General features: G+C 49.1%; 2 protein-coding genes across 2 annotated transcripts in view; both read right to left on the minus strand.

The window, feature by feature from the left end:
- Positions 1-10,051, minus strand: part of ZBP1 (Z-DNA binding protein 1) — a 23,408-nt gene extending 13,357 nt beyond the window's left edge. Inside the window, exons 1-8 of the mRNA XM_063095742.1 lie at positions 10,018-10,051; positions 6,934-7,158; positions 6,156-6,221; positions 5,757-5,759; positions 5,548-5,721; positions 4,035-4,202; positions 2,664-2,867; positions 1,381-1,599 (exon numbers count right to left, since the gene is read on the minus strand). Coding sequence (XP_062951812.1) covers positions 1,381-1,599; positions 2,664-2,867; positions 4,035-4,202; positions 5,548-5,721; positions 5,757-5,759; positions 6,156-6,221; positions 6,934-7,158; positions 10,018-10,051 — 1,093 coding nt within the window. The remainder of the gene's footprint in view (positions 1-1,380; positions 1,600-2,663; positions 2,868-4,034; positions 4,203-5,547; positions 5,722-5,756; positions 5,760-6,155; positions 6,222-6,933; positions 7,159-10,017) is intronic.
- Positions 10,052-38,672: 28,621 nt separating this feature from the next.
- Positions 38,673-98,163, minus strand: PMEPA1 (prostate transmembrane protein, androgen induced 1). Its single transcript, XM_063109523.1, has 4 exons — positions 97,652-98,163; positions 49,373-49,527; positions 43,368-43,421; positions 38,673-42,893 (listed from the first exon to the last, which is right to left on the minus strand). Exons 1-4 carry the CDS (start codon positions 97,758-97,760, stop codon positions 42,348-42,350), a joined length of 864 nt encoding a protein of 287 aa, XP_062965593.1. The 5' UTR covers positions 97,761-98,163; the 3' UTR covers positions 38,673-42,347.
- Between the last annotated feature and the right edge of the window lie 46,016 nt (positions 98,164-144,179).

Here is a 144,179-nt window from a genome sequence, read left to right on the forward strand (position 1 = left end):
TGGGGATGCAGGAAGAGATCTGTTGTGGGGTGGAGTTACTGCAGACAGCCTCCACTAGAGCAATGCCGAGCAGAAATGTGGGGTCAGAGTTGCAGCAGAGAAACCCCACCAGGGCAATGCCTGGTGGAGCTGTGGGAGCGGGACCACCATGGAGACCCCAGAATTGTGGAGCTAATAGCGTGCAACACCAGCCTGCAAGAGCTGACGCATGGGCTGAGACCAGGAAAGCCATAGGAACGGGGCTGCCCGAGGACTTGGGGCCACCCCTGTGCCAGTGTGCAGAGGATGCTGGACACAGAGTCAAGGGAGATTATTCTCCAACTTTGAGATTTGATGCCTGCTCTGCTGGTTTCTGGACTTGTTTTGGACCTACCACATCTTTTTGGCTCATCTCTCCATATTGGAATGAAAATTTCTGTCTTGTGTCTGTCCCCCCATGCATCTTGGGAGGAGATAACTTTGATTTCACAGATGAGACTTTGGGCTTCTGAGCTGAAACAAGATTTTGAGGATGGAATGAATATATTTACTTCTGAGAAAGAAATGAACTTGGGTGGGGCAGGGGCAGAATGCTATAGATTAAATGTGTCTCCCAAAGGTTCATGTACTGGAACTTTAATCCCCACTTCAACAGTGTAAGAGGGTGGGAAATCCTGTTATGGTAATTGAAAGGTGGGGCTTTAGGAGGTGATTGGATTGTGAGGACTGTGCCCTTGTGAATGGATTGATCCATTAATGGTTTAATGGGTTGTGATGGGCGTGTTCTGATGGCTTTATAAGGAGAGCCAGTGAGAAGCTTAGCTCTCTCTCTTGCTTAGCCCATTCCTGCCATGTGACACCCTGCGTCTCTGTAGTGAGTCACCACCAAGAACAACCTGCTCAATGGATGTGTTCCCTGGACTTTGGACTTCCCAGCCTCTGAAACTATAAGAAATACATTCTATTTCTTTATAAATTTCCCAGTTTCAGTTATTCTGCTGTGAGCAACAGAGACCACCTAATGTGGATGATGATAACAATCACGACACTTCCCGCTGCCCGTGCACGTGGCCGGGCTGGGCGCGGTGCTGGTGCTTTGCCTGCGTGTTTTACCTCATCCTCTCAACAGCTGTGAGGCTGCTACAGGCCGTTCTTATCATCCCCATTTTACAGATGAGGAAACTGAGGTGCAGAAAATTCAGTGATGTAGGTTAGGTCCCTGGGCTCTAACTCCAGAGGTCATGCTCTTTGCCACTGCCCTGTACCGCTCACAGACTCTGGGAAAGAGGAGACTAGTGAATGATTATGGAAGGAAGGAAGGAGAGGAGGGAAGGAAGGAGGAAAGGAGTGAATGAAACGGGGGAAGGAGAACACACAGGGGCCCCTGTGCCCCTGGCTCACCTGTGTCCATGCCTGACTCTCTGTCTCCAGATGCTTCATCTCCTCCTGGACCAGTGGCCCCGGGGCCGATGGTCATCCTGTTCCTGCTGCCGATGGAGGCATCCTCGAGGAAGCACGATCTGATGTGGACTCTCTGGGACGCATCCCCCTCAGGGTGAGTTCCTGGTTTGGGCATTCGCACTTCAAATGAAGCTTCTGGACCATCGGTGGTGGCAAAGACTGTGTGTCAGCCAGCGAGAGATGCAGGAGGGGTGAGCAGCTGGACAGTGGCCCCATAGTCCTGTCCCCCGGCCTGGCTTTCAAGTCCCCTGACACCTCCCACCAGGGGTTCGCACCACACTGGGCGGACAGCCGCCGCCTGGCCACCCACCGCCACACCTTTGCACATGCCCGTCACCTGCCTGGGATGCCATCTCTCTCCACCCTCCTGAGCCCAGTTCTGCTGATGTGGTCCTCAGTGTCTTCCTCTGGGACTCAGTTTCCCCACCCTGCTGCCTCCTTCTCATCTCTCTGCTGTCTGCTTCCCACCTTTGCTTAAAATCTACCCCCATCCCCCACCCGACCCCAGCCCCTGCCATCTGGCTCCTCCCTTTCCCACCCAAACTTCTTAGACCGCTCGGCCACGCTACGAGACTTCCCACCCAAACTTCTGAACAGAGTCGTCCACACTTAGTCTCGTCAGACTCCTCCTGTCTCCCTCACTCCCCAAAACTGTCCTCCTAAGGTCATCACCAACCCCAAAGATGCTTCTCCAACCTCGCTGGCCTCGCCCCTCTCTGGAGACTCCTCTCCCGGGCTCCCTGCTTTTCCTTTTCATTCCTTCTCTGTTCTCTCTGCTGTTCTTCTCCCCCAGCCCATCTCTGGGTTGCCAGCACAGAGGAGGACTCAGCCGGGCCCTCTGATCACTGCAGCCACAGCACTCAGTAGGACACCACGTCCTTAAGCTGGTTTCTGTCCTCCATCCTCCTGAGACATCATTCCAGTCTAATGCCATTGCCTCTGTCCCTGCTTCAGCTGGCCCAGCCTCCGCTTCTCTGGGGAGTCCTTGCCCATTTTACAGATGAGGAAACTGAAGTTTCCTGCAGTGGGCAGCAGGGGCTGGGAATCCAGAATGCTAGCTGTAAAAGCCCCACCTGTTCTGCTCTGTGGTACATACAGCCTCCTGGTGGAAGGAAAGGAATTTTGTTGTCATGACTCTCCCCACAAAGACTCTGGCTCCAGCTCCTTCCAGAGAGGAACCAAATGGGGTGGTGGTGGTGGGTCTGGGCATGTGATCCCATTACCTTGGGGGCTGCCTGGCAGTCTGTGGGTGGGGTCCTCAGATGGGATGCTGTGCACCCTCATCTCATTGCTGTGTCCCAGCTGCACCCGTCTGAGCATGGATCGCTCCACATGGATGTCCTGGGGCCCCCAGACATCAGCTAGGGGACTCTGAGTGGAGGAATCACCTGGTGCTGTTGAAGGAAGGTAGTGGGGAGCCGTGGAACCTGGCAGGGGGACAGAGCAGCATGACCTTACTGGAGGTGACCCCAGGCTTCCTTCCCCACCTCTGACCCTATCCCCCTCACCAATACACACAGACACACACAGACACACACACACACACAGTCCTGTAGTCCTGGCTGGACAGAAGTGACAGGCCTCTGAATTCTTCCTAGACACCACTGGACCGGGAGCCAATTGTTTCAGGTTCTGGATTGGAGAGCAGATGGACCCAGCACAGGGGCCAGTGATGGGGTTCCCCAGTTTTTCATGATGGTGGCTGGTACCTGGGGTGTTGCTTAGACACTTGCAAACCCAAACAATGAGCATATCAGTCTGGTTCCTAATCATTCTCAATCCTTCTGAGCTCAATAAGAGAAAGTCTCCTCTGGTGCTAACATATCTTTAACACCTCCCTACAGGAGCACTCAGAGCCTTGTACACTGTTTTATTTCCCCAGCATTTATTCTATGGTGACCTTCACGGTTTTCAACTTAAGGTGATGCTACAAAATTTTATTTTAAAATACAAGTAAACTTAAGTAGGAAAAAAGGTGAACCACATTAGTTTAACAACATTAAGTAAAGAACCAGACATGGACATGGCCAAAATTGGGAAGGTGGGGTTCAGAGTATTCAAGTTAAGGAAATGATGATCTAGATTCTCAGTTGGGGAAACTGAGGCCCAGAGGGGGGAAAGGCTCCCCCAGGGTTACAGGGAGTCTCGCTCATGGTTGTCTTGGCTGGACTGACAGGTGGTCCCTTGTTGCCTCAGTGCCCGGCATGGAGTAAGTGCTCAATTGATGGCACCATATTTCATCACAACTAGGGTACCACTGATGGTAAGAGGCATCCCGATTCCTAACACGTTAAAATGTGGGAGAAAGTAGCATGTCTCAGAACAAATAAAGTACGACAACAAACCCCTGGTGATGCTCTGCTGCAGGGGAGTGAATGGAGTTGTTTCTCATTAAAAAAATGTTAAATTCTGTTGAAAATGAGGCAAAAGGCATCAGAATGAAGGGAGAGCAGGAAAGGTTTGATCCAGGCTTCCTCATAAAGGGGAACCACGGAGACTGGAAAGCTGCCCCTCCTCCTCCCACTGCCACCCCCAATCGGGGGAGCAGGTGCCCCCCTGAAGTGCCTCCTCCTAGAAGTCCCTCGGACACTTACCGTCCTCTCCAGGGGTCAACTGTGTCATTATGACATTTCCATGCCCAATCTGGGTGGAGTTAGAGTTTGAAATGCAAATGAAGCTGTTTGGTCCATTCTGGCTGATCATGTTGATTGGATTTTGCTGGTAAATAGTTGGGGTGGACTGATTTCTTCTTCCAGAATCTTCTACAAAAAAAAAAAAAAAAAAACTTCACTCTATCCCTTTGCCCCTCTCTAGGGGTCAGGGTTCCAAGTACCAGTCGGCAGCACCCAATTCTCCCGGGGATCTTGTTAAAACACAGATTTCCAGTCACGCATCCTGGGGTTCTGAGTCAGTTGGTCCAAGGTAGGAACCAGTGTGTTTAACACACAAGCATCTCCAATGGAGCCTCACTTGGAAATCGCTGTGGCAGGTCCACCCTCCCCCGTGTGTTCATTGCCACGTCCATGGCCAAGCCACATGGCCACTCACTGGGAGGACTACAGGAGCCTTGTACTGCTCTCCCTACCCTTTTCCCTCCTGCTGGGAGGCACCCACAGCCCTGACCACTGAACTCCACGGCCTCCTCTCCCTTGAGCAATGGCTGAAAGACGGTGTCCATGGCCAGATAGGTTTTATTTGCTCACATAACGTTTTGAAGGGTTTGGGTTTGTCACCATTATTTAAAATCTGGCGGCTCTCCCACAAGATCATCCCTTCCTAAGAGCAGCCCCGTGATGCTGAGACACCCCCCACCCCCCACCTGGGTGCTGAGAACAGGAGTGTTGGCCCCATGTGGGCTGAGACAGACACCTGCCCAGGCCTTGCCAACTTCGCAGGGCCACAGTACCACCCTCGTGAGCCCTTGGCTCTTGAGCCCTTGTGGGCCCTTTTCTCCATAAAAAAAAAAAAAAAAAAAAAAAAAAATTTAAATTATATTTTATGACCATGTTGGTATAAAGACCAATATAATCCAGGCTAGATTCATTTTTTTAGATATTCATTATTATTATAATATTCATTTCTTCTTCTGATTTTAAAAGAAAGTAAAATTGAAACATTTTTGTGGACCCCTAAGAGTACCACGAGCTCTAAACCCTGTGCCTACTGCACCTCATGGATAAGCTGGCCCTGGGCTCACCTTTTAAGTATGTGAGCTCACCCTTCCTTTCTCTTTTGGCAACTTTAAAACCCTAAGGTAGGCAAAGTGCTCACACAAAAACATCATCAAACTCAGACTGACCCCTTGCACCCCAGGGCAGATAAAATTTGGAGTGGGCCACCTCTCCTCCCAGCCCTTTGCCTTCTGCAACTCAGCCCTTGGGCCTCCACTCCAGGAAGCCCTCCCTGATTAATCCTGCCAGCATGCTCCTCCCTCCCAGAACCCCCTCCAGTGAACCATCAGTAAGACCACCAGAAGCTTCTGGCAGGTTCTGACAAGGTGGAACAGACAAAATGCTTAGCAGAGCACCCATCAAGGACCAAGCACTGGGTGTTCATGGCTTCCCTTCACAGCTCTGCACCTCTTCCCCTGCCCAGGTGAGGGCCTACCTGGTCGGTAAATCGTCCATGCTTTTGACTTCTTGTCAAAGTCCAGAAGGTGCTTGTCCTTCATTTTGTACAATTCTGGGTTGATATCTTTTGCTGTCCTCATGCCCAGGGCCTGAGCGATGATCAGGGCCCTCTGAGACCCATTATCTTCCAGAAACCTGTAGATCTCTTCCTCTGAGAGGCAGAAGGGTCAGGTGTTTAAGAAAGACCCCCTGAATTTGAACCTGCCCCACCACTCATTAGTTGCGTAACCTTGGACAGTTACCCAGCCCTCTGGCCAGTTTCCTCATCTGTAAAATGGGCATAGTTATAACGGGTGCAGTGACGATCACTGGAGAGGCTGCTCTGAAGGGTCGGGATGTGCATACAGTGCTCTGCACAGTGGGTGCCTGGCACAGGGTAGGTGCCCAATAAATATCAGCTATGGATCGGACAAATAGTTTCTCAGCCATTTAGAGTCTTCCACTGCGAACACTGAGTCTTGGCTCTGAACATTTTGTGGGAGGCTCTTGGTGGATGGGACGTGGCCCCTGAACACTCGTAACCCTCAACGAGGGTTTGGAGTGGACCCCCCGTCCCAGCAGCTGAAAGGGAGCAAAGGTGCTTACGCTGCTTGCTGAGCTGAGAGCCGGGGTTCTCTGCAATCGCAGCTGCGTCTGGCTGGGGCCTCACAGCTAAAGAAAGGCAGATCGGTTAGAGGGGTGGGGGAATGGGAGATAACACCGGGTCTCTACTGCGCAAAGGTGGGCAGCTCCACAGGTGGGCCACAGTGCCTGGGCATTTCAAACTCAGATTCCAGAATTAAAAACACTTGGCTTCCAATCCCGCCCTGCCCCCTTCCAGCTGTGTGGCTTCCTTTTAATTAGCTTCTCTGGGGCTCAACTTCCTTTTCTGCAAAAAAAGAGGAAAAACAACATCTTTCTATTTCTTGGGGTTGTGTGAAAGGTCGGTGAACCCTTGGGCACAGGACCTGACACATGGTGAGTACGTGATAAATATTAGCTCTTTTGTCTGTGAACTCAAACTAGAAAAGGGGATCTAGTGTGAAGTGAAGTATGTTCTATTGTTATCACTGTTGATTATTACCCCTGGTCACGATCAATGATCATTATTAATTGTTGTTGTTGTTATTGATGTTTTTCTGAGTACCTACTATGTGCCAGAACTGGGCTGAGCCCTATGCAGCGAATCCTCCCAGCAACTCCTACAAAGCAGCCCTATTGTTATCTCCATTGACCAGAAAAAGAAATCAAGGCACAGCGAGGGGACATCATGTGTCCCCATGTGTGGTAGAGCCTGGATTCAAACCCAGTTCCAAATCTGGGCTTGTCCATTGCCAGGATGGCTCCTGCTGGGTCACACCTGCCTCCTGGGAGGGCAGGTTACCTTGGCTGGGCTGGGCCAGCGCTGCAGAAGCCTCGCCTTCAGAACCACCCCCACCAAAGCACCACGTGGCAGGGGCTGCGAGGGAGATTTTCAACTCTTTCTTCATTCGGTAGAGGACTTGGTTGAGCTCCTTCTTGGGCACTTGGCATTCCGTCACCAGCCGGCTGGTCTTCACAGGGGAACCTGCATCCCTCAGCACCTGCAGGATCTTCTGTTCAAGGTGGCCTGGGAGAAGGGGGCGGGGCAGAGAGAAGAACTGAGACCCCCGGATTCCCAGTCCAAGCTGGGGTTCAAGGCTCCCAGAGACAGGGGAGGCCCCCCCTTGAGAGGGCTGCCAGGCAGACGAAGTGGGCAGAGACTGGAGCAGGTGCCCACCAATAACAGCAGCAACAACCTCTGTTCAGAGAGGGAGGCACACGGGCTGGTCAGAAGTGACTTTCTGGACAGAGGAGGCCAGATGTACCCAGGGGTGGGTACCAGATGGCAGGTGGGAGAGAGGGTGGCAGGCTGGATCAGGAGGGAGGAGAGGGGCCCCTGGGAGCAAGCCATGTCCTGCCTGGGACACCTGCCTCTGGTGTTCTCTATCCCCTGTCACCACTTTCCCTGGGGTTCTCTTCCTCTCAGGCTCACTTACATCAATGGTGTTGTTATTGGGCCAAACCAAAAGCCCAATGGACATTCAGAAACAAACCTTCCTCCTGATACCCAGGCACAGAGTCCTGGAAATACCATTCCTAGATTTGTCCCCAAGCCCTTCACTTCCTTTCTTCTCTGTCCCCACCCACTCACTCCTGTCACCATCTCCTGGGTGACACCAATAGTCTCTCCACTGGTCCACCAATTCCAGTCTGGTTCCCCCCAGTCTTCCATCCACTCAGCAGCTAGATCTGGCTCTGCTGACCCCCACCTCGTCTTCACCCATGCCCAGTTTCCCTCTAAGTGCCAACCTATCTCGGCTCCTTTCCACCCCACTAACCCCAGGGCCTTTGCACATACTGTTCCCTCTGTCAGGAATGCTCTTCCCCCCTCTCCACCCATCCAACGTTTACGCAACCTCCAGGTCTCACTCAGGTGCCACCTCCTTTGGAAAGTCCTCCATGCCCCAGCATGGGCAGAATGCCGCTTGTATGTGGGTCCGCTGCAGAACATCCCCAAGGATCCCCTGCTACACTTGCCTGGTTTGCTGTCGTACCTTTGGTGTCTAGCACAGTGCTGGGCATGGAGTAGGGGCTCAGGAAATGGCAGTTGCACAAATGAGTGACTTGGTGAATGAATGAATGATGAGTGATGCATTTGTCCTCTACTGGGACAGATGTCTGCCCATTTGACCCAGGACAGGGCACAGGCAGCTCCTCCTTGGCTGGTGGCATATGCACCTGTTTCACTGTCTGAGTTTAACGAGCCCCAAGCAGGTCTTCATGAAGTTAAGGAAGGAACTCTCCAACTGGCCCCACTCCTCCTTGAGCAAGCTCTCAAAAATCAAAACCATCACCTCACATAATTAAAAAAGAAATCAAAAGCAGCTGCTCTGCCAGGAGCTGAGGATGGGGCAGACACAGGGCACAGGCAGCCTCTGGGAGCCAGCCGTGAAGAGAGCCACTGTGGGCGGTGACCCAGCTGTCACCAGGAAGTGTCTGCCCCAAGATCCCCGAGGGAGGTGCAAGGCAGGGAAGACCTAGGTTCCCTTCCAGGGCAGTGGCCCAATCCTTCATCTTCAGGGCCTTTCTTTCCTGATCAGAGGATTCTCTAGGTATGCCCAGTTCCTTGGTGGCAGTGATTGTTGGGCAGGGGACAATAAGTCTGCTGACACTACAGCTGGTCACTTGCCTTGCCCTGTGGTCAGAATGTTTTCATCCCTGCTGGGTGCGGATGAGCAACTGGAAGACCTGGGGGCACCCACCCCTTCACTTCACCTGCCAAATTCTACCCCCAGCAGCTGGGGGATCCCCATCCAACCAACTGTACACTTGGCTTCGCCTTGTCTTGCAGAGTTTTGTTATTGAGAAGGATGGCTCACAGTGAACCTCTTCCCCTCCCTCCTCCTCTACACTGCTGATCCCCAAAGGAGAGGTGGGGTCAGGGATGTGGATAAAAAACAAGCCCAAGGAGCCAGGCTGGCCTCGGCTGCGGAGTGCTGGGCAACTGCATCTGAAAATGGGCAATTGTGAAATGGAGCTGGTGTAGGTGACAAGCTGGTAATAAAAGAAAAATCAACTGAGGAAGAAGACAAGGAAAGCCAGTTAAAGCTGGCTACTGAGTCTTCACTAGTGTCTGCATGTCTCCCCGGAAGAGACACAACAGGAACCCGAGCGACCAGCCAGGGTTCCTGGCTACACCCAGACGCCGCCCCTCCCAGTGCACTCATCTTTCTCCTTTCTATTCTCTGATGGCTGCTTTCCTGGGTTTGAGCCCCAGCTCTGCCAACGGCTAGCTGTGTGACCGCATTGTGCCTCCATTTCCCTATCCGTGAAATGGGTATAAGAGCAGCTACTTCAGAGATTGCAGTGAGGATTCGATGAGCTAAGGATCAAAAACGAAACAAAATAAAAATACCCAAAACTGCCCTCAGCCCACAGACCACAAGCACTTAGGGGAGCCCCTAGAGAACCACTGCTCAGTACACAGCTGGCCTTCATGGGGGCTCTTCCAGGAGTCAACTGTGAATTGTGGAAAGAACGCAACGAGGGGGAAACAGGCACACACACATCTTATCAGAGCAACTTTGATAATGATCCTGAGACAGCATTCAACCCTAGCTGATGTTCGCCAGCTGTGATACCCTGAGAGAGTCATTTCACCTGAGGCCTCAGTTATCTCATCTATAAAATGGGAACACCATGGCCCTTGCCGGTGGCGAGCTATTGAGAAATGCACGCAAAGTGGGCTGCAAGGTGCCTAGGGCATAGTTAGCTTTTGAAACAGGGTGGCTGTGCATCCTTCTACTTCTGGTTACTGCTGTTCTTTAGGGTATTGCTATTGTCATAGTTACTGTTATGTGGGCCCAGGAAAGAAGCCAGGAAGACAAGTAGGAATCTGCCCCAGGAACGACCACCGTTCCTTGGAGGAAGAAGTAAAGTACCGTACCTCCTCTGCCTGGGCCAGCAGGGGCCTCGGCCATGCTGACAGCAGCTACAAGGAGCCTGATGGACCTGGGGGGCAGCGGCAGGCTCTTGCGCTGGGGCCTTGAGATGGGGGGCTGGCTCGGGGCTGGGTGTCCTTCTGTGGCCCAGCCTGGTGCTTCTGGCAGCTCCGCACTCACGAGGAAAGGAACAGCAGCTTCAATGAGGCAGGAGTCAGCTATTCATACCCTGGAAGCAGATGCCTAACCAGCCTGACCCGATCAGCTTTCTGGAAAAAGAGAAAATGAAACTTCTGTGTGTAGTTTTCTAAAGAAAGGAAATCGAAAACAGAGCTGACGGGCAGGATGCGGCTGGGGCACCCAAGCTGGTGGTGGCAGGGAGGAGCTGGACCAGGGAAGACCACAGCATCCTCTCAAGAAGGCTCCAAGGCAGGGGCTTTCTCACCTTCCCTGTGTCCCCTGTTGCCTCCTGGATTCCAGCACAAAGGCCACTGGGTTTTCAATAGATTGTTCCTGTGTGTATCACAATGACAACTCTCTTGAATGAGTACCTGCTATGTGCTTCCCAATCTCGTGTACTCCTCCAACTCATATACAGGGCAGGGGCTGGTACTGTCCTCTTTTCTCAGAGGGGAAACTGAGGCTCAGGTCAGTGAGGTCACTTGTCCAAGGCCACACAGAGAGTCTGTGGCAGAGCCAGTCCTGCCTCCTCCTCAGTCATGTTTCCTGCTTCAACTGTAACATCCAGAAGTCATGGGTGAATCACCCTCAGCCCATAGCCCACACTGAGTTTCCAGCCTCACCACAGAACTTGCTTCGTAATTTCAGAGTCATAGATTAGAAAGCCGCCTGCCTGTGCCAACTTTGCAAAGATGCCCTGAGGTTAACTTCCGGGGGGCCGCTGTGCTGTTGAGCTGTTAGGAACATGAGCCCAGAGACAGGCTGCTGGGTTCAAACCCTTCCCCACCATTTACTGGCTGTGTGATCTTAGACAAGTTGTTTAACCTCTCTGTTACTCAGTTTCCTCATCTGTAAAATAAGGTTAATAAAAGTCCCTACCTCATGGGACCATGGTGAGGACTAAAGATGTAATCCAGCTGAGCAATCTGGCCAGAGCCCTCAGGTGCCTTCTACATTCATGAGCATGGTTGGGCATGCACACTCAGGCTTCTGGTAAAGGACCCTTCGCTTTCATAAATTCCCCAAGGGGCTAGTGACCCCCCAAGCAATACAGAGCCACGTTCTCTTCCAGATTATAGAAAGGGAAACTGAGGCCCGCATACGTGAATGGCCTTGTGCGAGGCCACCCAGCTCACCCGCGGCCAAGGGGATCAAGAATTCATCCCTAGAAGTCTCAGGACTTGGGGTCTAAGGCTCACCAGCACATCCCAGCTGCAGAGGGCTAGGAGGGTTTGCAGGCATCCACGGTCCCTTGGGGACCTCTTTGCACCAGCATGTCTGCATAGGGAGAGGCTTAGGAGCAGTAAATAGGGACGGAAAGTGGGGGGGAGGGGTTCCAAGGTTTGTCTTGAAGCTGTCTTCGCAGAGCAAGCACCTGGGGCAGAGATCCTCAGCCCTGCCTGCACATTATAAATTTCGATGGCCAGATCACACCCAGACCAATAAAATACATTCTCTAGGGGCACGGCCTAGGGGTTGGGATTTTTAAGCTCCCAGGTGATTTCTATGCTTCCAGGTGGTGAACCAGTGAGTGAGGGACAAGTCAGTACAAACAGCAAACCGCAAGGACACTTCCTTTCCCCTTTCATGTAAAACCGAAGAAGCATGCATCTCCACATGAAACAACAGTACTCTTCAAATTCAGCGTAGTGGGGGTGTTGAGATCACAGGGTCCAGCTCAGCGGGAGGCTGGGGATTGGGGCTGGGGGGGCGCCATGCCCGGACGGGCCAGCAGGTGGCGCGCGCTCACCAACCTGGGCTCCGACCCACCTTCGCTCCCGGGCCCCTCTGATGGAGACGGGGAGCCCGCCGCTTATGGGTGGGCTCCAGATTTAATCGGTTCATGGCCCCAGGACACGCCCACCCCTCCCACCGCCTCACCTTTCCTCATCAGTCGTTCTTTATTCTGCCTGTCCTTCGATTGTTCATCCATCCTTCCTTTTCTCACCTTTCCTGAAAGGACTCAGATCCCAGTTCTCAGGCTTCATCCTACCTGGCCTCTCAGTGTTGGCCTTTACACGGCCGACCACTTGCCCTGGGGAGACCCTCTCTCCATCTGCCTCCAGGGCCCTTTCCCAAGCTCTGTCCCTTCCTCCCTGGTCTCTTAGTGTGGAGGCCCCAGGCCCAGTCCCTGGTGGGCTTGCAGGTCAGGCTGAGGGACTTAGCTTGATCCTGAGAGTCCGCTTTGCTTCCAGAGAGACGGCTGGTGTTGGAGGCCAGTGTGCCCCACGGCCCACATCCATCCGGGCAGTCCTTGTGTGGTCCCTTCCCATGCCCCAAGCCCCCCATCCTTAAGCCACATGGAGCCTCCTCTGAGTGGCTCCTAGGAGCCTGCAGCTGTGCCCATGGGGGGGGTGGCATTGTCTGTCACTCTGCCTTGCCCTCTTCTGCAGGTGCAACCTTGCTCCTGCTCAGCTATGTATTGCTACCTCTCTGAGCCTGTTTAACTATAAAACAAAGATAATAAATAATAAAAAGCATTTCTATCTTAGCCTTAGTGTGTGTTCATAAAATTTGGATAAGTTAGAAAATGTGATGTGATTCATCTCCACAATAAAACTTTAGGCACTAGAAACAAACAAACAAACAAAAGGAGCAAGAGAGAAAAAGAAAAAACAATTTACATGGGTGGGTTCTGCCTCCCGTCAGATTCCATTGCACACCTGAGGGGGCCATGACTCTGCTGTAGGCACCTCCCCACACTCACAAGTGAGAATGGGATTCTTGCTTTTAAAGATTTGGCTTATCTTGTGTCTCTCCTTTCTTTCTTTTTTTTTTTTTTTGTGTGTGACTGGTAAGGGGATCGTAACCCTTGGCTTGGTTTTGGCCACACCGCGCTCAGCCAGTGAGCGCACTGGCCATCCCTATATAGGATCCGAACCCACGGCCTCGGTGCTCCCAGCGCCACACTCTCCCGAGTGAGCCACGGGGTCGGCCCTCTCCTTTCAATTTAAGAGATTTTCAAGCTAATTTTGACAATAAAGATTGTCTTTAAGCCCAAATATCAGTGGCTTAAATAACACAGACATCTCTCTCTCCCATAACAGTCTGGTAGGCAGTCCAGGTCTAGGGGGCAACCAGGGTCCTTTTATTTTGTTCTTCTGCCATTTGTGGCCTCTCTTCCCAGGTTTGCCTTATGTTCCAGTATGGCTGCTTGAGCTCCGGCCATCACATCTACATTCCTTCCAGCAGGAAGAAGGGCAGGTATCTCCCCTTTCACGACATACCTTGCAAGTGGTACATACATCCCACTAATATCCCATTGGTTGGAGCTTAGTCTCATGACCCCTACCTGCAAGGGAGGTCTGTATTCTGGGCCACCATATGCCCAACTAAAATTGGGGTTCTATTACTTCAAATCAGTAGACAACAGATACTGGCAGAGACCTACCTGTCTCTCTGCCTTTGTCCCCCTAAGGAAGGAGCAAGGACACCTCCTCTGTGCCTTGGGTGTGCCCATTGACTGGAGCCTGTTTATTCAGCAAGTCCTGTGCTGAGTCCCACTGAGGCTGAGTTTGAAAACAGTTTCTGTGTTCTCAGAGCCTCCCATGCAGTGTGGAAGGCAGAAGGGGAGAGGAAAGGAGGTGGGATGCCAGGACCTCCTAACTCTGCCTGGAAGGGTCTCAGAGGCTGAAAGACTTCCAAGATGGCGCCACTGCCTGCTGGAGCCCAAATCTCTTTTTGCCTTGGAAAGTATGCTCCTTTTTCATGGCTTGGGTTTTTCTGGAAACTATTAGAACTCTCCGCCCAAACCAGATGATAATTACATGTTACTGATCTCCACTCTTTAAATTTTTCTCTCTCTCTTTTAAAAGAGAGATATTTTTACTGCACATTGTGTTGGCAAAACCCAAGTCTCCTTTCTACCGGGCAGCCTGGATTTTATTTTCAGATTTCCTCTGTGAATTCACCTCAGTGGGAGGAGGTGGAAAGGCACCGAATGTGGAAATAACTGTCTTTGGTCAGGGGCAAAGATCAGAGCCCCAGAGTTGGCTGGAGAGAGGGCTGGGAATTGCTCCAGGTTACACAAGTCACCTGCAGAGGTGAGGAAGGAGGACTGAGCAAAGCTGCTGCATCCAAGACTGCAGGCTCTTCGTCACAGTCCCCAGCGGTGTCTGCCCTCGCCTCGTTCTCTGCCCTTCAAGGCAGAGCTGCTCATGGGGCCTCCGTTGTGCCTGTGTCCACTGGAGTTGGACAGCCCTGGAGTTCTGGTCCTGGCACCCCCACTTTTAAGCTCTGCAACTTAAGCAAGTCATTCCTCTTTCTGAGACTCAATTTCTCTCTTTGAAAAAAGGGGGTCATAGGAGTACTTACCTGGCGGGGGGAGGGGATCATAGTAGTGTTAAATGAGATGACGCATTGGAAGGTCCAAGCAGAGTGCTGAGCTCGTAGTATGTGCTCAATAAGCAGGAGTTAGTCATATTATCATAATATGATCCCTGACTGTTCCTCTGTGGTAACAAAGCAATCCTATTTATTCACCTGGTCATTCACCAAATAATCCCTTGTGCCTTCTTTTTATCAGGCCACATGCTGGGCTCTGCAGGGTGTGAGAGAAAGGTTCCTGTATTGGTTTCTTTTCTGCTGCTGTAATAGAATACCACACACTGGGTACATTATAAACAATAAAGGTTTATTTGGCTCACAGTTCTGGAGGCTGCGAAGTCCAAGAGTATGGCCCCAGCATCTTACAAGGGCCTCCATGCCACGTCCTTCCCTGGTGGAAGTTGGAAAGGCAAGTGAGCGTGGGGACAAAGAGAGGAGGGCCCGAGCCCTGAGGGTAACTCACCCACTCCCAGGATGGCAGCGTTAATCTATCCACAAGGGTGCAGCCCTCGTGACCCAGTCACCTCTTAAATAAGAGGTAGGTCCCACCTCCTACTACTCTCACAAAGGCCATTAGATTTCAACATGAGTTTTGGAGCGGACACTCAAATCACAGCAATACCCCTTGCTGGTTCCTGGCTCCACTTCCCATGCTGGCCACGGAAGATGTCACATTGTCCAGTCCTGGGATGGACAGGGTGGCTTGGGCCCAGTCCCGGGGCCCCCGCCACCCCCGGCAGCACTGGCTGGTAAAGGAGACTCGGGCAGGCGCTAACAGCATCTGCTCACAGGTGCATATAAGATCAGGAAGGTGGGCAGGGGCCAGGGCATTGAAGGTCATGGTAGAAACTTGAGATTTTACCCAGGAGGTAAAGGAATGGCTGCGGGAAAGATTTTTATCTAAGGCAAGTCTGGGATTTGGATAGGTGGCCCTGGCTGCTACGAGAACACTTGGCAGGAGAGGGAAAGTGGCCACTTGGTAGCTGTGGTGCCTGGAAGGAAGGGGATGTGGCCAGATGTCTCACACCCTTCCTCCCTGCTACCTTTTTAGAAATCTCATCTCCATGTTCCAACAACTGTATTGAAATGAATTCACATCTAACTTTTATTTTTATAATTGAAAGATTTTTTTTGCAATTTTGCTTCCAAAATAATTTTCCTACAAGAAATTCATTTAATTACAATTGGCCACAATTTCTCCACTGGGCATTATTCTTGGGAATTCTTGAAAAATGAGAAGATTTCACCTATAAATTATTTTTAAATATAATGAAGTATAATGAAATTTTTATGATGACTAAATGGAACAATTAATGAACTTGACATAATGTTAGGTTTTCTAGACGTTTAATTAAACATTTATTGATTTTGATTTTGCAGTGGGTTTTTTTTTCCTCTCCATATTTTGGAACTCAAAACATTTTCAAAGTTTCTTGAAACACCCTAAGGCCTGAGGTTCTAAGACATCCATGCCTTGACAGTAAGATGGGGAAATGGAGAGACACACGTCAAAGGGACAGGGTCCCTCGTCTTACAGGATTGTGGATTGGGGTGACTTGGGGTCGGGTGGGAGTTGTTGCCATGTGTAGAATAGGAAACATGGCAAGACTAGATGCTTACACATGTTAACTGTAATTTCCTTTAATTTAAAGTAGGTATCCTACTGTATTAGTCCATTTCTGTTGCTTATAAAAGAATACCTGAAACTGGGCAATATATAAAGAAATGAAATTTATTTCTTACAGTTCTGGAGGCTGGGCTGTCCAAAGCCCAGAGAACACATCTGGTGAAGGTCTTTTTCTTGGTAGTGACTCTCCACAGCAATGCAGGGTGTCATGTGAGAATGGGCTGAGCAAGAGAGCTGACCCGCTCACTCGCTCTCCTTATAAAGCCACCAATACCACGCACATGACTCCACAAATGGGTCAATCCACTTGCTAGGGCACGGTGCTCAGAATCTGATCATCTCCTAAAGGCCCACTTTTCAAATACCATTCTCGGATTTCCCACTCTCTGAACACTGTTACAGTAGGGGTTAAGTTTCCAATACATGAGCTTTGGGGGAACACATCTGCCTATAGCACTTCCTTTGAAATTCGACCCATAGCTGTTGGTAACTGAACGACAATTTAGAGTTTACTGTGTACCCAATTTCCAGTGCTTTACATTATTTTATTGAATTCTTATAGCAATTCTATATGTTAGGTAACTAGTATTAAATCTGCATTTTACAGATGAGAAAATGGAGGCCCAGAGTGATTACTAAATAAGCTGGTCAAGATCACAGAGCTGGTGAGTGACACAGATCGGGGTCAAGCCCAAGCTATGAGCCCCTAGAACCCAAGCTCCTAGTAATTTCTGATATTGCTATAAACAAATTGTTGTCATAACTCTGCAAAGATAAGAATCAGTGCTTTCTCTGTTCGACACTCTGCTACCCTGCAGGACTTAGGAGGCCTCTCGGGAGAAACAAGCTGCTCTCTGACAGTTTTCTAAGGTTCCTTTGACTGAGTGTTGGAGCCCAGCACTGCTGGGCGCTTAGAGGCACATAGAGCCGACAGGGAAGAGAATAAAATATAGAAGAGTTTTTCCTTGTTAATAATATTTTATGTTGATTACATGTTGAAATGATATTTGGGATATATTGAGTTAAATAAGAATATTATTACAATATAGTGCTAGCATGTCCGTGCTGACCAAGGGCCCAGCCCCCGTCGTGCACACATCCCCCTGAGCCCTGGCCTCCCTCCAACGGGCCCTGTTTTAGTCTGTTTTGTGCTGCTATAACAGAATACCTGAAACTGGGTAATTTATTAAGAAGAAAGGTTTATTTGGCTTACGATTCTGGGACAGCTGCATCTGGCACGGGCCTCAGGCTACTTCTACTCATGGCGGAAAGTGGCAGGCAGCTGGCAGGTACAAGCAGATCACATGGCGAGAGGAAGCAAGAGAGAGAGAGGAGGTCTTTTTAAGCAAATGAGCTCTCATGGGAACTAGTAGAGCGAGAACTCACTCATTAATCCCCCCTCCCCCAGGGAGAGCATTAATCCATTCATGAGGGATCCGCCCCCATGACTCAGTTTCCAACACTGCCACATTGGGGATCAAAATTCCACATGAGTTTTGGAGGGGACAACACACCCAAACTCCATCAGGCCCCCACCTTCTCACTGGCCGACACCACTTTCCAGTGTGTTGTTGGAGGCTGGGTGCCCCTGGAGCATACTCTGCGGCAGGGATTTGAGTGCAGATCGGTTATTTGGGAGGTGATACCAGACAATGTGGGGAGGTGAGCCAGGGAAGGATGGGGACGAGTCCAGGGTGTGCTATCAGCCAGTTACCTCTGTGGGCAGCGGGAGCTCAGTCCTGCTGGAGGACACTGGGAGATGTTGTGAGCTCGGGCTCAGAGCAAGCCACCCAACAGGGACAGAACTGGGCTGTTTATACCCCTGCTGCCATCCGTCACTGACTGAGGCCACTCCTTGAGGACATTAATTCCCAGCACTCGGGCCTGCTGCATGGTGGGCAGAGAAGTTTCTGGGAGCCAGAGGAAACTGCAGGCAGCAAGATGCAGGTGCTTTCAGCTGGATGTTGGACTCACATGGACAGAAATTGGAAAGGCACCCACAGCATTTGATGTCTGCCAAGTTATTCCTCTTGGGGACTGAGGCCGGGAGTGGTTGACTAGCATCCCCAGGTCAAACAGCTGGGAAGGGGCAGTGGGAGGATTTGGATCCAGATCAAATGACCACAGAGCCCCTGACTCCACGCTCTGTGGCCACCTCTGCACTTGCCGGCTCCTGTAAAGGGCAGGAAGGAGTCTAACTCCATGAATTTTAAAAATTCATTTTTAAACTTGCTCACTCAATCAAGTTAGATGCTTTTAAAGACAAATTTAATTATTTTGAGTTCCATAAAAGCCTTTTCATAAGTTGAACATCATGATTTCAGCCCTCTGTTCTCAGGGTTGTCAGGCAGGGCAGGGAGGGGGCCCTATGGGGAGAGGGGAGAAGCAGGGGGAGGGGAAGCTGTGGAGGGAAGGGGACAAATTGTGCAACACACACACACAGGCACACAGACACAGGCACACACACAGCCACACACAGCCACACACACAGGGGCACACACAGGCACAGGCAGGCACACACGCACAGGGTCACACATAGGCACACACACACAGGGGCACACATAGGCACACACAGGCATGCATAGGCACACACAGGCACACACACAGGCACACACAGGCACACACACACAGGGTCACACATAGGCACACACACAGGCACATACACACAGGCACACACACACAGGCGCACGCATGCAGGGTCACACATAGGCACACACAGGCATGCATAGGCACACACAGGCACACACAGGGGCATACACAAGCACACACACAGGCGCACACACACAGGGTCACACATAGGCACACACAGGCATGCATAGGTGCACACACCCACAGGGGCACACACAGGCACACACATAGGTACAGTCACGGACATATGTTTATTTAAAACATATGTTTTTCTTTGCACATTTATAAACCAATCATTTGTTCCAAATTATTTGATTGTGAAGATTTTGTAATATTTTGTTTTATTTTTAGAAACTGTTCTTTTACTTCAGAACAACTATACAAAGTGCTAAAGAAAACGCGATTCTGATTTGGCTCAGATCCCTGTGTGTTCTGTCTCACTCGTTGGCTCACATGTTCTCCTCACACCGAACGTTCCGTCTAGGCCCACACTGAGACAGGAAGCCAGACACACATGCTGAAATAGTTTCAACAAATATCAACTGGAAACCAGCTGAAGTAGTCAGAAATGGAGAAGCTGGTTCAGGCGTGGCTGCCTTCCCAGCTCAGCACAAAGGAGACTGTGTTGTCCACACAATGCAAGAATATTGCCATATTTATAGAAACCTTTCCTTTTTCACGATTAATGAATTTAATTGTCCAGTGTAGTAGAATCTGCTGTTCTTAGGTGCCTAGCACCCAACCTTATTCCTCTGGTAAAATCACCACAGTTTTCCTTTGCAGAACCCCTACCCCTTCTCAATCCTCATGGATGGGAGGGGCTGACTCTACCTCCAAGGTTCAGGGCAGGGCATGGGACTCAAACCTGGCCAATGAGAGCATTCTATTCTTGTGGCTGCAGTGATTGGTTCAGGGATAGGCACATGACCTAAGCCAGGCCAGTGAGATTCAATTCAATTATAAACATGAAGGAAGTACAAACAACCTAAATATCCAACCAAAGGGGATCAGCTGAATAGATTAGAAAAATCTGTTCAATGGGGTGCTTTAAAGCTATGAAAAAATGGGATATAGAACTCTACTTATTGATATGGAAAGGTGTTCACAGTATATTAAGCAAAAATGTTTATGAGGCTATAGTATGATTGCATTTTAAAAGATATGTGATTATGTATAACACAAAAAGAAGTATGAATTATCTCTCAGCAATATGTAGGTAACTCATATTCTCTATTTTCTAATTCTTTTCTATAATAAACATGGATTACCTGTGTGCCTCAGTTAGCGCAGGTTGCCATAACAAAATACCATAAATTAAGTGGCTTAAACAATAGAAATGTATTTTCTCACTGCTTTGGAGGCTATAAGTTTGAGATCAGGGTGCCAGCACAGTCAGGTTCTGGTGAGGACCTTCTTGCTGGCTTACAGATGGCTGCCTTCTCTCTGTGTCCTCACATGGTAGAGAGAGAGACCAAGCTCTCTGCTGTCTCTTCTTGTAAGGGCACAAATCTCATCATTAGGGCCCACACTCATGACCTCACCTGAACCCAACACCTCCCAAAGGCCCTATCTACAAAAACCATCACATTGGGGTTAGGGCTTCGACATATGAATTTGGCGGAGATGCAATTCAGTCCCTAGCACTGTATAATAAAAATCATACAAAAGTCAGTCATTTATATTGAATGGGACCTTGCCATGTAATGAACAGAATCTGCACAGTCACAACAATGTGAATGCCATTTACTAAATTTCAGTTTTAGAAACAACTCACAAGCACAGATGATTTAATTGTGCTACAGCATAGAATACAAATGGTCTTAGTCTTGGTAAGCTGAGAGTAAACGCGGAGAGGACCAAGGAGGAGAGGAAGTGAGAAGGGCAGAGGCGTGAGCTGGAGGCCAGGCTGAGGGCAGGATCGCACATGTGGAACACAAGATAGAGGTTTAGACAATGGCACTTTAAGTCACAAAGACAATCATAAAAGGAACCCCAAGTCAGAATATTTCTGTACCGGGAAGCAGGGAGGCAGGGAGGCCAAGTAGTGCCAGCGTGCTATATCCTTGTCTATCTGCGCAGGAAGTCGGGAGCTCGTGCCTGAAGCTGGAGGCACCACAGAAGAGAGGCAGAAGACTGCTACTCTAGAGATGAAGCTATAACTCTTAGAAACAAGAGGTATAAAAGCCAGCTGGTGCCTCTGATGGCTGGACTACAGGTTTGGAAGGAATGGGGGAGGGGACCATTGCTTTGGACTTCTGCTTCACTGTGATAAAAATGCAAAATATACTCAACTGAAAAACAGCATTCTGACCTGGTCCCTGCATGTTACAGAAGATAAGGGACTATGTATTGCTGATCTCATTTGGAACTTTCAGAAAGAATGACAGGGCTGGTCCTAACTACCAGACCTGTTCCACTGGGAGGAAACCAGGACTCAGAGAGTCTCCAGAAGACATCCAACTGGTCATGGACAGGGTGGCGTCAGAACCCACATCTGTGTGGCCCTAGGGGTCTGGGGTCAGGAAGCCCTGGGTTCCCATCCTGACTCTGTGTCTTACTAGGTCATGCACAAGTCATATCTCCTTCCCAAGCCTCAGTTTCCTTATCTGTAAGATAGAGACAGTGGACATCCTTGCCTCAGAAGGAGTGAGGATACATTGCCATTACACGTAAAGTGCTGATCATGAAACTAGAGCTGTGGAGTGGTTAAAAGCACAGACCTGAAACCCTCCCATCCTGGGTTCGGCACAGCTCTTCCAGTTACTGACTGAGTGATGTTTGTGCTGAGGATTCCCCATGTGTAAAACGTGGATGACAGTAGCACCTGCCTCTCATAGTTATTGTGAGAGGTCCTAAGTGAGTTGTGTGTCCAAAGTGCTAGGACAGCACTGACTCATAGAAAGCATTAGCTACTGTGCTTGGATGACTGCAAAACTGGCTCCAGTTCTCCAACCCGGCAAGGTCCACAATATGACTTTGCAGCTCCCCATCAAGTGGTGGAGCCCACTTCTTCTTCCCTTGAAACAGAGCTAACCTGGGACTTGCTTCGGCTAATAGAATGTGCTAGGTCTGAGCCTAGAGTTCAAGAAGACTTGCACGCTTCTGCTTTCTCTTGGAACCCTGCTCAGCTGACATGTGAATAGCCTGCTGGAGGATGAGAGACCATGTGGAGCAGAGACAAGTCATCCCAGCAGGAGCCATCCTAGAATATCCATCACACAGCTATGCCAGAGGCTGAACACAGATACACCAGTGAGCCCTGATGACATCAGATGAACCTGGATCAGATCAGTAGAACTGTCCTATTGACCCCCAGGCTTGTGAGATATAATAAATGCTTGCTTTTTGAAGCAACTGAGTTTTGAGGTGGTTTGTTATGCAGCATTAGCTTACTGACACAGCTATTCTTGTTCATTTTTGATTGATATTCTGAACATACTGTGTGGACTGGCTTTCCTGGCCCTCTCTCCAGAGGCCAAGAGCCATCAAAGCCCCAGCTATATGGATTGTATCCTCTGCCCCTACTACCAGGGCCTCCCCTTGTCAGAAATGAAAGTAGAAATAGACAACCAACAACATTTGGAGAATTCAACACCCCTTTTCAATAGCTGATAGAACAACCACACAGAAGATCAATAAGGAAATAGAATACTTGAAAAATATTAGGAACCAATGAGACCTAATGGACATGTATAGAACACCCAATCCAACAACAAATAGCACACATTATTCTCAAGTGCACACAGAAAATTCTTCAAGATGGACCATATGTTAGGATGTAAAACAAGTCTCAATAAACTTAAAAGGATTGAAATCATACAATGTATATTTTCTGACTACAATGGAATAAATAAAAAACATTATTAGAGCTAATAAATCCATTCAGTAGGGTTACAGGGTACAGGATCTATACACAAAAATTAATTGTATTCCTATAAACTAGCAATGAACAATTCAGAAGTGAAATTAAGAAAGCAATACCATTTATAATACTATCAAAAAGAATAAATTATTTAGGTATAAATTTAGCAACGTGCAAGACTTGTACACTGAAAACAATAAAACATCACCAAAAGAAGTTAAGGTCTTAGTAAATGTAAAGACATCCTGTGTTCACAGATTGAAAACTTAATATTGTTAACATGGTGATGCTCCCCACACTGATCTAGAGATTCACTGCAATACTTATCAAAATCACAGCTGGCTGTTATGCATAAAACGAAAAGCTGATTCTAAAATTGATGTGGCAGCATAAGGGTCTCAGAATGCCCCCAAACAATATTGAATATAAGAAGAAAATTAGAGGATACACACTTCTTGATTTTAAAACTTACTACAAAATTACAGTAATCATGCCTGTGTAGTATTGGCATAAGGACGTATAGACATATAGATCAATGGAACAGGATCAAGAGTCTAGAAATAAATACTTTTATGGTAAGTTTGATTTTCAATGAGAATGCCAAGACAGTTCAAAAGCATAAAGAATAGTTTTTTCAACAAATACTGCAGGGACAAATGGCTACCCACATGCAAAAGAATGAAGCTGGATCCATACCTTATGCCAAATATAAATATTAACTCAAAATGAATCAAAGACCTAAATATAAGAGTTAAAACTATAAAACTCTTAGAAGAAAACATAAGTATAAATCTGTGTAACTTTGGATTTGGGCAATGGTTTCTTTTCTTTTCTTTTTTAAAGATGACTGGTACAGGGATCTTAACCCTTGACTTGGTGTTGTCAGCACCACGCTCTCCCAAGTGATCTAACTGGCCATCCTTATAGAGGGATCCGAACGCATGGCCTTGGTGTTATCAGCACCACACTCTCCCAAGTGAGCCATGTGCCAGCCCCTTGGGCAATGGTTTCTTAAATATTACTCTGAAAAAAAAAAAAAAACCCAGCAAAGAAAAGGAAAAAATAAATTGGACTTCATGAAAGTTAAAAACTTTTGTGCTTCAAAGGACATTATCAAGAAAGTGAGAAGACAACCCACAAAAAAAGTGGAAGAAAATTTCTGCAAACCATATATTGGGTAGGGATCTACTATCCAGAGTATATAAAAAGTATTGCAACTCAACAATAAAAAGACAAATTATCCAAGTAAAAAATGGGCAAATCATGGAATAGACATTTTTCCAAAGAAGACGTGCAAATGTTCAGTAAGCATATGAAAAGATTCAGAACATCATTCATCATTAAGGAAATGAAAATCAAACCCCCCATGAGATATCACTTTGAACCCATGGGGATGCTATTAAAGGTAAAAGGAAAGTAACAAGTGTCGGTGCAGATGTGGAGAAATCAGAAGACTTATGTATTGCCAGTGGAATGTAAAATGTCACTGCCACTGAGGAAAAGAGTTTGGCTGTTTCTCAAAATGTGAAACATAAAATTACTATACAATCCAACAATGAATTCTACTCCAAGGTGTACATCCAAGAGAAATGAAAATATATGTGCCCACAAAAATTTGTACATGAAAGTTCATAGCAGCATTATTCAGAAGAGCCAAAAAATGGGAATTACCCAAATGTTCACCAACTGATGAGTAGGTGGATAAACAAAATGTGATACATCTAATAAACATACTATTATTCAACAACAGTGAGAAAGAACAAATCACTGATCCGTGCTACAATGTGGATGAACCTTGCAAACATTATGCCAAGTGAAAGGAGCCAGACACAAAAGACTAAATACTGTATAACTCCACTTGTATGACATGTCCAGAGTAGGCAAATCTATAAAGACAGAAAGTGGATTTGTGGTCACCAGGGGCTTGGAGAAGGAGAAAATAAGGGAGCAGCTGCCAATGGGAATGGGATTTTGCTTTGTTAGGAAAAACGTTTTCAGGAATTAGGCAGTGGTGATGGTTGCACAACTTTGTGAATACACTAAAAACCACTGAATTGTATATTCTGAAAAGGTGAATTTTATGGTATACAAATTATACCTCAAAATTTTTTAATTAAAAGAGAGAGAGAGTTGTGTGGGCTCTTTTGTTTTCAGCTCTGACATGCAAACAACTTGGAAGTCATCTTGTCCTTTCAGCAAGAAAAAGCTGAACAAACTGAAAATCAGCTACTTTTCTTTGTCCCTTCAGAGAATTGAAGTCACGGGGCAAACAGCCTCTCTGCAATCTATAGAGAAAATTGAATGTAGAAAGTTACAGCTGAAATCTGCTTACCTAGGGCAGAAGCCTCTGGGATAAAATGCTAGAAACACTTAAATGGTAATTTTGATGAATTGTTGGAGGTTGAGTATGAACTAGCATAAAAGTGAACACTTGGGTGCCCACACTTTCATGGGTTTTACTCCTGGGAAACCCACCCAGGTTCTTATGGGAAAGAACTGAGACACACCCACATGTGGACTGGCAATGGGAGGGGAAGAGTCGTCAGCAGCCACTATGACATATAACCAAAGCATCCTCCATAAAGATCTGCTCTTCAGGGCAAAAAGACTTCACCAGAGCCCACAGCCTTCCTGTCTCACCTAAGAGGGAGAGGAATAAAAAGGCAGGAAACACTTGTGGAGGTCGCATCCCAGGGACAGCAGCACGCTGAATGCCTAAGATTTAATCATAAGATTACAAAATGCTTCTCCTCCCCACACTCCACCACCACATGCACAGGGCATCAGGAGAATGACGGTGGATTTCAGCTAGAAGAGCTGCTAGACGCAGGCTCTCTCTGAGGCAGAGAAGTCAGGAAAGCCCAAAGTAAACAGGAAGGGCAAAAACAAGGACACTAGGGAATTTGAAGTCTCTGGCACCTGCAGCTACAGAAAACATTAAACACAGCTCAACTCCTAGCCAGATTACCATAAAACCATACTTAAGGCCTATACACCTCCATTTCTCTTACCTAATACTTTATGTCTGGCTTTCAACAAAAAATTACCATGCATGCTAAAAATCAAGAAAAAACATGACCTGAAGAGATAAAGCAAACATCAGAACTAGACTCAGAGATGACACAGATTTTGGAATTATTAGATGGGAAATTAAAATAACAATGATTGAAATGTTAAGGAATCTAATGGGAAAAAAAGTAGACAATATGCAAGAACAGATGGGATATGCGAGCAGAGAGATGGAAATGCTAAAAAAAAGACTCGAAAGGAAATGCTAGAAATAAAAAACACTGCAACAGAAATAAAGTGTTTGATAGAGCTCATCAGTAGACTTGATACAGCAAAGGAAAGAATCAGTGAGCTTGAAAATACATCAGTAAAAATTTCCCTATTGGAAAGGCAAAGAGAAAAAAGAATGGAAAAAACGAGACAGAATATCTGATAACTATGGGATAATTTCAATAGTATAACATACAAGTAATTGGAATACCAGAAGGAGATGAAGGAGAAAACAGAAAAAATATACTCAAAGTAATAGTGGCCAAGAATTCTCCAAAATTAATGACAGACACCAACAACTCCCAGATCTTGGAGTTCAAAGAACACCAAACAGAAAAACTACCAAAAAATCTATACCCAGACATATCATTTTTAATGCATAGAAAAAACAAAGAGAAAGAGAAAATCTTGAAAGAAGAGAAAAGCTTTGCCTTACCTGTAGAGGAGCAAGGATAAGACTTACATCAGGCTTCTCGTCAGAAATCATTCAAGCAAGAAAAGAGTGGAGTAAAATATTTAAAGGGTATGAAGAAAATAACCACCAGCCTAGAATTCTGTATTCACTTAAAATATCCTTCAAAAGTGAGGGAGAAATGACTTCCCCAGACAAACAAAAACTGGAAGGATTGTTGCCCATAGATAGACCTGCTTTGCAAGAAATATTAAAAGAAGTTCTTCAGAGAGAAGGAAAATGACACAGGTCAGAAACTCAGATCTACATAAAGAAAGAAAGAGCATTAGATAAGGTATAAATAAAGGTAAAATAAACTTCTTTATTTTTCTTATTTTAATTGATCTAATAGGTAATTGTTCAAAATAACAATGGAAACAATGTATTGGCTGATTAAAACTTATGGAAAAGTAAAGGGAATGACAGCAATGTTATAAGAGACAGGAGGAAAGGACTGTGGATACTCTGTGTTATGGACTGAATGTTTGTGTCCCCCCCCACCCCCCAAATTCTTATGTTTAACTGCTAACCTCCAATGTGATGGTATTTGGAGATGGGACCTTTAGGGGTAGTTAGGGTTAGATGAGGTCACGAAGGTGAGAGTCTCATAATGTGATTAGTGGTCTAATAAGAAGAGGGAGAGATCTCCCCTCTTTCTCTCTTCCTTCCCATGTGCATGCACTGAGAAAAGTCCATGTGGGAACATATCAAGAAGTCGACCATCTGCAACCCAAAGCGAGAGTCCTCACCAGGAACCCAATTGGCTGGCACCTTGATCTTGGACTTCCAGCTTCCAGAACTATGAGAAAATACATTTCTGTTGTTTAAGCTCCCCAGTCTATGGCATTTTGCTATGGCAGCTTGAGCAGATTAAGACACTTTGTGATAAGATACATGTACTATTCATGAAGCAGTCTAGCATTTTTGGTAATTGGACTAAGAATAATTGTAAATGTATATTACGAACCCTAGGGCAACCATTAAAATCTTTTTAAATAAAGTGTTGTTGATATGTTAAGAGAGGAGAGAAAATGGAATCATATATAATGTTCAATTAAAACCAGAGAAGTCAGAAAAAAAGAAGATAAAAAAGGAAATAAAGAATAAATACAACAAAGGAAAAACAGTTACAAACATGGTAGATATTTGTCCAACTACATAATAATCATTTTAAATGTAAATGGTCTAAATATAACCATTAAAAGACAGAGTGACAGGATAGATTTTTTAGAAAAACAATACCCTATTATAGAGCTAAGTCTGGGTCTGGAGCTCACAGACCCCTTGAGCCCATTCACAAACCCTTCACACCCAGGTCTATGAGCTAGGTAGCCAGCAAAAAGGTCCTTGGAGCCTTGGTTGAAGTAGGAATAGTCTTTATTCAGCACACACACGTCTAAGAGTTAGGCAGTACAAAGCGAAACTCAGCAACTCAACTGCTACTGGCAAAGTCCAAAGAAAAAACTGAAACTGAGCAGCTGCCAGCAGAGTAAACATGCTCTACTTTTAGTCGCGAGCTCTCTGCTGGCCAGCTCTGCTTCACAAACTCAAGAACACACAATAGCAGAAAACTAAGACACATCTGCGCACATGCGCACTAACTCCACCCACACAAAACTTGTTTACAAGAAATGTCCAGGGAGTCTGACTAAATTATCCTATTTTCCTCACACCTGTTATATATTTTCTACAGAAACCAACTCTAAATACAAAACTCAGGTTAAGAGTAAATGAATAGACAAGGATATATCATACTAAAACTAATCAAAAGAAAGCTGGTGTAGGCATATTAATTTCAGAAAAGCAGACTTTGGAACAAGAAAAGATATCAGGGATGTTACAATGAAGATGAAGTTTCCAATACATAAACTTTTGGGGGACACATTTGAACCATAGCAATCAGTAAGGATAGAGTTAATTTGAACAGCATTGTCAATCAACTTGACATAATTGATATTTGTAGGGTACATAATCCAGCAACAGCAAATTATACATGCTTCTTAAGCTCACATGGAAGATCCATCAAGATGGACCACATTCTGGACCACGAAACACATCCTAACACATTTAAAATAATAGAAATCACACACAGTATATTCTCAGAACACTATGGAATTAAACTAGTAACAGGAAGATAGCTGAAAGATCCCCAAATATTTGGATGTAAAGAACACACTCCTAAATAATCAGAGTCAAAGAAGAAATGACAAAAAGTTAGAAAATACTTTGAGATAAATGAAAACAAAAAATACAACATACCCCTTATCTGTGGTTTCACTTTCCACAGTTTCCATTACCTGAGGTCAATCATGGCCCAAAAATATTAAATGGAAAATCACAGAAATAAACAATTTATAAGTCTTAAATCACATGCCATTCTGAGTAGCACAATGAAATCCCTGCCGTCCTGCTCTGTCCTGCCTAGGACGTGAATCATCCCTTTGCCCAGCGTATCCACGCTGTATGAGGGCACTTTGAAAAGTTCATGGAAAAACAGAATTAACAGATAATGAAAATCTTTCCACGAGCTTTTTGAAGTACCCTGATAGAGTTTGGATGTGTTGTCCCCTCCAAAACTCATGTGGAAATTTGATCCCCAATGTGGCAGTGCTGGAAACTGATTGAGTCATGAGGGTGGATCCCTCACGAATGGATTAATGCTCTCCCTGGGGGAGGGGGGATTCATGAGTGAGATCTTGCTCTATTAGTTCCCGTGAGAGCTGGTTGTTTAAAGACCCTGGCACCTCCTCTCTCTCTCTCTCTCTCTCTCTCTCTCTCACTTCCTCTCACCATGTGATCTGCTTGTACCTGCCGGCTGCTTGCCCCTTTCCACCATGAATAGAAGCAGCCTGAGGCCCGTGACAGATGCAGCTGTCCCAGAATCGTAAGCCAAATAAACTTCTGTTCTATATAAATTACCCAGTTTCAGGTATTCTGTTGTAGCAACACAAAACAGATAAAAACATACTCTGTATATGTTACCTGCCCATTTGTTAGTCATTTAATAGCTGTCTTTGTTATCAGATAAACTGTCATAACATTGTAGTGCTTGTGTTCAAGTAACCCTTATTTTTTTTAGTAATGGCCCCAAAGTGCAAGAGTAGTGAAGCTGGCAGTTCGGATATGCCAGAGAGAAGCCATCTAGTGCCTCCTTCAGGTGAAAAGGTGAAAGTTCTCAATCAAATAAGGAAAGGAAAAAATCGTATGCTGAGGTTGTTAAGATAGATCTACGGTAAGAACAAATCTTCTATTCATGAAATTGTGAAGAAGGAAAAAGAAATTTATGCATGGTATATATGGGGCCAGTACTAGCCACAGTTCCAGGCTAGTACATAATAATCATTAAAAGGTATGGATAAGGGGGCACTGCTGCACTAAAACTTATGGGATGCAGCTAGAGCAATGCTTAATAGGGAACTCCATAGCACTGAAATATATACTTTAGAAAAGAAGAGATATCTCAAATAAATAACCTAAGTAAATACCTTAGGAAACTAGAAAGAGAAGAGCAATTTACACCTAGAACAAGCAGATGAAAAGAAATAAAAATCAGAGCAGAAATCAATGAAAATAAAAACTGTAAAACAACAAAGAAAATCAACAAAACTAAAGGCTAGTTTATTAAAAATATCAATAAACCTCTAGCTAGGCTAATCAAGAAAACCTAGAGAAGACATAAACCACCAATATCAGAAATAATAGAGCTGTTATCATTACTGATCCCATGAACATCAAAAGGATGATAAAGGAATACTAAAAAGAATTTGATACCTGCAAATTTGGTAACAATCCCTCAAAAGACACAAATCCACAAGAATAGATAATCTGAATACTTAATCAATATGCCAATTAATTAATATTAATTAATAAGCTTCCAATAAAGCAAGCATCAGGCCCAGATGGTTTTATTTGCTGAATTCTACCAAACATTTAAGGAAGAAATAATACCAATTCTCCATAATCTCTTCCAGAAACTAAAAACAGAGGAAACATTTTCTAACTCACTCTATGAGGCTAGCATTATCTTATTACCAAAATCATATAAAGACATTATAAAAAATAAAAATGACAGACCAATATCTTTCATTAACATAGACTCAAAAATCTTCAACAAAATAGTAGCAAATCAAATCCAACAATGTATGGAAAGAATTACACATCATGACACAGTGGAATTTATTCCACATATGCAAGACCAGTTCAACGCTCAGAAAATCTAATAACATCATCCACACCAACAGGCTAAAGAAGAAAAATCACATGGTCCTATCTGCGATGCAGAAAAGCATTTGACAAAACTCATTCTTGATTAAAGTTGCAATGAACTGAATGTTTGTGTTTCCCAAAATTTATATGATGAAATCCTAACCCCCAAGGTTACAATATTAGGAAATGGAGCCTTTGAGAGATAATTAGGTCATCAGGGCAGAGCCCTCATGATTGGGGATTAGTGTCTGTGATATTGTGAAATATATTTTTGGTCTTAATCCTCCTTTCCTGGCAAACAACTCCTAAAATCCTTAGAATCCTCAAAGTGATGTGTCTTTCTGTATGTTAATTAGTTGGCTGAGGACTGGCAGCTCCTAAGTAGCTTCAGGATGGGCGCTGCTCACCGGAAAGACCAAGGCAGGATTAGAGGGCTGGGACTTTCAGCCCTATTCCCCCAACCTCTGGGGAGGGGAGAGGCTGAAGGTTAAGTTGATCACCAGTGGCCAGTGACTTAATCAATCATGCCTATGGAATGAAGCCTCCGTAAAAACTCAGAAGGACCGGGTTAGGGGAGCTTCAGGATAGCTGAACATGTGGAGATTTCTGGAGGGTGGGGAGAGGGCACAGAATCTGCAAACTTCTTTTCCCATTCCTTGCTCTATGCATCTCTTCATCGGTATCCATTGCAATATCCTTTATAACAAACAAGTAAACATAAGTACATGTTTCCTTGAGATCTATGAGCTGCTCTAGCAAATTAATCAAGCCCAGTGGGAGGGTTATGGAAATTCCAATTTATAACTGTTCAGTCATGTGAGAAACACCCTCACCCGTCCGAGGCCAAAGGATGGACATGGAGACACGAGGTACAGTGAAGCGAGACTTTAATTACGGCCTTGCAAGGTTCGGGTGTCTGATGGGCAGGCACACCGAAAAGGGCTGTAACAAGCAATTTATTTCCTAGTGTGGAAGTCCCTGCCCCTGCCTCCTCATTGGCTGAGAGTACTATGGGGTGCACAATCTTCCCATATGATGTCTAAAAGTACCCCCAATTTACTACCCTCCTGTAGGAAATTTCTTTGTCTAAGGGCTCAGGACAAGCCCATGAAAAAGGCCCATTCAAAACCCTGTGAAAGGAGAAACATTAAGAAATGAAGAGAACAGTAAAGGGCTATTAACTCATTACTATCTCAAGGACAACTTTACCTGTTCAGCGACCCCCCAGGAATGGGCTGGACCAGTCAGACAACTTTTGGGCTGGGCCTGAATTATTTCTAAAAATGAATCAGTTAGATTATTTTCTTATAGTCAGAAGCACACATAAATCCACCCAGGGCTTGTAATTGGCATTGACAGGAGCATTCAGAACTGAATTGGAGGACACCATGCTGGTGTCCAGTGCAGAACTGACCGGTTGGTTGCTGGTGGGGAGAAATCCCCACATACTTCTTGGTGACTAGAGGTCACAGAAGTATTTTGCGTTGTGAGAGTACAGAAGAAACCGAGTTTGTTATTCTCAGAGTGCCCTTAGAAAAGAGATCTCAGAGAGATTCCCCAGCCATTCACCATGTGAGGACACAGCAAAATGACAGCTATCTGTGAACCAGGAAGTGGGTCCTCAGCAGACACCAAATCTGTCAGCACTTCATCTTGGACTTACCAGCCTCCAGAACTGTGAGAAATAAATTTATGTTGTTTATAAGCCACCCAATTTATGTTATTTTTATTATAGCAGCCTGAACAGCCTAAGACAAGAGGTGAACTACTTCAACTTGATAAAAAAACACCTGTATAAAAACCTGACAGCTAACATTACACTGAATAGTGAGAAACTGAATGCTTCCCCACTAACATCAGGAAAAAGGCAAGGATGTCCTCCGTCACTGCTCCTAGTTAACATCATACCAGAAGTCCTAGGTAGTACAATAAGTGAATAAAAGGATACAGAGAAGGAATAAACAAAACTGTTTTTGTTCATAGATGACATGACTGTCTATGTAGAAAATTCACAGCTCCTTTGGAGGACAGCTTGGCAGTTTCTTACAAGGCTAAACACTGGGTATTTACCCAACTGATTTGAAAGTTATGCCCATAAAAATATCTGCATGCAAAAGTCTTAGCAGCTCTGTTTGTCATCACAAACTGGTGGTTATGAAGCAACAAAAATGTCTTTCAATAAATGAATGGATAAACAAAACATAGTACACTCATCCATACAATGAAATATTACCAGCAATGAAGAGAGATGAGCTATCAAGCTACGAGAAGACACAGGTGCATCTTAAATATATATTGCTGAATGAAAGGAGCAAATACTGTATAATCCCAATTACATGACATTCTGTAAAAGGCAAAATTATAGAAATAGTAAAAAGAGTAGTGGGTGACCAGGGCATGAGGGGGAAAGAGGATTGAACAAGTGAAGTACAGGGGATTATTTTTAGGGCAGTGAAACTGTTCTGTAATGATATTATAATAGTAGACACATGACACTGTGCATTTGTCAAAATCCGTGGAACTTTACTGCACAAAAAGTGGACCTTAATGTGTGTAAATGTAAAATAAATGTAGGAGGCTGGGGTCTCCCAGGATGAAATGCAGAATGTGACTGAACAGTGTAACCACTTTACACATGTACAGGACAGCCTCATCGAAAGGGAAGGGTGCCGGCCTACATAACCGTGGAAATGATTGGAGTCTCTAAGGCTAAAGGCAAAGGAACTGTACATAAGCACTGGACTGTAGCTGATAAAATTTCTTCTGTGAGGGTACCAGTTAACAATTTTGATACTGCTATACATGCACACTGGAATTGAACAATTAAGTAAATAGATGATGGATGATAAAAGTCAGTTTCTCACTGTTGGACTTGGAGCTCACAGCTAAGCAAGGGGGGCTAGAAGGACCCACATGGTGGTGGACTAGAGCTGGAGACCTCAGTATGAACCCATGTCTAGTTTCATGTAGATACAGATGGTTACATATAGAAATATTTATAGATATGTGCATACACGTGGGTTAGCATACGCACGTATATTTCCTTACTAGGTCAGCTGAGACAACCTAGAAATGATGACACCCCAATAACAAGCATGCCTAGAGTCCAGACCTTGGTTTCTAATACTGTTCTCCAGTAGGAGGAGCCAGGGATCCTTGGAGAAATGGCTGATTCTAAGACTGGTACAGAAAATATGCAAGATGAGCCTGGAGAATCTTGTAGTGCCAGAAAGTAAGAAAGTACTAAAACAAGCAAACAAACCAGAAAGCACATCACAAAGGGACACAGAAGCCAAGTGGCCAAAGCTGGAACAGTTTTATCAACAAAATATGTAAAGTGATTTTGGACTATAACCCAAAGTATAAAATAAACATTCATGAGTCCACACTGGTATAAATGAATGAACGAACAAATCAATCAATCAATCAATCAATTAATTAATTAATTAATTAATTAATTAATAAGAGACAAATCTCTTGTGCAGAATAATTTCAAATAGTTTATGTGGACACTGCACCCTCCGGCAGGTGGAGCATAACTCTACTCCTTTGGTGCAGGCTATGTAGAGTGACTTCCTTCCCAAGAGTACAGATCGGAAAAGGGGAGAAAAGAGTAACTTTACAGTGGAGAAACTTGACAACCATGACCTTGGCCAAGGGATCAAGGTCAACATCAACAGTGGTAAGTGATGCTGACAGCATGGACCCTGAATATGATGCCATGGAAATGGCACTTTACCTCTGTGGACTTCCTTTCAAAAACCCATAACCCCAGTCTTATCATGAGAAAAGCAGCAGACAAACCTAACTAGAAGGACCTTCTACAAAACACCTGACCAGTACTCCTGTAAACTGTCAAGGTCATCAAAAACAAGGAAAGTCTGAGAAACTGTCACAGCCCAGAGGAGCTAAAGGTGGTATTTGAACTAACTGTGATGTGGTATCCTGGATGAGATCCTGGAACAGAAAAAGGACATGAGACGAACTAAGAAAATCTGAATAAAGTTGGGCTTTAATGAATGACAATATATCACTATTGATTCATTAAATGTACCAGACATATCTTACTAGTTTAAGATGTTAATAATAGGTGAAACTGGATATATGGAAATCCTAGTATCTTCTCAATTTTTTCCGTGAATGTAAAAATGTTCTGAAAATAAAGTTTATTTTTTAAAAAAGATGCAAAAAAGAACGGCCCTCTTTTCTGTCTTTGAATGGGATTCCTGGGGCAGTAGCAGCCACCTTGCAGCCATGTGAGATTCTAAAGCAGAGAACTCTTCTACAAAGCGTCAGACAGTAAATATTTTAGGCTTTGTGGGCCCCGTGGGCTCTTGCATATGCACTCAACTCTGCTGTTGTAGCACAAAAGTCGCCATACACTACAGGTAACTCAACTGGTGTGGTTGTGTTCCAATAAAACTTTATTGACAAAAACAGGCACCTGGGGATTTGGCACATGGGCCCCCGTTTGCTGGCCCAAGTCTAGAGGGACGATGCAAACAGCTCAGGGCCCCAGCAGGGCCCTGACACTCCTTGGAACATCTTCCTTTAGAAATAGTACATTTCCTTAATGCTTAAATAGATCACCATTTATTTATTTTCTGTTACTTGCAGCCAGAAGCCCCCAGACCAATAAAAGCACTGTGCTGGCTCCTGGGCTTGCTCCTCCCTGTTTCCTCCTGGTCCCACTGGGGTGAGCGGGAGAGGGCAGGTGGAAACTCCGTGAGCTTTTTCTGTTCTCAGCTGGACAGCTGGACAAGTACACACCTGTCTATCCATGGAAGATTTTGAGAAAGTTGGATGGGGGGACAGTGTAGGATGGTGGCATAGAGCATCCCAACTCTTACAGACTGTGACGTGGGAGACCAGCTGACTTCTCTGTGCCTCAGTTTCCATGTCTGAAGAACAGGGATATTGTGAGAATAAGAGCAGTTGGGAAGTGCAGGCCCGGTCATTCCTGGGAGCACTTGTCCTCCATAGACAATGGATATGAGTCTGGCTATGACTTTAGGCAGCTCAGTCTCCTGGGAGATGAGCCATGGATGCCATGAGCAGCGCAGTGACTGTGTCAGTAGAGGTGGCACAGAGAAGCTGGGGCATACTGGAAAGCTTCCTGGAGAAGGTGCGGTCTAAGCTGGTCTCAATGCTTGAACCAAGGTCGGGACGGCGTAGGGGTTGAAAGAAGGGGATTTTCGGCAGAAGAGGCCACAGTGAGGACAGTCATGGTGGGAAAGAGTGGAGTGTGCACAGGGAGGCGCCAGTGGGGTGCTTTTTCCTGGAACGCCTGGGATAAATGAGAGAGAGAACAGAGAGGCTCTGCAGGGACTCGTGGGCCTCATGAGATGTCTGTGCTTCTTCCTGAGGCCAGGGGAGCCATGGAGGATTCTAAAGTCCCACCAGGTTTGGGACAGTGGTGGTCATCGGATGGGATGGGAGTCTGGTACAGGCCACATGGTGGACATGCAGGAAGGAATGGACTTTGGCTACTTAGGAAGGTAACTCTCACCCCACAGTAGGTGGGCTGCATGCAGGAGAGGGGGATGGGGTGTCCAGGAGGAGGAACAGGTACACAATGGGGACTCTGGCCAGGTGGACAATGGCCACCACTAAGAGTAAGCTCAGAAATTCCCCCTTTTGCTCCAGCCAGATTCCAGAAATTTCTCAGAAGGAGCTGACTGCTAGGCCTGGTGCTGTATAATGGGGAGATGAATGTCACGCCAAGTGACCTGTTGATTTTCAGGTAACTCTTGGTCTGGACAAGCAAAGATTTTGCATGCCACAGAGGCTCTGGGACCCACGAGAAGGTCCCAAGGACTCCAACTGGGCCACCACCTGGTCTTGATGGCAGGCCTGCCAGGAGTTGGGGGAGGGGCTCCACCTGCCATCTGTGGCCAACACCAGCCTGGGGGCCACTATGGCGAGGACATGTCCTGTCACCCGTGACTGGCACGTAGTCAGTGTGCAGTGCCTGCTCATCAGATGGACTCAACTGGCTCCTCAGTCCCCTTGCCCTGTTACGTTCTGCGGTGACGGATGCGATGCTCCTAAACCAAAGGGAATGGTGCTTATTCACCATCCTGTGGGCTCCTCAGCCCATGCCCACCGCCCTTCCAGGCTGACACGCAGGAGCGAGGCAGGATCTTCTTCCCCTCCAGGGATGGCTTCGCCACACTGTGCAAGGGGCCGTGCTAAGCCCCCTCCCAGCCTTTGCTCCAGTCAGAACCGGTTCATCCTCTCCCCTTTTTTCTCCTACTATCCCTCAGTTCAAAATCCAGCCTTCTGTAAACCACCCCCTGGCGCCTACCTACCTGCCAGCTCTCCCTGTCCTCCCCACATCATGCTGCAGCACCAGTTTCTGGGTCTGCCTCTAGCACTAGAGGGGGTCCTCTGAGGTCAGGGGCTGGGTCTGAGGCACTGGTGTCTCCCAGTAGCCATCTTGGTGATCGGTCCTCAGTCAGGCTCAAAAAAAGATTGGGTGAGTGAAAGCTGAGACCTCCTAAATGAGGAGCTGCCAACCTCAGGAGAGAACTTAGCATTGTGCTTGGTACCTAGTACGTGCTCAGTAAGAACTGATTAGCTATTCTGATTTGGGCCATTACTGTGCAGCTGATTCTGCTGTGTCTGCCTGAGCTCCACACGGTTGGAGGGGGTGCTTGATTATAACCCAAGGCTCCGCTCTCCAGCTGGAAAGGGCTCTCCATCCTTGTGACTGCCTGGGGGAGATGGTTCTGTCTGTGTGCCCAGCCCAGGACCTGCAAACTCACCCAGAAGGTTCGAGGGGCATATGATTATAATATGACAACCCCACCCAGCAGCCTGTGTTATTACTAGGAGTGGCTAATATTTGTGTGTGCCTGACACCCTGCTGGGATCATGTCACAGGCATTTTATCAGACGCCAGGTGCAAGCACCCCACAGGCACCGGCATCAATCCCATTCTATGGACAAGGTGACTGAGGATTGGCTCGGGGAGTGACCACTACCGAGAGGCTCGGACTCTGGAACCAGCAGGGCACAGCACATTAGGTAGCCTGCCCTCACCACGGAGGAGCAATGAGCTCTTTCGTTTATCCACAATTCTTTACACTCTGAAGTTTTCACCACCTGAAAGGAGGAAAAGGGAACAGGGTGCTGACTTCTGCCCTGAACTAGTGGCTGCCGTCTTCTGCCAGAGGTTCTGAAAGCATGTGAGATATTTCTAGGGCTCTGTGGTCAGAAACTTGTGAACCCTGGAGAGGAAACAGCAGCCATCCCTGGGGTTACGGTTCTATACTGGCTGGAATTTTTAAAAAGCCTTGATCAGACATTAAGGATGATCCTATTTAGAGAAATAAATGAGACAGTTTCCATAGCGGGTACTATGGGTGCTCTGTTCAGACCCCCTAGGATCCCTTTAAGGGGTGTATGAATGTTGCTTCTGTGTATGTTGCTTCAAAGGGCTGGTTCCTGGGCGGACCCCTCTAGGGCTTCTGAGACCCTCTCTGCTCCACTGTCATGCACCAAAAGCCAGCAGGGTCTGTCTGTCTGGGTCTACCTTTCTCCTGGGTGCAACCAACACTCCAGAGCTCCCCACACGCTCCCTTGGGATTGGGCTGAGGCTGGACTTTGCCTAAAACTGTCCCTCTTGCTCAGCTTCTCCCCCTCGTCTGTCCTCTTTCCCAACTCCCTTAGCTGTCCCCCCAGGAGCCCATCCTCAACACATCCCTTGCACAAAAGTCCTCGTCTCAGGGTTTACTTCTGGAAGAACCCCACATAGGGCAGTGTCTTTCTTGCAGACCTTATCAGAGCTTCCATCGCGCTGTGGTGAATGATTTCCCAAGAGGGAAGCAAAGTATGCAATGTTTTTGTAAACTCTTTTAACCCCAGTAACCTCCCCTTTTATTACAACCACTGCCTGAACTAAAACAGAGAGGTCAAACGAATTACTGAAGGGTACCAGCAACTCCAAGGGATCGTTTCTTCCCCCGTAAATGCATCCTGGGGTTGTTGTGGAGGGTTGTGGGGGCTCAGGGGTGAGGGATGAGAGAACATCACGGCTGAAGAAGTGAAAAAGCCTCATTCCAAAGAATTGTAAAATTTATTGTATAAGTATTGCAGCTTTTCAGAAAGTCATCATTGCCACTAATGATTACTGATACAACAAGCAATTTCTTCAGGCCTGTGGATTGGCGTCCAGATACAGAGTCTTACACAGCAGCAACGTGGCAGCTGCACTCGGCGGGCCACGGAGAGCTTACATAAGTTTAACTGGAACAGATCTCAGGGAACAGGGCTGCAAAGGAGCATGGTTCCGGCGCCGAGAACACAACGTAAAAGCATTGTAATCAGCACAACGATCATGGGATCAGGCAGGCAAAGGAGAGCGCGGCATGGCCTTCTGAGCTCTATACTACAGCAAAACTTCAAGCGCAGTTTCCAGAAAACAAAACAAAACAAAACATTCTTTCCTTACCATCAGGATGTTTTATGGATCTGGAAGCTTTGAGTTGCACGCAGGAAAAAAAAAATATTCTCTGAAACATACAATTCACAGGGACTCCCAACAGGGACAGGAAATGGATCCGGTTCTCACCCTGCCCTAGTTTTTTGCTCCACGTGGGGAGAGGGGCTGCTGTGAATTCTGTGCACAAACACAGGGCTTTTGGGAACACGGATGGTCCTTAGTGCAATTCGCTAAGTCCATCTGTGTAAACCCAGGCTTTGCAGGAGAAATGATTTTCCTCCGGAGGAAATGTGGTGATTGAATAATAGGGAAACAATGAGAGAGCTGGAGAAAACTGAGCACTGCCATCTTCTCTGAACCTGGGATGGAAACCTGAAACCAACCTGGTCCCCCTCCAACCAGCTACTTCTGAGGACCCCTCCTAACTTCCTCCTGAGGGGTGCTCCAGAGGTGTTTAAAGACAGTGACACAACCACCATCATCTGGAGGCAAGAATGCATCCTGGAGCTCTGGGGTCCAGCAGAAAAGACCAGAGCTGAGCTCTGGCAGGAGTTTCCAGATAAACACCCTGCCGGTTTTCTTGTGACACGCGCCCTGCCTCTGACAAGCCACTCCCTGATGCCCTTCTGCAACTGTCACCACTGGGCATGAAGCTCAGGGACACTTCAGCACTGGCTTGTACTCAGAGGGGTGGGCTCTGCTCTCCAGCCAGCTGGGGTCAGTAACCCACTCCTCTCCTTCTTCCTCAACTCCAGCAAATACAGCAAACACAGACCATACCGTGAGGCAACATGGCTCAAACAGTTTGGCTCAAGGACATTGGGAACACTTCGGCCTGGCTTTCGGTGGATGCCACTCACACAAATGAGGTCTACTTCTAGGTTTTTGACCCAGATGAGAGTTATGCACAGTCCTGGACAAAAGAGACTGGAGAGATGGGAGAGCGACGCTCACCAAACCAGGCACATCCATGGCAGGAGATTGGGGACGTGACAGGGCGATGAGGATGTTTGCAAAGAAGCAGTAGCCCTTTTCAGACCAGGGGAGGGGACACCAGTCCCGAGTGAGGGAGGCGCAGTCTGGGAACATCCCCTGCCCCACGACAAGAGGGTTCCTGCTTCCTCAGTAAGGCACTAGAGACACTTTACATAAAGGAAAGATACGTTGGAAAAATCTTTAAGTGTGTCCCTGTACCTTCAGGACAAACTGTATTGATTTCTCTGCATGACCTCTTAAAAGAATCCTCCTCCAGAGAGAAACAAATTGTAAGCTGAAGACACCATGGAGAGGCAAGTTCTGCTACTGTCAAGGTACAGGAACGTTCTGCCGAGCAGGGCAGCACTGACTCCCGGCTCTGTTGGCCACAGGTTCTTAAAATATACATATATATATATATATATATATATATATATATATATATATATAGTTCAAATGGTCAGAACTTCAAAACTGGTCTCAGGTTTTTGTTTTTCAAGTAATAAAAAAGTTGCTGTTACAAACAATAGTCATTACCTCCCATATCTTTCTTTTATGTTAGTCTACTAGTTAGCATTCCGCCCAAAATGAGGAGACACTTGCCTGGGACAGAAGTGGGTGGCAGTGGGGGTCTGCTCTTCCTGCTGGGACAAGAAGGGTAGCTTTATGGAATGCTAGCAAGTCTGCAGTGGGGAGGAAAGACCTTGAGCTCCAGCCACTGTCCCTGGTAGATCCCAAAGGACCCCACCCCACTCTCTCCTTCTGTCACCTCTATTTATGTGCCCGTTCCCGCTGCCTCTTCATGCACCCACCAAAAGGTCCCGCCAATTCCACACCTATTCAGTAAAAACCTGGTAAACAAGCGTTGAGTCTGACAAACATGCAGATGAAAACACAGATAGATAAAGACATCGAAAGTGATCGTTTCCATGGGGGAAAGGAATGAAAATATAGGAAAGGAGGAGGTAAAGAATTCTGCTTCCAAAGCATGAAGCATGGGTTTGGGGTGGTTTGACTGCTTTTCTCATTTTAACCCTTTCACATGTCCTGGGAGAAACCTGCGCTTGTCGCCTTTTCATCTCAGGTGGTCTGTTCATTGTTGGCCTCTCAGGTGAGACTCGATACGTAAAGGGAAACGGACAGGGACGAAGTCAAATTGCTAATACTTTGGGCCTTTCCTATACGCCAGTGTAATGCACCAACCTTAGCCAATAAATGCTGGAGCCAGCTGAATCGCCACCAGAGCCCTGTGCACGAACAAGCCATCTCACTCCCTCTCATGAGTCCCTGACACTTGCACGGGAGCAGCGGCTACTTGCGAGGAGCACCTTGCTCCTTCCCACAGAGACCTTCATGGTGAAAATAAAAGAGGAGGAAAAAACTCAGATTCCTTCGGTAACAGTTTATTTCGGGAAAGGCAAAACTACCACCTGGAACTTGGTGTCTCTGTGGTAACTTTCCTATTTTGCTTATGATCCAAAGGCTGTTCTGGCCCAGGAGGGGAAAATGTGTCTCCTTCAGTAGGGAATGTATGACATGGCAAGAACCTATCACTAGACAGAAGGATCCACTCTGCAGGGAAAGCGGCCCCAGGGGAAGCCTGCCCTTCCCCGGCCCAGCCTCTCTCCAGGCTCCACAGGGAGCTCACCCCCCACCTGACACTGACTCTGAAATTCGACATTTCTCCCTTAAAGTCTCAATAGACATGATAGAAGTTTCCATCAAACAAGCACTGACATATTTATATTAAAAAATAGTGCAAAATCTCAACATTTATATAAATAACTCTAAACCCCTGCTTTGTAATTTTTTTCTTTACAAGGTAATACACACTTTCTGAGTTGGCACTCAAAAACTGCCATTTTTTTTTCCTCTTCTAGTTCAGAAAACAACTTTTTTTTTAATAGGCCTCTTCTAATACAAAAATACTCCTGCCCTCGCACATACAGTTTCTTTTACTTTATATATATTTATATATATAATATTGCAGATCTTTAAACAAAGATTTTGTGCAAATATGTCTTTAAAGTTAAGTGAAATCATCATAAACAAAAGAAAATAAGCATTCACGCACACAGCTCAACTAGAAACAAAAAAGACTACTGCAGAATTTTTTCCTCTTTTGCCTTCAAGACACAGCTCAACAAAGAAACATGGTTTTTTGCAAGCTTTCTCAGCTTGTGCATTCAGACCAGACATAACATGTAAATATTTATACACGGGAGGTGGGAGAGGATGGCCACACGCTGCATTTTCTGTGTGTCACCCTGCCCTCCTCTCTGTTCTCTTTTAAGAAGTGCGGAGTGTTTTGCCTTTTTACCTAAGGCTGCCCCAGCCCGGCCCCCCTGGGGACCTCTAGAGAGGGTGTCCTTTCTGTTTATCCTTCTCTTTGTTCCAGACGGCTGCGCTCTCTAGGGGGGCGATGTGTGCATGGTGAAGCCGGGTCCCCTCCAGCAAGGAGGGTGGCCCGTTGCTCTGCTGGTGCGGGAAGGAGGACCTGGGGTAATGACTGATGACCTCGCTGTAGGTGGGGGGTGGCCCCTCCATGCGCCCGCCGTTGCCGTAGCACGTGGCACTAATGCCCGAGTTACTGCTGGGGGGGCAGGGGCCGCCCAGCATGGTGCTGTCCATCAGGTCGCTGTCGAAGATGGTTCTGTTGGGGGGTGCGCGCACTGACTCGCGGTTCAGCTCCAGCTGCTGCTCGGGGTCCCGCAGCTGGAGGGTGCAGGGGCCCTGGTAGGGCGGAGGCTCCTCCCCATCTGACAGTGAGATGGTGGGGGGCAGGTCGATCTCGTGCTGCAGGTATGGGTACGTGGGCTGGAAGCGGTGGAAGCGGTCCCGCTGGGCAAAGGGGGGCACGGTCAGGCGGTCGGCAGGCCGAGGCGGGGCATAGACCTGTGGCTGGAAGGAGCAGAGCAGAATGAGGGAAGGTGGCTGTTTCAGATCGGGTCCCGCAGACTCAGAGCCTGAGGCAGGGATTGGCTGTGTGCCACTCTGCTCTCTGCGGAGAGGGCACGAGGGCAGCAGAACAGGTCGGGGGAAGGAGTGGAGCGAGGATGTGGTCTAGCAGGGGTCCCGGGAGTGTGAACAGCTCCCCAGAGTAGCAACACCCTCCTTGCAATGGGGGCAGCCTGTGTGCTCCCATGCTGCAGCAGCCTGTGTGTCCCCATGCTGCAGCAGCCTGTGTGTCCCCATGCTGCAGCAGCCTGTGTGTCCCCATGCTGCAGAGAGCATATAATCTTGAGCAAAGAGGATCCCAGGAGCCAAGGAGAACTCTTGAGGGAAGGGCAGAGGTGTGAGCCTTCAGCAGCAGCAGCTTCCAGCAGTCACGGGAGGGGGCGGGGCTGGGGCAGGGGAGGCAGTGTTGGGTCTCACCTCTGGGATGCCAGTGCCCGACACTGTGCTCTCCGATGGCCACAGGCATCCTTCCTGTATGGGGAGGAGAGGGACAGGCGGGGTCAGTGGGGTGGGCAGAGGTGGGAGAGCAAAGGGTCAACCCGGCTTCCACCCTGAGAACTTTCATCCTGGAATTACAACGTGATTCTCTTCACCCACTTCTCTTCAATTCCACCCCGGCCACCCAGCCCTGACCCTGGAGATTTCTCGAGGAAACTGCCTCCTCACTGGTCTCCCAGCTCCCATGGCTGTCCCCTGAAAATCTAGCCTCACTTTCCAAAACAAACATCTAAATTGTGGGTCTGCCTTCTCCAAGTCCTCTGGCTACTTTCCCTGGACCTTCACTGGCTTATGACGAAGCCAGCATGATCTTGCCCGCCCGGCCTCACGCCACCTGCCCTGACCACCTGCACGCTGTGTGGCCTTGGGCAAGTTCCTTAACTCTGATGCTGCAGTTCTTTAATCTCAAAATGTGGATAATTATATCATTTGTCTCATGGAGTTGCTGAAGACCTTAACAAGTCGAATGTAACACCCACCTGGAGGGCATGTGGCCCTTGGGGAGCGTATGAAAGTGTTGGGTGCCACCGCTGCACTCCCTGCAGCCACACTGACTGGACATCCAGTGTCTCAACATGCTAAGCATGTGCTGCAGGGCCTTTGCACCCACTGCCCCTGCTGCATGGCTGGCTCCTTTGACTTTCAGTTCTAGTGTCTCCCAAAGACTCTCTTTGACACTATTATCTAAAGGCCCTCTTCCCATGAACTCTCCTGTCACCTGTTTCTTTCCTTCATGGCACCTGTCCTATCTGTAATCATCTTGCCTGTGTTTATTTATCTCTTTACTTTCTATCTCTCCTGCTGTATTATGAGCCCATAATTACTGATATCCCGATGTATAGGTAAGAAACAAAGGAGTGTTAAGCAAAGTGCCCAAAGCAGCTGCTCTGCCACAAACAATGATTTGGTCACTGACAAATGTGGAACATGGGGCCATGTCTGTGCCAAGCTCTGGGCCAGGTGCTGGGGACATCTCATGAAGCTTACGCCCTCTGTTCTAAGATTCCAGCAGGGGCCTGCAGTCCTCATGGAAAGTGGGACCCTATGCTAGGACCAGTTCATCTGAGTTGCCCAGATGTCACTAGGGATAGCCCTGGGCCTGGGGAAGAAACATCTTAATTTTATCGCTTCATTGAGATATAACTGATATGCAATAAACTCACATATTCAAAGTATACAAATTCGGTCAGTTTGGGCATATGTATATACCAAAAACTGTCACCACAATCGAGATAATGAACATATCCATCACCTTCAAAGTTTCCTTGAAGACACGTTTTCTTGAGGGTTCCCAGGTAGGATGTCTCTCACCTGCAGCCCAGGTAGAAACTGCCAGAGGGCAGCAATTTCCCATACAGCCACTAGGGGGCTCCGTGGCTCTCAAAACGGTCACATCAGGAACGTACATCTATCTGCACCCTATTCCTGAATTTAGTGAATGGCCCTGGCTTCCTTCAAGATTCAAAAGCCACTTCTACAGGGTCATTCCTGACAACTCCCTCTCCCCCCACCACCCTTATCCCACCCACCCCTGAGCCCCCTCAATTCTCCTTCCACTAGACATCTCCAGTCCATCCACCTTTCTCCCCAGCTTCTAGGCCTGGTGGACAGAGAAGGTCTCCCAGACTCTAATGTGCACACAAACCAACTGCAGACCTTGTAAAGGTGCAGCCTCTGCTGCAGAAGGGCTCGTGGGGAGGCCAGAAAGGCTGCACGTCTAACAATCCCCCAGAGGCTGCTGATGCTGCTGGTCTGTGGGGGCCTTGAAGGGTCTCCAAAGGGTCTCCTGCCTCCACTCCACTCTTGCTCCGCTCCCCTCATGGCCCTTCCTCCTCACAGAAGCTGGAGTTATCTCCTTTGCTCAAACGCCAACCCCTGCCACTGCCTCAACCCTTCCAGGCTCCCTGCTGCCTCCAGGACAAAGCCACTACAGACTACCCCAGTCCTGTCATGTTATGACTCTGCTTCCCTTAACAAGTTCTCCTATCTATGCAGCAGGCTCATGACAGCACCTACAATGCACCTTGTGACATATTCCACAAAATAAGCACAAACTCTGCCCACCCCACATTCCTGATGAACTCCACCAGCCCCTCACATCTGTGTGTAGGCGTGCTGATCCTGGGGTCTCTGCTGGCCCCCCAAGGTGGTTCAGGCACCTCTGTGGTATTCCCCGGGGTCCCATTCCTGCATCACAGCCTCTTCTTTCTGCCCATAATTGCCTGTTTACACGTCTCACTCTCCCTGTGGGAGCTATGGCTGCGACAGCAGGGGCTGCCGTGTCCCCAATGCCTGGAGTCTGGCGTGGTATACAGTAGGTTCTCTGGTTGCTACTCCAGTGCATAAGTTGTTGGGTGGCCCTGTGCAAGTCACCTGCATGGGACTAGGCCTAAGTGTGACCTGAGAGTGGGGGCACCACTCAGAATCACCCGGAACCTTCCCCAGTCCCTGGCGGCTTCTAGCAGTCACTCGGGGATGAAGACAAGGACAGGGCCCACTCCTGACCGTCCCTCTGCACCCAGCAGCTGCGACAGCCTACCAGCTCATCTCTCCCTCCCTTTAGAGCCACTTTCTCTCCCCGCTGCTCCCCTTTCTCCTGGGGCTGCTCCTTCTGTCTCCTCTTGCCCCGTCCTCTCTCTGAGTCCAAAGCTGGCATCCCCACACTCGGTTCTGGCTCCTGCTCTGTGTCTGCCTCCTTGAGGTGGGTTCATCTAGTCTATTCATGTCTTCCCCATCTAGATCCCTCTAGACTGAAGGTCCACAAACTGTTTCCACAAAGGGCCAGAGAGTAAAACAGTTTCTGTCTTGTAGGCCAGATGGTCTCAGTCACACCACTCAACTCTGCTGCTGCAGCACAAACATAGCTGCAGGCAATGTGCATATAGATACCAGTGGCTTTGTGCCAATAAAACTTTATTTACAAAAGCAGCCAGCCAGCCCTTGGGCCATAGTTTGCAGGCCCCTGACGACTCCCCACAGAACTTTAGCTCCAGACTCTGAGAGCCACATGCCTGCTTCACAGCTCCTCCCGGGTCACATAAGTCTTCAACTCCATAGGCCAGAAAGAAACTCCTGATTCTTCCCCTAAACTCCCCAGTAACACTGTCCCCATCCCAGTGAAAATGATCACCGTCTGCCAAATTTTGTAAGTCAAGCATCTGGCAGGTGCACAGCAGTAGCTCATAGATAATTTGTTAAAGAATGAAAGAGAAGACGACTCCAGTTAGGGCAGAGCCCAGCACAAGGAACCCAGGGGGAAGTTCTATGTCCCCTGGAGGTCAAGGGACTTGCCTGCACTTGAACTTCACCCTCTGACTATTTTCCTTACCTTGTTTGACAAGTAAGAAGACAGTGTCTCAGAGAGGGCAGATAGTTGCCTAATGTCACACAGCAAGGAGAGGATAAGGCTGGGACCTCAGAGCCCAGACTCTTACCCATCCCTGTATCCTGGATCACAGGAGAAGGTGACCTATCTGTGAGGCAGGTGGGGCAGGGCTACGCACAGGAACAAGGGGATTCCCAGAGATCACCCTGAAAGGGGGCCGTGGGTGGACAGCCATGCCAGGGGCAAAGCCCAGGTGGGCAGGTGAGATGATGGCAGACAGCAGCTGTGTTTTGGTCTCTCTGGTAGGTCACAGGGTCCAGAGACTCCTCAGATGTGTCCTGTCTGGCAGGGAGTGCCCAGGGGAGCTGCCACATTCTACTTTGAGCCATGTTTACCCAGCCAGGCATCCCCAGGGGCTTGTGCAGGTTGGGTAGACAGAGTGGGGGAGACTTTCAATTAGCCTCAAGTGTCTGGGGAGCCAGGGCTGATTCCCACCCTCCTTCTTGGCAGCAGTGTCCCAGTGCTGTCCATAGGGCTATCTCCCCTCCACAACAGCAAGGATCTCTCACACCCAGACCCCCTACACTGTGTTTATTCAGCACTCTCTAGATAACTATCTAACTTCATTCTCCCTATGACCATCTGACCATGTGGGTGGGCAGAGGGAGATGAGCTTCATCCCATTGTACAGACGCACACACTGAGGCTGAGAGAGGCAAAATGGGCCCACCCTGGAGCACATGCTACCTGGGCTGGTGTTACCTCCAACGTCCAATGTATCTTCACTCTCCCCAGCATTCCAGGGAGGACAAAATGGGTCATAGGCTCTTCAAACAGCCACTGACAAGCTCCGTGTCCTCAGGCAAATGTTCCAACTCTCTGAACCTCAGTTTTTAAGTCCCAGGCTGCAGACACGGCACGTAGTATGCATCACTATGCAGATGGCAGCGCCTGTTGCTGGGTAATAGCAACAGCAGATAAACACGCAGGTGAGCCCTGGGCTTTGGAAGCAGTGGATTCCTTCAGAGCAGCAGATGTGGAGTTTGCCCTCCAGACACACGCTGGGCCTTGGGTTTGGGTGCTTGGAGTTTGCATCAGAGGTCCCAGATCTGATGCTCCTTGTCCTGACACCTAGTGACGCACTGAGACCGCAGCTGACGTGAGCAGAGATGCCCAAACCTGCCGGGGACAGGCCTGCCAGCTCAGGGCAGCAGTCAACATACTCCTTGGCCCAACTTGGCTCAGCTCAAGGACTCTGGGCACCACCGCCAATCCCAGGTGACCCCCAGAGCTGGGGAGGCCATGCCCAGCCTGCTTGTTCCATCATCGAGCTGCCTGCGCCTGGTGCACTCTGCTCAGAGACCTGCCTGCTGCCAGGGTTGCCCGCATGCCGTGTGCTCCCTGTAACTCCCAGCCTGGCCTGCAGACAGCCGCTTCCTGCCCCCTGTTGCTAAATTACACAGCACAGGCGCAGCGACAGAAAGCATTCAGAGATTAATCTGCGCCTCCCTGTGGTCCATCTGCTAAAGAATGCCCAATGGCAGGGCAGAGTGCAGCCCCAAAGGGGTGCTGGATGTTCAAGGTCAGAGAAGGACAAGTTCCCACCCACCAGGAGCTGCCCTATCTGTTCCCTGACTTTGTGGCGTCTTGAGGTGATATTCCTGGAGTTTCCAGAATGCCCAGTGATGTTTGGAATTCTAACATATTAAATTCAGGATGGCAGGGCTGGCCGGTTAGCTCAGTTGGTTAGAGCATGCTGTTGTAACACCAAGGTCAAGGGTTCATAGCAAGGATCCCTCAATGCAGCCTCCATGGGCTCTCCAAGGTGCAGTGACCACATGGCCCAGATTCCTGCAGGGCACTGGCACAAAGGAGGGGCTGCCACCTCCCTCCTTCTGGGTCACAGCTGCAAGACTGCAGGCACCTTTCCCAGCACCCCTGCCCTGGCGGGCGCAGAGTCAAATACTGACTCCCCCCCCCCCTTGTCCATCCGGCCTCTGTGTATACCTAGAACGCCCTCCCTGCCATCACCTGCCTGCTGCCTTCCTGCCTTCCACCGCGCTCTCCGGTCCTGTCCTCTCTCGGCCCCCAGCAATGGAGGCAAAGACGAAGTCAGCCTGTGCTGCTCTTTGTCCCCAACGCCAGTTCCCACGCGTGGGCTCCTCGCAGAGGCTCCCAACCCTGGCCACTTGTCTTCCGCACAGCACCATCAATCACCCCCATCATCTTCACGGCTCCTCTCCTGGAAAGATGGCCCCATGAGAGCAAGGACCATCCGTGCAGCCTGCTGTCCCCAGAGCCCGATGCACAGCAGACACTTCAGAACCAGCAGATTGGGGTGGACCGTGGAGCTTCTCTCCACCCCAGTTCCTCACACCCCTGTCTCTGCTGCATCCCAGGGAGGCCCACCTGGTGGGGCTTTTACCCCCGTTTACAGGGGAGGAAGCTGATACCAGGTGGTTTCTTGGCCCCCATCTTCTGGTCCTGAACCTGGGTTCCTGTAAGCCCCCTGAGCAGGGCCTCCATGGGCATTTTAATAAGGCGTGTCCCACGGCTGCTGGAAGCTCAGGATACAGACGGGAGGGGCAGGGCCACTTACCGAGGAGAGGGCGTCTTCCCTCCTCCGGCCCTGGCTATGCCGGCTGATGAAGGAGCGGGCAGACAGCTTGTAGTGGCTCAGCAGGCATGTGATCACCACCACCATCACCATCATCACCACCACGATTATGATTATCTGAACGAACTCCAGCTCCGCTGTGGAGACAAAGGGGGACATGTGAGACCTCAGGACCCCACTGTCACTACTGGGCTCAGGGATCAGCCCCTCTGACCTTCCCACCCCCTGGAGCAGCGGGGGTGACATGAAGACTCTGTCTTGGTGTGAACAGTTTTAAAGACAGTGAAATCTATGCCACATTCTCCTGGCATGGTCACAGGCGGTGCCCAGAGCTGCCATACACGTGGGGAGGTGGCTCTCCCAGGTGGGCAGTGTCAGCTGGGAGGACACCTCGAAGACCAGGCACAGGGCAGAGCCTGCGACCTGGACTCCCGACTTGTAGAGACTGACCCCAAGGAGGCAACTGGGGACATACATGCATGAAGACCTCACTGCCAGCTGCTCTCAGAGCCACCTGCAGCCCCTCCTCCTACCCGCAGGAAAGAGCCCCCTGTACACTGGCCTCCTGGCACTGTGCAGAGGCTGAGGCATGGGGACATGGCCCCTTCCCCCTCTGGGGGGACCTGGTGAAGGGGTGGCCAAGAGAAAGAGGTGAGCCCTGAGAGTGGAGAGGGAATGTTGGAGTTTTGTGGAATAAAACAAAAAGGAGGCACATGTGGACGTGTGTACAGAAACCAACGCACACCTCAGCACTCCTACACACCCCAATACTCCTACACACACAGTGACATACAAACTCGACACTACTACACACTCACCCCAGCAAACACAAATAAACACAGATCACACAGACACACACATACCCACACACAGAGACATTCATCAAACACGCAGACACACACACACATGCATGTGACTCACACATGCACCACCCTCCATAGGACAAGGGTTATAAGGACCCTCTCTTGGTGAAGAGGCCTCAGAAAAGCCACATTTCAGATGGCTGCAGACGTTGCGATTTTCATTTTTTAAATGTTTTTTTTTTTTTTGGTTTGTTTTTCCCCTCGAAGGCGGAAAAACCCTCAAGTGCTGGAAAAGGAAGGTTATTTTGATCCTGCCTGAGCTGGGCGGTTTCTGCTGACTCAGGCGGGTCTGTGTCGAAGCGGCCGTGGCAGCTGGCCCAGCTTGGTGCCAGCAGAGCCCCCAGCCACGGGCAAGACGCCGGGCACCTCAGAGCGACATGGCAGGGCGGGCACCAGCCACGGTGTGGCGGGCAAAGCTCCAGCCACGGTGCCCAGGAATGCAACCCCCCAGCCCTGGCACTGCCCGGCACTAAAAGGCAGTTAGTGGAGGTCTCCACCGGGGTCATGGGTCCCTGCCCAGAGCCCAAAGCTGGAGGGGGAGCAGCCGGGCAGGTCTCAGGTGGGAACTGGAAAAACAACAGGCAGCCAGGTGCCGACACCACTAACCCTCAGCCACTTAGAGGGGCCGAGAGTCACCACCTGGGCCTAAACAAACTGCAAACATGCAAGCACCAACCCTCTCCTGCCACCAGCCTCAGTTTCCCCAAGGCTTCAAGCACAAAAGCAACAAGTCCTAGGTGGAACTGTGACTGTGGGTAAAGCGGCAGAACCTTCTCCACATGGAATCATTCCACGGCCCCATATCATCTGGCCACCCCCTCTGCCCAGCCAGCTTCAGGCCACGTCATTCCCCTGCACGACCACTCACCACTGTTTACATAATGCCATGAAGTCAGCGTTTCTCCACCGGGACAAGTCTGCCACCCCAGAGCACACGTGACCGTGTCTGGGGACATTTTTGTTTGTCACAACCGAGGGGTGCTACTGGCATCTAGTGGGAGTGGGCCAAGGATGCTAACATCCTGCACAGCACAGGACTATCCCCCACAATAAAGAATGACCCAGTCAGTAGTGACACAGTTGTGTATCCCTGTTTGAGACTGAACGTCCCTAAGAACAGGTGCTTTTACCAAACCTATTTCACAAGTGAGGAGACAGAGACTCAGGGAAAGCAACAGATTCACACAGCCCAAGAGCCCAAGGCTGGTGGGTCCTCCCACTCGCCATCCGCCTGTGCCACTGGGGAACTCAGTCTGAGCCAGGCTTTGGCTCGGGCTCCCGGGCAGGATGCATCCCCATCCCATCCTGGAGGAGCCAGGAGGGAGGATGAACGAACCCAGGGCTTTGGGTGAGATTTTCCCAAGGACCGAGCTGCCTGTGGGACATCCGCATGTTCCCGCCAGGAGGGCAGCTTGGCTCGGGCAAAGGCCAGGCCTGGAACCAGGGTTGCTGTGGCCACACCTCCTGTCTCCCAGGGCCTGGGCAGCCTGGCCTGACTCCACAGGGCCTGGGACAAAGCCACGCATTCAGGGGATGCACAGGCCTGCTTTGTGTGACACCCATGGCCCCTCCTCAGAGGGGCCTGCGATTCCCTGCCCCCCCATGCACCTTTCACCCCAGCCGTGCCTCATCACCCCCATCTCCAGGCCCTGCCCACGCCAGGCCTGGAGGGAGGGAGGAGGAGAGAGAGGTGTGCAGCAGCCTTTGTCCCTGTCCCAGGCCCTAGCAGCTGGCAGGACCCAGATGGCAGTGGCCAAACAGTGGCTGCGGCAGCAGGGCTGGGAGGCCAAGGGGACGTGGACAGACCCTCCATGGCCCTCCTGACCCTACCGGGCTCAGCCCAGAGGGCAGCAAGATCTGAGTGCCTATGTCCAGAGAGTGAGGGAATGCTCAGTAATAAGCACAGGGCTCCGTAAAGCACAAGTGTGACCACTCTGGTTCTTGGGCCACCAATCCTATTAAGGTACGAACCCAGAAAATTCACAGTGGGGAAAAGGAGGGGGAAAATACAAAAAAGAGAAACTATGACGAACTGCCTGGGGTCCAGGCCCGGAGAGGAGGAAGATTTGCCAGGGTTCCCAAGACCACGGCTTGGCACCATGGAGGGCAGAGGGCACAGTGGCTGAGTCAGAGTGTCTGGGTCCCCTCTCTAGACCCAGAGCAGCTTCCCTGCGTAAAGGGAAGAGATACCTGCAGCAGTGTGTGCACGGGCCATGTGCTCAGCACTCCTCTGGGTAGCACACCGTGCAAGCACCTGGTGGTAGAGGTTGCAAATTGAACGCCCACAGACATACGTATGCACCATCCCTGGCCCCAACTATGCCTCCACTTGGCATCAAAGGAACAGAACTGTGGGCAGCACCCTCTTGACACAGGCTTGTGTTGTCTGCTTGTCCCCAAACCCCACTCGGGCTGGCTCACGCCATGCCACGCCGTGCCACATCTGCCTGGCCCCTGCCAGCAGCCTGAGCCTCAGCATGGGAGCCTTTATGGCTCACCACCACACCCACGGCAGGCACAGTCAATTGAGCATGAGCTCCCTCCCCCACCAAGTCCACACACCCCTCTAGACAGGCACCACTGACTGACCAGCAAAGACCCCTTGGGGGAAAGGGAAAGGTGCCCGCCACCCTCAAAGGCCTTGGAGTCAAGTTAGAAACACGATGCATGCATGAAGTGTACCAGGATGAGCACACCTCTCCACCCGCGACAGTTCACAAAATCCTCTTGTGCCCCCTTCATTTGTTCCACGGAAGGTGGGGAGACTGCAGGACCCATTCCGTAGACAGAGCTGAGTTCAGACAGCTTGAAAGCTGACCAGCCTCAGACTCAGATGCCTCGTGGGCCCAGGCAAAGGGAAGCAAACCCCAGCAAGTGTGGCCACACTGCCCCATCTCTCTGGAGAACCTAGCAACCGCGCACCAAGCAGCCTGGCCTTTAAGGCTGGCGACTCGTTCAAGAGTTTAAAAAGGACTGAGCAAGCCAAACCTAAGGCATCCACAAGGCAGTGGCTTTGGGACTTCTATCCAAGAGATGGCCCCAGGTCACTCAACTGCTAAGAGCAGATACAAAGCCACACGAATCCTGTCCTAGTTTCTCTAACCTGACAGGCCACCCCCTACCTGGATAGGGCAAAGACATCCTAGGCCATACTCCCAGTACGATACATACAGGGGTGGGTCTTACCACTCTCCCCAGACCTCGGCTCTCAACTCTCCTATGACCACAGGACTCACAGTCAGTCACCTGTCTCTTCTCCAAGGACCAGCCATGTGAACAGGAGGCACTGGGAAAGAAACATCCCATCCCTCCCATTCTGCTCCGGCCTCACGCCCATGCTCCTGGCAGGGTGGGCCCGGGGGGCAGCGCCTGCCATTATTCTTTGTAACTCCCCCCCCCCCGGGGGGGTGATGGATGCCACAGGCTCTTGGGGGTGATCAAGCCCACCTTCCACATGCAAAGTAAGGTCACTCTAATTTAATTTGGCATCCTCTTTCCTTGTGAATAATTTCAAATTAACAGGCTCATCTGCCTCTCTGGAGTGGTCTGACCCTCTCTCTCGTGCTCGCCGCCAGACAGACACGGTCACTTTGAGATGTGCATGTGCACAGCTCGGATCCTTTCCCAGGCTGTCTTCACGCTAGAGAGGTGCCGTGTGCCAAGGGCTCCCTAAAGGCTTGCATCTTACTGGATTCTCACTGTCATTCTGCGAAGTAGATACGGATATGACCCCCCCACCCTACAGATGAGGAAACTGAGGATGACGCAGGTGAGCAACTGGCCAAAGACCACACAGCTCAAGGACCCAGAACCAAGTTTCTTTGACCCCAAAGCCCCCCAAAGACTGTGCTTTCATGGCTAAGTGAGACGGACTGCCCCACCCCCGACGGTCCTGAGCATGATGACCCCACAATGTCAGAAATAGCACAAGTTCAAGGGAAGGGCCAGTGGTGGATGTGACTGGTCATCAGGCTGAATCAGAAATGTCTGGAGCATCACTCTTTATGGGGTCCACAATGCCAGTATTTGTGCCCAGTGGTACCCACCTCCATGCCAACAGAATCCCAGGAAGGGTACAGAGAAACCATGTGCCAGGAGCCCTGGGCGCCTCCACGGCATGACAGAAAAACGTTAACAGCTGCCACCTCCTCTGTTATTTCCCATGTACCAAGCACCTGGCCATGAGAGACTTCTTTCCGTCTTAATTCTCTCAACCACAGGTGAGGAGCCGGGCCAGACAGGTGAAGCCCCAAGGCCCTGGCTTCCGAGTTCTCCCCCTCCTCTCTGCTCTGCATCCCCTAGCACTTGGGGAAGCCTGTGGACCCTTTCTCAGAATAGTTTTTTAAAGTAAAACACACTGGGTAAAAGAGGATGCCAATTATATCAAAATACTGTTAAGCTCTTAACAAGATGTGTGACCTAGGAATACTAGACAGGATTACATTTGTGTGATACGGGACCTCACAGTGGCCTAACACCCACATCCTTTCAAAGTTGTGATGTCTGGAAGAGACATCGGTAATGTGGCACGAAACCTGTGCTTTCAACTGGTGGTCTTGTCATGGGTGCTGCCCGTGTGACCGTGGTCTGGTACCTGCATTTCTGATCCAAGGACACATTGCACTCCAGTTAGCTAAAGGTGCAAGTCTTCCCCATCCAAGAGACGGAGCCCGGATGCGAACTAAGAGCGGAGCAGGAGCCTCAATTCAAATCCCTGCTGGGAAACTTCCCATCTGTAAATGGGGAGAGGCCGGTGCAGAAGTCGTCATTGCACGTGAGGAACATGCCCGGCCACCGGGTATTGTACGTGGTGTTATAGGTGGTGTGACTGCGTTGAGTTTCCTGCTGACAGTCGGAGCCACAAGCCACAATGGGGTGCTGGAGCCCATTTCTATTTCCTCAGCTGGAGAGCTGGGCAGAATCCACCTGGCTCCTGCCAGACCAATGGGGGTTCCCAGACCAGACGACACCCCCACCGCCCCCCACCTCGTGTCTGTCCCAGGGGAGGGGCCGCGGCGTCCTTTCCCAGCTAACAAGCAGCTCGCGAAGGCAGCCCTGTCTGGCCTCTTGGCCGCACACCGAGGAATTAGGAATTGGCACTGTCTGAAATTTATGAAAATCTAATCTTGTTAGGCCTGCCTGGACGAGACCCACCGGGCGGGCCTCATTGTCATTCCGCACAGCCCAGCCGGCCAGAGTCCCGGCCACTTCATCTACCGCCCTCCTCCCCCACCCACCCTCACCACATTTGAATAAGGACCCCGGCTCCTCCCGCCCTTGAATTTCAAGTAAAATCAACCAGACAGTCAAAGGAATAACTTTCTGATCGCTCCTGGTGCCATTTCAAACACCCCCGATGGCACATTTATTTCTTAGGGTGAGACCTTTTATGGGTAAAAGAAAAACTGCTCTGTCTTTCTCTTGAGGTTTGGGGGGCAGGCAGCAAATCTAGGCCAGTTTTCTCGTTTATAAAAACAGGCCGCTTTCAGAGTGTTTGCTTTGTGCCGAACACGCAGCTGGGTGTCTGACACCTGAACAAGTGACCCCGACACACCGTGCAGAGTTGGGGAAGAAGTAAAAGCTGAGAGGGGGCAGGTCACTTGCTGGCGAAGGGGTGGGGACTGGGCCTGCATCAGGCTCCCTGCCCTGCTGTTCTTGGTAGGATCCTACGGTACAGTAAGAGCATGAGGTTCCCACCAAGAGTCCCTGATTCGAATCCCAACTTTGCCACATACTGTGACCTTGGGCAAATCACTCAGTGTCCTCATCTGGTAGAAAAAATGAAAAGACGACCCAGTCCCCGTTTCACATGTTGTAGCAAGAACTGTTTGATTTCCCTGAAGGGAAACCCCCAAGCCAGAACTCCAAGTCCTGGACAGGCTTGTCCCACGCTGGTTCCCTCTCCCCACATAGACCTGAGCTGTAGTGACCAAATCCACAGTGGGGGAAGAAGACCCACCAGAGTGGGTCCCCTCCCTCTGCCAACACCACGGTTTAGGGACAATATAAACTGCAGCACCTGTGAAATCCAGGTCCAAGTGTGAACCTTTGACCCAGCGAATCAACACCTGGGCGTTTATCTCAATATCAATTACTCCTGGGACACTCCCTTTTGCTCTCTGCTCTAAAAACCTGTTTTCTCTTCTGTAAAAGCACCAAGCATGTCCCACCTCAGGGCCTTTGCACATGCTGGTCCTTCTGCCTGGAATGATCTTACTTACCCCAGTGTCCACATGGCTTGCTCCCTTTATTACCTCTGGTCTTTGCTCCAATGTCACTGCCTCAGGGAGCTGTCCCCAGGCCCCCTGTCTAAAACAGTCCTCTGCCCCCAAACTCCAGGACCCCCATTCCCTGTTTCTGCTTTATTTTTCTCAGTAGCGCTAATCTGGAATGCTATAATGCGACCTAATGGTTTATTTCCTGCCTCTTCCCTCTAAAATATCAGTATCGTCAGTGTGGACTCGGCTTGTTCTCTGCTGTGTCCCCAGTGCCTAAAACAGATCCTCCCCCACGGCAGGCACACGGTAAATATGTTGAACAAACAAACACATTTGTTCTTATGTGCAAAGGTGAGGGTGCAAGACGGCCCACTGCAGGTTGGCACAAAAGGTCAAAATCAACTGGGAACATCTTAAATGTCCCCAACAGGGACTGATGCAACACAGGGAGGTGCCACAACCAGCTCTGTGTGCACCGACAGGATGCCACCAAACAGGACGAGCCCAAGCTGAGTTAAAAGAGAACAAATGTACATTTTAAAAAATAAAGGTGGAATTTTCCAGTACATATCTATGTTTATGGGTGACTCTCTGGGTCTGCACAGACCAGCGGCCAGCAGGACACACACAAAACTGCCAGCCGTGGATACCCCAGGGAAGGCCCACAGAGGGAAGGGGACGTCCCCTTCCCATGTAATGCACTTCTGCATTCTCAGCATTTTTGAGACATAAGTACATTTATAGTTAAGAGAGAAAAAGAACGACTTAAGCATCTGTCAGTATCCAAAACAGACAGCCGCTCTCCAAAACGAGGCTTCCCAGGTGGTCTCTCTGCAGAGAGGCTGTCACCCCTCAGCTGATAAGGGCTGCTGGAGGGGATTGTTGTGATCGAGGGCAGGAAAGCCCAGATACCAGGTGGCCTCTGACTGGCCCTGACTCCAGTGAGGAAGGTGTCCTTTCTGGGCCTTCATGTCACTGTACAGCAAATGGGGACAGCAAGTAACAGCTGTGAGGGTACCGTCCTGCCACGTGCTTCCCACCCCAGGAACCCACTCGTTCCCTCTGCCTGGAGGCCACTTCCAACCCTCCCTCAGCAGGCTGACTCTCCACTCTCCTTCCTCCCTACAAGGTACTGGGACCGAGATGTTCCTGACCCTCACCCCACTCTCAGGTTTCAGGCACACCCTACAAACGCACCGCCCAGCTGGGCTTGGCTGTCCCCTCTAGGCTCCCTCCCCTCTGGGTGTAGGCACTTCAGAATGGGTGCATCTGACCCAGCTCTGGAGTCCTCCTGAGCCAGAGCCCAGCCTAACAGAGAAGGCTCCATGCTAGTCTGTCCCAATGGAGGTGGAAGCATCAGGAAGCTTTAAGGGACCACATATAATCAAGGGGCATTAATTAGACAATAATAATGTGGCTAGGTTTAAAGGATTTCAAAAACAAACTACATATCCTGCTCGTGCATGCTTCTCCTTTAACTGGTACCCTGTGCTAGTTTGCAAAGGACCCCGCAGGTTAGAGGTAAGCTGCCTTCTTATATCCCAGTGGCAGACATGCAGAGCCCCATTCACTTCTGAATGACAGAGTCCCCAAGCAACAGAGAGACCCACATTCACCTCAGAGTCCCCAGGTTGTCTTGCAGGAGATGGCTGTGGAGGGGCTGCAGCTGCGACTGTGAGTGAGCGCCGAGTCCAAAAGTGCGTGTGGGGAACAGGAGAGTAAAGTAAGAACCCGGGGACAGCGAAGGGCCTGTGTAATCACTTTAGAGCCTCATGATTAAATGCTCCTTCAGTAAGAGAAGACAAAGCAGTGCCTTTTATCTTTCGTGCTATTATCCAAATGGAAAGAACTAATGGGATTTTTTTTTCTATTGTCACCGACATCGAACATCTTTAAACACCCACTGTCAGCAAAATATCAATCACGGCTCCAGAATTATTGGCAGAATGGAGTGGGTTCTTGGTGAGTGAGACGCTTTAGTCAGTGGACACTTTGGAGGTGCAACAGAAAGTCACTTAAAATAAACCAAATGCACGTTCATTGAGGAGGGTAGGGAACAAATCGGGAGTAGGGGCTGGGGGAGCGGGACAGTCTTCCTGCCGGGGCAGTGTTAATGACCACAACCTGGCAACGCCATCAAAATTAAACATGCACGTTACCTTTCACCCAGCAATTTTAACTTCCAGAATCATATCCAACAGAAGAATTCACAGAAGGGCCCAAAACGAGTATGTAGACAGGTATATAGATAAAGAGCACTGCACAGGGTGTTTCTAAAATGAACAACCAGGGACCATCTAAATGCCACCAAACAAACCCTGTTACATCGCATTATGGATACAATGAGGCCACTAAAAAGATGACATAAATCTACAGCAGGGTTGCTCAGTCTCAGCACAAATAACCCTTTGAGTTGGATAATCTGTTGCAGGGCTGCCCTGTGCAGCCCCTCTGGACTCCACCCACTGGATGCTAGAAGCACCATCGTCTGCCCTCTGTGACTACCAAAATGTCTCCAGAAGTTGCCAAATGTCCCCCAGCGGGCAAACTGGCCCCTGACTGAGAACCACAGACCCATATGTCTGATGATGGATGAATGTTAGCAAGGATGGTTGGGCAGAAATAAAGAAACTGAAACAGTATATACATTATGGACCCATTTTTTATAGCAAAAGTGATAAAAAATCAAATTGTTTCACAATGGCTACTTCTGGAAGAGGATTATCCTTTTCATTTTTCATATTTCTATACTGCTTGCATTTTCTATAACAAGCATTACTAACTTTAATTTTTTTTTTTAATTTTTATTTTTTTAAAAGATGACTGGTAGGGCCGAGCCCGTGGCGCACTTGGTAGAGTGCGGCGCTGGGAGCGCTGCGACGCTCCCGCCGCGGGTTCGGATCCTATATAGAACTGGCCGGTGCACTCACTGGCTGAGTGCCGGTCATGAAAAGGACAAAAAAAAAAAAAAAAAGATGACTGGTAAAGAGATCTTAAACCTTGACGTGGTGTTGTCAGCACCACTCTCTCCAAGTAAGCTAACCAGCCATCCCTGCATAGGGATTCGAACCTGTGGCCTTGGTGTTATCGGCACCACACTCTCCCAAGTGAGCCACGGGCCGGCCCTTACTAACTTTAATTTAAAACACCTTATTCTATCAAAGACTCTTGCACTTGCACGTGTGTGCAAGTTTCCGAGTGTCTGCCGACAACGCCACGCACGTATGCCCTCACCCCTTGGGAGGCGCCTTGTGTTCCTTGGAAACCAGCAGATGTTTCTCTCAATTACTGATTTTCAAGAGCCTGGTGCTTCCTGACACGAGCAGGGGTGTGGCGCCCGGGAGAGGGGAAGTGAACAGGGCTCCTTTTGCAAGCCTCTTGGACAAAAAGCGCCGCTCTGACTAAGACGGCACAATGCAGCCGGTATTTAGCTACTTCTCAATAGCTCCTCATTCAAACCACCAGGGCTCATTGATGCCTGCCGCGTGCTGGAGAGCCTCCCAGGGTCAGCCGGTGACGGGCACCGTCTGGAGGGGTCTCGGAGCTGACCCGGGTGTGGCCCTGTCTTTCAGGAGCGAGAGGGGACTCAGCTCTTCTTGGTCTCCCTGAGGTAGAGGTGGGGAGGTGGGCTGACAGCCGAGGTCAGACATCGGGGAGGCTGGAGGAGGTGGTGAGGGTCTGGAAGGCCCCCACACTACTAGGCTCCCAGGAATTGAATTCACTTCAGTAAACACTCAGAGCAGGGTAGTGCAGTGGTCAGCGGGAGTCCTGGAGCTGGCCTGCCTGAATCCAAACCCCAGTTCTTCCCACAGTCAAACCTGTGACATAAGAAAGTTACTTCATTCTCTGTGCCTCAGTTTCCTCATCTGGACAAGTAGAACGCCACTAGCACCCACCTCGTGTGGTGGATGTACGGATCGAGTGGATATGATTATGTACCATGAGCAATGCCTGGTGCATAGTTGAGGGGACAGTGAACATCAGCTGGCATTAACGAGGGCCACTTGCTAAGCCCAGCACACCAGCTCTCCTGGCCTCAGCCCCTACTGTCATCACCAATTGCCTCCTGCCTGCCTGCATGTTCCTCTCGGCCCCCTGGTGTCCCAGCCACCCTGTGAGCAGCTCTGTTTTCCAGATGCTGCACCTCTGCCCAGGCTGGTCCACCTGCCCAGGATGTCCTCTCTCCTCCTGCTGCCAGTCCTTGGTGGCTTGCATCTACACCACTCCCAACTGCTCAGTCCCTGCAGCCACTTCCTTCTTTGGCTTTCTCTGGCAGTTTTAAACTCTCCCATGTGGTGGTGCATTTTCTAAGTATCAACCAGGACGTCTGCTATGGCTTGTAAGTAAAGTATAAGTCACAACATGACCTTTCCTCAGTCTGTCTTGATGCCACCGTTGGTCTGGCCACTCCATTAGGACACCACCTCCTTGTCCTGCAACCTCTGCAAAGCTGGCACAAGCCTGGCAAGCAGAACCCCTCTGTCCTGTGTCGGAGTGGAAGACTCCTCTTCAACCCTCAGAGCCCAGCCCTCACAGACCCAGGGCAACCTCCTACGGTGTCAAGCCCAGGCCACCACCATGTGCGACTCTCAGCTACAAGACAGAGAGCGCCCCTTCACCAATCTCTCTCCAGCACCTGGCCCACAGTGGTGTGCTCAGTAGTTGGTCAACACACAGTCAACCAAGCAGCGAGAGCCTGCTACCTCTAGAGCAGCACGGCAGCACGAGGTGTGGACCTGGATGTGCATGCCTGTGTCCCAGTCCTTACCCTGCCACCCACCACCTGCCACCTATATGACGCTGAGTGATTACCACACCTCTGGACTCGTTTCCCACTGTCAGACCCCAAGACCAAATAGTGCCTCACTCATGCAGCTGACATGAGAATTCCATGTAAAATAGCTCTCACAGGGCCAGGCTCATCATAAACCCTACAAGTGATGGCTACTGCTGAGCTGTTGCTAACAGCAATGACTTACAGAGGGGGCTGTCCCACCTCCCTTCCTAAACCCTATATTTGGAGCAGAGGAAAAGGGGACCTTGTATTTTAGACCTCTGTTTCTCCCCAATATGCCTATGTTGAAGCCCCAACCCCTGGTGTGGCTGTTTTTGGAGATGGGCCTCTAAGGAAATAAGGTTAAATGAGGTCAGAAGGGTGGGGCCCAGATCCAACAGGAACAGCGCCCTTGCAAGAAGAGACACCAGAGAGCTCATTCCCTCCCTCCCTTCCTCCCTTCCTCCCCCCCCCCACCATGTGCATGCACCAAGGAAAGGCCACGTGAGGATGTAGCCAGAGGTGGCCATCTACAAGCTAGGATGCAAGCCCTGAACCTGAATTTGCTGGTGCCTTTATCTCGGACTTCCCAGTGTCCAGGACTCTGAAAAAATGAATGTCTGTTGTTTAAGCCACACAGTCTGTGATATTTTATTACAGCAGCCTGAGCAGACTAAGACACCTTGCATGGACAGAGAGAGCTGAATGGAGGAAAACCATGGCAAACTGTGGAGGCAGGACCCCTGCACTGAGAGGCAAGACCCCTGCCCTGGGAGACAGGTCTGCAAAACCCCAGCTGTGCCCTTCAGGACAGGACACCGGTAACCACACTGGCATCCTGCCCTCTATCCCCACACAGGGATGGTTTTATTTTGTCACCTGAATCTATCCTCGGGGATGTTTATTGTGTACCTACTATGTGCCAGGCCCTGTGCCAGGCACTGGAATTCATGGCAGGCCAGGCCCTGTGACATGGGGATTTCCAGACCAACTGCAGCACTTCAAAACCTCCTGTGATCTGTCCTCTCAGGAACAGAGCAATATGAACTGCACCCCCAGAAACGAGCTGGATTTATATCCAGGTCGATGAGCTGGAATCTTCTAGAGCCACCTGACAACAGTGCATGTGCCATTGGTACATCACCTACTTCCCACACTTCACGTGCATGCGAAGGGTCTGTCGTCCCCTTTACCTCTCCCAGCAGCTCTCCAGGAGACCCCACCTTATCATCCCCCCATTTTAGACATAAGTGTTCTGAGGCTCACAGAGGCACAACGACATCCCAAGTTCACACAGGTTAAGTGGCAGGGCCAGTCTTTACCTACTCTGGGACACAAGGCCAGGTTTCATAACCACCGCTCTCCTCACGAGTGGACAAGAAACTAACTCCTAAACCAGCAGTCATCCTCTTGCCCATTCTCACCTTCTCTAATCACTTAGAAGGAGCAGCAGGAGGCAGAAGACAAGTATGTTAGGAGCCGCCTGGGCTGGAAAGACATTTCTGTAATGACATCAGTGGCCCCCCATGCTAACTGGCCAGCCCTAAGCTGCAGACTGGCTCTGTCACCTTCATGTGGGACTGACAGGAAGATCCCGGCCACAGATGAGGCATTCCTGCTGCAACTTTGTTCTACAGTGCTTGGAGGAAGATTCTAGAAAACAATGCTGGTCACATGGACAGTCGGCACTGAGTGGGTGGCTGGGCCTGGCAGACGCCAAGGCGGGAGGCGCTCAGGTGGGCTCACTACTGAGGGGCACAGCAGCAGCCCCTGAAGAGCGAGCATCCGTCCGAGGGCGTCTGTGTCTGCCTCCCATCTTCTGTCATCTGTGTGTGAGTGTGGCTTTCCCTCGCAGGGTGTTTGTCTGTCTTTCTGTCTCCCATGTGTGACCTGTTGAGTCTTTCCCTGTATCTCCATCTGTGCGTCTCTTCCTCTTTCTTTTTCAGGCAACAAGCAAAACAGATTCCAAGACGGAACTTACAAGCCTCCCAGACACCAGCCACCTCTCTCTGCCCCCACCCCATGGGTGAGGAGGCTATTCTAGCCCATGGTATCATCTTCTTTTGAAACAGTATCTCCCAGAAGCAGAAAATCCCAAAAGATGGAAAGACTAAGGTTCTAACCAACTGTTCTACAAAGGAAGTGGAAGAGGCTCAAGGAGGCGCCGTTTCTCTGAGCTTCAAGTCAGGGACATGCAATGCCAGCCTGGCTCTGGGTTCGAATGCTGACGCTGCCACTTCCTGTATGTGTGACCCTGGGCAGTACCTGGCCTCCTTGCCTTGGATTCTTCATAGCAAAGTATGGATTGACAGCAGTTATCAACCTCACAGAAGACTACTTAAGGATCAACTGAGCAGGAATAGATGCGCTAGCTTTCCAAACACTAGCTGGCACACAGTAAGTACATAATAAATGGTGGCCATCATTAGATTACAAAGCAGGTGTCCTCACCTGACTGGGCAAGGCATGCTGGATGTGACAAAGGAAGCCGGATGCACATTTATTAATGATCTGGAGTGGCTGATACTGAGCAGGTAAATTCAATTTATATAATAACAATTGGTATAAAGAGAGGAAGGAGAGAGAAATGGCGAGAAAAATAGAGAAACTAGAAAAACCCATCAGAATACAGATCTACACGGGAGCTCATGCTCAGGCTGCAGAGACACACGAGGATGACTGGCTGGGTCATCTTTCCTGTCCTGGTGGGGGCAGAGCTGCAGGAGAGCCACTCAGATGAGGAGCCAGTCCTGGCGAGGCTCTGCCCTGTACTGCTAATCACCACGTGCGGACCCTGTGGGCCCAGGCTGGAGTAAGCTGGGGGTCTTCCCTCAAGAGCAAAACGTTTGTGTGTACAGACTCTCTCTCTCTCTCTCTCTCTCTCTCTCCCCCTCTCCTGCACCCAACAACCTGAGCAATTTTTTAAAAGCATCCGTTGACTCACTGACGCCCCATCACACTCAGATTAAAACCCTACGAGGCCCATCTGGCCTCATTATTACCATGCTTCCCATCTCCTTCCCTTGCTCACCATGCTTTTTCCTGTTCCCACCCCTGGGCCTTTGCACGTGAAGTGCTGTCTGCTGGGAGTACTCTCCCCTCTCCCCTCACTCTGCATCTCCCGATGGCCTGTCCTGGCCACAAGGGACAACGCAGTGTCCAGTGAGGAGATTATTCTGGCTGTCACATCCTGGCTGTGGGACCAGACCTCTGTGCCTCTGCTTCCTTCCTGTTCTGTGGGGCAAATGATGGCCCTACTTCATCAGTTGTTTAGATGGCAAAGTGCCCAGAGAACGCCCGGCACATAGGAGGATCTGAGCAATGCTAGCTACCATAAGAAACTACCTTCTCTGTGAGTCTGCCTTCCTGTTGATTGTGGATTTCACCTCACCAACAAGAAAACTCCACATGAAGGCTCGTTCATCTTGTTCTTGCTGTGTCCATGGTGGTTAACACCCTGCCTGGCACGGTAAGTTGTCCTCAATTAATATTTGGAGAAGGAAGGAACCCATGTCCAATGTCCATTCATCAGGACTCACACCTTTCCACAGAGGCCAGGGGTGGTGTGGGTGTTAATGAAAAGTGAAGCGTCTTTCAAAAACTACCACATGTCCAGCAGTTCTCCTGAGCATTCACTCCAGAGAAATGAACACTAACGTTCACACAAAAATCTGTGCATGAGTGTCCACAGCAGCTTTACTTGTGAGAGCCAAAAAGTGGAAGCAACTGAGATGTCCTTCAACAGGTAAATGGTTAAACAAACTGTGGTACCTTCATACACTGGAATACTACTCAGTAATTATAAGGAATGAACTAATGACATATATGGAAACCAGGATAAATCTTCAGAGAACTATGCTGAGTGCAAAAAGCCAATCTCAAAAGGCTATACCCTGTATGATTCCACTTACATAACACTCTTGAAATGGCACAATTATAGAGCTGAAGAACAGATCAGTGGTTGTCATTGGTGAGGGAGGTGGGTGTGGAGGAGGGTAGAACGAGAGGGGTCCTTGTGGTAGGACTGTTGTGTGTCTTGATGGGGTGGTTACACAAACCTGCACATGTGATAAAACTGCATAGGACTAAATACACACACACACACACACACACTCAGATGAGTGCATGAAAATGGGAGTCCGAATAAGGTCTATGGATGGCACCGAACGTCAACGGCTGGCTGTGATACTGTACTGCGTTTATGGAAGATGTCACCATCGGGGGAAACTGGGTGATGTGTACATGGATCTCTCTGTATAATTTCTTACGACTGCATGCTAATCAACAATTATCTCAAAATAAAAAGTTTTTTTAGAAAAAGTTTATGGTCTGGGAGGGCTCCCATCCCTTCATGTCACTAGGATCACCCTGGCAGATGCCAACACCAGCAGCCCTAAGTGATCCCCCGGCATGACCCAGGCCTGGCACTGGGAGGGTGGTTTGCTGCAGGGGAGGGCAGGAGCCAACACAGAAGCTGCTTCCCTCTCTCGAAGCCTCCCTGGTCTCCACTCGTAGCACCTGCCATCTGGCTGCTGCAGCCAGCCAAATGAAAGCATCTCTCGGCTGTCATCTTTCAACTTGCAGGTCTGGCTCCCAGGTTTGAAGATTAAATTCTAAACACATCATTTAAAATTTAGACATGAAGAAAGATTTTAAGTGACCTGAACACATTGGTTCCTATCTTTTTCCCCACAGCAATGAGCAAAGACCCTTCTAACTTCTTTCCTAAGGGTGGCAAGCCCCTGGGGAGGGAGAGCTGCTTCGGTTTCTGTAAAGTATCATTGTATCCCCTATACAATCAAATATCCCCAATATGGTGTATCAAAGTATCATGACATCCCCAAGGTAAAGCATCATTGTAAAGTGTCAGTGTATCGCCATTGTAAAGTATTACTGGGAAGTATCAACCTATCACTCATGATAAGACGACTCCAGGTACACATGAGTCCAGAACTGCAGGGATCTCTGGAAGACGTGGGTGTCTTTCAAGACACGTGTCCCTTCTTCTCAGGAAGCCTGTGCTGAGCTGCGGTTGGTCAGTGACAATGAGCGCCTTGGAGGGCTTCCTCAGGCGGGGTTGTCAGGGATGGCCTCTTGAGGAGGTGGTCTTTAAGCTGAGACCTGACAGATGAGGAAAGCTGGGGGAAGAACTTGGCTGGCCGCATGAATGAGACTGCCAGCGCAAAAGCCCTTAGGCGGGAACGCTGGTCTCAGTCAAGGGAAAGAAAGCTGATGCTTCCGGGACATGGAATGAGGAGAAAGGGAGTTGCTTCGGGCCTGGCACACTTGCATTTAGACTTTCTGAGGGTGGCTGTTTGCATGCATCTGAGGCAAAGGCAGCACAGACAATGTGATTTTGAACATGATTCAGGTGTAAATTTCTAATGTGATTTTCCAAACAAGGTTACACATCAGCATCGCTATGGAAGCTCCTTTAGAACAATGTGAGAGTGAGAGGTCCATATCCAGCAGACCGAATCAACATCTTTAGACGGTGCGTCCAGGGAACTGCAGCAATCCGTGCTTTTCACAAGTGCCGCTGGCGGCAGGTTCACCGATCTTTACCAGGCTGTCGCTCCACTAGTGGAGGAACCATTCGTTCAAATAAACCCTTATGTTGAAGCCCAGGATGTCAAAGCAAATGCTGAAGCCTAATATTTAAACTGTTTGTGGTGTGGGGGTGGGGGAGGGGAGTGGAGGTGGGGGGTGGTCACCTGGTACCTTGAATGGCTCAGAGATACCTGAAGTGATCAGGGTTGAGAATGACACCGGAAAAAAAACCCTGGGAAAAAACCAAACATCTTAGAGGCTGGGTCTCTGGGGAGTAGGGGACTTGGAAGCCCCTGAAATGGGTCAGATTAGAAAAAGATGGGACCAGAGAGGGGAAGGGAGCTTTCCAGAGTCACAGAGCTCCCCAGGCAAAGCTGGGAAAAGCTGGTGCCTGTGCTTTCCAGTCCCTTGGGTATAGGCTGCCTGCACTGGCATCCCTGATCAGGGTGAGGGTCACAATGGTTATGACCTTGCCCATCTCCGCGAGGTGGGACTAGCATGTGGCTTGCAGACTGGCTCATACTGCAAGCCCCAGGGACCCCGGTGGGATGAGTGAATGTTAAGAATGACTTCTACCCATCGGACACACCAGCGGGAAGAGCCCCAGCCACTACAGCTTAACCAGTCTGTGCTAAGAGCTTTAAGTGAATTATATCACTCAAGGCTCCCAGTGAGACTCTGTGGGGAGTCCCGTCATCACCTATGTTCACAGATGAAGAGACTGAGCCAAGAGCATCATAGGGCAGCTGTAAGGGGAAAGGCCGTGGTTCTTACTGGGGATGATCCTGCCCGCCCACCCCAGGGGACATCTGGCAATGTCTAGAGACATTTGTGGTTGTCACTTCTGGGAAGGGGTGCTACTGGCATCTGGTGGATAGAGGGGGAGTGCCTAACAGCCTGTGATGTACAAGAAAGTTCCCCATGGAAAAGAATTATCCAGACTAGATGTCAATGGTACCAAGGTTGAAAAACTCTGGATTGAATAAGACATCGGTTAGTATCTAAAGCACAGTGCCTGGTACATAGTGCCTGCTCAATAAACATGAGCCAGGCAGCAAGTGATTCCTAATTAGGCCCAATAAGAAGACAGCAGCAGAGACTTAAGAACGACAACAACTACCACCTAGTCTAAAAATCTGATCTGAAAGCAAACGATTAGGGCAAGGCACTTTTCAGTTAATGCTTGGGTTGTAAATTTCTGAAGGTTGGAGTAGCAACTACCCTGATCACCAAGGCTCGGCCCATACCAGATACACAGTAGGTGCTTCATAAATGCTTGTGAAATGAATAAATGAGAACGTGATAGAGAGCAAGCAGTCTGTGCGAGAGCAGTTTGTATCACAGGAGAACAACCCTATCATTTATGGGTCCCAGATCAGCGAAAAGAGAGGTAAAGGATTTCTGAAATGGGAATGTTGATCTGTAGGAAAACCAGAGTTCAGGACAACTTCTAGCCTCCACCATTTGCACAAAGGGCAGTCAATGAGAGCCCTTTAACCCAAAGACAAAGGAGACCACAAGCTCAAGAACCTCTAAGAAACCAAGTATGTCCATCAGTCTTTATAAAGACTTGAAATGGTCCTGTGGGGTCTCCAAAGGGCAAAGCTGTGCTCTCCAACCAGCTGGTCATCCTTATTGCTGGTGTTCAGGTGATGGGCTTTCCAGGAGTTCAGGGCTGGGAACGCTCGTCCACCCACCCTGGATGCTACCAGGGACAAGACAAGAAAAATACCCTGGTGTCTCCCCCCTAAGTGTGCTGCCCGAAGCTGTGTGCTGAGAAGGGGTCTGAGGCTGTATCAGGCCCAGCAGCAAAGTGAACTGTGATCAATTAGTTATGTCTGCCCTGAGTGCAGTGGGGCAGGTAGGAGGCAGGGCAGATGGGAGGTGGGCATCCCTGCTGTTTGTTCCTGACTTCTCCAGTGCACTCCACCAAATTAAGCTGAATAACCACAAGTGCCAATGACAGACCCCAACCTCCATGTCTGCCACTGGGATCCACCTTGCCCTCAAATCAGCCACCTGCCTGAGATCCCAAGGACACCCTGACACCTGCACGGACCTCCTTTCTGCCAGTGGGGAGCTCAGTGCTAGGCAGCGAGGGGCAGTGTGCAAGCTGCCCTGAGCCCAGTCCCACTCGTACAATCTGCAGGTGAAAATGAGAGAAGCTCTCAGGGTGTTCTCTTCCTGAGACACAAGGTCAAGGATAAGAAGAGATTGCTGGAGGCTGCTGGCACTGCCTTGTACAGGGTGATCCCAGCAATGAGAAGGGAAGGGGCTGCCCAGATCTTTCACTTAAAAACATTCTTATTTTGAGGTAATTGTAGATTCCCATACAGTTCTAACAAATAATAGGAATCACCACATACCCTACACCCAGTCCTGCAATGGTGGCATCTTGCAAAACTCTGTCATGTGTGGCTTCCCAGATCCATCAGAAATGTCAGTACTTTTTGGCCACTCCTCTCTAGGCCCACCTCTCTCTCTACATTCATATGTCTATGCATCTATACATGGTGACGCTTAATTGGAGGTTTCAGTGTAACAACAGCTCCAGTAAGGAATGAAGGCTTGAGCCCAATGTGAATGGTGCTCAGAGGCAGGACACCAGCTCCACCATCAGCCCATGTGACCTCAGGCAAGCGGTTCTCTCTCTGAGCCTCAGTGTTCTCATCCATACAATGGGAAAATGACAGCCAACTTTCCTTGCAAACAGAAGCACAAAGTCCTAGCTGACTAGGCGCCCAAGTCCTGGGTCTTCCTAGAGTATCAGGGCACCAGTTGCTTGCCCAAAGGAGTTTTCCCCCAAGCTGACTTTCCAATTGCCCCTCCTGATAAAGGGTCTGCTAAAGAGCAGGCATCGGTAGCCAACAGCCACACACCTGGGAGATGCAAGGACGCACAGCTGCACCGACTGGCTGTGAGCCACACTGCTCCATTTTTTGATTTCTTAAAAATCCCCACAACAGCACCCAGTCCCTCTCAAGACAGTCTGTGTCCCCATTGCCAGCAGAAACCAACTCTTCCTGGAGGAAGAAAAATTCAACCGATGAGCTATAAATATTTCTGCTAAATGCTGCTGGGGAGTTGGGCTTTCTGCATGAGCAGGCCCCACTGAAAAGGAAGGCGGCTCGCCAGATTTGTTTCGAATTATGAAAATAGATGTTGTCTCCCCGCCACATCTGTTTTGCCTGACAAATGAGCGGCACTGCGCCTCCTAAATAAGGCAGCTCACCAGGATTGTCTTGAGGCTCTGGTTTCTCCGACTCTTTGGAAAAGAAGAAGAAAAAAGTCCAGCCCTCCCAGATTTGAGCTTTAAAAACCAGGCTTTCTTCAGTCTCATCTGTCAAGCTGCAGGCTCTTGGGGCATTGGTACCAATGCACACCCTTAAGCTCAACTCTCCCTGAGCAAGCTGAAGCTGCTCCCGTTAGAGGAAAAGGGGATCTCCCACTTCTCTTTAAAAAGAAACAGAAGACCAGGAGACACATGATCAATTATAAGAAGTGCAAAAAAAAAAAAAGCCCCCCCAAACTCAAGCCGAGGGTGCATTTTTGATGTGCTGAGAAAGGGCAATTTTTGGAGGGGAATGTCAATACTGGTTCCATTCATTTCTTGATGCCACACTGGCTTGGTGACTGGGTTAATATCATCATTTTCCTTTAATTACTCCAGGACAGACCCAATTACAGTGCAGACACATCTGCCAGCCTGAGGATCCAATATTTAATAGCCCATCCTTCTTAAGGAACACTCCTGCTTGGGAGCTTCACGAAGGGAGCTGGGCCAGCCACGTGTCTGCCCACATTACAAACTTGGTGATGTTGTTTTTTAAAGACCCCCTTCCCTTCAAAAATACTTAGTTTTGGAGTTTTCTTCTTAAAAATATTGTAATTATGGGGGAACAGGAAGAGAAACCTCAATGACTGGATAATGTAAAATATTACAAACACCGCCATCTCCCCTCCACGGTGGGAATTCACAAGGCTTCCAGGTTAACGACGACAAGGGAAAGGCTCGGGGCCAACGGGGCTCTGAGACCTCAGCCTCCGGAGCACAAAGCCCATAATAAACCCATGCCCGCACAGTGGGAGCAGCAGTTTAACAGACCACTCTTGCCCGTGGGTTGTCTGCTTTGGGGCTAGAAATAAAAGCATCAGGCCAAGAAATCTAGACTGTTATGAGACGTTCTTCTCCATCTCCTGCCTGCCAATGAAATGTCTAACCTCCCCCCCCCCCCCCCAAGAAAGCAGATTGATATGCTGGATTTGCTCCATCTGGCAGAAATGAGATGCAGTTTAGGGATCCCAGGAGACATCTGGTCGGCTGCCCACGCCTAACTCCCCTCCCCACCTTTTGTGCCCTCTACCACGTAAAACCCGAAGGGCAGATTGATGACTGCTGGGAGGCGGGTACAAATTTACGGCTTTGCAGGCAGGTCAACAGCAATGACAATAGTTTTCAGTGTGTCGGGGGGAGGGAGTTAGGGGTCTGGCTGGGAGAGGGGCAGGGCAAGGTCATCTCTCCATCCTGCAGCCCTCACTCCAGAAGGGAGCCCTAAAGCCTGCTTCCCTCCTGGCCTTAACTTACAGTTGGACTCAACTCAACCTTGCAAGCCCATTGGGCTTTGTGGCTGCCTAATGCGGGGAGGAGTGGCTGAGACGGTCCCCCTCCCCCATCTACTGCAGAGTCTGGGAGAAATCCCAAAATGGGCCCACTTTTCTGGCCGCTGGCAAGACGACGACGATTTGGCCCCTGCGTTCAGTTCCTAGGCGGATGGGTGATGGATGGTTGGGGGCCCTGGGAGACCCTCCACCCCCACAGCTGGCCCCCTTCGCTCTGGCAACAATGACCTAGTCGCTATGGCAATGAGGTTCATTAATGCATCTATTTGGCAGAACTGAAACCTTGGACCCATTCAAGTAGCCCTGATATTTTCATCCTCAGGAAGCGAACCTCTGGGGTTTTACTTATTAGTCTGTGTGCCTCCCCCTCAAAAAAATGTAAAAGGAGAAGCAATAAGAAGGGGGATGTTGAGGGGAGGGGATGGGGGTCTCTGTCCACCTTTGGAGAGGAGAAAACCTGGAATGTCACTTTTTCTCTTTTTTGATGATGGTGTAAAATTAGCATAGTCAAGAAATGTGTAATAAACACAAGGGCGCTGCCAGGAGGCGAAGTGCTTTAGTGTAAGGGAGGGAAGAGTCACTGGAGAGTAGTTTTGGAAAGGGGGAGGGTGGTCAGATGGTTGGAGGGTGGCGTCTGCAACCTTTCCATCGTGTGTAACCAGAGGGAAAAGCCATTTCCCCCGAGAACGTACATCTGCAGGACGTCTAGACAGTCATAAAGAGGACAATTAAAAAAAGAAAAAAAGCTGCCAGCCGCAGTCACTCTCCTCCTCACCAGGGCACCCAGCAGCAACCTCACACTAACTGCCCGAACAGGCGAAAAATTATAAAAACAAGAAAAGCCAGTGTGGGCAAGGAGGAGGCCAGGGAGTCTAGGCCGAAAACAGTTTATGAGCAAGTGTTTTGAAATCCCGCTTTAAATAAGCCGGTAAATGAATTCAACCTTGTCAGATCTCTCTCCCCTCGCGCAGACCAAATATTCCGCTGGCGTGCTGTCTAGACACAGATAACAAAGGACTTTTTACAGCGCGCAGAGACGCGCTGACAAAGTAGCCATTTAAAGATGCAGTATTGCTTTCTCCGTCTAAAACGATTTGTCAGATGGACTTAAATGAAAATGCTAAGTTATCGGTCTGGTTTGGGGTCTGCTGGTGGACAGGGAGGGGGGCGGGGGCTGGTTGCTCCAGAGAAACAGAAAATATAATCTCTGATTGGGTTGCCCTCTGGGTTGCTCTTAAAATAGAACTGTGTGTGGCTGAGGGACAAATACCTCTCACTCTCCTTGTTCTAAGATGCAACTGCTAAAATGTTTCTAACACCTAGTGGCAGCAATTTTGTTGCAGCACTGCTCACTTAAAGGGGGGCTGGCTGTGTGGCAAAAAGGGTTAAATTTAAATGGGGGGGGTAAGAACTTGTCTCCCCCTGTGTCTGGAAGACAGTGTGAAGCATAAATGGGAGGTGTCACCTCCATTTGGTATCACCTCCAAGTTTGCATTTTGCAAGAGGGGCCCTTGCCCCCAGCCGTACAAAGGGTCACTGTAAAACAGGTTGTCCTTCCTTCCCAGGAAGTAGGCTGGCTGCAGGATGCACCCCTGGGGCAGACTCAGGGCAACCCCAGACACCTTCTAAGCCAGGGACTGAGCCTCTACTCAGCCAGACCAGGTTCACAGGGAGGAGGAAGAGCATCTGGGAGCTCCTGGGGCCATGTGCTGACCTCTCCCACCAGGTTACAATCTGGGGCAGCTGGACAGAGACAGGTCCCAGAAACGTGTTTCTAGCTTCTTCATCTTAACACTCCAGCTCCTAGAGCAAGACCTGGTGCCCTTCAGGTGCCCACCGAGGGGTCTTTCATTCCAGCAACCTCTGCTGCCTCTCTGCCACGGTACTGACCAAACAGTCACTTCCTTTAGATGCCTCTGCCATCAGGGGCACCTTCTATTTCTCTGACTGGTCTGCCTTCTTTTTCTCCGGGTCTCCCTCCATTCCTTCCTCTCTCAAATGTTGTAGAGCCCAGACACTGCAGCCAGACAGACACAAATCAAACCCCAGCTCCACCACTTTCAGGCTGTGTGACCCAAGTCATGTCATCTCTCTGAGCCTCAGTTTCCCCAGCTGTGAAACGGGGTCTCCACCACACATCCTGAAGGGCTGTGTGAGGATTAAATACCCTCGTATGGCAGCATACTGTTTGTCTCTTTCTACAGTGAGGTGCTAGGTGGGTCCGTTCCCCTGTCTGAGCCTGGCTGCCCTCACCTGTGAAGGGGACAATGGTAAGTTCCCACCACCCTCACATGCAACAAGGAGGAGGACATGAGAGTGCACGCGGAAGCCTGGGGCCCAGCGCAGGACACACGGTGAACACTCCAGAAACAAAACCATGACTAGGCTTACCCTCCCCCAGGAAAAACTGTCTACACCAACCCACTGGGGAGGACAGATGCCCAGGACATAAACCCTCGGAGAACCTCTCCAGCTGGTCCTGACTGCAATCCACAAAAGTGGGGGGAGGGTATGAGCTACATGTCAGAGAACTAAAGACTCGAGTGTTTCCACTTTTGTTGTTTTTGGTTTCTATGCTCTCATTTTTAATCACTGCTTTCAAAAGGCTGCTCCTGATTTTCACTCCTCCTGCAGAGCACAGCCCCATGGGCTATGCTGCCTGTGGGCAAAGCCTGTGGTTTTACCCCAGACAGGGATGTGTAGGTTCTGGAAGACATCCACCCAGGTGGAGGATACGAGATCCGGACTTGGAACATTATTCTCTTTTGTCACAGGGATCAACTGAGCCTCTTCCTTCTTCTCCAGATGGTCTCCTGTGCCAGGCACAGGGCAGGTCCCAGGCTCCCCAGTGACGGATCCCAGAGCGCAAGAGGCCAGCTGACTCAGCCCTGCCACTCAACAGATGGACCCCAAGGCTGGAGGGGAGGAGACTTGCCTAGGGTGACCCAACCAGGGCAAAAAGGAACCCAGTTGCTGCTTGCATTTGTGACTTTCTCCAAAACACACCTGCTGCCACTCCCTGTCTGGTAGCCATGGCAGACATTACCAATCAATTACCACACTCCTCCTCCCAGAGCCCAGCTCTGGCCTCAGGAACTTCCTCTCCTCAGTGCCCCAGGAAGGCTCTGCCGATCAGACAAATAAAACTTGTTTGGCCGACTCTCCCCCAAATACAGTGATGGGGAGTCTTCGACCTGAAAGGAAACAATAAAATGTCCAGAGGAAACACAAAAAATCGGGCAGGCTGGGACGTCACACAGACCCACAGTGCTGCCCAGCCCCCGCCCTCTGCCCACACAAGGCCCTCCTGCCCTCTCTGTCCTGTCCGCTTCTCCAAACTCATCTCACACCCACAAAGGCCTCCCAGATGGCTCCCGTGAGACTTGAGCAGCTCTCTCCACTTTGTGCGATCCCTGTCCTGGGACAAGAGTCCAACCCTGGGTCTGGAGTTCCCTGTTAGGCTCCAGGACAGCCTCTCACTTCGCACCTGCCCCAAGTTCTGTGTCTCCCCATTTTCTCCCCTCACTGTGAACACCACAAGGGGAGGCTGGGTGGTCTGGGTCTCTTTGTGACCTTTGCCTGCACAACCTTGAACCCACCCTTCCCTCCCACCTGATCCAGCCACCATCACTGGTGCCCTGAACCACAGCAGGAGCACCCCTCACTGCTCCCCTGCCTCCAGCCCAGTCTCCATGCAGCAGCTGAAGATGGGTGTCACCTGGAACCTGCTACCCTCCCCTGCTCTAAACCCCTGCAGGGCTCCCCCGTACCCTAGAGTCAACCCCAAACTCCTCTAAGACCCTGCAGGATCAGGCCCATCTCCACGGCCCTGTCTCTAACTGCTCCCCTCTCCACCAGTCAGCTTCAGCCACCCCAGAGGCTTGAACTTCCCGAAGGCACTGCATGTTTCCTGTCCTCAGCGCAAACCCTCATCCCTGAAAGATAAAAACTCTTGCTTCTCCTTCCCCAAATCTGGGCCAACAGGTATGGGACCTGAGTGGGTGACAAGCCCATATGCCATCCCAGTTCTGGGGCTTCTCCCGGGCACAGCAGAGCTAGGAGATGGAACTTCTGGTGGGGATAAGCTGTTCAGAGAGGGCAGGTGACTGGCCACATCACATAGCAGAGTGTCCTACCAGCCCGACACCCCTCAGCCTTGGCCACTGGCTTCCCCCAATGCCCCCTGCCTCCTGGCATCATCCTTCACTCTTGGGAACTTCTCTTTCTAACTGGCAGTCTGCCACCCTGCAATATAGCCTCTGCCCGTGTCTTCCAGCTTTGAATTCACTGGGAAGGGGGCATCTGGATATTTTTTCCCATTGCAAGATTTCTCTGTTTTCCTGCCCAGGTCAGAACAACCATTTTCTGTTTGGCCCCACTTGAGTAATTATGCAGGCATCAAGTTGATGAGGGGATCTCTGGGGCCTGGACTGAGCTAAATCAGAGTTTTTCAACCTCAAAGAATAGACACTTCTTCAAGGAGGTGGGCAGGGCTGTCCTGGGCATTGTCGGATATTTAGCAGCCTCCCTGGCCTCTACCCACTAAATGCCAATAGCAACCCCCTCCATGTTCCCAGTCGTGACAACCAAAAATGTCTCCGGACATTGCTAAATGTCCCAGGGGGTGGTGGGTGGGGTGGCAGTTCAGAACCATGGGGTTAGAGTATTAGGAAACTACTGTGAATGGCTGACAGCAAGGGCTAAACGATGACGATATCATAACCACCAACATCAAGTTATCCTACTCACTCTGCACAAGGCACAGAACATGGATTCTCATTTGGGTGCCCATTTTACAGATGGAGCAACTGAGGCTCCAAGAGGTGCAGACCTTGCTAGTCAAGAATGAGGCATTGAACCAGGGAATCAAACTGGGGTTCTGCGTCTCTCCTTGGCCAGCACCGCTCCCAGACAGTACTGATGGCCATAGTGACCTGTTTAGGGTAGACATCTCCCTGGGGACGCTTCCGTCTGCCCTGTCCTTTCCGAAGCACCCGGACATGGTGAGCATCCCGAGCAGGCAGGCAGAGGCGGGGGAGCGAGGCCGGCTGCGTCTCTCCCCACAGGGGCTCCTCTGGCTCAGACCTGGCTGCGCGCTGCCTCCGGGCCTTCGAGTCCCGCTGGCAGCCTGCCCCAGACTTATTGGCACAGGCTGTGGGGTTTTATTTAGATGGTGTCAGCTAAGCAGCTCTGGGCGCACAAGCCCAAGTGGGCGTCAACTTGACTGGGTTTCAAACGCATTTCTGTTGGGGAGCTGCCTCGATCATTCTAAATCCGCGCCTGTTACGATGGTTGCACTGGTCACTTGCAGGGCAGGCAGAGAGAGAAGGGGCTGCCTCCTTTGAAGCCGGTGTCCCCTCACCCACCACCCACTCCCTTTCTTCTATCTCGGCCCAAATCCCACTTTCTGGGGCCCTCCCCCAACCCCTGACCCTTCAGAACAAAAGGGAGCATGATCGTCTAGACGGCCAGTCTGGATGTGAGAAGGGGGTATTGTGTGCTCGGGACAGAGGCCTGGCCTTCCCAGGCGGAAAGGTCGGTCAGGGAGCAGGGGGCATGGGGCAGCTCTGGCCCAGTCCACCTCTGGGCACTCCTGGGACAGAGATGTGGCCGGAGCCCAGAACCTGGAATCAGATCTACATCATTGCCAAGGCTGGGTACACTGTCCCCAGATGAAATGTGGGGAATCCCCTCTGCCTGTCACTACAGGAACTAAGTCACTAAAGGAACTAGTTACAGGGAAGCCCTTGGAACAGTGCTGCATCCCCCAACTCCACTTGTCCAAGGCATAGACAACCTAGTGGGGATGTCTCCTTGCCCCTCCCCCAATCTGCCGCAGGGTCCAGTGTCCCTGCACCCATCCCCCCCACCCTTGCTACCAGCACTTTATCAGTCTTAAATGCATTTAAGAATATCATCCAGAAAATAAACTGATCTCCACGTAATGGGATTACAGGTATTTTGACTTTTGACTTTGTCATTTTTCATTCTTTACATTTCAATAAGGAGCATATATCACTTTTTATAATCAGAACACCCTCGCTATTTTTATTCTGAATCAAAAGAAAATATGTTAATTAACTCTTACAGTCTGAGGGGCCAGGTACACATGGCCACCCCGTTCTAAAGGGTCATTTGGAAATAGGCATCAGAGCTTGAAAACAAGGCACGCACTTTAGCCTGTGATTTCCACTGCTTGGAATCTGTCCTAGGAAACACTCAGAGGGGACGAAAATCTGGCTTCAAGTTTTGTAAGGGAAACACCCAGAAGACCCTGACCAGCCAGAGCCTCCGGGGAGGGCCCTGAATGTCACACTGATCGTCCCTGGCTGATTGGGATTCATGGACCAGGATCTTTGAATCTGTGTCTCTCAAGAGAAAACTCGTTAAAATGCAGCCCCTGCGCCCACCCCATTTTAACTCCACATCCTAGTGAAGAACCACCGCACTTGATAAACAACAGTGCATCCAGTTCACGACACCCACAGAAAAGGGGAGCCCACAGGGAAAGCCAGTCCTGGCGCCCTCCCTCCCCCCGCCCCCCCAGCTTCTTCTACAGGTTTCTGAAAAGTCATCACACATCGGTTTTCTAACGTGTTTCCTGTTGGCTACACCGCAGTCGGTCTATCTGGCTTTTTGCTTCCAGAACATTAGGCCCAACACATAGTAGGTGCTCAATAAACGTTTTGAAAGAATTCATGCACGGAGGGAAATACCAAGTAAAATTATCCACCAGAGAGGTTCCTAAATGTGTGCAAAAGCACAGGTGCTGCACCCCCAGCTTTCTACACTCCCAGGATATGAAATAAGGCAGCTCCCTTCCTCCCCAGTGTCCTCCTCACACATCCACAGAGGCAGCAAAGGGCTGGGCTGGGGGTCCCCAGGTGGGCTGTGAAGGAGGAGGAGCAGATTCAGGCTGGTCAAGGCCCTGCCGTGACCCAGGGCTGCGTCACAAGGTCCTGGGACCTGCCGTGGTGAGAGAGAGGGAGGGGCCGGGGTGGAGACAGCTGGTCGGCCCCAGGGACAAGGTCTGGAGAGCTGCTGGTGCCTCTTGGCCCACCTTGCTGACACCTGCTCCTGCTCCCCAAAATGCCTGTCCTGGTCCCTCAGGGGTAGGGTGGGGGGAGTGATTTTTTTCCCAAAGGAAATAATTTACTCTGCGGTGGAAAATTCAGCAGGGGTGAGGGGGACGATAGGCAGACCCTTCACTTTCACTCTCATACCCCTCCCAGAGCAGGAAGAAACCTGCCCAAGGCCCCACAGCAGGCTGGGGCCAGGCACGCCACCTCCGCATCTCAATTTTGTCCATTACACACGCGGAGAGGCTTGGACCCATCTCACTGGTGCCTTGCCGTATACCTAATGCCACCCCCATTGTGTGGTCTTGGACAACTGTGTCTCTATCTGCAGAATGGGGAGAAGAGAATCCCGGGTGTGACGGGGAGGAGCTGGTGCCCGTGATCTCCCCAGAGAAGCCTCTCCCTGGGCAGAACTCCTACTCACACCTCGGGGCCCATTCCAGCATCTCCTCTCTGAGAACAGAACCAGGGCTCCCACCCCACTGTCCGCTCCCTTGTCACAGGCAGGTCCTAGGGCTTATGTGGCCATCAATTTCTCAATACTGGCCATGTCTTAAGAACAGAATAGGTTGTGTTTCTGCAGCATTTAACAAGGTGCCCAGCACTGAGCTAAGCATTTTCCACATATTATCTCATTTAATTCTCACAATGACCCTACATAGCAGGTGGTCAGTAGAATCCCCATTGCACAGGTAAGAAAACAGAGGCTTGGAGAGGTGAAGCAGTGCCAGAATACTCTCCAAAGTAGTGCGGATCACACCCGGGCCATGCGGCTCAAGCTCCTGGCCTCACTGCCACCTTCTTCGTAGGTCAGGATCCCTGGCACCCACTCACTCCCTATGGACTGGGTCTGGCCTCACCCAAGGACTTCAACAGGCTGCAAACATCAGGGTGTGGCCCATTCGGTTCAGACTGGGTGTGTCAGTGGAAATCATGGAGGAAAGAGGGTGGACAATGGGACTGTCAGGGCCGGAGGTGGGAAGCCACAGGGCAGCTAGGAGAGAAAATGGAAGACCTCAACCTGCCAGTGACTGGCACCCGGTACCCCTGGGCCTGCTCCTCCTCCAGGAGCCTCCTCCCTGCTCAGGCTGCTGCTCCTTCAGAGGAGCCGCATCTCCACCTAGCCTGAGGCCAGAGGAGACAGGCATGGCCACTCCTGGCCTCAGGAGGAATTTTGCCCATTCTTGTGGCCCCACTGGCTCTGCACCCACCAGCAGGGTGACCCACAGAAGCTGGGGTCAGCCTGGAGCCTGGGGTCCCTCCGTCCATCCCCCCTCCTGCCTCGACACTCTTCTGGGAGGAGAAAGAAGACAGAGCCTGGGGTCCAGGGCTTGCCAGGCTGGGTTCAGTCCTGGTACTGTCTCCCCTCTGCCATGAAGCCCTGGGCTACCATCTGCCCCAGCGAATGGCAAAGCTGATGAGATCCAGAGGCCATAACTGTCCCTCAGTCCAGCACAGAGCCCACGCTCAGATGAATTAGCAGGCACAGGAGCCAAACTGTTGGGGTACTCTGCCACTTACCAGCTCGGAGACCTAAGGCAAGCACCTTCTAAACCTGTGTCCTCACCTGTACAATGGGACTAATGACAATCAGCACTTCCAGGGGTGCAGGGGGACTATACCACAAGGTCCCGCTCAGCAGTGTCTTAGGGACACCGCGGGCAGGCTGAGGGCTATTGCTATTAGGACTGCTTTCATGCCCCATCATAATCCACTGTTTATCTCAGTCCCTGCTGTGGTCAAGGTCTCCCGGGAAGTGGTCAAACCAAAATCTACTCAGAATTAACCCAGCAGAATCAGGGCACAAAGAAACATCACAAAACCCACACGAGTCTAAAGCAGTGGAAACACTCTGTCCGCGCTCATCTCCTGAGCAGGCCAGAGGACCACCGCCTCCGCCCAGCAGCGGCCGGGAGCTGTGTCTGCAGCCCGCCCACCCCTCCTCCCAGGGCCAGCATCCTTCACATTCCAGCCAACCTGCAAAGCCTCTGTGGGCTGCAATAAAAATTCCTAGACAGGTAGTCAGGCAGGAGCAGGCTCCCAGGATGAGCAGAGAGGCAGGGGAGGGAGGGAGCACTGGGGGCCCTCCCCTGCCCCACAAGTCAGGGCTAGTAGGCTGGCGAGTCACCTCCTTGACCTTTTCCCGCAGTTTACAGGAGTAGATCCAAGCACAGATCTGAGACCTGGGTTGAGGAAGGTCTGCCAGACCCCAAGCCAGACAGGCAGTGGAACTTCCCCGATGCCTCTCCCACAGGGACTTTTCCCAGCTGTAACCAAGTGATGCGATGCCAGACGGCAGGTGTAACATGAGGAGCCCACACACCCCTCCGAGGCCCAGAGCCGGGCCACACCCGGGCCCTCTGTTTCACAGCTTCCTATAGTGTGCCTCTTCCCAGAGCTAAAAAGGTACATTAAGAGGCTAGAAAAGAAGTCACAGACCTAGTCTGCAAAATACCAAGCCATTTCAGACATCATAGAGCAATTAAGATTTTTTTTTTTTCCGTTACAAAAAGAGAACATAGAGATCTTGGTTAAAGCACACAGATCAGGATGCCACACAGCTGTGACCTGTGGCAGGTTACATGCAGAGCCTAGGAGGACTCCTCTGCAAACCTTGTGGGGTGCGGTAAGAGACCAATAGGGTGGTGATGTGGCTCCCAGGAAGTACTCAATGAAGAGTGGGCTTCTCCATCACCAGCATCATCCTGACATTAAGGCGGGAGTCCCACCAACCTGCCAGAAGCTTCTCTAAGCTGTCTCTCTGGAGGTGAGGATGGGAGATCCCACACCACCCACACCGCCCCACCCCAATTCACACCAGCAACATGACCCCGTGACCTTGATCTAATTAGAATCCAGTTGAACTGAACTTCAAACGGCTGGGTGACCTTAAAAGGCCAAAGAGCAAAGTGCTTCCCTCTTGAAGTTTAGCTGTGGGTCTGTACTTGCTCATTAAAGACCAATAAGGTTCCTGGGACTTGATTCCCAAATGCCACTCAGCCTGCCTGATTTCTTGCCGTCTCCAAATACCTCATTAAAAGAATTAAAATTCCTCAAAATTTTTCTTTTCAACTGAAATATTCAATTGATTCACTTTTATTACCTAGCCTTGTCTTAATAATAATACTCATGAAATCAATAATATGCTTGTTATATTTTTCCCAACATACATTTAACATAAACTAACGTAAGTGTTGAACTATTAAATTTTAAATGCCCATCCACGTGCCACCTAAAATTTTCTCACGGGCTGCCAGTTTGCTTTGGGTTTGTAGGTTTCTTGGAACCACGTGGTAGGGCAGTTATGACACAGGTGGGTTCCACAGGTTCCAGACCCAGCTCAGCCAATTATCAGTTGTATACCCTTGGGCAAGTGGCTTCTGTCCTCTGCGCCTCAGTCTCCCCATCTATAAAACGGATATAGTAGCTCCTGCAGGGGTTGCATATAGCACAGGGCCTGGAGCACGGTGGGCTTGAGGTAAATAAGAGTAGCCAACTATGTGTTGTCCTCACACGGCTCACCAAAGTCAGAACTCCTTGCCAGTATCCCCATTTTACAGATGAATTGAGGCCTGGGAGCCACAAGGCTACTAAGTGATGGAACCATGAGTCTGGACTGGCACCCTGACTCCAGGGCCACGCTGCTGCTATCTCTTTTTCTTCAGAGACTGCTAGAGTCAAGAGGATGGGGACCACAGCCTGTCAGCCCCATTCACCCCCGCGAGGCAATGTGGGCACCCACATCAACAGCCAAGCCCCAACCCCCAGGGTGTGCAGCTCCTTTCCAAGGTCTGAGGTGTCTAGGAGGAAGGCTCTGAGTAACTAGCTTCCCAAGACATGATTCATACCCGTCTGGGGTCACCCACATCCTCATTCCCCGCAGAGGAATGCAGGCCAGGTGAGGCGGGCAGGCGGCGGCTCTGGCTGGGAGCCGGCAGGATGGCATCAGCGGCTGGCAGGGCTGTCCCAGCCGTGGAGGGGCTGGAGCCTGCAGCGTCTCCAAGGTTCTGCCACCACCTTGAGTCCTCCTGCCTGGGGCTGAGACAGATGCCCAGGTCTCTGGCATCTGTTTATGAGGCCCAGATTCAGGTTACAAAATGTTTTCCCCACAGAGGCACCTGGAATCCCACCATTACAGATCATTGCTCTGGGCCTACCTTGCCCTTTTATGGTCCTTCTGCCCTGTTTAAAATTGCAACCCTGTGGTTCATCTACCCAATGTAGTGCTACTCACAAGTAGAAAGGAGCCACTTCTGATACACACAGCAACATGGATGGACCTCAGGTCATGACGCTGAGCAGAAGCAGCCAGACAAAACCAGTGACCATAAGTATGATGTTTTACACAGTCTACAGCAGCAAAATGTCATCTATGATGATCGAATCCACAGTGTGTGCAGCTGGGGCAGGTGCAAACTGGGAAGGGTCAGGGACTTCGGGGAAATGGAGATCCTGCATCTAGATCTGGGCAGTTGCTCATACACATGTTTGCCGAAACTCGGCGTATGGTACACCTAAGATCAGTGCATTTTACTGTCTGTAAGTTATTCCTCAGTAAATGCATCACAGCAGTGGGGACACAGGCTCTTAAGGGAAGAGAAGAACAGCTGGAACCATCTGATGAGGCCTTTGCAGGGTCTTCTTTCTTCTTACATGATCCTGGGGATTTGGTTGTGCCCATTTCACAAAGAAGCAAATTGAGAAGGGAAAGCAGACAGTAAGAGAGAGAAAACAAGCCTGGGCTCAGCTTGGGGACAAGAAAACCTCATGTCTGGAACATTCCCCTTCGACTGTGGGCTTGCCAGTGCCCTGTTCCTGCTTCTCTGTGATTCTCCCTTGCACCCCAAGGAGAGGATATCCCTTTGAAGAAGTGATTCTGCCACTGCTGGGTGAAGCAGAGAGCCACACACAGGTCATCAAGAACCCAGAAGGCAATGGTTGTGGGCAGCTTCCATCTGAAGCACAGGTTCAGGGTTGTGTCTGGCCAGGCACAGAGAGCAGAAAGAGTCAGAACGCTGAACATTCGTCTTGATCCTGGTGAAATCACATGCTTACTCAGTTTACTCTTCCCTGAGTCTTTTACCTGAACTAAAGACAGAAACATACTGGCCCCAGGCCACCACTCTGCCCACCAAAGCCTGGGTGATCCCCCCACCCCTTGGCTGGCAGGGGGCCTCAGGGGTCACTCAGCTGTTGAAAGTACCTGGTCAGGAACACAACAGAATGGGCTGAGTCCCCTGCACTGGAGGACGAGGATGATGCCAGGGCTCCCAGCCTCGTGGAGCTGCTGCCTGATCCAGTGAGAGGATGAGAGCCAAGCACCGGGCACTGTCCCGGTAGGCACAGAGCCGCCATCAGCACAGTGTCCTCAGAGCGATAACATTAGTAGCAGTACTCCTCCAGCTAGAGCCAGAAGGACTTTGTGGCCGAACAGACCTTGATTTGTCCATCTGCAAGCTCGGGGCTCGGGCCAGTACCCCGGAGTTGCCCAGGAAGATTTAAGAAAACTTTATGCTCAGGCCCCATGCCAGAGGTTATGATGTACTTGGTCTGGGGTGCAGCCTGAGCCCCCCAGGTGGTGTTGATGTGCAGCCAGGATTAAGAACCACTGAGTTTCGAAAGAGGCTGGGCCCTCCCCTATCCCCTCATCAGGAGCCCAGGCCCTGCCCAGCACCCCCTCAGTCACAGTGACCCCTTTCTTCCTCCAGCTGCAACCTGATACTGTACAATTCCTGCTCTGTCCTGCTCAGAGCCCCAGGCATTGCTGCCTGGTGACCCTTCCAAGAAAGGAAGTGTGTGGAGGAGGGGGAGATTTCTCAGCCAGCTAAACAGACACAGGCCCAGCTGCAAAAGCCCAAGAGGGCAAAAGCAGCCACACCCTTGCAACAATGACAGGTGGTTCTGAGGCTCAGGGACAGTGGGTTCATACCTGCCTGGATAAGCCAACACAGGCTTCTGTAAGGGACCAAGGTACGAGCCTGGGCTCAGCTGGGGCTTCAGGGACAAGAAAACCTCATGTCCAGAGCATTCCCCTTGTGGTCTTCTACCTGTGCCAAGATTCCCGTAGCCCAAGTTCAAATCCTACTCTGCTGCGTGCTGGGTGATCCCTGGCAAGTAACTGAGCTCTGCCTCCTCCTGTGCCCACAGGTTGCCATGAGGATTAATGAGGCAGGGTGTGCCCAGTTCTTGGTGAGCATCTGCTCTGTCAGTGAGATAACTCAGGTTTGAAAGCCACAATGTCACTGTGGCAAACACCGAGAAAGACAATCAAATAGACAAAGTCGCTGGGCATCAGGTTAATTCCTTAAATGCTGACTACCTCCCAGAGTCTCCCCTTTCTTGTTCTTGTTCCTGAACACCGTTCCCACTCATCTCTGAATCTATTCTGGGAAGAAGATCCAGAGCTCACTCTCACTAGACTGTAAAGGAATGCTGCAAAGGGCTTAGGGCAGAACTCAAGATTTCTGGGGAAAAGCTGGCAAGATAACATGGAGACTTCGGTGCACATTTCAGTGTGTGACCCTGATTTTAAAGAAAGATCAGTGAAGTATTGTCAGGGCTTGAGGAGTAATGCAGCAGGTCTTACTCCAGATCTGAGTACGCATGTCCACGGTGAGATCCTTGCTCTTCAAACTGCACTGGGATGTTGCCTCACTAAAGGGCTGGGAGGTCTCTGAGACATGCTTGGGAGGGACCCAGGCCTGATAGGTGAGGGCGGGGGTTAGGTGGGGAACATCCTTAGTACTCATGGAAGGAACTGCCCGTGACCTGTCGAGCAGCCGAGTGGGACTCCACAGCGACCCCGAGGAGCAGTGGGGAGGTGATACTGGAGCTGCTTGCAGGAGCAATTCCTCCCCCACCAGTATTTGGGCAGCTCCCACCTCCACCCCGCCCTCCCAGATGGCCATTTCTCTGCACAGACAACTTTCCATTTTCCCTGTGAGGACTGTCTACATCCTAGATGGCCAATAGATTCATCACTCAAGCCCCCTCTGAACCCTGACTGGGAGTGGGTACCCGGAGCAACCTCAGCAAGGATCTGTGCCCAGCAAGGATTTATGCTGCAATCGATTAGCAATGTCTGTCACAGGCAACAAAAGGAGTGCTGGATCAAATGTCACATGCTCAACATCCCTGATCTATACCTTGAAAGTCACAAAGTGGCTCAATAAATGCTGGCTGGATTCTGTTCTAAGTAACTTGCAAATTCTCCTCCAGTGAACCATCTCACAGCCATCCAGCCAGTAACTAGACAGATACCAATTCACATCCTCTGCGCCTGGTCCTAGCTAGGAGCTGGAGATTCAAAAATACCCAAACCAGGCCCCCATTCAGTGATGCAGAGGAGAGCATGCGGTGTAGGTACACAGATGGAAAATCAGTCAGAGAAGGCAGTGCAAGAAAGCAACGCCCCACGGGTGGGAATACTCCTCAACTAAACACAAGCTGCTTTTGGCTTATGCACTTGCAGGGAGAGCCTAAATTTACAAGGACAATTGGAAGTTAGACTCATAATTACACCTCTGGGCCACGTGGCAAGCAACTCTAATTACTCTCTTGATGGGAGGACAGTGACAATTTCATTTAAGGCCAAAAACAACTCACAAAATTAGGCAAAATCAGTAGCAACCCGTATAAGTTCACACATTTTGCAGAATAACACAAAGACCTAACACTGGCAAACATCTAATCACTGTCATTGGTAGAGAAATGACAGGGGGTGGGGGAGTGGCCCCTTACATGTAAGCCTATATGTTTAAATGGTTTCATGGTGGACCTAGTGAATATGCATTTTTAAAAGGCAAAGTTCTTTGCATTTGTGGAGTATGACTTGAAACTCCCCTCCAGGTTTGGCAGTGGCGGGGGCATCCCTACATGTCAGCTGGCTCAGAGACCAGGATCCATAAACATGGGGAGATACACCCGAGATAGGAGTGCTTTTAGCTGTGATCTATCTATTGCAACGATCAACCGTAGCAAATGGAGTGGTGTTTAAAAGGCTGGCTGGTGTTATTTAATTGGTTACATTCACCAATGTAATTGACACCCTCTCTATCATATCAATACACCCACCTCTTTCTCCCATACCATAAATAGGTTAGAACAACAGTTTCTTCTTATGGCCATGACCCCATGGGCTGCTAAGCTCAGCCCCATATGAATCACTCCTGGCTTACTGCGACGGCATTCTGAAATGACTGAATGATAACGAAACAGCTCAGACACCAATAAATGAATCATGCCTTCCACAAGACCAAACCTTTGGCTTTTACAGACACCAATTACAAAGCAGAAAGAAAAGAACAAAGAAATTACTCAGGGTGTTTGCACAAAGTTGATTCATAGGTTTACAGAATTATTACCAACTAAATTGTTTTTAGGAAGGCAATTAGAGCTTTGGCCAGCTATAGCACATCAGCCCGGAGAGTTGGGAATTTGCAAAATGGGGTGGGGACAGGCACCAAATTTTCGCCAAATTCTCAGACTTGAATGAACCTCCTCCCTTCACTTTCTACCTTCTTCTGGAAGGTTAAGACCTTAATTAAGTCCTTAAAATGTGCAGCCACATGAGCGATGTCAAGGAAGTGAGTACGTATATTCCCAGTCTTAGCAAAAGTCTCGGTATTAACTTTTACTTTTAATCCCTTAAATGTAGCAGCCATAATGGAAGATAGAGATTCTCCTTTTTCTGGGATTTTTAAGCACATCATTGACAACAAATGAACTCTCACACCATCTCCTAGCTGACATCAACTGGAGGTATTTCAGATCAAAGCTATTTTACCTGCTATAAACATGGCTGATGAAGAAAGTGTTTGCTGTGACCACACACAAACTCTGAGCCTCCCTAAGGAAGTGTGGCCTCTGGGATGAATCACCTCACAGAGCTTGGACTGAATGCGTTGCCCAGGCACCTGACCTTATGGGAGAGCTTTTGTAGTGGGTGAGCGTTCCCTTTGTCAGGGACGGCCAACCCTCGTGGGCAATTGGAAACTGGAGGGAACAAAACTGAGCTTTACATCCCACTTACCATCAGTCTATCCACCTCCCCGCCCCACTAACATTTATTGAGCACCTACTGTGTACTGAACCCTGTGCTAGATGCTTAAGAGACCATTTATTTAATCACCTCACTGCAAGAATTATGAACCCTAGTTTAGAAATGAAGCAGCTAAGATCGGGGAGAGTAAGTAGCTTACCAAAGATCACACAGCCAGAAAGAGGCTGAGCTGCATTAAAAACCCCGACTTGTACCTCGTCACACGGTCTCCTTCCTTGTGCAACTACCAGCTATCTGGACCATCTCCCAGGCAAAGCAAGGCAAGTAGGGCGCACGGCAGTTCTCTCGGAATCTAGTCTAGATGAGTAGGGGGTAACCAAGTAACCGAGACCACTGAGGCTGAAAAACCTCTTGGGGAAAAGGGCAGTTTGCTTTGCCCAGAATTTTGGGCTGCTTCCCACTTCCCTTGCTGCTGAGGATGGAGCCTGAGAAACCTGATTTCACCTGCCTGGGGGAACGCAGGGTAAAGCTAGGAGAAGGCTCCTGGGGCACACCTGGAGGAGGCGGGGTCCCCACTGGGGATTCTAATCAAGGGACCTCAGAGAAGCCTCCCAGCCCTGGTGGGTGGAATTTATACATTTTTAAACCGTCTGTATGTTTTATATACAGTAGTCCCTCCCTTCCTCACAGTTTTGCCTTCTCCTATTTCAGTTACTTGTGGTCAACCGTGACCCGAAAATATTGAATGGAAAATTCCAGAAATAAACAATTTGCAAGTTTTAAATTGCATGCCATTCTGAGTAGCGTGAGGAAATCTCACGCCTTCCTGCACAGGATGAGAATCCTCCCTTTGTCCACCATGTCCAGACTGTCGATGCCCCCCGCCCGCTATCACTTAGCTTCCGGCTCAGGGATGAGATCGACTGTCCTGGGATCGCAGTGCTTGTGTTCAAGAAACCCTTATTTTACCTAATAATGGCCTCAAAGCACAAGAGCTGTGATTCTGGCATATTGTTACAATTGTTCTAATTTATTAGTTATTGTTGCTAATCTCTTACTGAAACTAATTTATAATTAAACTTTATCATAGGTGTGTATGTACCAGGAAACAATGTAGTATATACATATAGGGTTTGGTACTATCTGCAGTTTCAGGCATGCACTGCGGGTGGATTAAAAGGGAGACTATTGTATTTTATACATACAATAGATATGCATATATATTTTATATATGTAAAGATACATAATTTTAAATATAAAAAGATGTACTTATATATTCTTAATCCAAACAACCCAAGGCGGGATCTGTCACTTTCACCCTCCACACTCCCAGAGCCAGGAGTGAAAACATCACCTCCTAGGGACCTTAAGGACCAACAGAGACCCTCCCATCCCTGATGACTATGTGACCCGCACGCTAGGAATCAATGACCACCAATCTGTGATGATAAAGGGTGATGACTGCCATGGACAGATCCCACCATGTGTCCGCACTTTACAGACATCACTCCATACTCCCAGCACTCACAGGGGGAAACCAAGGAACACGATAAATCCACTCATTCACCAACTGTTTAACTGTTTATTGAACATCTACTCTGTGCCAAGATCATGTAAGTTTTATCAGTCTAAACCAGGACTCAGAAAAGCCAGCACCCCGTACCCCCAAAAGTGCATATTAGGGAAGGACAAAAGATATGGGGCAATTTCTCAAAACTCAAAAGGCAAGGTGGCATCTTGAACTTGTGTGACTGTCCAGAGGTGTTGGCTGCATCTGTCCAGCCAGGGGGGAGCCTAGTGCTGCATGTTGAGAACTGGGAGGTGTTTCTGGGGGACAGTGGAACTTCTAAGCTTGTAGAGGCCAAAAGCAAACTTTACCAGGCTTGAAGATCCCAGAGTCACTGGCGATCTTAAACTTGTTACCAAATAATTAAAACTCTCTCTTCTGTCGGTAAAGCTATTTCCCAAACCCACTAAAACAGTATTAAAATGATTTTAGTGGAAACACATCCGAAGGGAAAGAAAATCAGATTATACATTTCTCAGTGTTTCTGACATCTCGGAAGTTCATTGCAGGCACTGATTCTAAGCCACCCTACTTCCCACACCCACCCCAGTGAAAAACAAATACATATTAGAACTCACTGGAACATCGGTAATATCTGATCACCACCTGATATCTCTGAAGGTGAGTCACAACAGACGCCTGCCTCTTTCATCATGTGGTGTCTCAACATCACATCTGAGCAAACGCGAGCTCCACCTGTGGGTGCTAAATGGGGAGGAGACAACCAAAAAATGCTCCAAGTCTGCAGCAAGTGTGTGCAAAGAAGAATTACCCTGGAAATTCTCCTTCTGGGGACGCAGGGCAGGCCCTGGCAATGCAGTTGTGTTATTTTCATACCCTTGGCAGGACCAAAGAGATCGTTATGAAACCTCGACCTCCTGGGACAACTGGAACTAAAGCAGGTGAAGGCATTGATTTCAGCACCTGCCCCTTAGCTTGGCTTTGACATTTCCAGAAGAGATGGTGGGTAGGAGGCTAAGGCACAGTTTCTTGCCCAAAATAGTTAAAACTTCTTTGGAGAATTAAAAATAATACTTTGTGCCAGAGGTGCTTTTCATAGCTCAAGCAACTGTCTTGACAACCCTATAAAATAGGTGTTATTCTTCCTTCCATTTTACAGAGGGGAAAGTGGAGGTTTCGGGGGGGATTCCATGCTTGCCCCCAAATGACAGCTTTCAAAGTCTGTATCTGGACTATGCCCTGTCCTACCTGAAATCTTCTATAAGCTGGCCTGCCCACCTATCCTGCCCTCTTGCTTCACTCATGAAACATATATGAGATATCTTCCAGGCTCAGGGGACACAATGAACAGACATGGTCCCAACCCCTTGATGATTGGTGATAAGAGGGAAAACTGACATGACACAACTAACTACACTAATATTCAGTGACCCCCATGACAGGTAAAAGGGGAGAAAGCCATGGGAGCCCATTAGGATGTCCGGTCTGGGATGGTCTCCCCGAAAGAGGTTTTGAAGATGCCTCTGTCTGTTTCTTCCCAGCCCCCTCCTGGAATGAACCATGTGTTCTTGCCTGTCCCCTCACTAGCATGGCACCCTGCTCAGAGGCCGGGTTTTGTCTCTGCTGTTCCCTGAGGTTCTCCAGCACCTGAAACAGCACAGTGTGACAAATGGTGCCAATGCTTGAGCGCCTAAGGATGCTCTGTGTCCCCTGGTGTCCCCTATCAAGTCTAGATTTGGTCCCTCCAGGAACACTGCGCCGCCACTCACAAGGTCCTGCCACCACATCTGTTAGTGCTGGTATCAGGAATGCACACAGGAGCTGAGCTAGAGACTCTGGCTCCTAATGGCCTGACAAGGCACATGTGTTTTGGGAAGATGTTTCTGGAAGAAAACTCTGGAGCTCAGAGGGTCAGTGTGGTGTTGTGGGGAAGCGAGCTTGGGAGCATGGGCTATGGGTTCAGGGAGCTTGGGTGTAAATCCCAACCAAGCATCAGTTTCTGGCTGTGTGACCCAGAGCAAATGTCTTACCCTCTCTGATCCCATTTTTGTATTTGCAAGTTAGTGCTAGCAATAGCTCTCTCTCAGAGTTGTTTTGAAGATTGAGAAAAATGTGTCATTAGTACCTGGCACATAATAATCTCTCCACATCCAACAAGGAAAAGGAGCGGAAGCAAACATCCATCACCCTGGGAACGGAAGAGAGAAGCCATTCTGTGGCGCTCAGAAAGCCTAGGGATGCCCCAAACTTTTCCAGGCCCACCCCAAGGTGCTGAAGCCTCCACCCCTGTCAGCAAGCCATTCTGGGATTTTTCCCAACTTGGTGACAGACACTTCTGCCAGTGCCTGACAAGACCCCTGAGGTATCAGGGGGCTTTGTAGTGTCACCCAACAGGAAAAACGAGGTTGACTGTCAGCACTCAGCATTGTCATGGTTCATGAAAGGGTGCAGCCCACCTCAGGGAGAAGGCAGGCCCAAGTGCTTCGAGAAGGAAAGCAGAAGGTAGGCCCCCCTCCCCACCCACCCCACTGCACCTGGGGGAGGGGGGGCTTTTGTTTTGATGGTTTGCCCTCCACATACACTCACTTAAAAAATTGGAATTGATTTTCAAAAATGGGAGCCTCAAACCATCACAAATTTCTGGGCTTATCTGTTCCTGGGTCATCTTATGAACTGAGCCTAGTGGGGTATCTGGACGTCAGGGTGGTGTTGTCCACATTTTGTGCCTCACAGTCCCTCTCCCAGCCTCTGTCCCCCAAAGCTGCTGGTGGATTAAGGGAACCCTGCTGGAGGGTCCTAAGAGACCACCTGCAGTCTCCTGGGCCTAGGTAGGCATGCTGGGGTTTTCCTAGCTAGGTCTTGGGTGGGCCCCACAAAGACAAGGAATATTACACAAATATTCAATTACCTCTACATTCAAGGCCATGGTCCCCAGATGGGCCTGTTTATTCCAACATTCCCAGCCAGTCCCAGGATGGGGAAAACTTTTTTGACAAAAGCCTTCTCATCAGGCAGTGTGTCAGTGTGACCGCTAGGGGACCAGTTAGAATGGATGGACAGTCAAGTCTAATCTTCCCCAGTCATCAGCCACCTCCATGGACACACAGCTGTGTCAGACACCAGGCCAGACGCTACAGGAACAATCTCTCTTAATATTTACAACACCCTCAGCACATGAGCTATGGTTACCCCACTTTATAGCCAAGTGACAGCAAAAGGGGACACAGCCAGCAGGTTCAGAACCTCCATCCCTCTGGCTGTCGGTCACACTCTGAATCCGCTGCAGGGCAGGTTGTGCAGTGGAACAGACCAGGCCTGTGGGTCTGTGGCCAGGCTGTGGGACCTCTCGGTGACAGGGAGAAAGAAAAAGAGAAGAAATTGCAGGTACTTAAAACCTAGGAGTTTTACATCAGAATCTAGCCAGCAGGGTCCCCTGGAATTGAAAGATCTGGCCACATGGGGCTCATATGGCAATGGGGGCTGAGCAACTACAGCAGCCCATGGTTCCCTGAAACACCGAGTCTGCCACCCTACACCTCACTCCTGGCCCTGGAAGCCTGGACGCTGTTTGGTGCCACCGTCATGGTTCCACGGGGTACACAGAGCGGGCACGCCCGCACACTCGGCTCCCCACGTGCCCCAGCCATGCAAGTGTTACACAACACCTTTTAAAAAACAAAAAATGGGCCCTCAGCCTCCATCTCCTCCTCTCAGCATGTGCACCATTCAGGAACTCAAGGCTGGCAGGAGTACAGCCTCCAAAATTCCATTTAAGAGCTGCTTCTCTCTGGGCAGGAACTCAGGCGCTGAGCTGCCTGCAAACTTTGTCTCTGGATGACAATTTCTGGAGGAAAACAGCCATGGGGGTCCTCTGGTTTGGGCCCTACTGCCAGCACTGTCCTCCCAAACATGTTCTTACTTTTCAACAACTACTCAAGTCCTAAACGTTAAACACCCTGGCCCCGAACCAAGATGGGGGTGGGTGGGCAGGTGTGTGGTGCGCCTGTGTCAGTAGCCCTCGGCCATATCCGACCTCCCTGACGGCCTCTCTCTCCTGGGCAGCCACACACACTGCTCCGCTTTCCTTCTCTTTCAAAGGGAGAGCGCATACATTTGCACAACTTTTAGGGGAGTGTGAAATTTTCCCCTTTTCTTCTTCCTACGTGTGCAGAAGTTTTGACCACTGCTAACCCAAAGAGAAGCTGACAGGAGAAGAAGAAAGGGGTCGCTGCTGTGTGTGTATGTGTGTGCGCACGCGTGTGCAGGAGCAATTAGTTGTTTTGCATCTTGACAAACACTAAACTCACCCTGACCCTGGGTCACGCTGAGCCGTGTAGCTGGCTTAGCCCAGACCTCCGGGGATGCCACAGCCAACTGTATGACCTAAGATTCAAGTCACGAAACTCAACTCCCTAACTGCACCACAATCTGAAACCCAGACAGCCAGGAAGCATGTGCGTTACAAGTCCCAGCACAGAGGGCCCACAGGGAAAGGAGCTGGTGCCGGACACCCCTGTTTTAACTTGAATCCTGAAACATCAGCTTTCACTGATGCTGGAGTCTCCTGCTTACAGATGTAAATCCAATAGGAACACTGGAAACTTCATCTTGGGAGGGAGCCCCCATCTTTCCTTTGTGGCACACAACAGGCGCTCAATAAAGGCTGAGTGGATGAGTGGCAGGTGCCAACTTAGAGAGAGAGTGACCACAGGCCTTTACAGAAAATGATTTCTGGAGGGAATTGAGCGTCATCTTATGGCAACCCAGATGCTGCCCTTGGCCCCCAAGCCCCTTTGGAGAAACCAATAAATGATTAAACACTGGCTCTCAGCCAGGGGCTTGTGACAATGTCTAGAGACATTTTGGGTTGTCACGACTGGGAGAAGGGCACTGGCAGCTAGTGAGTAAAGGCCAGGGAAGCTGCCAAATATCTGCAGTGCACAGCACAGCCTTCCCTCCCTCACAGCAAAGAACGATCCGGCCCAGAACGTCAGTGCCGAGGCTGAGACACCCTGGGCTCACACAAGTGTCAAACATGAACGGCACGTGGCAGAGGCGCCCGACAAGCCAGCGGAAAATTAGATGTCATGTGAGCATCTGTGATGTTCTAGAATACTTGTTTGGAACAGGTTGGAGAAGAGGACTCAGAGGCTCCATGGCTCTGGCCAGCCAGTGATGTTAAAAAACAAAACTGCCACCGCAGATACTGCCACAGACGTGCGTCCAAGGGCAGGGGGCGCCACCCAGGGCCCTTGAGAAATGTCTGCCACAACAGCCAACACCGGGTGGCACCAGCTCACGGCCTGTCCAGAGAGCATACTTAGCATCTATCTGACCCCCAAAGCTTTAGGCAAAAGCTGAAGGAGAAAAACAGGGTGGGGGTGGGGGATGGGGTAATTTCTGAGAGATGCAGCAGAGCTGAAAAGAGGTCACACTAAGAGAACCAAGAAAACCACGAGCCAGGAGGAGTCCTTTCCTCAAAAGTAGCCACAGCGAACTCCCCAAGGTGTCATCTCTGGTGGGTCATCACTTATGCTGGCTACTTTTAATCCCAAGACCCTTGGCCTTTTGAAAGAACAGTGCATTTTTCCATGGGGCATGTTTTGGGAACAGTAAGTTCCCACCAGTCAGCACCTCACTCCTTGATGTTCAGAAAAGACGAGGCCCCAGTAGTGTCTGCTTAAAGTCAAGTCCATTCCATCTGGCTTCCTGAGCACAGGCCCGATTCCCACCCTCCTGCGTGCAAAGGGGTGCCACAAGTTCAAGGTTGACCTGCTCTGGGGCCCAAGTTCCAAATTCAAGAAGGGACGGGCACAGTCCTGGCCTGGCTCTAGTGTGGGTTGGGGGTGTGGGCAAAGTTTTCCATCACCAACGTCCCTCCTGTCTAAACCGAGGGTGTAAACCCTAAGCTCGCCAAGGTTCCTCCCAGATCTGAGATTTGGGGCAAATGAAGATCACACTGGGGAACCAGCACCAGCAGGGGGGACACTGTGTCTATCACTGAGGTCCCAAGCAGATCTTGGAGCTCAGAGACTGTATCTTGAAAGACTGTAGAATTTCAGATTTCTACCGTCATGGTCTCATTCTTCAGATAAGGAAACTGAGGCCCAGGGTGGCTTGAGGGACCTAATAAGGGCAATCTCCTTTTGCAGAAAGAAAGTATCTTATGGAAGAGGAGCCACATGGACACTGACCAAAGGCCAAACTCCAAATTCACCTTTAAAGTTCTAGTTGCAAGCAAACAACTCCCAGCCCCTTTCAGGTGAAATACACAACAGCCTCTATTAGCCTCTTTCCTCCCTCCCTTCCTATCCTTTGGTATAAAGAAACTCCAGTAAACAACAGGCCTTAAGGCTTCCTCACCCCAATCTTTCAGGGAAATCTGATTAACACTTGCAACAAACTGTTACATTATACCCGCAGCCTTAAGAAGGCTCCCTCCCCACCTGGGGGGTCTCTTCCACTAAGTGAGGAGTCCTATGGGGGGGGCTGGCGGGTTGCTCACTGGGGCACCCAGGGACCAGCTGGAACAGGCCACGGTTCCTGGCACTAACCTCAGGGTCCCACTCAAATGCCGTTTGTGAGGAAGTGCATACGGAGCAGGCAACACATTTAACAAGATGCCCTGGTGTCACCCCAAACATCATCAGGGCTGATTAGCGAAAGAAGAGACAGAAATAAGAACCATACATTAAACACACGCACACGCACACGCACGCACACACACGCACACGCTCCTGAATATAAAGAAAGGTCAAGAGCAGAATGTTAGACTGTGCCTAGCTAGCCCTTGGAATAAGGGTGACACAATAATGTAGACCCTTGGGCGAGAGGTCGCCTAAGGCAGCTTCACCAAGTAAGGGGAAAAAGAAGGCAGGGAGGATACTTAAGCGGATACTTAAGCGGCAATCCATCCAGCAGCAGAGAGACTCTCCAAACATGTGCGGACATATTTTAATAATATCCTCGTGCATTTCATTAGCCTCCCGAGTTCACAAAGGGCCTTTGGGAAGCAATCCGGTTTAATGCAAGTCAGTTCCGCAAACGCTGGCTCTGGGCAGGTTCTCCTGGCACCTCGCTGGCCTGGTGCAGGGCAGCTGGGGTGGGGTGAGCTGGGGTGCGGTGGGGTGGGGTAAGCGCAGGGTTTTCAATACCAGGATGGGAGGAAGTAGGGCGACGTGGATGGAAGGACCCACCACGAAAGCCGGGCCAACCCTGTCCCAGCAGGGCTGGTCATGGTTATTTTTACCTCTTGTGGCTCACTGTACAGGCTCAGGGGCCGCGAACTGTGGCAGCCGCCTGGGGACTCTGGCTTATGAGTCACCAGCGACTGCCCCCCTTCCATGACGGCTGCCTCCTGGCTCCTGGTCCCAGCTGGAGGATGCCTGGCCTAAGCAGACAAGGGCTGTGTGCTTCTTCACCTGGGTGCTTCAGGGTGAGAATGGGGAAGCAAGCTCAGAGAGGCAAAAGGTCCCCCCAAAAGGCCAGCTGGGGGTGGGCTGTCAGTTAGAAGTCAGAACCCAGGGGGAGGGGGGTTCAACTCCTCACCTAACCAAACGTCCACCTGGGTGGGCTATATCTGAAGGAAGTGGAGGCTTAGTTGTCTCAACTTCGGGTTGTACAGGGCACTGACGTCATCCCCAAGGCTCAAACACCTCACTCCCCACCCTTGGTCCACAGCCTCCTTTCAGAGCAAGGATGTCCCAAATACAAACAGCCCCAAACTTTGACTCATTTGTAACCACGGTCCCAGCCAGACTGAGCCAAGCTGTCCAGACAGAGGCTATTTATAGGTGCGTCGGGGACACAGACACTTGCACAATGACACACACTCGGGATCCACGCTGGGCCAGAAACACAAGCACTGAGCCCTGGATTCAGTCACCTGGACACGAATGGTCGGTCCCCAGCCCCGGCCAATTCCAGACCAAACCCCCAGAGCAATGCACACGCTCAAGAGAGACACCCAGACACGCAGGAAGACTCGGGGACACATACGCCTGGGACAGACGGCGACTGAGACCCACAGACACCCAGAGAGACGCACTAACACCCAGACAGAGACAGAAACACACATACCCCAGAGACGTACCGAGACCCAGACAGAGACAAGCAGACACGCACACTCCACAGACCTACGGAAATCCACTCACAGAGCCACAAACACTCCAGACACACACCCGGGCCCCAGACACCTCACAGACCAGACAGTGTCTCACACGCCCGCTCCACTCCCCCCCTCCGCCCACCTCGCCAAAGTTGATAAAGGGCCTGCCTAATTGCTCCATCGCGACTGCCCCTTAGGGAAATAAAATTGAAACTTCATGGACCCGCCCGCCCCAGCTCTTCCGCGCGGTGCGCCGCCGCTGGGGCCCGGGTCCGAGTCCGGGCGAGCGGGGCGCGGGCAGCGGGGGCCGTGCCAGTCTCGCAGCGCCGCGGGACAAAGCCGGGCCAGCCGCCAGCTGCCGCGAGCCGGGAGGGCGCGTCCGGGGCGCGGCGGGCTCAGCCGGGGCGCAGGGCGCACTGCCCGAGGGGCGCGCACGGCCGAGGCCCCCGCCCGCAGCTGCGCCCCGACGAGGGGTCGGAGACCGACGGGGCTTGGGGGAAAGGGGGTGCGGGGTCACTCACTGATCTCCATGCTCTGGAACAAAGAGCGTTTGCAGTTGCACGTGCAGGAGACATTGGGCTGCCCGGCGGCGGCGGTGGCGGTGCTGTTGACCCCCATCAAGCGGTGCATGGACGGCGCGGCGGCGCGGCGCGGGGCGCTGGGGGCGCGGGGGCGGCCGGGGGGGGCTCCGGCCGGCGCCCGGTGCTCGGGCCCCGCATGCAGGAGGCGTGCGGCGGAGGAGGCGCGCCCCGGATCGCCGGGCTCGGGTGGTTGCCAAGTTCCCGGGGCGCAGCGGGGCTCAGGGCGCGGGGCCGCGCTCCTCTGCGCCCCCCGGCCACCCCTCGGCAGTGCCGGGGGCGTCGGCAGAGCCCACGGGTGGCGTCCGGAAAATGGGCCGGCAGCCGGGGCGCGCGCTGCCGCCGGGGCTGAGCCTCGGCCGCTGGCTTTCCCCCGCCGAGCGCCTCCGCCGCCGCCTCCTCATTCAAGTCCAAGGAGATCGGGTTTCGCTCCGAGACCGCGGTCGGAGGCCGGCAGACGGCCTGACGTCAGCGCTAGACGGGGCTGCCGGTTCCCACCGCGCGGGGGCCGGGGAGGGGGCGCGCGCTGCGCCAATCCCCGCCGAGGGTCCCCCGCACCCCCTCCCGGCCCGGGGGGCGGGGTGACGCCAAACGGGGCGGGCTCTTAAAGGGCCAGAGCTTGGCGGCCGGTGTAGAACGGGGATCCGCGCAGCGGGGGAGGGCGCTGTGTCCTCTCCCAGAGGGGGTCAGCTTGGAGACCCTACCCGGCACACTCCCGGTCCCAGCCGCTCCGGGCTGGTTGCAGGTGCGCCCTCCCCCGCCCCCGGGGTTCCGGACCCAGGCTTTTGGGGCAGCCTATCTGGTAAGGTGCACGAGGTCCCCTGGGGCTCAAGGAAGGGAAATTGGAGAAGGGAAGAGCCCCCCGGATAATCACCCATCGCCTGACTTCGCCGGAGACTCTCCGCCTTCGGTTCTGCAGCCGCAACAGGAACCTAAGCCCACTACGTCTTCCACGCACTTTAACCCGAGCCCGAGGGGGTCGACTTGGAAAGACTGGAACTCGAGTAGACACGCCCGGGACAACTCGGGAGAAACGCCCAGGAGCCCTTGTCATGTAGATACGTGTCCGGGACTAGTGTATTGGTCTATTGTCGCTGCCCCAGCCGGCGGGGCCCGGGGCGAATCCACACCCATTGTCTGGGGCCGGAGGGGCCACCGGCTGGGGGGCGCGGCTCCGGAATTCAAAAGGGGTGTGTGTGCGGTGGGGAGTGGGGGAGGTAGGGTAGTGGTGGTGGTACTTTATTTCATAAAGTTTTAATTACACGAGTGCTACAAGAACACATTCTCTTGGTTTAAAAAGGTATTAAAATATTACATAAGAGACCTCCCCTCTCCCGTACAACTCCAACCTCTCAAGAATTCAGTGTGTCCCCTCTTAGACAGCCTTTTCCTAAACCTCCCCTTATTTAAGAAGCACTTATGGAGCCCCTACTGTGTGCCAGAAACGTTCCAAATATTAACTCAACCTGACACTAACTTGGTGTGGCAAAATATTATTATCCATCCCCATTATACAGACCAAGACGCTGGCAAGGGAAGTCGCTTGCTTAAGGTCACAGGATGATGGTGGCTGAGTTCCAACCTAGGTCCGCAGGGTATCTGCTCTCCCTGCACCACATATTTCTAGTTCTTCAAATATCCATATATTCTTGTAATGCCTGGAGTTTTAGTAATACTCCTCGGTATGGGGGCGGGCGGAAAGCTTTAAAAAAATTATTGTTATTTTCTTTTTAGTAGATTGGATTGAGGTGGAAAAGCAAAGATTTGAGAAGTGAAGGTGGAATTTGGAAAGAACTGTCTAGCTGAGAGTAAATTCATCCTCCTGAACTCATGCAAAGCTGCCGAGGTAGTGGTCAGTTCTCTCCCTGCGCAGACACAAATGATGCCTCTAGCGTTCTCCCAGCAAGGCTAAGGAAACTTTTTCTGGAGGGTTCAAGATCAGGGGTGGTTGACTGGTTGGTACTTTATGGGGGAGCCCAAGAATGTCCAGCCCAGAGGGAGGTTCAAAGGCACTGACATTTGTTTGGGAAGAGAAGCTCTCTCTTAGAGCCACAGCCAGGCCTAAGTCAGAGCCAAAGCCCAGGACCAGGAGTAGGGCAGCGCCCAGGCCTGCTGTGAACTGGGCACTCTCTGTGCCTGCCTTGAGGAAGGGGCAATTCACCAGCAGTTCTATTGGTGAAGGTTTTGTTGCAATTTATCTTCTGCAACTTGGAAGAAAAACTGGGGTGGGTGCGGGAGGCGGGCGTCCTGAATGCACCTTTGGGAGCACTGAAAACATAAGCTGGGCCTGGGGATGACTGAGAGTCTCACTCATTTCCTAGGCCAAAGAAGACGACCCTCCGTGCCCGTCCTTTCAGCCATTTCTTCATTCTCTCAATCAACAAACTTTCACTGAGCTGCAGCCCTGAGCACGGGAATTCAGCAAGGCCAGACACAGCCGCTGCCCTCCGGGAAGTCTCTTGCCAGAGATCTGGCTAGTCTGGCAGCTAGAAATCACACATTGATTGTCTTGGAAATGAGGCAGCATTTACACAATCAAGGTTGAACTGCCGACAGGCAAAAATAACCAGTTAATTCACTGGATTAAAAAAAAAAAAAAAAAAACACCTCCCCACCACACTTGACCTCCCATTGATCTGTCTGGGAAGACAGCAATGGCTATCATTTACTGAGTGGTACAGTGTGACGCCATTGTGCTGATGGTGTCACCTGGGATGGGTTTACAGGTCTCCGGCCCTTGTTCCAAAGTTGTTTCTTCCTGGAGGGTTCAATGCAGGGTGGCAGGCATGATGGTCAGAACTGGGCCCCCGAAAAATGAGTAGGACACAGCTGTGTATCCTCAGCTGAACGTGGTCACCTCTCTGATATCAGTTTCCTTTTCTGCAAAATGGGGCAGCTCACGGCGCCTTTGCCTGGCATGATTGTGAGGAATGAAGGTCAACACCTTGAAGGTATGTGAGCAGAGGGCTGAATAGTATTAGCCGTGACGCGATTCAATACTCATGGCAACCCTGGGAGGGGAGGAACTGCTATCTCATCTCCATTTTCTAGATGAGGGGATTGGGCACCACCAGGCCCCTGGCTAGGGTGGGCAGTAGGAAAGGACAGAATTGCTTTGGAAGGAGGGTGGGTTTGAGTGCCTGCACTCATAGAAGACTTCGTGTGTCCCTGGGGCTGCAGATAAAATATAGGACTCCAGTTACATTTGAATTTCAGATAGACCTCAAATAACGTGTAGTATATCTCATGCAACATTTGGGACATACTTATACTAAAAATTTGTGGTTTTTATCTGACATTCAAATTTAACTGGCCATCCTGTATTTTTATTTGCTAAATCCAGTGACCCCATGTGTGCCAGGCACTTTGGTGCTGGGAGTTCGGGCATGAAGGGGATGCCACTCTCTCTCAGGCCTGGCACATGCAGAAGAGAGTCCACAGCTTGCTGCCTCTGCTCAGGGCAAGTGCGGCAGGGCTGAGGTGTTGTTGATGGGCTGAGGTGGAAGAGCTGGAGTCAGAGTGCTGGGAGGGACCCCCCACCTCTGGGCAGGCCTGAGTCCCTGGAGGAGGGCCACAAGTCAGGGAAAGAAGATTCCTTCATTCATTCAACAAATATTGTGTGCCTGTTCAGTGCCAGACTCTGTGCTGGGTACTGGGCACGGGGCTGGGAACAAAGCAAACTCCCTTCCCTTGGGTGACACTGTGGAAGGCGAAAGGGACTATAGATACATGTGCAAACCGGCAGTTCAACGAGGTCATTTCAGATACAGTATTGGAGAGCAAGACGCTGGGGTTGGGACGAGATCAGGGAAGCCTTCCTGGGGAGGTGGCATCTCATTCAACCCGTATTTACTGGGTGCCCACTGAGGGCCAAGTATAAACCCTGGCCTTCCTGGGGCTCATACCCTCCCAAGAGAGGCAGGTAGCACATGTGAAAACATATGAGTCCAGGTGATCATCTCAGAGGGCAAGATCTGGGAAGAATACAAATGGAGAGGGTCTGGAGGTGACTTAAGACCAAGGAGGTCAGATAGCCTCTTTGGGGAGGTGGGAGCCAGTCACATAAGGGACAGCAGGGAGTGAGCTCCCGGCCCAGGGCAGCAGGTGCCAAGGCCAAAGCTGTTGGCGGAAGAGGAGCTAAGGGCCCCTCATAGCCCCACAGAGTCTGGAGTTTGGGACACATTTCCCAACCTGGCTATGGTCATGGGATTATGAAATGGGTGTGTGTCCACAGGCAACTGCAGGGACAGGCCTCTCAAGGACTCTAGACAGCATGTGCCATTGTCTGCCCTGCCCATGGGTTGACTCTGCTGTGGAGCCAGTGTGGAGACTTTGCTCCTGGCAGCCTGCGCTGGGCTCGAGTGCAGGGCTGGCTTCTCGGGGGTGAGACCTCCTGCGCTCCCACGGGCCCCAGCTCAGAAGGGCTGTGGGCTTGGTTTAATGCCCTACTGTCACCGTCTTGAGATTCGTAATAGTTAATCATTTTTGAACCAAGGGCCCCACAAATTCTGTGGCCTGTCCTGCTCAGATGCCAGGCCCTTGCTGGCAGCCAGCTGGGAACCTGTGGAAGCCAGCCTGGGTTTGGGCTGCGGCCGAGGGTGGCTGGGCTCTGTGGAAAGTGCCCGGCTGAGTCAACAAAGGGCCTGCTTTGAGAGCAGTCCGTGGGGCAAGGCAGGGAGGGCTCCCCAGCGCCAGCACTGCCCCTCGCCTCCTGCCACCCCCAGGCCTGCTGGGACAGGGCTGCCTTTTCAGAAGCAGTCTTGGGCAGGCTCAAGTGGTTTAACGGCCTCTCGTCCCAACTTCTCACCTTTGGAAACTCCTTCCAGCTGAGTCACTTTCCGCCCAAGTCTTTCCTGTGGTTGCATCTGGCCTGTCAACTTTAGACTTTGGGTTTTGGTGGTTTTCTTTGTCTTCTTTTACTTTAAAACATGAATAAGAGCCGATGTTTATCGGATCTGCCTGTGTGCCAGGCCCCGCCCTAGCCACCGCATATTCTTCTATGTAATCATTCCACAAACACGTATCGGATCCTATAGAGACCAGGCATTAGCTCACTGGATCCCTACAGCAGCTCTGTGAGGTCCAAGCTAATATTATTTCCACTTAACAGATGGGGACACTGAGACTCAGGAACCCACTAGTGAGGTGGTGCTGGGATGTGAATGCAGATACTCAGGCCCCAAATCCTGTGGGCCAGCCTCAGTGGATGTTGCCTCCTGCACCCTTCCCCTCCTTGCTGCCTCTGCCTCAGTCCTCCCTGGCCATCCCTGCGTGACTCAGGCGGTGCTGTCCTCCCCAGCTCCCTGGAGGCTCCCAGGGCTCCAGCATCTGTCCCATCGTTTGGTGGTTTTCGTTCATAAAACCTCATCTCCCAAGATGAAGGGCAGCTGACTTGCAGGGGAGGCGTGAAGCTAGAGTGGGCTGGGGAGCTGAGAGGCACCTCCAGCTGCCTGCATCTGAATCCTGCCTGTGTGACCTTGGCAGGTCACTTCACCTCACTGAATCTGCAACCCCCCCTGCCACTAAGTGGGGGTGGGAACAGTATTTTACATTGGAAGTGAGGAAGTGTGTCAGGGCCTCATCACAGTGGCTAGCCACATCAGAACGTGTGGATTTGTGGGTGCATGTGTGTTGCATGTATGTGTGGGGTGTACATGAGCAGATCCACACTGCATGTATGTGGGGGGCATGTTTGTACGTGTGGTGTAAGTGTGCATGTAGTCTGTGTTGTAGGTTTGAGGGTGCATGTTGTGTGTGTTATATATATATGTGTAGGGTGTACAGTGAGTATTCATGTCATGTAGGTATGTGTGTGCTGTGTGTTTTCTTGGTTGTCTCGTGTGTTTAGGTGCTGATACAGAAGCTTACCTGCTGGACAAATGTCTCATGGCTGAGCTCCCCATCAGCAAGCCAAAAAAACACCTAAACTGGTCACAGATTGATCCCCAAACCCCCCACACCCCCCAACCCCCCGCTCCCCAAGAGTCATCCCATTCTCCTCTCCTGTCCAATTTGTTGTTTCCAACAGGGAACTGGGTTCTATTGAGAAAACAGGGCTTTGGGGGCCAGGCAGGGAGATGAGGGGTGGGAAGTAGAGGACAGAAGAGAACATTAGAGCCAATCCCGTCTTCTGACAGATAGGTAAACTGAGGCCCAGAGAGAGTCGTGACCTGGCTAAGGTCAAAGTGCTAGTGAAAGGCAGAGCTGAGCTAGGATACAGCTCTTGACTCCTGGTGCGGACCCACGGAGTCTTTGTTTACCTTAAATAGTTTAATATAGGTAGCTTTCTACCACAGGTTGAACCTGAGAGGAGTTTGGAAGATTCCAGATGTTCAGCTCATGTCTGAGATATTTCCAAAAAGGACTGTTTGTCATTGAAGCTGATTCCATGGAACAGAAATACACAAGCAAACATGTTCCACCTCTCCATTCTCCTGAAGGAGCGAAAGATACATTTTATGGTGGGTAGGAGTAATTAACAATTTAAAACTGATTGTCAGTGGCAAAAAGGCATTAGAGTGGGGCTGGGCCATGGCACTCTCAGGCTGGGTTTGGAGGGGAGGCAGGTGCAGAGGGCTGCAAGTGAGAGTGAACTGCACGTTCAACACGGAGGCCGTGGGGAGGGCCGTGTCTGCCTGGCTCTGAGCTGTGCCCATGCTGACACCTCTCCTGGCACACAGAGACTATTCTGTACTGCGGACCAGATGCTGACCCAGGCCTTGGGGGTGCACAGCGGCTGTGGTAAGTAGGGCTCTGCCTTCACAGAGTTTACCCTCTGGGTGCTCACTCATTCACCCATCCATTCCCCAAACATTGAATTCTGAATGCCAAAAACTGTGAGGTCACGCAAGTATAAGTCACCACTTCTAACTGTGTGATGTGATCTTTTTGGGGAAGGTTAGTTAACTACTCTGGGCCTCAGTTTTCTCATCTTTAAAATAGAGATCAGAAAGTTCCCTTCCCCCCAGGGCCACTAGAAGGATTAAATGGGGAACTCATACACTTAGCACAGGGGCTGGCTTGGAGCAAATTTTTGAAAAAAGTTATCATTATTAATGCATGCTCTATGCTCTGGGGGCTCCTAATCCTGTACAAAATACAAATGAACCCTAGAACCTTCTTGGTCCCTTCAGAGAACTTAAACCTGAATTGTAATTTTTTATGCATTAATGAGTTGCTTGGTTCAGTGTCTCTCGCCCCAGCTGGACTGTGTCCTGCATGTCTCCAATGTCTGGTCTCAGGAACAGATGCTCAGATGTCCCTAATATCTCCAGAACACCAGGCAAGCACTGTCAGAATCCAAAGGAATGGGGCACGGAGGTGTCCCAGCCGTCCTCACAAGGGTGTGGCACCAGGAAATACTCTGAACCCTTCATCTGCAGTCTCCCTGACAGCATTGGAGATACCATTCTGTCCCATATGCACAGGGATTCCCCCCACCAGGTTAATCTGTCATCAGATATGGAGCTTGGGAACCAGTACCCAAGAGCTGGCTCTAACGGTGATGAAACTGGCGTTGCATTTTTGAAGAAGGCACAGGCTACATCTGTCTGTCTTGCTCTCTGCTGTATCCACAGCCCCTAGCAGCGACTGGCACATATAAATACTCTGTAAATATCCGCTGAATGAATGAATGCAAAACGATTTTGCAATTCTTACTAGCCCTTACAGTGTCGGTATCCTCACTCAGTAGTTCCATTTCTAGGACATTTTTAAGAAAATAATCAGAGAACTGAACAAATTTTTAAGGAAACAAATGTTGACCTTTTACTTCATTTGTAAAAGCAAAAGTGCAATGAAATTAAGAAAAAAATAGGGCATGATTAAATTAAAAAGGCCGGAGAGAACGCAACTGTTCAAAATCATGTTTCCAAAGATTATTTGATAATAGAGAGAAAAGTCCTTTATAAAATTGATTTAAAAATTGGCTGTAGAACTGAGGCCCATTTTGTACAAACGGAATTATTAGAAAAAGGACTGAAATGATAAATTGCAAAACGTTAACAGTGGTTAGGTTTGTGTAATGGATTAAATGCAGTCTACACTTTTCGCACACTGTTTGCTATATTTCGTACTATGAACATTAATTTAAAAATTTTTTTAAAGGTTACTTAAAAAGTGCCTCTGAAGCAACTAGCGCCTCTTCTCTTTTGCGGCTCCTTTAACGCCAGTCGAGACACCAAAGGGCGGGGAGCGCCAGACACGGCTGACGTCACGGGCAGCCCAAAATGACACAGCGGACAGGCCAATCCCAAGTTCTCATTCCGGGACATGCCCTCCCCATTGGACACCAGTGCTGGCGGCCTCGGCCAATGGCGGGAGAGGGGCAGGAGCCCGGAGCCCGCGTGGGTTTTAAATCCACGTGCTGACGGGGGGCGGGGCGAGGGTCCAGGGCACTTAAAGACCCAGGGCGGGAGGGGGCGTGGCTCTGGGGCTGTTGTTTTTTAACTAGGAAAGGCGTACGTGGGTGCGACTCCTCCACTACCTTCTAAGATCTTGGGCAAATTATCAGCCTCGCTGAGCCTGTTCGTACCAGTAGGGTTTTGTGAGGATCCATTCATTGGGAACTTACTGAGCATCTTCTATGCGCCAGGTAGAGCCTGCTAGGATAAGGTAGAACGCACACACACGTTGTAATCTCTTGCTGTCTCTGTAAGAGAGGACAAGCAGCTTATTAACTGCTCTGCTCCATCGTAGCTCTTATGCTGTCTCTTCTGCAAGGATGAGCAACATGGGGCAGGTATGCTCTTGGAGGGTCTGCCTGATAGTTTATATTCAATATATACTTGTTGAATAAGTATTTCAAAGACCAATTCTTATCACAGTGCTTAACACCTAGGAGGTGTTTGATAAATGGCAGTTGTTCATGCAATAACAAAAAACAGCTAGCGTTGATTAAATGCCTATTATATGTTAGGTGTTCTGGGCATTTTACATGTATTATCTACTTTAATATTCACAAAATTACAAGCCTTGTCTAATTTAGGATTCACAAAAAACAAGTTAGGCACTATTATTGTTTCCATTGCGCAGTTGTGGAAACCAAGGCAGAGGGTGGCTAGGTAAGTTTTCTAAGGTGCTGTGGCTCAGAGGTAGTAGGGCTCGATTGAAATCCAGGTCTGTCTGCCTCCAGAGCCCTTGCTCTTAACCATGAACTATCCCACTATTTACCTACCCAGTACTCAGCCATTCTTTTCTAAGAAAATTCTCATAAATCAGGACTGTGCCATTGGGAAGTGAGAGAGAAGGGAGGAAATGGGAATCAGGAAGACAGGCACAGCCAAGTGAGCTGAAGTCCTGCCACCCCCTAAGTTGCCCAGCACTGCTGAGCAGTCTTCCACGGTACACTACAACCAGCAATTGTCTGAGATTTCTTAGTGCTCTCCCTCCTCATCAACACTTGATTTGTCACTCTTGTTAATTGTAGTTATTCTGGTCTGTGTCACCCTTGGCTTTTGCAACTGATCTGAGGAAGCTGAGTACCAAAACTCAAATTTGCTGCTCCTTACTGACCACTGTTGAGAGCTTCACAGACCCTGGACTTTCGCCCACCATCCCCTGAACACCCTCACCCCCTTGGATTACTTGCACATTTGACAAGCATGGGTTTTCTGACTCTATCTGAGTGATTGATGAAAACCCTGAAGAGGACAGACCCAGATCCCTGATGCAGGGAGAGCCCTGGGGGCCTCCTCTAGAACAAATCCCTCCTAGTGGGCAAGTCTTTCACTGATCTCCTCTCCCAGCATGAGTCTTGAACAGGATGGTATCTCCTCTTTTTAACGCACATGCTCTATTTAAAAAAACTTTTGGGAGGAGAAGAGGGAGCAGAACAGATGTTTGATCATGTTAAATTTACACAGTGATTGTAGGTTGCAGCCCAGTGTCTGAATAATTAAAATGAAAAAAAAGATGCATCTCAGAAACAACAATAATAATAAACCCCAGCTCTTGTGCATTCACTGCAGGGAGGCCCTGTGCTGGGGGCTTTACACCTGGAGCAGCTCAATGTGAACTTCTCAAGCAACCCTAGGAGGTTGGTATTTTCACCCCATTATACAGATAAGAAAATTGAGGCTTGGATGTTGCAGCTTGCTTGAGGTCCCACAGCTGGTGATGGGTGGATTTAAGCCCAGGTCTATCTGTGCACAAAGCCTCAACTGTTGACCTCCCGTACCGCTCCAGAGAATACTTCCAGGATACTGACTGGATTCCGATAGACTCTATCTAGAGCAGATGTTAGAAGCTGGTGGCCCATTGATTGTGTCTTGCTTGATCTACAAAGTGCTTTAACTCTTTAAAACTAGTTGCATATTTAATAATAAGGATATATCATGTTAACCAATCTGAATTTCTGGCTTTACTTGATAAATCAAAGGATCGGACCGTACCAGGTCACAGCTGAGTAGATGCTGCCCGCTCTAGGTGAGGGTCTAGTTTGCCTTAGTTTCCCCTTTACCCACTGTCTTCATTGACTTTCCCACCCTGGCCTGAGAGCATCACCATGACCTGACAGCCAGGCCTCCCAATAGGAAATTGAAGTGGTATTCTATGCGAAATTCTGCTGGCTCTCAGGAATGACCACTTTCTTTTCTGGGGCCTCGAAGGCAGGGCCTTTCACACGTTTGTTGTAGAATGTTGCTGGGGACATTCCAAGATGGCCATATGATTAATGTAGACAGCTGTGCACCTGCTGTGAAAATCATGGTACTCACCCATTCCTAAGTCCTCAGAGGTTCTGAGGTCTGAACCCCCATTTAGAAATCCACCTGCCCCTGTGTGTTCCCACTGGAAAAGTCACCCCCCACACACTCATCTTTTCCCAGAAGTTGTGGCAGGCTGAAGAATGCTGCCCCCTCACCCCCGCCCAAAAAAGATGTCCACACTGTAATCTCTGGAACCTGTAAGTGTGGCCTTACATGGAAAAGTATCTTTGCAGATGTGATTCAGGCTTGTGAGATGAAATTATCCTGGATTATCTGAGTGGGCCCTAAATGCAATCACATGTATCCTTGTAAGAGGCAGGCAGTGTGAGATTCGACACACACAGAGGAGAAGGTGGTGTGAAGACAGAGGCAGAGATTGGGGGGATGCCGCCACAAGCCAAGGCACACAGGGAGCCACCAGAACCTGAAGGTGGCAAGAAATGGACTCTCTCCTGGGGCCTTTGGAGGGAGCACATGGCCCTGCTGACACTTTAATTTTGGACCTGTGATACTGGTTTTGAGCTTCTGGACTCCAAAACTGTGAGAGAATCAATTTCTAGTGTTTTAAGCCACCCAGTTTGTGCGAATTTGTTAACAGCAGCCACAGGAAAGGAATGCAGGAGGTTTGGAAATCTGTTTTTCTGATGTCTGGGGTGCACGGTCCCCACTACACCACAGGATCTCCGTCGCTTCTACAGCAACTCGGGCCATGGCAAAGGAAGTACAAAAGCAAGCAGGACCACTTGTCCTGTCTTTTGGGCAGCTTAAAACTGCAGACATATGACTGCTGAGTCATATGGGGACATATGACTCTCTCACAGCTCTGGAGGCCGAAAGTCCAAAATCAGGGTGTCAGCAGGGTTGATCCTGTTAGGGTCTCCAAGGGAGAATCTGCCCCATGCTCTTCTCATGGTTTCTGGTGGCTCCCAGCTTCCCTAGCATTTCTTGGCCTGTAGACACATCAATCCGGTCACTGTCGCTGTCTTCACATGGCATTCTCTTTGTGTGTGTCTCTATGTGTTCACATGGCCTGCTCATGAGGACACTAGTCATTGGGTTGAGGACCCACTCAAATCCACTATGACTTGATCTGAACTAATCCTAAAATATCCTATTTCCAAATATGGTCACATTCTGAGATTCCAGGTGGACATGAATTTGGGGGGACACTATTCAACCCAATACCATCCCATTCTCCAGGAGTCAAAATCTTCAGTTTCTGAAATGGGGACATATGTTACTGTTGGTATGTACATTTAATTCAGGCCTCCCTTTCCCAGAAAAGTTGTTATTGAATCAATGGCACATTGACTCCTTCTTAGAATCCAGAAAATACTGTGTAAGTTTTATTTGAACGATGCCAGTACAGCCACACCATCCACCAGAATTTTACCATCCATTCATTCAGGGTCTGGCCCTTGATGATTTGATTATGAGCAGAACAGACACACAGCTCCTGACCTCATGGTCCAGTGAACAAAACTGACTTCCAAGTCCCCTCTTGCCCTCCTCCCCCCAACTCTTTGCTCATCCTCTGAGACAGAAGTTGTCAGGAAAACAGACATAAACGAGAAATGCCCATTCTAGACTGAACTGTGAATCATACCCCTTTCTCCTCATCCAAAGCCTGACGAAGCAACTTTAAACTCCAAACCTGTCAAGCACTGGACAAGAAGATCACCTTTCTCTTACTGAAAAACAAATCAGGGTTGACTTGGGTTGAGTCTCCAAGACAGACAAGGCCTCCTTTCAGCAAAGCGCCTCCAGGTGAACCAAGTAAGGAGTCAGCTGCGAGGCCTCCTCCGGTAGCTTTTCCTTGGGTTGAGTCCATACCCCTTTCCTGGGGCGGTCAGGCTGGCCATGACCTGGCAGGCCACCTGGCCGGCAGGATTCCTCCACTTTTCTCTTGCTCTACCGAGAGCCACACAACCTTGAACATGACCCCCTTTACCCCAGCCCAGGGCCTTTGCTCTCTCTGTTCGTGCTGCCTGGAATGGTCTTATCATTCAGGGCTCAGCTCAAATGTCCCCCCACTTGGAAGCCTTCTCCCACTTGCACTATTACACCCTACCCCATCCCCCTACTTCTTGGCCTTGGCTCACCAGTAAGAACCTGTATTTAATGTGCATTTTTATTTACTTGTTGATGGCCTTTGTCTCACTAAACTGTAAACCCTGTGAAAACAGGTCCCTGTGAAGACAGGAACCTGTCTGGCTTCTTTGCTGCATAACCCAGCATCCAGTCCAGCACAGAGAAGGCTCGGTGGGGACACTGAGTCAGAGGAACACGGGCTTTCCCCAAACAGGAGAGAAACTGGCCTCTAAGGAGGTGCAACCCAGAGGGCTATGGCCTCCCACTGGGGTGGGTTGTTATGTCCCCAGTTTATAGTGCCATTTGCTTCAACCCCTTTTGGTGACATCCCAGGGTCCAAGTGACTGGGGCAGCCTGTGTGGGGAATGAGAGACAGCTGTCCAAGGTCAGTGGGGCTATGTGCCCCTCTCCAGCAGAGAACAGCTATGCCCAGGAGAAGCGAGGCTTCAACATCTAGGAACCAGTCTACAGCCAAATTGCTTTCTTGGTTTGATATTGGGGAGCCTTTTTCAGTCCTGCAAGGGCGGATGGTCAGGGCTTCCTTTCTCGGAAGTTCTGGTTCCTTCTGTGGAAGGTCTCCGTTGGCCAGGGTGGAAGCAGCATGGCATCAGCCCACGTGGCCGTCGACACCCCTGTGTTCACGGCCAAGGACAACCTGTCATTCTGGCCTGAGGGTCCTGAAGTCATTTGTCCAAATGGACTTGGGAGGGAGGGAGAGAGAAATGCAGATGGCGTCTGAGGAGCCCAAGACATGTGGTGGGAAGAGCCTGGGGTCTGCCGTGGGACGGGTGGCTTATGTCAACAACACCGTACCGGTTAATTCAGCCTGACTTCCTACTGCTGCTGAGCACTGTTCACAGGTCTCCACCTGAATTACCCCACACAGTCCTTACACGAACCCCATAAGATGGGTCTCCTGATTTTCTGCATTTTACAGACACGGAATCTGATGCCCAGAGAGGGAAGTCACTTGCCCAAGAGGTGGAGTTGGGATTCAAATCCAGGCTGCCAGATTTTGTAGCTGATGCTCTTACCCACAAACAGAAGAACATGGTTTGGAATCAGAAGACCTGGCTGGGGTGAAGGGAATGGTGATGGCAACGACAATGACCACAGCAGTAATAACACGAGAGATGCCGGTGGCCCCAGCAGTGACGGTGGCCACTGCAAGCCTGGCTCCAAGCCGGCCATGGATTTAGCGCTTCCATACTTTGCTTTCATCCACCCTCCCAGAGACTTCCTGTGGCCAGCATGACATCGGGCGCAGGAGCTGTTAGCCACGTGTTTGATCACTCGCTTAACAACCCTGGCGGTGGCTGCTTTTACCCCCATTTTGCAGATGAGAGCACTGAGGCTCGGAGAAGCAAATCTGCTCAGTGACTGCCCGGCTCAGGCCTGGGGGCCGCTTCTGGTCTGCGATGACCTTCTTTCAGGCCACTGTGAAATTAGGCAATAGAAAGATGTGAGTTTTTTGCAAAGATAAATGTTACAGTCAACCCTCTGTATCCACAGGTTCCACATCTGTGGATTCAACCAACTGCAGATGAAAAATATTCCTGAAAAAACCCACGAAACAAAAAACTATACAAATAAAAAACAATACAGTATAACAACTATGTACGTGGCATATACATTGTATTAGGTATTCTAAGTAATCTAGAGATGATTTGAAATATGTGGAGGATGTGCATAGGTCATATGCAAATACTACATCATTTTATATCAGGGACTTGAACATCCTCAGATTTTTATATCCATGTGAAGTCCCAGAACCAACGCCCCAAGGGTACCGTGGGTCACTCTATTTCCATTTTGTTGATATTAAAGAGTTCTTTCTTGGACGAAATGATGTTGATAGAAGAAAGTAACTTTAAAAATGTTCTTAGTTGGCAATTTAAAAATTACTAACCTATGATGATCTCCTTTCATCCCCTTTTGAAAAATTATGCTAATTGGATTCTGGACGTGCAGGGGCCTCTTCTCAAATTCACACCACCCAGAAACCTGGCACATGAGTTCAGATTTGGGTGGTCCACACGATTCGTCCACCTATCTGCCCCGTAAACAAAAGGGGAGTCTCTCTGCCTTTCTCAGCCTAGTCAAGAAAATGGGATATTGTGAGGACCTGCCTTGGCAAGTTACTGAGAAGCTGAAATGAAGTGAGGACACACATCCCATGTCCTGGCACACAGTACACAGTCATCATGCTAGTGCAACCCCAGGGTCCCACATATGTAAGCGTAGGTTTAGAAATTCAGAATCGGACCCAGAGAAGAGGAATTAGGAGGTAGGGAGGAGCAAGTGTATTTGTGCAAAAGAATGCTGTGGGATGGAGGACTGCAGTGGTAAATGTGGAAGCAGAAAGCTTATATTTCCAGTAACAACAAGAAACTTAAAGTTGATGTGCACGCACAATTTGTCATTCAAGCGTCCCAATGCTGCAGATAATTAAGAGTGTAAGGGAACACTATGATTGGCTCTGGGGAAAATGCCTCCAGCCTGGGCAAAGGGAGCAGTGATTTTCAAAGGTCGAAGTGGCAAGTTCAGCCCCAAGAGGTGGGGGTGTGGCTGCTTGGAGGGCCCCTGGATCTGATCCCCGCTTCGATTGTTTTGAAACTAGATCGCCTCACTCCTTCAGTGGGAACTGATGGTGAAATAGTTGTAAAAAGACAAAAGAGCAGTATTCTGTGATACATGAAAACTATATGCAATTCTTTTTTTTTTTTTTTAAAGGTGACCGGTAAGGGGATCTTAACCCTTGACTTGGTGTTGTCAGCACCACGCTCTCCCAAGTAAACTAACCGGCCAACCCTATATAGGGATCCAAACCCGTGGCCTTGGCGTTATCAGCACCGCACTCTCCCAAGTGAGCCATGGGCCGGCCCTGAAAACTATATGCAATTCAAAGTTCTGTGTCCATAAATAAATTTGTATCGGAGCACAGACATGCTTGTTGGTTTATGTATCATCTATGGTGGCTTTCAAGCTACAGTGGCAGAGGTGATTAGTTGTGACAGAGACCTTTTGGCCCACACAGCCTAAAATATTTACTCTCTGGCCCTTTAAGAAAAAGTTTGCTGACCCCTGATGGGAACCAATGGGTCTCAACCTTGGCTGCACATTGGAATGATCTGGGAACTTTAAAAATCCCAATGCCCAGGCTGCAGCCTCAGAGCTTCTGACTTAATTGGTCAAAGGTGTGGTCTGGACCCAGGGATGTTAAGAGCTTCAGAAGAATTCTGATGGGCAGCCAGGGCTGAGAATACCGCTTTAGGTGCTAGTTGTTAATTAGGACTCCTCTTTCTTGCTATCAGTCCAGGCCAAATGTGTGCAGGACATCAATGCCATGGCAAGACCAGCGTGAGACTCCTCCTGGAGATCCCTGAGTTCAAGCTGCTGGTCTCTCAGGCTCTTGGGGCCAGGAGGGAACAGAAAGGGTGAGTGAGTGGGGGAGAGCACACAGGCCTGTCTAATGGTCATCTCACTGCCTTGGCTCCAGCCAGAGTGAGCCTGGGTGGATGCAGGCACAGGGAGGTGTCTCCTCTGCTGGCCAGCAGCATATCTGCATGTCCAGCAGTACCTGGTGTTCACGGGCCGAGCACTGGCCATTCGTGTCCATCTCTTCTGGGGTGTTTGAAGCAGCTGCCCAGTATTGGACACTCACTCTGTGCTGAGCAACTCTGTACCAACCTAGAGGTGGGGAGTGTCTTCCCTTTTGCTGAATAAAGAAGACAATTTCTCTGAGACTTGAGCAAGTTAAAGAACCAGGTCAGGATTTGAATCCAGAGCTGCCGTGCCTCACAGTCCACTCTCTTAGCTGCTGCACTCTCCTGCCAACAGGAAGAAGAGAGAGCTAAGCATGTCTCTCCCCAGGGAGCCAGGGGTGTCTGATTTTTAAAACGATGGGCATGACAGCCGTGGCTGTGGCCACATCCTGCAGCTTCTTTCTCACAAATCTTTTATTTTTGGCCTGAGACAGCTAATGCGTGGCCAACGTAACCAAGGAAACCAGGATGCTTGGAGCAAACTGTACCAAATCTCCATGCTAAAACCATCAGATGGCTAATTTGGGCCTCTCTAGTTATTTATTTAATTATTTTTAGACCCCTGTGTATCATTTTACACACTTTCCTGACAAATGCTACCATCAGACACATGTGTGCAGGGCATTCAACCATGTGTCTGTTCTTGCAGGGTGTGTGTGTATGTCTGTCGTGTGAGCTTCCTGTGCCTTACGACTGGGGCACAAATGGGCCCAGGCCTCCCTCTTCTGCCTCCCCTCACCCCTCAATGGCAGATGTAGAATTTCAAGCCATCAGTCGTAGTTCTGGATCGCAGCTTCTCAATGTCAACACTATTGGCATTTGGGGCCAGGCAACTCTGTTGTAGAGGGCTGTCCTGATGCTCAGCAGTGTGACCTCTACGTACTAGATGCCAGTAGCAATCTCCCCCATCACCCACTCCACAGTTGTGACAACCGAAAAATGTCTCCAGACATCACCCCATGTCTGCTAGGGTTAGGGTTGCCTGATAAAATACAGATCACCCAGTTAAAATTTTTTTTTCTTTTTTTTTTAAAGATGACTGGTAAGGGGATCTTATCCCTTGACTTGGTGTTGTTGTCAGCACCACACTCTCCCAAGTGAGCCACGGGCTGGCCCCAAAATTTGAATTTCAGATAAACAATGAATCAGTTTTTAGTATAAGTATGTCCCAAATATTGGATGGGACATACTTATGCATATATTTGGCACATAATAAAAAATGATTCATTGTTTACCTGAAATTCAAGTTTAACTGGGTATCCTGTATTTTTATTTGCTAAATCTGCCTACCCTAACTAGGGGGCAAAATTACTCCCAGTTGGGAACCACTGCTGTAGACCCTGGGTTCTTAACCCTAGTGTCTGAGTCTCCTCTCTTATGAAATGGTATAATATCAGTACCAACCTTGTCAGGGTGTCCCAGGTACTCACAGAACCAAGGCAAGTGGAATGTAGCATGCAGAAGGGCTCAGCAAATGCCAACTGCTATCTTTCTCTAGTCCGCATTTTGGGGGCCTCAGCGAACCAAGCCGGGCCCCTTTCCAGCCTCCCTGTTCTTCTTCTGTCTACCTTCTTGCACTCTTTGTTCCAGATCTCCTTGACCAAGGAAATACAGAGAGACAAACACACCCCTAAGAATGGGCGGTGGTGGTCAGGGCCCAGCAATCTAAATCCACATTGAGAAGAAACACTTTCTCGTGGGAGCCAGCGTCCCCAGCACAGGATTTCTTGTGCCCTGTTCCACCTGCTAATCACCAGGGGGAGGATGGTGCCCAGACACAGACCCAGGCCCTCCCTTCATGGAGCCAGCAGTGGGGTGGGGGAGAAAGACATTCTTCAGCGTGCATCCATGAATGTGATGGGAGCCCCGCTTCTCCCCTCTTCTGTGTCCATGAGTCTGGGACCCCTCTGACACTTCCCTCCCTTCCTCTCACTTCCCACTTTCCATGATTGAGCAAGTCCTAGAGTTCCGCCTCTACTCTTTTTTAAACAGCTTTATTGAAGCATTGCTGGCATACAATAAACTGCACATGCTTAAAGTTTACAACTTGGAAAGTTTTGATCCACGTACATACCTATGAACCCATTATCATGATCAAGACCCTAAACTTCTCTGTCATCCCAAAAGTTTCCTCATGCTCCCGATGATCTCTCTTTCCTGTCCCCTCTCCCCCAAGCACCACTGATTTGCTTCTGCCACTATAGATGACTTTGCATTTCCTAGAGTTTTATATAAGTGGAATTATACAGTATGTACTTTTTGGGTCTGGCTTCTCTCCTCAACATAATTATTTTGAGATTTGTGCATGGTGTTGTATGTATCAATAGTTCACAGTTTTTGGTTTCTGAGTGGTATTCTATGCATGGATATACCCCAGCTTGTCTATCCATTCCCCTGTTGATAAATCTACCTCTTTTCCTGAGGCAATTATTTACTGAGGTATAAAAGACATACAGAAAAGTACATAAAACATACATGCACTGATGAGTGAATTTTCATGAAGTGAAGACACCCATGTCAATAGCACCCAGACTAATAAACAGAACGTGACCAGCCCCCCAGAATCCCCCGTACCCCTTTCTGTCACTACCTTCCATTCAAAGGTGACTCCCACCTCGTTTTCTAACACATAGATCAAACCTGGGGTTCTTGAACTTCATATGAATAGATCACATGAGACATCCTTTTCTTGTGTCTGGCTTCTCTCGCTCCACATTATAATCATGAGATTCAACCTTCTTGTTGGGTATCTGTGTAATTTGCTCCTTTTTACTGCTGAGTAGTATTCCACTGTGTGACTAGACCACAGCTGATCTGTTTTCCTGTTGATAGACATTTGGGCTATTGCCAGCACCTAGCCATTACGAATAAAGTGTCTATGCACATATTTGCACGTGTCTTTTGTGCTCTTATGTTTTCATTTCTGGGCAAAACCGAGGAGTAGAGTTGCAGGGTCATAGAGCGTGCATAGCCTCAGCTTTTGTAAATATTCTTCTTCTTAAATTCTTTGTAAGCACATTCACTCTCCATCTCTCCCACTGCAGTCCTAGCCCAAAATGCTGACATTTGCACCTGGATGCCCTTGACAGCCTTTGAAAGGGTCCCTCTCTACCCCGCTCCACAATCCGTCTCTACAGGGAAGCCAGAGCAAGCATGGAAATAGGCAAATGGGATGATGTGAGTCCTCTGCCCCAGTGTCTTCTCACGGACGCTGAGGGTAAAACTCACACTGCTGACTGAAGCCCACAAGGCCCTGTGGCTTCCAGCCCCTGACTGCCTGTATTAGGTTCCCAGGGCTGCTGTGACAAATTAGCACAAACTTAGTGGCTTAAAGCCATTAAGGTCTGCTCGCCTTCCCTGTCAGGATCCTGTGATACCCACCTTCAACCCCTGAACAGCCCGTAGGTAGGTACCAGAACTGCCCAATAGTCCAGATGTGAAGACTGAGGCACAGCAACGTCACCTTGATCACCCAAGGTCACATGTCTGGGAAGCGGCTGGGGGGTAGAATCCCATCTGAGATCCCCCTGACTGTAGAGGCTGACCCCATCATTTATTTATTTATTCCACAGATGGAGAACACCATGAGCTGGCAAGCATTGTTTTGACAGCTGGAGACAGAGCAGTGAAGGAAACAACCGAAGTCCCTTTCTTCGAGGAGCTGGTGTTCTTGCGCAGCAGAAAATAACGCAAAGCACCTTCACCACTGCGTGAGTCTGCTCAGACAGAACACGTGAGTCAGGCCAGGCAGCGAGACCCAACAGAAGCCTGGGATCCGTGGTGAGACAGTCCCTCAAGGCTCAGGGAAGTGGCCCAGGGTGGGCGGAGTCGTGTCTGGCCATGCTATCCAGCAGAGCAGTGTTGGATGAACAGATTAACAAGTTTATGCTACTTATCTATTGCCGTGTAACAAATTACCATACATTTAGCAGCTTATCACACACACATTTATTATTTCACAGCTTCAGTGGGTCAGGAGTCCAAGCATGGCTTAGCTGGGCTCTCAGCTTCAGGATCTTACCAGGCTGAGATCAAGGTGTCGCCTGGGGCTGTGGTCTCCTCTGAAATCCAAGTGTGGGGCTGGAAAAGGATCAGCTTCCAAGGTTGCTCAGGTTGTTGTCAGAATTTACTCCCTTGCAGCTGTAGGGACTCGTGGCAGTTGGTTTTTCAAAGCCTTAATAAGGAGAGAAAGACCCTCGAAGGAGTCAGCCAGCACGATGGGGTCTCACAGAAGGATGTAATCACAGGTGTGACAGCCATCAGCTTTGCCATGTTCTGTTAGTCAGCAGCAGGCCCCAGTCCTGCCCACAGTCAAGAGGAGAGGATTACACAACAGTGTGACCACAAGGAGGTAGGAGTCAGGGGCCACCTCAAGGTCTGTCCTACACTGAATGATGTTCCCACCACTTCCTTTTGCCCACTCAGCTGCTTGTGCCAGGAATGTCATTTTCCTTTCTTCTTGGGTAGATACCAAATAGTGTCCACCCATCCTTCAAGGCCCCCTAAAGGGTGTGGGCTTCTGAGCTGACTTCTCCTCCTAAGATGGGCAAGTCAAGCCTCTCTGAGTCTCAGTTTTCCCATCTGTAAAGTGGAGAGGATAGCAGTGCTCATCTCCTAGATGATTTGTAGATTCTGAGTGACAATTCAGGTGGAACACCCCACCCAGGTAGTGGGACAACTCAGTAAGCTCAAGCACTCCCACCAGCTCTGCACTGGGTCCTGTTGAGGACACTGCCCAAGGTCACACCCTTGGTGAGTTTGGTGGTTGTCATTAGACCCCAAGCAGCCTGGCTCTACCTGCTGAAGCAAAGTCATTATAAAGTGGAAACAGTAACTGGCCATTGATGCACCTGGTGATTTTTCTTAACAACAGAAGTAAACACATTTCAAATGTGGTTTTATTTTTGGTATCAGTGAAGGCAGGCAGTAAAAGTAGCCATTGGCCAAGCTCTTTCTGTGTGTCAGGCCCGCCCTAGGCCCGAGGACATAGCAGTAAATGCAAGATGTTGAGAGATTCACAGTCTTGCAGTGGCTGATAATTGGAATTCATCTGTGGAGTTCTCAAAACGGTGTTGCCCAGGGCCCACCTCTGGGATTGCTTTGCCTGGTCTGCCAGTAGCCACCTCTCAAACATCAATGAGCTCATGAACCACCTGGGGCATCTTATTCACATTCAGATTCTGATTCAACAGGTCCAGGGTGGGGCCTGAGATTCTGCATTTCTGACAAACTCCCTGATGCTGTGTATGTGCTGGTCTATGGGAGTTTAGAGTGAAATTGGAGGCATAGATTATTTATTAGGATTCCCCAACAGTGATGGTTTTGGAATAAATCTGTAGGTTCTTTGATACTCTTCCCATCAAGATAGAGTTTAATCCTTCACCCCCCCCCACCCCCACCTAGAGTGTGAGCTGGTCTTAGTGAATAGAATATGCTGGAAGTGATGGTGTGTCCCTTCTGAGACTCAAGTCATAAAAGACATTGGGGCTTCTATGTACCCTCTCTTGGATCACTTGCTCTGGGGAAGCCAGAGGACACTCACGAGAACACTCAAGTAGACACAAGGTAAGGAACTGAGGCCTCCTGCCAACAGCCATGCAAAGGGATCCTCTTGGAAACAGGTCCTCCAGCCCCAGTTATGCCTCAGACGATGCAGCCCTGCTTGCCATCCTGACCGCAGCCTCCAGAGAGACTCTGAGCCAGAACTACGTAGCTAAGCCACTCCTGGGCTCCTGACCTACAGAAACTGTGAGATCATAAATGTTTACTGGCTTAAGCTGCCTAAGTTTCAGGGTATAACTAATACAGCAAGTGATTTTAATATGCAGCTGAGTTACAGAACTGTTGTCATGGAAGAGACAGACGGTAACCAAGTAGTGATTTAAGTCCATGTTTCACAAACCCAAGTGTGCCCTAGAATCACCTGGAGGGCTTGTTAGGATGCAGATTCCTGGGGGTTAGGATTGCCGCCAGTTAAGCAGCAGCCGAACAAACCATGCTTTCCTGGAGCAGGGTCTTGCATCAGTCAGGACCTGTGCCCCCTACCCACTCTCTCCCTGCTCACTCACCTCCATGGCACTCCCTTGTCTCACTAGATGGGGAACCATCCCTGAAACTTTTCTCATTCTAACTGCACCCAACTTGGCTCTTCATCACTAAGGGAGTGGTCGAATACATAAGGACACTTCCAAACTCTAGACTATTAGCAGAAATAATAGTAAAAAAAAAAAAAAAAAGTTTGACCTCTATCCTGGATCTAGGGAGGTGCCATGCTTTATCCTGAAGCACAGAAAGCAAGCAGCACATTCTTCAAAATGAAAATAGCTAACTTGTTTTTTACATCTCCACTCGCCCCCAATTTTAAAAGCAATATATGTTCACAGCAAAAAATAGAGAAAACAGAACATTATAAGGAGAAAGTGGAAAGGATCCAGAATCTCACTGCCCAGAGACACCACTTTTAACATCTTGATGTGTTTTCTTTCAGTCTCATTTCTATGCATATTTGCACACATGGGCATATATAGATTATATATATACACACACATATATTTATATATGTATATTTAAATATATTTTAAAGCAAAAATAGAATCACACTATGAAATCTGTTTAGTGGATTGCTTTTTTCCATTTAACTCTCATGGCTTTCCAGGCTAATCTATCATCACCCTTCATGGCGTCTGCATTTGAGTTTGGATCCAGCGCATGTTATTTGAGCAATCCCCTGTGAATGACGTTTAAGTTTTTCCTAGGTGTCATTACCGTGTACACGGTGCTACTGAGAACATCCTGGACATTGCACCGTGTGTGATTGCCTGATCCTTGCCTTGGGACATGTTCCCTCAGGAGGAACTGCTGCATCAGAGGGTGTGCCCTGGCCGCAGTGCTCCTAAGGATTCTGGTGGAGGGTTTTAGAGTCAAGGGCTTCGGGGTGAAAATGGGCTTTCCTCAGCGGTTGTTTTATCCGGACACATTCTGTAACTTCCCGTTATCTCAGGCTCTTCATCTCTAAAATGGGAGCAGTAACTGAATGTACCGCCTGTAGTTCCATGAGGGGTTGGCAAGTTGGAAAGTGCTTAGGCTCTTAGAACTTGGAGAAGCCAGAAGTCCAGACTGGATCTTCTGTTGGGAAGGTGCTTTGGGACCTTGGGACCTGCTGGGGAGTGGGGAATTACGGTAACGTAACAATGGCTAATTGCATGTTCACCCTGCACAAGGCACCATTCTGAACCCTCGACTAACTCAGTTAATCTGCATAAGGCGGGTCTTCAAAAAGTTCATGGAAAGATTTGTATCATCTTTGGACTTCATTTTTCCACGAACTTTTTCAAGCACCCTCGTACAAGCCGGTGAGCTGGGCACTGTTGTCTCATATACAGATGAAGAAGATGAGAGACACGGAGAGTTCAGCATGCAGGCTTGCAGGAGGTGGAGCTGGCACCCTAACCCAGCAGTCTGGCTCTAGAGCTCCGATCTCCACCACAGTGCTGGGGGATGGGCATGGAGAGGGAGTAGTGGCTGGGGCCAGAAGGATCCAGAGCTGAATCCCGGCTCTGCCTCTTCACTGGGGGACGAGATGTTTGTGGCTAAGTGTCTGTGGCGGGGAGGGGGAGGGAGGAGAGGAGATAGGCAATAAACAAGCAAATGCATATGTAAAAAGTGGCAGGTCATGGTGCTATTAGGGAGGCCATGAAAGGCTCTGGGGAGCAAGCAGAAGAAGGGGAGGACATCTACTTTGGATTTGCAGGTCTGGGAAGGCCTCCCTGAGGACAAGCCTTCTGAGCTAAGGCCAGAAAGACAAGATGAGAGGTCACTTTTGGAGAAGAGCTGGGTGCAGGGAGCATCTGGCATGTGCAAGGGCCCTGGGCCCTGCAAGGCCTTGCAAATTTGAGGAACTGGAAGGAAGCCTGTTCTGAGCGGCCTGTGGAAGGAGGAACTGTGTGCTCTTAACATTTCACCTTCCCGCAGAGGAAACGGAAGCACAGAGAAGTAATTTGCCTGAGTTCATGGGCCTGGTGAGTGCAGTGCAGGGCAGGGCTTCCAATGCAGACAGTCAGACACCCTCAGTGAGGGACGTGAGGCACACTCACTGGGCCTCATCAATATGCAAGAGAAGCCCAAATCCTGATTTTTATGTGAAATGTCCTGATGTTTCAATTTTGGCAACAAGTTAAAAAATAAATGAAAATAAATCATATGCAGATACGATTACATTTGTGGTCAGATCCAGCCATGGGCCATGACTTAATGTGTTCTCGTGTCGCCTCTCTGAACCTCTGTCTCTTTATCCAACAGAGCACATGACACCAGTCCCTACCTTGTAGGACTGCTTTAGGTTGGGGATGGTTATTTGAGTGAGATCTCCAGGAGGGGCCTGTGTCTGTTAGCCCAAGGCTCGATTCCACTCATGAAATATGGCTCCTGGGGCACGGAGAAGGGGACTGTACCCCCCCTCCCACAACCAGACACCCTGCACCAATGCCATGGGGCCTGCCCAGGGACCCAGGGTATGGAGCCGGGGACTGGACCCCCCTCACACAACCAGGCACACAGTGCCAGTGCCTCAGGACCCACTTGGGGACCTGTGGTATGGAGCTGGGGATCGGACACTCTCCACAACAAGGCATACCGCCAGCACCAAAAAGCATGCCAAAAACATCTCCTCCATGTGGGTGGCCCACCACAGCCACCACGATATCCATGGCTGCCACGAAGGTGGCTAGACACCACAACCACTATGCAGATGGTCCGCCAGCCACTGGAGTGCCTTAACACAAGGAGAGTCACCAGCAGAGATAAAGAAAGGAGGAGGATATCTGTGTCCACAGAGCCCATTTCAGAGTGATGGAAGAGGCATCTGCTCTATGATAGTATTGGGGGACCTGATCACACTTCTCAGCATTGGACAGATCATCTAGGCAACAAATCAACAGAGTAACCATTATTCTTTCAGAGGGAGAGAAGAAATCTAGGGTGATTAGAGGGGGGAGGGGAAGAGAAAGGGGGATGGGGAGGGATTGGACAAGGGGCATAAATAATAATTACAATTTGTAACAATATATATACTAGTAATATTGATTTGATCAGCATATCTCAATGTTGAACCCCCAAAATTTGTATAATCAATTTTGATTCAATAAAAATTAAAAAAAGAAAAGAAATATGGCTCCTGTTTCCTCACTCCCTGCCACCTCTGCAGTGACCTTAAGGAGGTAACATTTCTAGAATGGCCTGTGACTTTGTCCAGAAAACAATGCGGTAGGAGCGATTGATCCCTTGATGTCCCTTTCAGCCTTCACTTTGCTCAGGTGTGTGCTTCCTGCCTTTAAATCCCAATGACAACATTTGGTGTGCACCTTGCCCATCACCCAACGATCCCCATGGGAGCATGTGTCTCACTGGTACAAGTGCCAGAGATCTGGGTAGGAGATCTTGAAGCAGTGTTTGAAGAGTCATCCTTGAAAAACAGCCCAAATGCCCGCCAACAGGGCACTGAGTGAATAACGGTGCTGGTGCCCAGGGGATACCCAGGAGCTGTCCTCAGGGGTGGCACTAGAGCAGGGCTGGGTGTACCACGGCCCACTTGCTTTTAAATAATTTTATTGGAACACAACCATGCCTGTTGGTTTACATACTGTGTAAGACTGCTTTCGAGCTGAAATGACAGAGATGAGTAGTTTCAACAGAGACCATGGCCCGCAAAGCCTGAAATATTTATTTTTTGACCCTTTCCAGAAAAATTTTACTGACTCCTGGGCTACATCAGTAAATGTCAAAGTGGAGGGCTCCCCATGACCTACTGCTATGTGGGAAAAAAACAAAGGGGAGAAGGGCTGCACAACAGCACAAATAGGATGATATCAGTATTGTAAAGAACAGTGAAAGACAAACAAAATAATAAAAACATGCATGCAGATTTATCTCACAGGCGCACAAACATCGGAAAGAATATACCCCACTCTGCTAATAATGTTGCCTCTGGAATTTACGAGGTCATTTTACTGAGCATTACCTTGGTGCTAGATGCTGTGCTGAATGCACAGATTCTCTCAATTTTTTCCTGTAGACTGATGCCCTTTTTACAGATGAGAAAATGAAGGCACAGAAAGGTGAAGTCACTGGCCTGAGGTCACACAGCTTTCAAGTAGCAGAGCTAGAATTCGAACTTGGAACTGTTGACTACAGAGTGTGGGGGAGAAAGACAAACACTTTTCACTTTATAAAATGTCTATATTGCTTGACAAGCGTGAAAAAGATAAAAACATGACTTGATCGACAATTCTGATCAGGTACCGTCTCTATATCCCTCTCCCACCTCCTAGGGGTGTTCTTACAAGTAAGGCTCCTGTGTGATCTTTCACAGAGGTCACAGGGCAGGAAGCATCAAGGTGAGGGACTGGTTCTGAGCCTCCAGGCAGGACAGGCACGGCTGTTTAATTTGGAGCCTGCTGGGCTGAGGACTCGCATTGCAAGGGAGTTGAGAGCTCACCTATTCTGCCCAGATTTTCCAAGACATTGCATTTCATGAGTGTTATCAAATGGTGACATTTCAGAATGCAAGTCGTGGGGTTTTTGTTAATACTGATTTAATGGTGCTAAAATGATTAAGCGTGGCAGGCTTTTAAACAATGAGGTTCATAAAAGGTGTTAATAACCTCTTAAGTGCCTTAATAATATTCCGGCCTATCATAAACTCCCAGTTAGGCCTCTTCACTCTTCTTTGTGCAAGGAATGAGTGGGGAATCTGCTGGAAGGCTGGATGGAGCCTTCTGGAACAGAGGAAGAGCTGTGCCTAGTTTGGGAAAATTAAATAAAAAAGCCAGGGAATGTGCATTCTAAAGGTGAGCCCATTGCAAGCTGTTCAGAAAGAGGAACGTGGTCTTTGAAGCACCAAGAATGTGGGGCAGGGGGTAGGGGCATGAAAGTTATCAAGAGTTTGAAGATGACGACCACAGAGCATTAAGCCAAATGCATTAGAGCACTAAAGCCTTTCTGAGCCTGGGCCCCACGTGACTGTATGGGTCCCCACGTAAAGATGGTTTCCTCCCTGTGCCCCTAGTCTCCTCATCTATAAAATGGGCTTAGATATGAATATAATTTAAAATTTTCTAGTAGCCACATTAAAAAAGTAGAAAGAAACAGGTAAAATTTATTTTAGCAATACATTTAAAAGTTACATTTCACTTAGTATATCCAAAATATTGTCATCCTAACATGTAATCAAATAAAAAATTATCAATGAGATATTTCATTTTTTTTTTTTTCATATTGAGCCTTTGAAACCCAGCAAGTATCTGAGATTTACGGCATGTCTCACTTTGGACCAGTCACATTCCCAGCATTCAATAGCCACACGTGTCTTGCGCCTGCTGCGATGGACAGTGGATCCAAATAGAGGGTCCACCACCATGTTTGGAACTTGGCAAGCACTCATTAACTTCCGAGGAAGTTGGGGTTGATTTGTTTCTGTGGTTTGGTTTTCTTAATTGCCAAGGGTGCATTATAAAGTGGGTCTGGTGGGGTGTTCTTGACTCCCTGAGATGATGGTGCTCCATGGCCGGGAGTCCACCGCTGCCATCGGATTGGGGCCACTGCCCTGCACACACCAGCTGAGTGACCTCAGGCAGCTCAGTGTGTGGAACTTGTGGGGCTGCTGTGGGATTGACACATGCACGGCACAGGATGCAGTCTGTGCTCAACAAAGGCCAGCTCCTGCTGTCGCAGGCTCCTACACTTCTCTGCAGCGCCTGCCTCTGTAGAGTGTGCCTCAGACCCTGCACCTGAAAATGGAGGCACTGATAGTGCTCTCCTGACTTCCCAGTGTCAGGACTCTTGGAAGTTTCATTATCTCTTTGAATTTACAGCTCTTAGAACCATCCCCTGTATGCAGTAGGCACTTAAGCACTAAACAACTGAATGAATGCATGCACGAATAAGTGAATGCCCATGTGAAGGGAGGCATTTTGCTGTCTCATGGAGTTTGGACCTCCCTCCCTTGGGAGGGGCCCAACGGGGAAAGTGTAGATTTGGCTTCTGGGTGCTCTGGGCTCCTCACGCCTTTGCCTGGCGGGCTCACGGTCTCTGCTTTGCGAGGTCCCTCTGGCCAGTCCCAAAGCCCACAGCCCCTCAGGGTCTGCACCAGCTCCACTGAGAGGGGGGTCCACCCTCCTCGGTGCTGGGTTCTGGGCAGACCAGGAGTGTGGACTCCCTCCGGAGGGGCCAGCAGTGTGGCCGGAGAATGACCTCTCCCCCTCCCCCGCCCCAGCCAGGCCCATCTACTAGTGCATTTGGATTTCCAGATGGGGATCATTTGGCAATACTGCACTTTTATTGTTGAAAGGAAAATATAAATATCGTTGAAAGGAAAAGATAAAATGACAATGTCCTCCCTCTCAGGTTCCACAAAGATGACATCAGATCCCCAGCCTTGCCGGGGGCCACTGCCAGGGCCAGAGGAGCAGGGTTCTTGGGGAGGAGCACGAGGGGTCCTCACCTCCCCTTGCTTCCCAAAAAGGAAAACATGAATTTGAAATGTTGGAAACACATCCTCTGCCAGCCTTCCTCACATTTCGGTCATTTTTGTATTTCACAGTCATAGTTTTTGCCATATCTGGGTGCCACTTATACTATAATTAGTTTAACCTTTTTCTTTAAGACAACTTACTTTAAAAAGCTTTTATACGCCATTAAAAAAAGTTTTTAGTGTGGAAAATTTTTAAAACATACAAAATAAAATAATACAATACAATGAACAATACAATACAATGTACCCATAATATATGTGTATGTATGTATTATATAAAACACGTAAATATTAAATATATTGCAATATAATATGTATTATAACATATGATATATCATAATATAATTAAGACACGTATGATCTAATACCCATCAGTCAGCTTCAAATGTTTTAACTCATGGCTAATCTTGTTTCTCCTTTATCTCCACTCACTCTTCCACTCCAGATTATTCTGAAGCAAATCCCAGACCTCATGTCATTTCATCCACAAATATTTCAGTGTCTGTCTAAGTGGCTCAACTTACTATAAAAACTTAATTTATCTTAAAAGTGAACTCTGTATCAATACCTTGAAAGAAAAATCTGGGTCACTTTTCATAAATAGATGGAAAATAAGCACAGAGAAAGTAAAATGATGTTCTCAATGTCTAGGGGGGTGTTGGCCTGCTCAAAAGGAGATGTCAAGTGCACGGGCAGTGTTAAGGACGAGCTAGCACCCAGCTGAGACTTTCTCCTTCCCAGACTGCATTGGGAAGATTGAAAGATAATCAGAAGGGAAGGACTTTCTCCTTGCGCAATTCATTGTTACTGGATGCTGGGCCCAAGGATCCTGCACAATGGCCCCACCCTACCTGCATGTCTGCCCCCGTCATGTGGGCCACTTGAGGTAGCCCCTACAGGTAAAGGCAGCCAGAGGGAGAGCTGGCTTTCAGGGAAATGGTGCTGCTGAGAGACGAGGGGCTCAGGTGGTGCAGTGGCCACCTGGGTTCAGATCCTGGCATACCCCTGCCCAGGTGTGTGAACTTGGCCATGCAACACAGCACCCAGGCCTCGGCTTCTTCATCAGTACAACGGGGGCAAAAGCAGCTCTTACCATGCGTGGCTGCTGGGAGTCTCAGACGAGGTATTTCAAGTGCGGTATTGAGAGCAGAGCCTGACAAAGTGAAATCTCAATAAACAGTAGCTGTTATTCTTCCTGTTGTTTCTGTTTTATTATTATCATTATTAGCAGCTAAGTGTGTTCTCTTGATTTCTTCCCGAGTGTCCCCTGAACAGCGAAGCTCAATCTTCCTTTTCTTATGTCCCCAGTGAGGCTGGGGGTGACCGTGATGGCTGAACCTCCCCCTCCCCCTGCCCTAGACATTTTGGCTTTTGAATTCCTGGCACTTTGTGCCATGTCTGGGGCCCTCTGGAACCCCTGAGCCCAGGCTGCAAGCCCATGAGTCACCTCTGCCTACTGGGGAAAACCAACCAGCCCAGAAAAAAATCCAGACTCCCATGGGCGTCCCCAGCTGCCTGCTCCTGGCATGAGCAGTACCATCCGCCACCCCCATCCCTGCCAGACAGTTGGGCAGGCTGCCAGGGCCACAATTCACACCCGGGATGGCAACAGACAGCCCCCACTGGGCTCGGGTGTGCATGCATGTGTGCGTGTGTGTGTGTGTGTGTGTGTGTGTGTGTGCGTGTGTGTGCGCACGCTGCTTTCTCTCCCCTCTCCTGGGCTGGGTTGTTTTGCTCTGGGCTGCAAATTCATTTTTAGATTCCGGCCTCCTCCCTCCCCACCATCTCCCGCTTCTATTCTTAGAAAGCAAACTGGATGTGCTTGGGCTTCGCAGTGAAGTCAGACAGAAGTTTGCCCACGTGCTCTGGCTGCCTGAGATATGGAGTTAATTAAAAAGGAGGCTTTGAGCCGTAGGTTCATTGGCTAGAAACACAGCTGGCTGGGGCTGGGGCTGGGGCTGGGCCTGGGGCTGGGCCTGGGGTGCCTGATGCTGACTGCCGGGAACGGATGGATGCTCTGGTCGCCCCGGTCCCCCAAGGTTCAGGAGGGTGAAGCTCCTGGGGTGAGGCTGCCCTGCCTGGGATGGGTGTGGGTGGCTGCATGTGTTGGTTAAATATGAACTCTTCAAGCATGTTGGGCTGCTGAGAGATTTTTAATTAGATAAATAAATCTTCAAGGGTTTGGAAGGAGGGTTGCCTTCAGGAACCTGAGCCGGCTGAAATGTGCTTTGTCTGGGGAAGAAAGCTGACCTTCCTCAATGCCAGCCTGGCAGTGTGAGGGAGGGACGTCAGGGAGAGGAGAGGACAGAGGGAAAGGTATGCGGATGGGGGGGGGGAAGAGATTCTGGGGAGCACTGAGGAGCTTCAGGAGAGAGTGAGCTCCTGGAAGGAAAGTAGCCAGTGAGAGGGTGAGGGCCTGGATGGAGGTGCCAGCCCAGTGGGTTCAGAAGACCAGCTCCATGCTTCCCAGTTGTGTGACCTTGGGCAAGGCACTTAACCTCTCTGTGCCTTCATTTTCTTATCTGTAAAATGGGGACATTGATCATAACAATAACCCTCTTTACGTTAAGACAAATAAAACACTTTAGCAGCACCCAGAATAAAGCAGTAATTATTAATTGATCTAAATTTATTGTTATTATAAAGGAGACAGATGCCCAGACAAAGCAGGAAAAAGAGGAAAACGAGAAGCAAGGATTCTGCTGTTGCAGGCAAAGGTTGCTCTATTCAGTCCTGGACTGGCAAATCCCACAGGGCTTGAATGGAGGAAGGAGAGACCGGTCCTGCCAGGACATAATCCTCTTGGCGGAGAAGCAGTGAGACCAAGAAGAGAGTCTCTTTGTTGGGGCTGATCCTCCATTGACTCAAGGAGAGACAACATTCTCTGCGAGTTTAGATGCCTCCTCCTCCAGGAAGCCTTTCCTGACTGCCACCCCCTTCAGCTGCCCTCCCCTCTCCTCCCACCACCCTGTGCTCCCCCTTACCACACATCACTCTGTGTGATGGGGCCTCTTATTTAAAGTTGTGTGCGTTCTTACCTAAAACATCTTCATAAGTATTGAGCAAACACATTCTCATTATTAAAAGTTAACAACTTCAGACTGGCTGGTTAGCTCAGTTTGTTAAAGCACGGCCTTGTAACACCAAAGTCAAGGATTCGGATCCCCATACCGGCCAGCTGCTCAAAAATAAAGATACGTGTAAATCATGAAGACGTGCTCATAAAAATTTCTGAAGCATGGGAAGTAAGAAGAAGAGGGCTTATGCTGCCCAGTCCCATGCCCCTCCCTGCAGTTTTGGGCATGTCCTCTTGCCCTTTAGGAGCTTGAGTGTGTGCTTGCGTGTATATGCTTATGTGTCCTTTTGTACATAGATGTTGTCCTGCATATATTAAGCAAAACAAGTGAGCTTCAAAACAATGTCTTGGCATCTTTCCATGACAATCCTTCTCTAACTTATTCCTTTATTTTGAATTTTTGTAAGTATTTTCCTTGAATCTATGATATAGACATGTAGTAAAAAAAATATATATGCAAAAGGATAGAAACGAAGATGAAGAGTCCTAACAGCACCCCAGTCATCACGTCTTTCCCCCAGAAGCAAGCCTGTTACGGATTTCTTATGCGTCCTCCCAGAGATAGTCGGTGTTCTTACAGGCACGTGTGTGGCTCTATCCCTGCTTTTCTCTTTACACGTTAGTGGTAACACATGTTATACAGATACTCTGCTCCTGGCTTGTTGTCGCCTAACGCTGCATCTTGGATGATCATTCCTCGTCAGTACTGTACATAACTCAGCCACCTCATTCTTTTTGATGATTGCATGGTATTCCATTGTACAGATGGGCCATAGGCTATTCAGCACCCTGGTGATGGGTGTGGAGATTTCAAAACTCATCACTAAATTCATTGACATTCCTCCCCTGGAAAGGTGAGGTCTATATTCTCTCCCTTGAATGTCAGTAGGCTGGTGGCTGCTCTAACCAACAGAATATGGTGACAGTGATGCCGTCTGACTCCACTGTAGGCCATAAATGGCCATGGAGCTTCTGTCTGCTTGCTTGGACACTCTGAGGTCACCATGCTGCGGGGAAGTCCAAGCTGTGTGGACAATTCCTGTGTGGGGGCTCTAGTTCAGCCTACCAGACATGAGACTGAAGAGGTCTCCAGAAGATTCTCTGGCTGTTTGAGTCACCTAAGCTGAGTCCCTGGGCACTATGAGGCAGAGACAAGCAATCTCTGCTGTGCCTGGTCTGAGTTTCTGACCCATAAAATTGCTAACAAAATAAAACGATTGTTTTAAGCTGCTAAGTTTTGAGTAATCTGTCACCCAGCAATAATCAGAACTGGCTTTTACGTGTCCTTGCCTGCTGATAGTCTGCCTCCTCTGTGATTCCTCAGAACGGGGATTATGTCATTGATGTTTTTTTTAGTTGAGGTGAAATTCACGTAACATAAAATCAACCACTTTAAAGTGAGCAATTCAGTAGCATTCAGTGCATTCACAATCTTGTGCAACCACCACCACTGTCTAGTTCCAAACATTTCCAGCACCCTAAAAGGAAACCCTGCACCCATTCAGCAGGTTCTCCGCATTCTACCTGCAGCCCCTGGACACCACTAACTGACTTTCCGTCTCTACAGTTTCGCCTGTTCTGAACACTTTGTATCAGTGGGAATCACAAAATGGGCAATCTTCTGTGCCTAGCTTTTCTCACCGGACACAACACTTTTGAGGCTCATCCATGCTGTGTGCAGCACACATCAATGCTTCATTTCTTTTTGTGGCTGTGTGTAATATTTTATTATATGTGTATACCACAGTTTTTTTTATCCATTTATCCACTGATGAACATTTGGGTTGTTTCCACCTTTTGTCTATTGTGAACAATGCTGCTGCAAACATTCGTATACATGTATTTTTTTTTGAGTACCTGCTTTAGTTCTTTTGGGTGTATACCCAGGAGTGGAGTTGCCAGACCCCATGGTAACTCTATGTTTAACTTTTCAAGTAATCACCAAACTGTTCCCCACTGTGGGCAAGCCATGTTACATTCCCACCAGCAGCATGCAAGAGTTCCAGTTTCTCCACATACTCATCAACACTTGCTGTTGTCCATTAAAAAAAAATTGAGCCATCCCAGCGGGTGTGAAGTGGCATCTCACTGTGGTTTTGATTTGCATTTCCCTTACGACTGGTGAAGTTGAGCATCTATTCATGTGCTTGTTGGCCATTTGTACACTGACTTTGGAGAGCTTATGGATTTTGCAGCCCTGTGTCTCCTATAGGGCCTGGCATGGACTCAGCACTCCATACTGCTTGGCTGAATGAAGAACAGAGAGTAAACAAGGGACGCTTCTCAGTGCCCCTGTCCACCTGGGCTGCTCATGGGTGTACATCCCCTCAGGCTCCACCTGTTCAGTGAGGTGGTTGGACCCCCTTTGACATTCCAGGATGGGTGAGTCTCATCACCCTGCTTTTTTCCCATTTGTCCCTGACTCTACAAGGTCACCTTGATAAATTGAGGGAGCCCAGGCCACAGCTCAGCACTCTGCCAACACTGTTGGATCACATCTGGATCAATTGTGATCTGGTCTGAGATTACTGAAAACCAGAGGGAAAATTGCCCCCTCACTCCCAGGAGAGTGGATAGGAATGGAGGCCCATGTTGGCTCAACAGAGCTCGTGGGGTGCCTGGGAGAGGGTTTCTGTGGTTGTCCCCTATGCTACACCTGTGGGGTGTGGGAGCCCTCAGCTGCTAAGGGGGGCTACACTCTGAGAGCCAGAGAGAAAGGGGAGAAGTAGCAGAGAGAGCCGTTCTCTGGTGCTCGGTGCCAGGGCTGTCTGCCAGAGGGTGGGCTCAGGGTGAAGAGCAGGCCCCAGGAGCCAGATGGCTAAGCTGCCACATCTATTTTTAAGTACTTTTTAATTGAGGTCTAACAAATCTAGAATAAAATTAATGAATCTTATTTGTACAGCTTGATGAATTTTTAGATATGTGTCCACCTGTGCAACTATCTCCCACAGCTCCAGAAGACTCTCCCCCACCTTTCCCAGGCAATGTCCTTTCTCAGGCTACCCACTATCCTAGCTCTGATCACCACCAGTCGGTTTCACCTCCTTTTGAATCTCATACAAAGGGAACCATACTCTGGGTACTCTCTTGTGCTTAGCTGCTTTTGCTCAACAAAATGTTTTTGAGATTTATTCATGTGGTTGGTGCAGTATTGCTTGTGGTCCTTCTTTTCTTTTCTCCTCCTTCTTCTTTTTCTCTTACTGCTCTACATCAGTGGTTCTCAACTGGGGTGATTCTGCTCCCCAGCAGACATTTGACAATGTCTGGAGACATTTCTGGTTGTTGCAACTGGGAAAGGGTGCTACTGGCATCTAGTGGGTAGAGGCCAGGAATGCTGCTAACCATCCTACAATGTGAAGGTCAGCCCCACAACAAAGAATTATCTAGCCCCAAGTGTCAATAGTGCCAAGGTTGAGAAGCCTTACTCTGTGGTATTTTATTGTATGAACAAGCTACAATTTATCTCCCCTATCTGTTCTTGATGGACATTTGGGTAGTTTCCAGCTGTGATAAATGGTGCTGCTATGAGCATCCTTGTGCATATCTCTCTGTGCATCTGTGTGCATTTCTCGTGGGTACGTTCCTGGGCATGGAAGAACTGACAGGCATATGTTTAGCTTCAGTAGATCCTGCCAAGTGGTCTTCCAAATCGGTCATGCCATTTTAACTCCCACCCTCGTGTGAGGGTTCCAGTGACTCCACATTCTTGTCAGCACTCGGTAACATCCATCTTCCTAATTTTAGCCATTTAGGTGGGTGTTCCACACATATTTTTCAAATGTGCAAGCTTCTTGTCCCAGACAGCTGAGTCCTCCTGGAGTACTGCAGATGTGTGTCATCATTTGGCTACCCAGAGTCTGAGCTCTTCTCTTATATTTGGAGAACCCCCTGCATTATAAATCTTGGTGGGAAGAAGAATTCCCATTTTCAAGCTTTACAGATTAGATACTCAGTTTCTTAGCCTCCCTTGCAACTAAATTATGTTTATTTAATCCTCATGACATTGCTATGGGGTAGATCCTGATATATGCTTCAGTTTGGCAAGGCTTGGTGAGGTTAGCTGATCTGCTTGGGGTTGCATACTGATAGATGGTGGAGGCTGGCAGAGGACCTAGGGCTGTCTGGCTCCAAAGCCTGTGCTCATAAACATTAGGATTGAGGCCTCTGCAGTCCCACTGTGCATTACTCCCTTGGGACTTTCAGGGGGGCTGAGCTATATGTGTGCCCCCAAATCCAACACTGCGTAGGCTTGTTAGATGAATAAGTGGATGTTTCTGTTCTTAAGTCATCATCACAGGTCTCTGGTCTCCTACATTCCATTATATTAGGAAAGGTTGAGGGTTAGCTATGGCCCCCTGGACTGTAAGTCCTTGAGGTCCGGCCCTTAGTCTGTCTTGACAAGTGATGAACCCTTAGTGCCTACTACAGTGCCTGGCACAGAGTAGTTGCTCAGTAAACTTTTGCTAAGTGAAGGAAATAAACAGTTCAGTAACCTCCATATAAACAGAAACTCTGACCAGATGGCTTGGTCTTGGTCAATGAAAAAAGAGACTTATTATCTGAAATAATTGAAAGTCCAGAGGGAGGGAGGGCTTCAGGCATGAAGTGACCAAGGCTCTGGTCAAGTCTCTTGGCTCTGCCCTCCTCCGCACTGGCTTTGTGCTCAAGCTGGCTTCCCTCACATCCCAAGATGCTGTGGCAGCAACAGGCTTCCTTATTCATCTCATGGGAGGAGGAGAGAGCCGCTTCTCCAAGCACGGCACACCAGTTCCCCTTTTCTTAGATCTGATTTGCTTAACTTGTCATGTGCCCACCATCAAAACAGGAATAGTTGCCTAGGGGTTGCTATGAGCTGATTGGCTAAACAGAACCAATTACTGGCAAGGGAGATGGGAATACTGTGATCGGCTTAGGTTAATTAGAGACTCCCCCAATTTCTCTATCTAGGGAGGGGCTCAGCTTTCCCCGAGTTACAGAGGTGCATAGGGGTGTTAGGTACCCAAACAGAACTAAGGTTCTGCTGGGAAAGAAGGAAGGGGTGATGGTTGCTGGTAGGCAGCCAGGGTCCACTGTATTATTCTTTATACTAAGTCTCTCCTCAGCATGGTAAGAATAAAATCAACATTCATTCACTCAAGTCAATTGACCAATCAAAAGCCTGCATTAGTGATCTAGCACTATGTAACAATTTCCCCCAAAACTTAGTGACTAACATCCTCATGAGGTTGCTGTCTAGATGCTGGGTGGGGCTGCAGTCATCTGAGGCTGAGATCTGCTTGCAAGATGGCTCACTCCCATGGCTGTTGGCACGAGGCCTCAGTTCCTTGTGACGTGGACCTCTCCATAGGGCCACTTGAGCATCTCATGGCCTGGTGGCATCTTACTCAAGCTCCAGTGGTCCAAGAGAAAGGGTCAAAATGAAGCTGCGGTACATTTTATGACCTGGTCACTTGTGCTCTATTCCATTTGTTAGAAGCAAGTGGCATAGCCCAGCCCACACTCCAGGGAAGAGTATGAAGCGCCACATCTTGAAGTCAGGAGAGTCTGTGGATGTATTTGAAAACCACAAGACTCATCAGCTTTCCCCTCTTTCCAGGCTAAAGCCTCCACTGACAAGTCCTCTACTCTCGGCATTGGTATCAATATCCAGTCTTCATGCAAGCCTGGAACTTTCTTTGGGTCGAGGGCCTTTCTGCCAGTGGTCACCTCTACTGAATTAGAGAGCAAACACCACAGCACCCTCCATGGAGACCTCTCTGGTGACTTTTATTTATTTATTTATTTATTTATTTATTTATTTATTTATTTATTTATTTTAACTTCTTAGTATACCCTGGTGACTTTCTATCCAAGGAGGAAGGCCAGCTCCCAGGAGGTAACTCTTGCAGGAATGCTCTGGACAAGTTCTTTATTTGAGCACCCACCTTGTTTTGGGTGATTTGCATGAATTTCTCTCATTGATCCTTGCACACTCCACTGAGAGGGGGCATTGTCATTGTCACTGAAGACACTGGCAAACACCCCAAGTTCTTCCCACACAGCCACCCCCAGTCACCTGGTCTGTGTGATGCCAAATCCACATTCTCTTCCTGACATCAATTCCCACATGGGAAAAGATTCCCGTTAAGGGAAAATCTTCGGGAAGATTTGAACTTGGTGACTCAAAGTGGCTCTGTCATGTTCTGGACTTCTGGAGCCCTCTTGATGGGAGGCCATGAGGGGACAGGTTGCACAGGAACCACACTTCCATAATTAACTAATGCATCAACAATTAATATTTGCAAAAGACCTATACTATACCTGACACCATGCTGTGGTCTTTCCTGCCTCATCTTACCTAGTCCTCGCATCAGTGATATGGTGAGCTAGGGATTTCTGCAATCCCCTGCCATAGTCAAAGAAACCGAGTCTCAAAGATGTCATATTCCTGAGGCCCTGTCGCTGCTGAGCAGCCAAACTGGGATTTCCATCTGGGTCGCCTTGAATCCAGCACCTGTGCCCCGACTGCTGCTAGTAACAGCCTACAAGCACCAAGACTGCAGCAGCAGCTGTCGTCCCGCGCAGCTCCCTCGGCTCCCTGGGTGCTGGCTGGTGCTGCAGGCTGGTGCTGAGTGTCACCCTGGCGGGGTGTGGATGGAGGGAAGTGGCAGGAAGAGCAGTGTGTCAGCGCGTGGATGCGTGCTCACTCAGCTCGCAGGTGCAGAGAGAAAAGTGCCTTCCCAGGTCACATCTGCATCAGTGATGAACTGATGGCCGGAGGGGGAAGTTATAGAGCTTTCCTCCTGGTTTTTCATTTACCGCCCCATGACAGATGTCATCTCGGTACAAGGCAGGCCTCCCAGGCTCATGCAGAGGGGCAGACACAATGGGGCTTGGCTGCGCGTCCCAACCCTTCCGTGCTCTGTGAACAGTCAATGGAAGTGTGGCGAGGAACGGCTGGGCTGTGTTGGGGGAGCATGGCCTTGAGGTGCTTTCGAGTTGTCTTTATAGCTTCATCTCTATCTATAGGCATGGATGACCCCCTTCCCTGCCCCTGCAACCCTGACTTTGTCCCCGAGCTCTAGACCAGCACTGTCCAGTAGACCCTTCTGTGACAATGGAGATGTTCCTCCTGCTCTAAGGCATAGCCACCTGCTGCAGAAGGTTACTGATCACGTGAAATGTGGCTAGTGCATCCAAGGAACTGAATGTTTAGTTTTATATGATTTTAATTGATTGGCATGTAAATTTAAATAGCTGCATGTGGCTTGCGGCTACTGCCTTGGATGATTATGATCCTTTATGTCTTTTATCACCTTGCCTTAGTATGGAGTCCCAGAGGCAAGGATACAGGTGAAAGTGATGTATTAGGAAAGTACTCCCAGGAGAAGTCAGTAAAGAGTGTGGGCAGCAGGACAGGAGGGAGGCTAAGGAAAGAGCAAAGGTGCAACTTCAGGGCAGGTCTGGCCCTGGCCTGATCTCCTCGAGTTTGGAGCATATATCATGCTTCCAGGTTTGTCCCGTCTGAGGCAAGGGAGTTGGGCATGTATGCTCTCATGGCCAATCACTAACTAACATAAACTTCCAGGCACATCTGGCTTCCTGTGTGGGCAGGCCAAACAGCTCCAGTGGTCTATGTGAAGTCTGCCGTAGAAGTGTCACAGGTGCACAGTGTTGCAAGTGAAAGCACACCGATGCTGGGGAAGGGGGGTAGGACTGGGGGGAGGGGTCCCAGGGATTGAACAGAGCACTGGCTACATCCACTCCATGACTACTGGATGTCCCTTCCAGAGCACCCATGGCTCTACAAACTTAGCACATCTAAATGTGCACTTATCGTCTGAATTCATTTCCTATTGCAGATGCAACAGATTCCCACGGACCTCGTGGCTTTAAACAACACAAATTTATCATCTTATGTAAGTCCAACACAGGTCTCACGGAGTTAAAATTAAGGCATCATTAGAGATGTGTTCCTTCCTGGATGCTCTAGGGCAAAATCATTTCTTTGCCTTTTCCAGCTTCTAAAGGCCACCTGCATCCCTTGGCTCATGGACCCATCTTCCGTCCTCAAAACCAGCGATGCCTAGTGGAGTCCTTCTCATGGTGATGTTCTCTGATCCTCTTCCTTGTCTCACTCTCTCTGACCCAGCTAAGAAATGTTCTCTGCTTTAAAGCCTCATGTGGTTAGATGGGGCCCACTTGGATAATCCAGAATACTCTCAATCTCAAGATCATACGCTTCGTCATATCTGTAAAGTCTCTTTTCTCATGGAAGGCAACACATCCCCATGTTCCGAGAATTAGAGTGTTTACCTCATTGAGGGGGGCATCATTCTGCCTACCACATTCTCTAGCCCCCCTAAACAGTGTCTATTTCCATGTTCTTTTCCTTAGTGCATTGTCCCCTCCTTTATCCTCAGTGTTTAAGAGAGAGACCAGCTCCAGTCACCCCACAATCAATACATCCCCAAATCCCATTGATTCCACCTCCTAAATAGCCCTTAATGTACTTTTTAAAATCTTCACCACTTCTCCCTGGTCTTGCTTGAACGCCTGTAACATCCCCCTAACTGGTCCTGCTACCTTTCAATCTTTTCTTCAAACAGCATCCAGAGTGACCTCCATAAAATGAATATCAGGGTGTATCTGTCAGGAAAGGCTGGGTTTTACTGTGGTAACAAACATCCCCCAAATCACTGACTTAATAAAACAAAGGGTTATTTCTCATTCACACTGCCTATCAGTGCTGGTCAGTGGAGGGTTCCATTCCTCACTGTCACTCAGGGACCAAGGCTGGCAGAGGCTCTGTCTGGACCTGTGTGCTCCCACAGTCATGGCCACAGGGGAAGGACCATGACAAAATCCTGCACGGGCTCTTAGGGCTGCTGTCCAGAAGTCATGTGGGACTGTTTCTCCCATGTGATCGGCCAAAGCAAGTCTCATGGCCAAGCCTAACATCCAAGGGGCACGGAAGTCTATCCCCACCGCACGTCCTAAAGGTGGAGTGGTAGACTGTTTGGAGTGGCCAGGCTGATGGCTGCAGGGCTGTGTGTGGTGTTCTTTAGCACTGCCCTGCTGGTTGGCAAATGGAATCTTATTTCCTCAGGGGGACCCGCAGTTCTCTCCGGACCTGGCTCTTTCTTGCCTCTCCAGCCGAACTCGTGCCACCCTGGCCTTGCTGTGTAGATGCCCAGCCCTGCAGCCCATCTGTCTTTGGGGCTCCCTCAGGCTGCTGTTCAGCCCCAGGTTCCTGAGCCCTGGACTGCATCGTGTGTTTGGCCTCATGGGTCCTCATTGACATTTTTCTAAATCACACCTCCCCTCTTTCCTGGGATAAACCTGCCAGAAGAGGTGAGTCTGAACCACATGAAAGCTGAGCATGGGTAGATGAGGATGCCTCTGTAAGTCAGCCAACCAATGCTTATTAAGCATCTGTGATTTGCCAGTCACTGGGATGTATTTAAGAATGAGAGAGAAGCCTTGTCTTCAAGGAGATTATACTCTTGTTGGAGGAGGACAACAAATGTCATCATATTAAATAGAAAATTTGGCCCAAATGCTAAAAAAAATAGATTCTAGATGGCAAAGTGAGTTGGTAGAGAGTCCACCATGAAGTACCTCCCAAAAGGAGATGGCTGAGAATCCATGTGGGGACTCTTGAAGTCCTCCCCTTATCAAGGGAATAAAAGGATCTGGACTATGAGACCAGGAGCAGGCAGACTAAGAAAGGATCTTAGCTGCTGGGCTCTGGGAGTCTCTCCCCATGTGCAGGGTGTGGGCTGCTTCTCTGCCCCTCAAGTTTCTCAAGGAGACCACTTAGAGTACCCCGTATATGGCCCCTGTTGTTTGGAGGTCAGGTAGATAGTGCTTGACTTCCTGCTGGAAATTTGCAGTGGAAAGTCCTGGACAGCAGTTCTGGTGCAGAAAGTGAAGAAGTTACTGCAGGTGGACATCAGCCTGCCCGCCCAAGGTTTGTGGGGGCAGGGAACGTGTCAGTGTGTCCCATGGCCCAGACAGATGGCCTGCACACAAGAGCCACCAAAAGATCACCTGGGGCAGGTGATCACAAATGAAAGCACCTGGAGAAGTGCTGGGCTTTCAAGGCATTGCTGTGAGAGTCCCAGGGAAGTAGCCTCTGGCTAAAATGAAGATACATTAATACGTTTACCCTCCTCAAGGGAACTAGAGATAAGAGGCTCAGCAGTTGGTGGTGGGTGTCTCCAAAGAGCCCACCAGGGAGAGGCGGTGCGTCTGGGTCAGCAGGCAAGTGACTTTCTGTTCCTTCACCTCTCCTCCCCACATCCAGACTCTGGAGGGTCAGAGCAAGTGAGCAAGATGCAGGAGGAGCAGATAAGCCAACAGGCAGGAGAGCCCTTGAGGAAAAGACCCCCTTCCAAGTGGGCAGACTCCTTCATCTGCAGCAAGCCTGAAGCTAGGAAGGCCACAAAGCTTCATATTAAACCAAGATCAGGTTTTCACCATTACATGGGGTCTGGCATTTGAATTATAGGTGGGAAGACTTTGTATCCAGTCACTTAAGAAGAACTGGGAAGTCATGGGGCCTGCCTTAATTTTCATCTGGGGTAAAAAATAGCCCTGGTGAATAAGTTTAAGCAGACAGTGAGAGACAAAAATAACACGACTTTATGAGTACATCTCGAGCTGTGCTTGTTCACTGTGATGGTTGTACAAATAAATAAAACCATTTAGATATGGAGAGGGATTATGAAAAAATAAAAGAATGATTTGTGTGATAGAGTGATGGGAAGACTGTGTTAGCCATGGTGTTCAGGGAGAGCCCTCTAAGGAGGTGACATTTGAATTGAATGATGAGAAGGAGCTGGCTGTGTGAACATCTGGGGGAAAAGCCATCTAAGCAGAGGGAGAAGTCTGTGCAAAGGTCCTGAGGTAGGAGCTAGAAGATAGGAGGAGACAGCAAACAGGGAAGCAGAGATTTAGAGAGAAGTTGGAAAGTAGAGGTGGAGAGAGAGGTTGGAAAAAAAGAGCCAGACATGGTCAGAGGGGATTTTGTCCCAAGTGTGATGAGAAGCCAGTAGAGGACTTTTAGCAGGGGAGAAACCTCTGATTCATGCTTTAGAAAGGTCAGCTGGCTGCTATGTGAAGGATGGGCATGGGGTAGAGGGCCAGAGTGGCTTCAGGGAGGCCAGTTTGTCTGGAACAGGACCGAGATGATGGTGGCTTGGACTATGGTGGCTGCTGTGGGGGTGGTGAGAAGCAGGCAGGTGTAGACTATGATTTGGAGAGGGAGCTTCCATCACACATGTTAGAGATGATGATTAAGGTTGATTTCGAGGTTTCTGACTCATGCAGCTGGGTGGATATTGGTGCCATCTCTTAGATGGGAGAGATTGGGGAGGAAGCAGATTTATTTGGGGGAGGGAAGGCAAGAATTCTCTTCTAGATGAGTAGTATGCCCAGGCAGCCCATTACTAGATTGTGGGAAGGACATGAATTGCGGCTCTGGTGTCAAACAATTTAGACTCAGTGGTGTGACCTTGGGCAACTCAACCTCTTTGAGGCAAGTTTTCTCCACTACAAAATAGGGGTAAAAATAACAGTATCTGCCTCCCAGGTTTGTTATGGGATGGAAAGCTCTATGTGATGGGTGTGGCATACAGTAGGAGCACAAGAAATGGAAGCAGTTATTGGTTCTTGTTTGTGCCATACTTATGAGTGCTGCTCTGTGTTGAGTGCAGAAATACGCTTAGGAAAGTTTTATTTTTGTCTTCCCATATTTCTCCTGAAACCTTCAGCACCTGGAGTCTGCAAGAAAGCCAGTTCTTGCCAGCATTCCTCACTAACATTCTTGTGATAGGCTACATTCTGGCCTGGAGTTTTTCTTATGGGAGAGTGTTTGATAATGAATTCCATTTTCTTAATAGATGTAGGCTATGCAGATTTTCTATTTCTTCTGGTGTCGGTTTTGGTAAATCATGTTTTAAAAGGAATTTATCTATTCCATCTATATTGGTGAATATGTGGGCATAAAATTATTTGCAATATTTGCTTATAATCTATTTAATGTTTGTAGGAGCTTTTGATTTCATTAATTTTCTCTATTATTTTATTCTTTTCTATTTCACTGATTTCTGCTCTTATCATTATTTTCCTCCTTTTACTTACTTTGGGCTTAATCTGCTTTTTTCTTCTAGTTTCTTAAGGTCAAATCTCATATCAATAATTTAGATTTTTTTCTTTTCTTGTATAATTATTTAAAGCTGTCCATTTCCCTCCAAGCACTGTGTTAACTGCATTACACTTATTTTGATATGTTGTATTTTCATGTTCATTCAGTTGAAAATATTTTCAAATTTCCTCTGAAGTTTCTTCATTGCCTGTGAATTAATTGGAAGAGTATTGTTTATAGTCTTGTTATTGTTTTCTAACTTAATTTCATTGTTGTCAGAGAACATACTGTGAATGATTTCAATAAAGTTTATTGAGATTTATTTTATGGCCTAGCATATGGTCTGTTATTGCAATTATACAGCGTACACTTAAAAAGAATGTATCTTCTGCCATTGTTGAGTATAGCATTCTATAAATATCAATTAAGTCTAGGTGATTTTCAGTGAAGTTCAGATTTTTTATGTGTTTAATGATTTTTTTTCCTAGTTCTGAGAATGGGATGTTAAAAAATCTCTAACTATGATTGTAGTACTATTTATTTCTCTGTTTGATTTTGGTACCTTTTGCTTCATGTAATTTGAGGCACCGTTATTAAGTGCATACACATTTATTATTGTCATGCCTTTCTGATGAATTGACCCTTTTATCATTATAAAATGTCCACTGTTTTCTCTGATAATACTTTTTGTCTAGAAGTCATTTTATCTTATGTTAATATAGTCGCATTCTTATGCTTACTGATTGCATGTTATATTTTTTCCCTATCCATTTACTTTCAGACCATTGGTGGCTTATTATTTCTTCTGAGGACAGCATATGAGGGTACTTTAAAAAGTCTATGGAAAAATAGAATTAAAAAAAAAAAAGAAAAATAGAATTAAAAGATTATATGAATCTTTCCATGAACTTTTTGAAATATCCTTGTAAAGTGTAGTCTTTTTTTATTATATTTCTTTCAATTCAATCTTGTGGTCTCTGTCTTTTAATCTTAGTGTTTACTTCATTAGTGTTTAATGTAATCAGTGATACGATTGGATTTGGGTTCACTATTTTATTATTTTTCTGTTCTACTTGTCTCCTCTGGTTTTGTTGTTGTTATCGCCTTTCCTGTATTTCTCCTTTCCCTCTTTTTGTTTTATCTAAATATTTTTTGAATTCCATTTTAAATTTCCTGTTGATTTTTAAGCATACTTCCCTGCATTATTTTCTTTATGGTTACTTTAGGGATCAAAATACACAACCTTAATTTTCATACTTTATTTACAATCACTATTGTACAACTTCATGTGAAATGTAGAAATCTTGCAATTGTGTAAGTTCATACTTCTGCATCCTTTATGTTGTAGTTGTTACATATTACATACATACACATTATAAACCCCATGGGGCAAAGTTATAATTTTTTTCTTTAAATAGTTTTGTGGTTTTTAAAGAAATTAAGAGGAAAAAAGGAAAAAGAAGATAGTAGTCTTTTGAAAGTACTCATATATCTAACATTTCCTATTTTCTGAGGATTTGAGTTTCCAGCTGGTATCATTTCCCTTCAGACTGAAGAACTTCCGTTAGCATTTCTTGTAGTGTAGATCTGCTGGCAACGGATGCTCTTAACTTCCTTAGCTTTCTTCTATCTGAGATGTCTCTATTTTGCCTTTATTCTTGAAGGATATTTTCACTGGATATATGATGCTTGGATGACACTTTCTTTTTCATCCCTTTGAAGATATTTTTCCACACCTCTGGTCTCCATGATTTCTGATACACAGTCACCCACTAATCAGATCATTGTTCCCCCATATGCAGTGTGTAATTCTTCTTTTGTAGCTTTCAAAAGCATTGTTTGATTTGGATTTCAACAGTTTGACCACGACATACCTTGGTCTGATTCTTTGTGTTAATTTGCTTGGTGTTCATCGAGCATCTTGTATCAGTACATTTCTTTCTTTCACCAAATTTGGAAAATGTTTAGTCATCGTTTCTTCAAATATTATTTCTGCCCATTCTTTTTCTCCTTTCCTTCTAGGATTCCATTTACATGTGTGTGGGAAACTTTAATATTTAAATGAGTTTCTGAACCTCTGTTTATTTTTTCTTAAATCATCTTTATCTCTGTTTTTCACTTTGGATAGTTTCTATTAATCTAGATTTAAGGTCATTTACTCTTTTCTCAGTCTTCTCCATCTGGCTGTTGAAGGTCCACGCAGTGAATTTTTCATTTCAGATATTAAATTTTTCTGTTTGGTTCTTTTTTGTTGTTCCTAATACCCTGCAGAGATTTTCTATTTTTTATTAATTGTAAATATACGAGGGTATTTTAAAAGTTCATGGAAAAATAGAATTAGAAGATAATACAAATTTTTCCATGAACTTTTTGAAGTACACTCATGTATATATGAGT

Source organism: Cynocephalus volans, chromosome 1, assembly GCF_027409185.1.
Source record: "Cynocephalus volans isolate mCynVol1 chromosome 1, mCynVol1.pri, whole genome shotgun sequence".
Taxonomy (NCBI): domain Eukaryota; kingdom Metazoa; phylum Chordata; class Mammalia; order Dermoptera; family Cynocephalidae; genus Cynocephalus; species Cynocephalus volans.

Excerpts from the sequence above, each read along its gene's own strand:
- PMEPA1 (XM_063109523.1), bottom strand. The coding sequence starts at position 97,760 with ATGCACCGCTTGATGGGGGTCAACAGCACCGCCACCGCCGCCGCCGGG. Across the intron at positions 49,528-97,651 it reads GTTCCAGAGCATGGAGATCA|CGGAGCTGGAGTTCGTTCAG; the intron begins GTGAGTGACCCC and ends TTGTCTCCACAG. Across the intron at positions 43,422-49,372 it reads GGGAAGACGCCCTCTCCTCG|GAAGGATGCCTGTGGCCATC; the intron begins GTAAGTGGCCCT and ends CTCCCCATACAG.